General features: G+C 45.8%; 1 protein-coding gene and 1 long non-coding RNA gene across 9 annotated transcripts; one reads left to right on the forward strand and one right to left on the reverse strand.

The window, feature by feature from the left end:
* Positions 1–26,295: 26,295 nt before the first annotated feature.
* On the reverse strand, positions 26,296–52,358 carry LOC138292520 (uncharacterized). Its single transcript, XR_011202709.1, has 3 exons — positions 52,151–52,358; positions 51,995–52,020; positions 26,296–26,372 (listed from the first exon to the last, which is right to left on the reverse strand). It is a non-coding gene; the product is annotated as an uncharacterized lncRNA (long non-coding RNA).
* Positions 52,359–52,376: 18 nt separating this feature from the next.
* Positions 52,377–87,136, forward strand: SEPTIN3 (septin 3). 8 transcript variants are annotated; one of them, XM_069231157.1, is made up of 10 exons: positions 52,377–53,341; positions 56,738–56,932; positions 60,873–61,001; positions 61,665–61,746; positions 70,153–70,290; positions 72,325–72,442; positions 77,005–77,100; positions 80,579–80,675; positions 81,398–81,449; positions 86,277–87,136. In XM_069231157.1, the coding sequence occupies exons 1-10, from the start codon at positions 52,402–52,404 to the stop codon at positions 86,401–86,403; spliced, it is 1,974 nt and encodes a 657-aa protein (XP_069087258.1). In that variant the 5' UTR covers positions 52,377–52,401; the 3' UTR covers positions 86,404–87,136. The 8 variants fall into 8 exon arrangements, with proteins under 8 accessions (XP_069087258.1, XP_069087257.1, XP_069087262.1 ...); XM_069231156.1 differs by having other exon boundaries at positions 52,378–53,341; positions 80,576–80,675; XM_069231161.1 differs by lacking the exon at positions 52,377–53,341 and adding an exon at positions 53,649–53,863.
* The last annotated feature ends 57,043 nt before the right edge of the window (positions 87,137–144,179 follow it).

Raw genomic sequence — 144,179 nt, forward strand, 5'->3', positions numbered from 1 at the left:
CCGCCATAGACGACAATAGAGCGATACTAATGCTGAGGATACAGTAGTTGAAGATGCTCAAGGATGCTCCTGGTGTGTGCGGTTGACAGATGTGTATTTATGGTTATTCCTCAGTCCATGAGTCAGGTGGGGTGGCTTTGGCCGCAGAGGTTGGACTCTCTAAATACTCTTTAAACCAGTAGAAGGCCAGCTGTGCCTGGACTACCAGTCTCCAAACGTAGTGGTCCAGTGGTATCCTTTGGTGGAGGCTAGTGTCCCTCTTGGGTGACCAATCTGGACTCAGATGACACTCCTGGGTACGGCTGCCTTGGGTACAGCTCTTGGCCTATGAGGATCGGTCTCTTGGGGCACTCAGCGGCAGTCAGTGGGGAGTCTTCTGAAGTGGCCATTGACTTGCCGGTTTTGGGCTACCTCAGCTGTTTTGTCCCTGGAGCTGATTCCAGGGGGTCAGCCAACTGACCCTTCGAGTCACTTCTTTGGTCTGGGGCATTAATTTTTACGCAAGCCAGGAACCACAGCCACAGTCCTTTCTCTACTAGCCCAAGGAGCAGCAGGTGCAGTCCAGCAGACAATGCAGCCTATCTATACGCAGTCTAAGAGTCAGCAGGGCAGTCTTTCTGTGGGTCTCGTTCCAGTTCCAATATGCTTTGTGGTTCATGGTGCCATATTTATTCCCAGAACGTGTCCTGGGGGAATGATGCAGTCATTAGACAATGGGCTATCAGGAGGCTTCCTTCTTCGTGACGACTTTCCAGCAATGTGAGGCACCTGACAATCTCAGAGTGCATTATTTTGCCCACTCCCAAGATATCTGCACCCACCCTCAGCGGTTAGGTGCTTGGTAGCCCACCCTTGTGGTGTGACTAACTGTGGGCTACACGCCCACAGAAAAACTGGTTTGGACATTGGTCTCCCTTCTCTGTCCCTGTTGCAAGCCCATCTACCTGAACTAAGGGCTGCCCCTCAGGAGTGTGATCGTCATTTGCCCACCAAAGGGCTTTGCCTTTGAAGCTCGCCTTTTGGGCCTACACCTTAAGTGGCATCCTGTGGTAACATCTCGCCCTGCAGCAGGATGCAATTGTTCTGAAGCCTTGGAGTAATTCATACAACTCCCTCAGGTGGGCAGAATACTGTCTAGTGGCCAGGGATCATGTGAGGCCACTGGACAAACTGGGTCACAGAATGGCAACTTTCTAAAAGTTGCATTTCTTTAATAGTGACATTAAATTCGACTTGGGGGTCAAGTCAGGTTTTGTTCCAAAAATAATTTGATTCCTTACAGTACCCGGCTAGGTAGTCTCATTCACAAGTTAGCCAGGCTGAGGGGTCAGCCGATAACTCTATGCTAGTCAATGGGGCTACTAACCTTTCCACAGCAAACCGACAATTTGGAGGGGTTGCTGCTAAGACATATTTATACAAATACATGTCCTACTTAATAATATACAGCTCCCTGTCTTAGGGCTCCATAGGCCTTCCTAAGGGGAGACTTACACACATTGTTAAGGAAAGTGGTGGCTTTGCCAATAGTGTGAATGGCAAAGTCAAACTAGCAGTGTGACCACTGCTCTTCCAGTCTGAGGTGCTTGACTGAGAGCCATTTTATACTTTGTGACACACAGGGTGCCACAATCAGTGCTGCAGCCCTGGACAGACACTCTGCCATACATCCCCTGGGTGCCATATACTATGGACGTATAAGCCAGTCCTTGCCAATTTGACATACACTTTGTAAGGGATTAGAACACTGGCACTGAGGTCTGGTTAGCACTCTACAAGTCGAAAAAGCAACAGCTAGTAGTCCACATGGGGCAAAAGTGGTAGGAAATCTGAAAAAAGCCTGTTTTCTTACACAAAACCTCCCTGTAGGTGAACAGTCACGGGAGAAGAACATCCCATCTCCTCCTGAGTTTCCCAGGCAGCCCCAGGATCATGCCTTTCAAGGTCTTGTTAAATTGCTCAACTAGACCATGTCCCTGGGGATGGTAAGGGTGGTAAGCTTATAAGTCATACTACACTCATCCCAAATGACTTTCAGATAGGCAGCCATGAAATGTATGTCTCTATAAGAGATCACTGCATAAGGGAACACAACTCTTGTGAAGATTCCAAGGTGGGCTCTAGCCACTACATGGGCAGTGACCATCCTAAGGGGAATAGCTTCAGGTGGCATGGTATGCAACCACTAAGATAAATCTATTTCCTGAGGCTGTTGGTGGGTCGAGGGACCAACAATGTCAATTCCCACGCTCTCAAAGGATGACCCCACTAAAGGTAGTGGTATCAGGCGAGTCTTTGGTTTCCTCCCTGCCTCCATTGGCTGGCAGATGGGGCAGTAGTGACAAAACTTCTTGACCTTCTCAGACATCTGGGGCCAGTAAAAATTCATTGACCAGCCTCTCCCAGGTTTTGGTCTGCACCTTGTGGCAGCTAAAGGGACATCATGGGCCAAGTTAAGCAGGAACTCCTTGTACTGCTGAGGGACCACCAGTTTCTTCGATGACCCTGGTTTGGGGTCCTTTGGCTTGCAGTACAGGAGCCCCTCCATCCAGTATACCTTGCTCCTATCTGACAAGTTACTGTTGCAGGTCTTCTAGAGAAAGGCAGGTACTTTGTCCAATACTCTGGTCCTCCATGGAGGGAACCCCTGCTCCATTGCATTCTGTCAGCTCTGACATGTTTCTAGGAGCAGTGTCTTCTGCAGGCACCAGGCACTGAGGGTTGGGCTCCTTCAGGGCCCATGGACCATTGGAGGCTGGGTGGCCTTCCGGCCCCGCCCCTCTTCTTGGCTTTAGGGACCTGGTTTATAGTTTCAGGCTCCAGGATCCCCTGACATTACTTCAGGGACTTCTGTGCTCTTGTGGTAACACACACCCATTCAGGTGCACCCAGCATGGCAGCATGGGTCCTCTCTACTTCTGCCCAAGCAGAGGATTCCTAGTCATTCCCCAGTAAGCACTCAACAAGGATGTCTGGGAACAGTGCTACCTTCTTTGGGCCAGTACCTCCTTTCCACTCAAAATCAACCACAGCCATGTAATATTGTCAGTGGTGACAATCTTGTGCACCTTTTCTGGTAGGATATGTTCTGAGGAAACTGGTTTGGGCATAAACATGGACACACTGGCACACATATCCCTCAGAGCCTTCATTTCCACCCAACTGCTTTTTGACCACCTTTTTCATTTCTGAATATTTCGAGGCCAGTGAGCCAAAGGTTCAATGTTCTCCTCACCCACTAACACTAAGGTGGCCTGTGTGCACCATTTGGAATCTCTAGGGTCAATCTCCCACCCCATCCCAACTCTGGCCGAACCCCTGGCATGGTCACCAGTGGGTGCCTTTTTGGTGCATTCTGCATCACACCTCTTGTGTCTTGGCAAATTACAGTCAAGCACTCCCCAACCTTCAAGGGGCCAAACATCTTTCCTTGATACCCGCTCCCCTTTGAGTGGAATGTGACTTGGGGCTCACTGCCTTTGGCATCTTTTGGGGGCTCTTTGGAGCTGTCTTTCTTTTTATCCTTATTCACCTATCTCCCCTGAAGGGGGCCTGACCACCTTTCTTCTGGTCACCTCCCAAGGATTTTTGGGGGTCTTGGTATGAACCCATTCATCAGCTGTCTTACCCAGTTCTCTGGGGCTAGACAGCTTAGAGTCAATCAGATTCTGGAACAACTTTTCTGAGTGACAATTTGTCAGAATGTGCTTCAATCCAACCATCCAGTGCCTTAACTGAAGTGTCAACAAAGTCCACCCATATTTATGTTGCCTCCTTTTGTGTTGTGACTTTCTGTCTATATTCTTCAGGAGTGAAACCAAACAACTTGACAAGTGCTGCCTTCATGTGTGGGTTGGATTCATCCCTACATTCCTCATTCTAAAGTGTAAGCAGTCTGTCTCTACCAACTACTGGCACTAACTCCCAGAGTAGTATCCCCCAGTGTTGTGCACCCACCTTCCTCATCTTGGGAAAGCTCCCATATGAGGCCAGACACCTGTCTGTGTTATTTCCCTGGATATAACTAGGGACTATCCCCTTGGGTAGCCTTACATCAGGTGCATCCCTGATTTTTAAACTCTCTTTATTGAGGTTTTTATTACAACTTATCACGGTTATATTTTCACAAGCAGGATAACGGTTACAATCTGGTTTAATTTATCTTATTAAAAGTTCTGGTCCACATGGCAGTGCAGTGCAGGTAGCGGGTCTAGGTGATGTGACATTGTAGTGGACCCTTGCGGGGACCAGGCACATCCCTGTTAACCCCTCTAGTTACCATTTTGCTGCCACCATCTTACTTAGGGTCTAACCCCAGTCTGGCCCTCTATGTTCCAGGGCCAGTCTTCTTACAGCCAAGTCTACGGGTCTATTCTCTAGGTCCAGGGATGCCAGGTTCCCTTGCAGGGACCTCTGACTAGTGATGGAGCCTGCTCTAGAAGCCATCTTTGGTCTGATGTAGGTGGGCAGGCTCCCATCCCCTCCCCCAAGCATGCTGTTGGCATTATCCTCCTCCTTATCTTCTTCCCACTACCTAGGGGCAATGCCCTCTCTGGGTGTGGAGGTACTCTTTGGGCCTCTTCCCAAGCTCATTTTATCTGGCCTTGGCTACCATGGTGATCTTCCTTTCCCTACAGAAGGCTCTCAGCTCGTCCCTCTTGTATGAGGTCTATTTGGCCATACTGAACTCCATGTTTCCTTGATGGGAGAAGTGGCTTCTAAACTTTGCCAAAATCTTTTGAAAACGTTTTCCAGAACCTATGCAACAACTTCCCATACTTGTTATCACTCACTGGAAAAGTTTTTCTGTAATCTATTGGAACATTTCTTTTTTTAAGTTGACAAACACTCAAAACCATTTGGGAATCACAAGAACCTATCTTTGAGTGTCCTCTGAGGGCAAATTCAGTGTCTTAACTTCAACAACTGTATTGAACTTCTAAATATAAGTTCTGGATCACTTGTGCGATCTCACTGTGTAATACACTTACCAACCCCTTTAGGACCCTTAGGTTTTGGTTGTCAAACCTCCAACTCAACCCTGGGTAGCACTGAGCAGCAAGGCCTACACAAAGGAAAAAGTGTAAAGTTATTAAATAGCACCAAAGCAAATGAAGACAAAAGCGACATGACAGCAAGGAAATCTGACACCAATTTATAAAAATAGACTGAATATTTTTTTATTGTTAGACACCACAGTGAAAAAGATCCATTGAAGAGTTCCACAGATTCAGGGCCTGATTCACAAAGAGCCTCCACACTCAGGGCGGAGGTTCCGCAGTTGTGGCGAGATCTTCACCCTCGAGGTGGGCAGTCATTATCACGCCTCCTCAGGAGGGCAGAAAGCTGTCAGCAACAGGACCTAGTGTGTAACCAGTAGGGGCACAGGGGACTGCAGACAACAAAGTGGCAACGTTGCTAAGTAGCACACAAGTTGTTTGATAGCTTGGATGACCCACTTTGATTGCAGCGTTTCAGAAATAGCACAACTGAGGGGTCAGCATGTAATTCTGTGGTCGCCTATTGGGCTACCAAGCTTTTCCACTGTGTAAGGAAATTCCTCCTTGGCATGGTTACCCCCTGACTTTTTGGCTTTCCTGATGCCAAGTTATGATTTGAAAGTGTGCTAAGGCCTGCTAACCAGGCCCCAGCACCAGTGTTCTTTCTCTAACCTGTACCTTTGTTTCCACAATTGGCACACCCTGGCATCCAGGTAAGTCCCTTGTAACTAGTACCCCTGGTACCAAGGGCCCTGATGCCAGGGAAGGTCTCTAAGGGCTGCAGCATGTCTTATGCCACCCTGGAGACCCCTCACTCAGCACAGACACACTGCTTGCCAGCTTGTGTGTGCTGGTGGGGAGAAAATGACTAAGTCGACATGGCACTCCCCTTACAGCCCTAAGGCAGGGTGCACTATACCATAGGTGAGGGCATAAGTGCATGAGCACTATGCCCCTACAGTGTCTAAGCAAAACCTTAGACATTGTAAGTACAGGTTAGCCATAAGAGTATATGGTCTGGGAGTCTGTCAAACACGAACTCCACAGCACCATAATGGCTACACTGAAAACTGGGAAGTTTGGTATCAAACTTCTCAGCACAATAAATGCACACTGATGCCAGTGTACATTTTATTGCAAAATACACCCCAGAGGGCATCTTAGAGATGCCCCCTGAAACCATACCCGACTACCAGTGTGGGCTGACTAGTTTTAGCAGCCTGCCACACACCAGACATGTTGCTGGCCACATGGGGTGAGTGCCTTTGTCACTCTGTGGCTAGTAACAAAGCCTGTACTGGGTGGAGGTGCTTCTCACCTCCCCCTGCAGGAACTGTAACACCTGGCGGTGAGCCTCAAAGGCTCACCCCCTTTGTTACAGCACCCCAGGGCACTCCAGCTAGTGGAGTTGCCCGCCCCCTCCGGCCACGGCCCCACTTTTGGCGGCAAGGTCAGAGGAGATAATGAGAAAAACAAGGAGGAGTCACTGGCCAGTCAGGACAGCCCCTAAGGTGTCCTGAGCTGAGGTGACTCTGACTTTTAGAAATCCTCCATCTTGCAGATGGAGGATTCCCCCAATAGGAATAGGGATGTGCCCCCCTTCCCTCAGGGAGGAGGCACAAAGAGGGTGTAGCCACCCTCAGGGCTAGTAGCCATTGGCTACTAACCCCCCAGACCTAAACACACTCCTAAATTGAGTATTTAGGGGCTCCCAGAACCTAGCAAGATAGATTCCTGCAACCTAAGACGAAGAAGGACTGCTGACCTGAAGCCCTGCAGAGAAGACGGAGACACCAACTGCTTTGGCCCCAGCTCTACCGGCCTGTCTCCCACTTCAAGAAAAACTGCAACAGCGACGCGTTCCACAGGGTCCAGCGACCTCTGAAGCCTCAGAGGACTACCCTGCATCTAAAAGGACCAAGAACTCCCGAGGACAGCGGCTCTGCTCCAAAGAACAAACATCTTTGCAACAAAGAAGCAACTTTTAAAGAACACACGTTTCCCGCCGGAAGCGTGAGACTTTGCACTCTGCACCCGACGCCCCCGGCTCGACTTGTGGAGAAACAACGCTACAGGGAGGACTCCCCGGTGACTACGACCCTGTGAGTAGCCAGAGTTGACCCCCCTGAGCCCCCCCAGCGACGCCTGCAGAGGGAATCCAGAGGCTCCCCCTGACCGCGACTGCCTGCTTCAAAGAACTCGACGCCTGGTAAAGACACTGCACCCGCAGCCCCCAGGACCTGAAGGATCCGACCTCCAGTGCAGAAGCGACCCCCAGGTGGCCCTCTCCCTTCCCCAGGCGGTGGCTTCCCTGAGGAGCCCCCCTCTTGCCTGCCTGCTTCGCTGAAGAGACCCCTGGGTCTCCCATTGAATCCTATTACAAACCCGACACCTGTTTGCACTCTGCACCCGGCCGCCCCCGTGCCGCTGAGGGTGTACTTTTTGTGCTGACTTGTGTCCCCCCCGGTGCCCTACAAACCCCCCTGGTCTGCCCTTCGAAGACGCGGGTACTTACCTGCTGGCAGACTGGAACCGGGGCACCCCTATTTCCATTGAAGCCTATGTGTTTTGGGCACCACTTTGACCTCTGCACCTGACCGGCCCTGAACTGCTGGTGTGGTAACTTTGGGGTTGCCTTGAACCCCCAACGGTGGGCTACCTTGGACCCAACTTTGAACCCTGTAGGTGGTTTACTTACCTGCAAAACTAACAAACACTTACCTCCCCCAGGAACTGTTGAAAATTGCAGTGTCCAGATTTAAAATAGCTTATTGCCATTTGTGTGAAACCTGTATATGCTATTTTTCTAATTCAAAGTTCCTAAAGTTCCTAAGTGAAATACCTTTCATTTAAAGTATTGTTTGTAAATCTTGAACCCGTGGTTCTTAAAATAAACTAAGAAAATATATTTTTCTATATAAAAACCTATTGGCCTGGAATTGTCTTTGAGTGTGTGTTCCCCATGTATTGCCTGTGTGTGTACAACAAATGCTTAACACTACCCTCTGATAAGCCTACTGCTCGACCACACTACCACAAAATAGAGCATTAGAATTATCTATTTTTGCCACTATCTTACCTCTAAGGGGAACCTTTGGACTCAGTGCATGCTATTTCTTACTTTGAAATAGTTCATACAGAGCCAACTTCCTATATTGGTGGATCAGCGGTGAGGTACAAGACTTTGCATTTGCTGGACTACTCAGCCAATACCTGATCACCCAACTAAATTCCAAAAATTGTCATTAGAAACTGATTTTTGAAATTTGAGCTATTTTTCTAAAATTTTAAAAGTCCTGCTAGGGCCTTGTGTTAGTCCCTGTTAGCATTTCTTTTAGAGTTTAAAAGTTTTGTAAAAGTTTGAATTAAGTTCTAGAGATAGTTTTAGATTCTTAACTTAAAAAGTATTCCAACTTTTAGAAACATAGGCGGTCGCCCGCCATGCGGTCACCGCCATTTGGCCGCTCCGCGGTCAAAAGACCGCGGCGGCCATTCTGGCTTTCCCACTGGGCCGGCGGGCGCCCGCCAAAGGAGCGCCCGCCGGCCCAGCGGGAAAGGCCCTGCAACACAGAGGCCGGCTCCGAATGGAGCCGGCGGTGTTGCAGGGGTGCGACGGGTGCAGTTGCACCTGTCTCGATTTTCACTGTCTGCTAAGCAGACAGTGAAAATCATGCTGGGGCCCTGTTAGGGGGCCCCTGCACTGCCCATGCCAGTGGCATGGGCAGTGCAGGGCCCCCCAGGGGCCCCACGACACCCGTTCCCGCCATCCTGTTCCTGGCGGTAAAAACCACCAGAAACAGGGTGGCGGGAAGGGGGTCGGAATCTCCATGGCGGCGCTGCTTGCAGCGCCGCCATGGAGATTCAGCCCAGACAGGGTAAATCCGGCGGGAAACCGCCAGATCCCCTTTTCTGACCGCGGCTTTACCGCCGCGGTCCGAATGGGCAGGGAAGCACCGCCAGCCTGTTGGCGGTGCTTCCGTGGTCATCCACCCTGGCGGTCGATGACCGCCAGGGTTGGAATGACCCCCATAATGTCTGCTGCAGAAGAGATAGTAATGGAACTCAACCTCACCCCTTATCTGCATCTTAGGATGTCAGAGTTAAGGTATCTCTGCAAAATCAAAAAGATTAAAACTGGTTCAAACCCTACCAAAGTACAGCTCCAGGAGCTTCTGGCAGAGTTTGCCAAAAACAACCCCCCTGATGATACCTTCCCAGAGGGGGAAGCTAGTGATGTGGAGGAATTCCCTCCTCCAGTCCTAGTTAGGGAGAATAGGGTCCCTCAAACCCTGTCTCCACAAGTGATAGTCAGAGATGCTGCTTCTCTCACAGGAGAGTCCAGCAACTCTGAAAGCATTGAGGGCAGCCTCAATGAAGAGGACCTCCTGCTAGCCAGGATGGCAAAAAGATTGGCTTTGGAGAGACAGCTCCTAGCCATAGAAAGGGAAAGACAAGAGATGGGTTTTGGTCCCATCAATGTTGGCAGCAACCTAAATAGGGTCAGAGATTCTCCTGACATGTTGAAAATCCCGAAAGGGATTGTAACTAAATATGAAGATGGTGATGACATCACCAAATGGTTCACAGCTTTTGAGAGGGCTTGTGCAACCAGAAAAGTAAACAGATCTCATTGGGGTGCTCTCCTTTGGGAAATGTTCACTGGAAAGTGTAGGGATAGACTCCTCACACTCTCTGGAAAAGCTGCAGAATCCTATGACCTCATGAAGGCTACCCTGATTGAGGGCTTTGGATTCTCCACTGAGGAGTATAGAATTAGGTTCAGGGGGGCTCAAAAATCCTCGAGCGAGACCTGGTTTGATTTTGTAGACTACTCAGTGAAAACACTGGATGGTTGGATTCATGGCAGTGGTGTAAATGATTATGATGGGCTGTACAGTTTATTTGTGAAAGAACACCTGTTAAGTAATTGTTTCAATGATAAACTGCATCAGCATCTGGTAGACCTAGGACCAATTTCTCCCCAAGAATTGGGAAAGAAGGCGGACCATTGGGTCAAGACTAGGGTGACCAAGACTTCCACAGGGGGTGACCAAAAGAAAGCGGTCACAAAGACTCTCAAGGTGAAGAGTGTTGAGACATCCAAGGGAAAAAATAAAGAGTCTTCTATAGGGCCCCAAAAACCTGCTCAGGAGGGAGGGTCCAGAGCCTCTTCACAATCCAATTTTGGGTACAAGGGTAAAAACCTTGATCCCAAAAAGGCCTGGTGTCGTAGCTGTAATCAGCAAGGACACCAAACTGGAGACAAGGCCTGTCCCAAGAAAGGTTCCACTTCTAACTCTACTCCAGCTAACACTGGAATGGCCAGTCTCCAAGTGGGATCAACAGTGTGCCCAGAGCAAATCAGGGTTCACACTGAAGCTACATTAGTCTCTGAGGGTGGGGTGGATTTAGCCACACTGGCTGCCTGGCCCCCTAATATGCAAAAATACAGACAGCAACTCTTAATTAATGGGACAATTGTAGAAGGCCTGAGGGATACAGGTGCCAGTGTCACCATGGTGACAGAGAAACTGGTTTCCCCTGGTCAATACCTGGCTGGACAAACATATCCAGTCACCAGCGCTGACAATCATACTACAGTACATCCCATGGCTATGGTAACTTTAGAGTGGGGAGGGGTCAGTGGTCTGAAACAGGTGGTGGTCTCCTCAAATATCCCTGTAGACTGTTTGCTTGGAAATGACCTGGAGTCCTCAGCATGGGATGAGGTAGAACTCAAAACCCATGCAACCATGCTGGGTATCCCTGAACTGGTGTGTGTCAAGACAAGGGCACAGTGCAAAGCTCAGGGTGAAAAAGTGGTGTTGGAGCCTGGAAAAAGGGCCCAACCCTCCAAGAGAAAAGGAAAGAAGACTGGGGAACCAGCTTCAACACAACAAGAAAAAGAGAACCTCTCTTCCCAGGAAGAAGTTCTGCCCTCTGAGGGAACTGAGCCCATAGAGTTAGAATCTTATCAGGTTGAGCTCCTAGGCCCAGGGGGACCCTCAAGGTAACAGTTGTGTAAGGGGCAAGAAACATGTCCCTCTCTTGAAGGCCTTAGGCAGCAAGCTACTGAAGAGTCCAAAGGAAAAATAAGAGGAACACATACAGTCTATTGGGAAGATGGACTCCTTTACACTGAGGCAAGAGATCCAAAACCTGGTGCCACTAGGAGAGTGGTAGGGCCTCAAGAGTTTAGGGAGTTCATTCTGACCTTAGCTCATGATATTCCTCTTGCTGTGCATTTGGGACAGACCAAGACTTGGGAGAGATTAGTCAACCATTTGAATTTGGCCCAACATGTCCCAGAAGGTAAAGGAGTTTTGTGTCTCCTGTGCCACCTGTCAAGCCAGTGGTAAGACAGGTGGGCACCCAAAGGCCCCCCTCATTCCACTTCCAGTGGTGGGGGGCCCCTTTGAAAGAGTGGGTGTGGACATAGTGGGTCCACTTGAACCTCCCACAGCCTCAGGGAACCAATACATACTAGTAGTAGTGGATCATGCTACTAGATACCCTGAAGCAATTCCCCTTAGGTCGTACTCATTGGTATTTTTACCAGATTGGGATTTCCTAAGGAGGTGGTGTCTGACAGGGGCACCAACTTCATGTCAGCATACCTGAAACATATGTGGAATGAGTGTTGGGTGACTTTCAAATTCACCACACCATACCATCCACAAACCAATGGTCTTGTAGAAAGATTTAACAAGACATTGAAAGGCATGATCATGGGGCTCCCTGAAAAACTCAAAAGGAGATGGGATGTCCTCTTGCCATGTCTGCTTTTCGCCTACAGAGGTGCCTCAGAAGGGAGTAGGGTTTTCCCCCTTTGAACTTCTGTTTGGCCATCCTGTCAGGGGACCACTAGCTCTTGTAAAAGAAGGCTGGGAGAGACCTCTTCATGAGCCTAAACAAGATATAGTGGACTATGTACCAGGCCTACGTTCAAGGATGGCAGAGTACATGGAAAAGGCAAGTAAAAACCTTGAGGCCAGCCAACAGCTCCAGAAGATGTGGTATGACCAAAAGGCTGCTATGGTTGAATTTCAGCCAGGGCAGAAAGTCTGGGTTCTGGAGCCTGTGGCTCCCAGGGCACTTCAGGACAGATGGAGTGGCCCTTACCCAGTGCTAGAGAGGAAGAGTCAGGTCACCTACCTGGTAGACCTAGGCACTAGCAGGACCCCCAAGAGGGTGATCCATGTGAACCGCCTCAAACTCTTCCATGATAGGGCAGATGTGAATCTGTTGATGGTAACAGATGAGGACCAGGAAGCTGAGAGTGAACCTCTCCCTGATCTCCTCTCCACAGACCCTAAAGATGGCTCAGTAGATGGAGTGATCTATTCAGACACCCTCTCTGGCCAACAGCAATCTGACTGTAGGAAAGTCCTGCAACTGTTTGCTGAGCTCTTTTCCCTAACCCCTGGTCAGACAAACCTGTGTACCTATGATGTGGACACAGGAGACAGCATGCCTGTCAAAAACAAAATTTTCAGAGTCTGACCAAGTTAAGGAAAGCATCAAGGTGGAAGGCCACAAGATGCTGGAATTGGGAGTCATTGAGCACTCTGACAGCCCCTGGGCTAGCCCAGTGGTCTTAGTCCCCAAACCTCACACCAAAGATGGAAAGAGAGAGATGAGGTTCTGTGTGGACTACAGAGGACTTAATTCTGTCACCAAGACAGATGCCCATCCCATTCCAAGGGCAGATGAATTGATAGACAAACTAGGTGCTGCCAGATACTTAAGTACCTTTGACTTGACAGCAGGGTACTGTCAAATCAAAATGGCACCAGGAGCAAAAGAAAAGACAGCATTCTCCACACCTGATGGGCATTATCAGTTTACTGTTATGCCCTTTGGTTTAAAGAATGCCCCTGCCACCTTCCAAAGGTTGGTGAATCAAGTCCTTGCTGGCTTGGAGTCCTTTAGTGCAGCTTATCTTGACGATATTGCTGTCTTTAGCTCCAGCTGGCAGGATCCCCTGGTCCACCGGAAGAAGGTTTTGAAGGCCCTGCAAGCAGCAGGCCTCTCTATCAAGGCATCCAAATGCCAGATAGGGCAGGGAACTGTGGTTTTCTTGGGACACCTTGTAGGTGGAGGCCAAGTTCAGCCACTCCAGCCCAAGATCCAGACCATTCTGGACTGGGCAGCTCCAAAAACCCAGACTCAAGTCAGGGCATTCCTTGGCTTGACTGGGTACTAAAGGAGGTTTGTGAAGGGATATGGATCAATAGTGACACCCCTCACAGAACTTACCTCCAAGAAAATGCCCAAGAAGGTAAGCTGGACTGTAGAATGCCAACAGGCCTTTGACACCCTGAAACAAGCTATGTGCACAGCACCAGTTCTCAAAGCTCCAGATTACTCCAAGCAGTTCATTGTGCAGACTCATGCCTCTGAACATGGGATAGGGTCAGTTTTGTCCCAAACAAATGATGATGGCCTTGACCAGCCTGTTGCTTTCATTAGCAGGAGGTTACTCCCCAGGGAGCAGCGTTGGAGTGCCATTGAGAGGGAGGCCTTTACTGTGGTTTGGTCCCTGAAGAAGCTGAGACCATACCTCTTTGGTACTCATTTTGTAGTTCAAACTGACCACAGACCTGTCAGATGGCTAATGCAAATGAAAGGTGAAAATCCAAAACGGTTGAGGTGGTCCATCTCCCTACAGGGAATGGACTTTATAGTGGAACACAGACCTGGGACTGCCCATGCCAATGCAGATGGCCTTTCCGGGTTCTTCCACTTGGAAAATGAAGACTCTCTTGGGAAAGGTTAGTCTCATCCTCTTTCGTTTGGGGGGGGGGTTATTTAAGGAAATGCCTCCTTGGCATGGTTACCCCCTGACTTTTTGCCTTTGCTGATGCCAAGTTTTGATTTGAAAGTGTGCTAAGTTCTGCTAACCAGGCCCCAGCACCTGTGTTCTTTCCCTAACCTGTACCTTTGTTTCCACAATTGGCACACCCTGGCATCCAGGTAAGTCCCTTGTAACTGGTACCCCTGGTACCAAGGGCCCTGATGCCAGGGAAGGTCTCTAAGGGCTGCAGCATGTCTTATGCCACCCTGGAGACCCCTCACTCAACACAGACACACTGCTTGCCAGCTTGTGTGTGTTGGTGGGGAGAAAATGACTAAGTCGACATGGCACTCCCCTCAGGGTGCCATGCCAACCTCACACTGCCTATGGCATAGATAAGTCACCCCTCTAGCAGGCCTTACAGCCATAAGGCAGGGTGCAGTATACCATAGGTGAGGGCATAAGTGCATGAGCACTATGCCCCTACAGTGTCTAAGCAAAACCTTAGACATTGTAAGTGCAGGGTAGCCATAAGAGTATATGGTCTGGGAGTCTGTCAAACACGAACTCCACAGCACCATAATGGCTACACTGAAAACTGGGAAGTTTGGTATCAAACTTCTCAGCACAATAAATGCACACTGATGCCGGTGTACATTTTATTGTAAAATACACCCCAGAGGGCATCTTAGAGATGCCCCCTGAAACCATATCCGACTACCAGTGTGGGCTGACTAGTCTTAGCAGCCTGTCACACACCAGACATGTTGCTGGCCACATGGGAGAGTGCCTTTGTCACTCTGTGGCTAGTAACAAAGCCTGTACTGGGTGGAGGTGCTTCTCACCTCCCCCTGCAGGAACTGTAACACCTGGCGGTGAGACTCAAAGGCTCACCCCCTTTGTTACAGCAGCCCAGGGCACTCCAGCTAGTGGAGTGGCCCGCCCCCTCCGGCCACGGCCCCACTTTTGGCGGCAAGGCCGGAGGAGATAATGAGAAAAACAAGGAGGAGTCACTGGCCAGTCAGGACAGCCCCTAAGGTGTCCTGAGCTGAGGTGACTCTGACTTTTAGAAATCCTCCATCTTGCAGATGGAGGATTCCCCCAATAGGAATAGAGATGTACCCCCCTCCCCTCAGGGAGGAGGCACAAAGAGGGTGTAGCCACCCTCAGGGCTAGTAGCCATTGGCTACTAACTCCCCAGACCTAAACACGCCCCTAAATTGAGTATTTAGGGGCTCCCAGAACCTAGCAAGATAGATTCCTGCAACCTAAGACGAAGAAGGACTGCTGACCTGAAGCCCTGCAGAGAAGACGGAGACACCAACTGCTTTGGCCCCAGCTCTACCGGCCTGTCTCCCCACTTCAAGGAAAACTGCAATAGCGACGCGTTCCACAGGGTCCGGAGACCTCTGAAGCCTCAGAGGACTACCCTGCATCTAAAAGGACCAAGAACTCCCAAGGACAGTGGCTCTGCTCCAAAGAAGAAACATCTTTGCAACAAAGAAGCAACTTTTAAAGAACACACGTTTCCTGCCGGAAGCGTGAGACTTTGCACTCTGCACCCGACGACCCCGGCTCGACTTGTGGAGAAAAAACGCTACAGGGAGGACTCCCCGGCGACTACGATCCTGTGAGTAGCCAGAGTTGACCCCTCTGAGCCCCCCCAGCGACGCCTGCAGAGGGAATCCAGAGGCTCCCCCTGACCGCGACTGCCTGCTTCAAAGATCCCGACGCCTGGTAAAGACACTTCACCCGCAGCCCCCAGGACCTGAAGGATCCAACCTCCAGTGCAGAAGTGACCCCCAGGTGGCCCTCTCCCTTGCCCAGGTGGTGGCTTCCCCGAGAAGCCCCCCTCTTGCCTGCCTGCACCCGGCCGCCCCCGTGCCACTGAGGGTGTACTTTTTGTGCTGACTTGTCCCCCCCCCTGGTGCCCTAGAAAAGCCCCCTGGTTTGCCCTCCGAAGACGCGGGTACTTACCTGCTGGCAGACTGGAACCAGGGCACCCCTATTTCCATTGAAGCCTATGTGTTTTGGGCACCACTTTGACCTCTGCACCTGACCGGACCTGAGCTGCTGGTGTGGTAACTTTGGGGTTGCTCTGAACCCCCAACGGTGGGCTACCTTGGACCCAACTTTGAACCCTGTAGGTGGTTTACTTACCTGCAAAACTAACAAACACTTACCTCTCCCAGGAACTGTTGAAAATTGCACTGTGTCTAGTTTTAAAGTAGCTTATTGCCATTTTTGCCAAAACTGTACATGATATTGTGATGATTCAAAGTTCCCAAGATACCTGAGTGAAATACCTTTCATTTGAAGTATTGATTGTAAATCCTGAACCTGTGGTTCTTAAAATAAACAAAGAAAATATATTTTTCTATATAAAAACCTATTGGCCTGGAATTGTCTTTGAGTGTGTGTTCCCCATTTATTGCCTGTGTGTGTACAACAAATGCTTAACACTACCCTCTGATAAGCCTACTGCTCGACCACACTACCACAAAGTAGAGCATTATAATTATCTCTTTTTGCCACTATCTTACCTCTAAGGGGAACCCTTGGACTCTGTGCATGCTATTTCTTTCTTTGAAATAGTACATACAGAGCCAACTTCATACACACCGTAAACACAATAGTTCTGGTTTTTCACTGCAAAAACATGTAAAGTTACATGCTCTGCCACTGGAATTTATTGCACTCTGCCTTATTACTTGATAGGCTTGGCATGGGGTGACCTACACATATACCAGGGGGCAGCCTGGCTTTGCCATTGCTTTTAATGGCAACAACAGTCCAGCAGTTATACTGCTCTCCTAGTCATCAGATGGTGGGCTGGGAGTCTTGTTTTTCTCATATCCCACCCAGGGTGGCACAACCAGTGCTGCAATCACTGATGGGACCCTGTAACCTACATGCCCTGGGTACCCTGTGTTGCATGGCCCTCGTTAGCTCTCAATTTAAGATTCACATTTTCAGCTTGACATCTTTTTCTAATGGTGACTTGTCACATAGTTTCCTGCTAACATGAGAATGTGCTGCTCATGCATTTATTTCTGGTAGGCACTGTTGCCCTGTAGTCTGCACATTCAGTCTAGGGACACACAATCAGTCCGCAATGCCTTTGTTTTCCTTTTCTGTACTCGTTAGGAGACAACCCATTGTTACTAGACAAACCAAAGTGGCTGTTCCTCACCTCTGTCACAGTGCAATAGGGAGAGAGTTTTATTATATAAACTGCACCTGTGCTAAACTCGTTGGAGGAGAACTTCATGCCACATGCAGTGCTTTAAATGGGCCGGTACTGTCCGGTACTGAGTACCAGCACTTTTTTATTTTGAGAGGGAGAGTACCGGCACATCTCAAGAAAAACTTAATACTTTTAATTGGAGAGTACCGGCACTTCTCAGAAACAAGCAGGTACTCTGGTACAGAGTACCTGCACTTCTATTTTTCCATTTAAAGCACTGGCCACATGGTCATGGAACCACTGTGACTGAGCTGCAGCCCTGCTGATTCCAACCTCCATCCTTTTAAAGAAGATAATCTGTATACTTAAACTAGCTTCCTGACACCTAAAACCAAAGTTTGGGGGATTAGACTGTCCCAACTGATCTGGCAGAAGGGTACTCCTGCTATGGTCTCGTTAGTATAGTATTATATACAGAATGGAGTGAGCTAACATTAGTAACAGTTAACATGGTCGAATTGATTATATTGCTTACAATTTTAATAATGCTTATTACATTAACATGTCTCCTCTTTCTAATTATCACAGCTCATGCTTTCTATGCAAGAATATAATCATCCCAATAAATGTTTTGAAAATGCATTTTCATACCTTTCTTGTGTTTACCTTGGGCATGCAAGAGTGACCAAATGAAAGTGATGATCTGTTTCCACGGATTCATTGGGAATCAGAGTGTCATATTTGAGGTTGCCAACAAAATCTATTACCCTGGTCCATTCAGGGGGTTGGATGTGGTATTGTGAGCTGGCTGAAACAAACCCACTGTAACCGAGCGCCGGAACACCCGGCTACCATCAATGGCGGTTTACAGGCAGAAGTGTACCCCGGGGGCTCCGCCGGGGATGATCCGGAAGGAGAGGGCGGCGGGAATCTGGAAATCCGGGTTCCCTTAACAACAAAAGACGGAGTCCTGAGGCGGCTCGCGTCTCAGACGGAGAGGAACGCGGAAGGAGAAGAAATACAGCCGGACCCCTCATCCAGCGACCACGGAAGACCGGAAAGACTACAAAAAGAAGAAACCCCAGACGAAGGGCAAGGAGGCCCGGAGACGCGCAGATCCCGCCACGTCCCTGGAGGGATGTGGCTCCAGCAGGTACGGTCCTGCTTCCAGAACGGGTATAAAGCCCTGGTGGGGAGGGAGGAGGGAGCCAGAGGTTGGAGGAGAAAGAGGGAGGAAGGGGAAGTTAGCTAAATAAAGTATAGGGCAAGGAACAGAAGAAGCCCTATTGTGGTCGCCTATACAGGACTGCTAAAAGAATTCTCTGGTACTATTTATTTCTGTTTCGGTGAAGGGGTGAACCCCCATCCTTTAACTACATCCCCAAACACTAACACCAACACTTACCTTTCCTACACAGGATATTTCGAGTTTTAGGTATTTCCTGCGGGGTCTAACCCTACATAGAAGGCTTCACTAATTGGTGATTCACCATGTAGGTTACAATATAACCCCGATTTCCTCTCACCTCACCGCACCTCCTCAAAAAGACTCTCCCCCTTTACTAACACGACCCCTAAATCCTGAAGTAATGACTTACCTTGCCTTCTTTCTTTTCCCGGTTCCTCTGACGACGCAGCTCCACCACGAGACCTCCAACTGGATTGAATGGACCTAACAAGGAAGAAGAGAGAAAGAGTTATATTCACTGGGAGATAGAGACTTATTGACTGATAGAAAAGAAACCTGTAGTGCAAATAAATGTGAATCTTCAACTCACCATAAACCCGAGTTGTCCTATCTGTCTGTACCGCTACGCCCACTGCTACAGTGGTGTCAGAAGTGGGATAAGAAAGTAGCGCAGACTGAGAGAGAGAGAGATACTCAAACCCAGAGAACTATGGAGGTGAATCCAACCATCGAAGACATGATTCAGCAGTTGGCAGAGGGACAACGACACCTTCAAGTAGTTTGGGATGCACACCAAAGAGAGGCTAAAGCCGATAGAGAAGCACTTCAAAGTGCTCTGAAGAGCCAGGTGACTATTATCGCGAATAATTAACTTGTACATGAGACGGCCTTACAAACACTGACAGATACTATAGTGGCCAGCAAAGTTCACCCCAACGTCCCAAGTTCTGTCCTCCAAAAATATCAGGAAGGAGAAGATCCCAACGCGTTTTTCATAAATGTTGAGCGAGTGGCTTCCCCTGCCGCTTGGCCCGAAGAGCGATGGTGCTAATATGTGGCTCCATTATTAACTGGTAATCTCCAGGCCACCTACCAAGCTCTCAACCCAGATGGGAAGACTCCGTACAAAGAAATAAAGAAGCGCATACTAGAACGCGTGGGACATGATTCGGAACATTACAGGCTTCAATTTAGGAAGACGAAGTGGACACCTGCAAAGGATCCCAGAACATTATATTAAACAGTGAAAGATCTAGGACTCAAATGGTTAGGTCCGATTGGGACTGAGCGGGAGGATATCATAAATACCATTCTCCTAGAACAGTATTTAGAGGCCCTCCCTACCGTTACCCGCAATTGGATCCGACAACATCCCAATGTGGACACCAGCATGGTGCTTGACCTGGCTTGTGCATACTATCGATCAACCGAGTTTAAATCAGGTCCTTCTAAGTCGATGAGCTCCACTAATCGACCCTTAGGGGTACCCTACCGATCTGCTACCCGAAAGAGTACCGAAGAAGATCCCAGTCTTCGGACTACTGAAAATAACCCAATGCAACAACCCCAGTGCTATAGTTGCGGGGAGTGGGGCCATATCGCACGGCTATGCCCCCACAAAGAGGAAAGGGTTGAACCTATGGAGATTGGGATGACCCGAGGACGCGTCCTGTATACAGGGAAAGACAGCTCCAGGTATACTCTGGAGATAACGGTTAATGGCCAGAGAATCATGGTCTTAGTGGATTCTGGGTGTAGCCAATCTGTTATTAGGGCCGACCTGGTTCCCCCCAGCGTCCAAATACCCAAGAAACTAGTTTCCATCTGCTGCATCCATGGAGAACTGAAGGACTATCCCTTGGTTTCCGTTATCCTCGAGTGGGAAGGGAGACAGGATCTGCTGAACATGGGTATTATTGAACATCTGGTGGAGGAATGTATTGTGGGCACAGACTACATACATTTCACCGACCTGTTACAGAGCGTAGAGAGAAAGAGTCGTCTGGAGTCATGGTGGGGGGAGGCCCCCTTTTCTGAGACTCCGATAAAGACAGGAACCGTACGGTATAAACCTAGCAAGAGAGAGAAAAGAGAGAGTAAAAAACTGTGGCCCATATTTATACTTTTTTTGCGCCGCATTTGCGTCATTTTTAGCTGCAAAAGTGGCACAAACTCGCAAAATACAAATGCGGCGCTAAAAAAGTATAAATATGGGCCTGTATATCTTGAGGGAACAGAAGGAAGAACCAGGGAAGGTGCAGAATATAACAGTTCCCACCCTACCCCCATTCCTTAGTAGCCAACGAGAGGACCCCACCCTCCAGAATGTCTGGAAAGTGGCGAAATCAGAGATCACCGGCGAGGTGGGGCCTTATTTTATGATACAAAAGGGGCTCCTGTACAGAATCACTAATCATAACTACCACGAGAAAAGACAGCTAGTCGTACCTGAGCCGTACCGAGTCCAAGTACTTCATCTCGCCCACAGCCAAATGGGAGGGGGGCATTTCGGTAGAGACAAGACTGAAGAATATTTACTACGCCGGTTTTACTGGCCGGGAGTATATGGCCACATACTCCGTTTTTGTATGCAATGCCCTAAATGTCAGGTGATAGACCAGCGGCCCCAAAAGAAAGCACCGTTACAGCCGTTCCCTATTATTGATGTACCCTTTTCAAGGTGGGAATGGACTTGGTAGGTCCCCTCCTCCCATCAACAAAAGGGTATACTTATATACTAGTCCTGGTAGATTATGCAACAAGATATCCCGAAGCCATACCCCTCTGCAGCATGACAACTAAGAATGTGGCTCATGCTATGATTGGTTTCTTCTCAAGAGTGGGGTTCCCAAATGAAATCCTGACTGACCAAGGAACTCCATTTATGTCCAGCTTGATGGCACAGATCTGCCGAATCTTGGGAGTCAGACAACTAAAAACCTCTGTGTACCATCCACAAACAGATGGTCTTGTTGAGAGATAAAACTGTACCCTGAAGTCCCTGTTGAGAATAATAGTTTTGAGGTCTGGGCGAGATTGGTATAAGAAATTACCACTCGCCCTCTACGCTATAAGATCCCACATCCAAGCGTCCACAGGCCATAGTCCATTTGAATTGGTCTTAGGGTGTCAACCCAGGACCCTTCACGATATGGCTGCCGAACTATGGGAGGAGGGGGAAGGGGGCGAAAAACAAATATTAGAATTTACTCAACAACTCAAGGCCCAGTTACAAACGGTCTGGGAACACGTACGTTTGCATATGGAAAGGGCACAAGGAAAACAAAAACGGTATTATGATCAGGGTACAAAGTTGAGACAACTACAACCAGATGATAAAGTTCTTCTTTTATTCCCGAGCTCAGACAATAAATTGCTCGCTAAGTGGCAGGGTCCATATAGAATAGTGAAGGCAATAACCCCTGTTACTTACCTAGTCGAGTTATCACGGGAACCAAGGCAGATGCAGATCTACCATATTAACTTGTTAAAAAAATGGGAAGAGCCTGAGACCTCCCTTCCTCCGATATCCACGGGGTTCCTGGTGACCCCTAACAAGACTTTAGAAATAGAACTGTGTCCTACTGCTCAGAATTCGGAGCTGGACAAACATCAGGTCAGTTCCACGTTGCAACACGAAAAGCAACTACAACTCAACACTCTTCTCCAACAACATGCAAGGTTCTTTTCCTCAAGACCCGGAAGGACCTCGCTGACACAACACCATATTAGAACATCAGGTGGTCAGATCGTACGCCTCCGGCCGTACCGTATTCCAGAAGCCCAGAAACACCTAGTAAAGCAGGAAGTAGAGAAGATGCTACATATGGGGGTAATTGAACCCTCCGTCAGCCCATGTGTAGGAAAGTACCATCTTGCCTGGCATGTTACCCCCATTTTTCACTGTATATATGTTGTTTTAGTTGTATGTGTCACTGGGACCCTGGTAACCCAGGGCCCCAGTGCTCATAAGTGTGCCTGAATGTGTTACCTGTGTAGTGACTAACTGTCTCACTGAGGCTCTGCTAATCAGAACCTCAGTGGTTATGCTCTCACATTTCTTTCCAAATTGTCACTAACAGGCTAGTGACCATTTTTACCAATTTACATTGGCTTACTGGAACACCCTTATAATTCCCTAGTATATGGTACTGAGGTACCCAGGGTATTGGGGTTCCAGGAGATCCCTATGGGCTGCAGCATTTCTTTTGCCACCCATAGGGAGCTCTGACAATTCTTACACAGGCCTGCCACTGCAGCCTGAGTGAAATAACGTCCACGTTATTTCACAGCCATTTTACACCGCACTTAAGTAACTTATACGTCACCTATATGTCTAACCTTTACCTGGTAAAGGTTAGGTGCAAAGTTACTTAGTGTGAGGGCACCCTGGCACTAGCCAAGGTGCCCCCACATTGTTCAGAGCCAATTCCCTGAACTTTGTGAGTGCGGGGACACCATTACACACGTGCACTACATATAGGTCACTACCTATATGTAGCTTCACAATGGTAACTCCGAATATGGCCATGTAACATGTCTATGATCATGGAATTGCCCCCTCTATGCCATCCTGGCATTGTTGGTACAATTCCATGATCCCAGTGGTCTGTAGCACAGACCCTGGTACTGCCAAACTGCCCTTCCTGGGGTTTCACTGCAGCTGCTGCTGCTGCCAACCCCTCAGACAGGCATCTGCCCTCCTGGGGTCCAGCCAGGCCTGGCCCAGGATGGCAGAACAAAGAACTTCCTCTGAGAGAGGGTGTGACACACTCTCCCTTTGGAAAATGGTGTGAAGGCAGGGGAGGAGTAGCCTCCCCCAGCCTCTGGAAATGCTTTGTTGGGCACAGATGTGCCCAATTCTGCATAAGCCAGTCTACACCGGTTCAGGGACCCCTTAGCCCCTGCTCTGGCGCGAAACTGGACAAAGGAAAGGGGAGTGACCACTCCCCTGACCTGCACCTCCCCTGGGAGGTGTCCAGAGCTCCTCCAGTGTGCTCCAGACCTCTGCCATCTTGGAAACAGAGGTGCTGCTGGCACACTGGACTGCTCTGAGTGGCCAGTGCCACCAGGTGACGTCAGAGACTCCTTGTGATAGGCTCCTTCAGGTGTTGCTAGCCTATCCTCTCTCCTAAGTAGCCAAACCCTCTTTTCTGGCTATTTAGGGTCTCTGTCTCTGGGGAAACTTTAGATAACGAATGCATGAGCTCAGCCGAGTTCCTCTGCATCTCTCTCTTCACCTTCTGATAAGGAATCGACTGCTGACCGCGCTGGAAGCCTGCAAACCTGCAACATAGTAGCAAAGACGACTACTGCAACTCTGTAACGCTGATCCTGCCGCCTTCTCGACTGTTTTCCTGCTTGTGCATGCTGTGGGGGTAGTCTGCCTCCTCTCTGCACCAGAAGCTCCGAAGAAATCTCCCGTGGGTCGACGGAATCTTCCCCCTGCAACCGCAGGCACCAAAAAGCTGCATTACCGGTCCCTTGGGTCTCGTCTCAGCACGACGAGCGAGGTCCCTCGAATCCAGCGACTCTGTCCAAGTGACCCCCACAGTCCAGTGACTCTTCAGTCCAAGTTTGGTGGAGGTAAGTCCTTGCCTCACCTCGCTGGGCTGCATTGCTGGGAACCGCAACTTTGCAGCTACTCCGGCCCCTGTGCACTTCCGGCAGAAATCCTTTGTGCACAGCCAAGCCTGGGTCCACGGCACTCTAACCTGCATTGCACGACTTTCTAAGTTGGTCTCCGGCGACGTGGGACTCCTTTGTGCAACTTCGGCGAGCACCGTTTCACGCATCCTTGTAGTGCCTGTTTCTGGCACTTCTCCGGGTGCTACCTGCTTCAGAGAGGGCTCCTTGTCTTGCTCGACGTCCCCTCTCTCTGCTGGTCCAATTTGCGACCTCCTGGTCCCTCCTGGGCCTCAGCAGCGTCCAAAAACGCTAACCGCATGATTTGCAGCTAGCAAGGTTTGTTGGCATTCTTTCGGCGGGAAAACACTTCTGCACGACTCTCCATGGCGAGAGGGATCCGTCCACCAAAGGGGAAGTCTCTAGCCCTTTTCGTTCCTTCAGAAACCTCAGCTTCTTCTGTCCAGTAGAAGCTTCTTTGCACCCGCAGCTGGCATTTCCTGGGCATCTGCCCATCTCCGACTTGCTTGTGACTTTTGGACTTGGTCCCCTTGTTCCACAGGTACCCCAGATTGGAAATCCACAGTTGTTGCATTGCTGGGTTGTGTCTTTCCTGCATTATTCCTCTAACACGACTTCTTTGTCCTTAGGGGAACTTTAGTGCACTTTGCACTCACTTTTCAGGGTCTTGGGGAGGGTTATTTTTCTAACTCTCACTATTTTCCAATAGTCCCAGCGACCCTCTACAAGGTCACATAGGTTTGGGGTCCATTTGTGGTTCGCATTCCACTTTTGGAGTATATGGTTTGTGTTGCCCCTATCCCTATGTTTCCCCATTGCATCCTATTGTAACTATACATTGTTTGCACTGTTTTCTAAGACTATACTGCATATTTTTGCTATTGTGTATATATATCTTGTGTATATTTCCTATCCTCTCACTGAGGGTACACTCTAAGATACTTTGGCATATTGTCATAAAAATAAAGTACCTTTATTTTTAGTATAACTGTGTATTGTGTTTTCTTATGATATTGTGCATATGACACTAAGTGGTACTGTAGTAGCTTCACACGTCTCCTAGTTCAGCCTAAGCTGCTCTGCTAAGCTACCATTATCTATCAGCCTAAGCTGCTAGACACCCTATACACTAATAAGGGATAACTGGGCCTGGTGCAAGGTGCAAGTACCCCTTGGTACTCACTACAAGCCAGTCCAGCCTCCTACACCATGGTGTTCTCCAATTGTCCTAGTCCCAAAGCCAGATGGCTCTATTCGTTTCTGTATTGATTTTAGGCAGCTAAACGCAATATCTCAGTTCGATACCTACCCCATCCCCCGGGTTGACGAGTTGTTAGAAAGACTAGGTAAAGCCCATTACCTGTCAATCCTGGACCTGACCAAGGGCTTTTGGCAAATACCCTTGGCTCCAGCAGATCGAGAAAAGACAGCCTTTTCTATGCCTTCAGGGCTATACCATTTCACTGTGCTTCCCTTCGGGTTGCATGGTGCTCCTGCTACCTTCCAAAGACTGATGGATCAACTTTTGAGACCTCACTATGAATACGCTGGAGCATATTTAGACGACATAGTAGTTTACAGTGAATCCTGGGAAGACCATCTTAAACACCTAGACTGAATATTCCAGTTATTATACTCTGCTGGGCTCAAGGCCAACCCCGCCAAATGCCACCTTGCCTGTAAGGACATCGCGTATCTTGGTTATTTCATAGGAAAGGGACAAAACCGACCACAAAAGAGCAAGGTAGAGGCTATACTCCAAGTACCGGTCCCAGCCACCAAATGGTAACTTCGATCTTTCCTTGGTCTAGTAGGGTATTATAGGAGATTTATACCTAACTATTCCACTCTGGCGGCCCCCCTAACCGACCTATTAAGAAAGGGACAACCAGCAAAAATAACAGGTCTAACCCCAACTCAACTGTCTAGTTTTCAATCCTTAAGAAACAGTCTCACCACTGAACCCGTCTTACGTTGGACAGACTTTACAAAAGCAATCCATCTCCAGACTGATGCCTCCGATGTAGGGATAGGTGCCATACTTTTCCAAACAGATGAATCAGGCCACAGACACCCTATAGTGTTTATCAGCTGGAAACTTTTGCCCCGAGAACAACGATACCCGGTGATTGAGAGGGAATGCCTGACTATTAAATGGGCCGTTCAAAATTTACAATATTAGCTTTTGGGTCACCCTTTTTTATTATATACCGACCATGCTCCCCTCACCTGGTTGTCCAAACACAAAAACACTAATTCCCGCATTCTGCAGTGGTTCATGGAGCTGCAACCCTTTTCATTTCAGGTACATCACATCCCGGGTGGCCAACAATACACTGCAGATTACCTGTCCCACTAACCCATAAGCTCAGAACTCCAACAGTCCCTCTCTAGGGGAGGGATATGTAACCGGGCGCCGGAACACGCGGCTCTCCCCCTTTACTAACACGACCCCAAAATCCCTAAGTAAAGACTTACCTTGCCTTCTTTCTTTTCCCGGTTCCTCTGACGACGCAACTCCACCACGAGACCTCCAACTGGATTGAAGAGGACCTAAAAAGGAAGAAGAGAGAAAGAGTTATATTCACTGGGAGATAGAGACTTATTGACTGATAGAAAAGAAACCTGTAGTGCAAATAAACGTGAATCTTCAACTCACCATAAACCTGAGTTGTCTTATCTGTCTGTACCGCTACGCCCACCGCTACACCCACAATCACTGATTATATAGATAGACTAACGGCCTGATTACGACCTTGGCAGAGGGGATTACTCCATCACAAATGTGACAGATATCCCGTCCACTGTATTACATGTTCCATAGAATATATTGGAAATTGTAAATACGGTGGGCAGTAATCCTCTCCATCAAGGTTGTAAACAGGCTCCAAGTCTCTATATTCTGAAGTTCTTCTTGTTATATAAACAGTTCTACTAACCTCGTAGGAACCATATAACATGGCACCACCAATATTTTAGGTCAGGTACTTATTTAATGGGTCTCCTGAGTAGTTTTCTTGTGGGTTCCCAAGGTTCCGTTTTTTACCTCTACATGAAGACATCTGTGTTGAAAAGGATTTATCCTCCTTCTCAGCGTAATAGGAAGCATCTATTTATGTCTGTAGGTTGTTCAAGCTTGAACATTTTAAAAGGATTACTGACTATAGTTTAACCTTTCTTTGAATTCTATATCAGGTCCAGAGGCTCGGATTATGCATCATCTTTCTTCACTTTATTCAACAACAGCCTTATCAACAAACCACTGTTCCCAAGAAACATAGAGAAAAAAGAAAAAGCAAGACCATCAACTAATCAGTAAATAGTCCTTTTCATTCAGTCCATCTACACTATTTGCACCCTCTCTTTCTTCACTGCTCAGCAGCCAGAAGCCAGTTGAGTGCCTTTCTTTGCTTCTCCTTTATATTTGCTATCATTAGCCTTATTAAACCAGTGTGGAATTAACGTGACTACAGTACAGTGTTTTGTTTATATTGGTTTGCCTGTTATTGTGCTCGTGCTATGTTGTTTGTGTGATATTGCTTGCCTTTTACACAGGTTGCAGTGGGAGCATGTCTCAGAGCTCCTCACACGCATACATTACTTTGGGGCTGCATGGCAGCAGTTTTCTTCTGCTGACCAATCATTAATCTTTATTGTTTAGTTAATAAAAACCATAACAATCATCTCATAATACAACATATTTAAAGATAAAAATCTCTAAAATTCTATAAAATTCCGTAAATTCCTTGGCCATGAAACCATGCGAGGATCTAAAATCAGTTTCTCAACTCTAAGGTGCAAAAAGTGCGTGATTAAGCATGTATCCCAGATAGCAGGTTTACGTCTTTGGTGTGTGCAGTCAAGAATTTGATAAATTTGCATATTGATTGTGCATCATTAGGATCAAACATTGACATCACCGCTGACTGACAGGAACGAGTCCCATTTCTCCTAAAATGCGGTTTTAATAGTTGTCTGCGGGCTTCCTTTAAGGCTGGACAAATACAAATCAGGTGAACCATAGCTTCTTTCGGGCCTTTACATAGCCTGCAGGAAGTCTCTCCTCTATTCTTCCACAATGGTTGATCCGCTCTAGCAGGAGATGCTCCCAAACGCAGAGTCAAGAAGCGATGCTTGATGTGAAGTGCGAAGGTTGCAGCCAGGTATTGTGATGGGGCCATAGTAGTATAAGTATGCATTACCAGCCAGGCGCGTGAGCGTTGCGCAAGTTTAGCTTTATCATCTAGAAAAGATTGGACACTTATTTCTTTTTTATCGCTCGACACAAAAGGGAATACGACATGTTGGAATCCCATAGGTACTTTGTTTTCGTCTCTTGCAAGGAGTTGTTCAGGTACCTGTTGTATACTGAATCTGGATTGCCGTTTACTGAATTCCATAGTGCCACTACTATCGGGCTGACAGTGTTTTCACTTATTTTGTACCAGATCTTTATTGTGTGGGCCTTCCTGTCGAGCTGCTGTTGTGTTAGACCAAATTCCAGCCTTATTTGTGCAGGGGAAGCAGAGCGAGGAAGATTGAAGAATTGCTTATAGATTTTTATTTGTTGTCTTTCCAGAAGGCTAGCATCTTTCCCGTATTGGGCTGCGCTTCCGTATGTAATTGCTGGAAGGAATTTAGCCGACATAACCGACATTAGTGGTTTATATGATGGGCCCTTTAATCTTTTAGCAAGAGTGGAGAAAGCGAACGCCAAGGCTTTGCACTTCTGTAGAATATACTGGTTTTGCGGCACAAAATTTATCTTATTGTCTACAGTAAATCCAAGATATTTGTAGCTGCAGATCGTATCAAGAGTGATACCGTTCAATTTTATTTTATTTGCAGGATTCAAAGAGCAGCCTATTGACATTGTTTTTGTCTTTGAAGTGTTAACCTCTAGTTTGTTTGTCTTTGCAAATTCGCCCAAGGCACTAACCAGCCATTGCAACCCTATTTTTGTGTGGCTTAACAGAACAATGTCATCAGCATACAATAGATGTGTTTTAGCCAGACTTCCCATCCTTGGAGAATGCGAGTTGGTTGCGTCTCGTTTTGCCGAGAGATCTGCCATGAAGAGGTTAACGAGGTGCGGGGCTAACACGCAGCCTTGCTTTAATCCTATATTTGTTGGTACTCTCCTGGAAACTTTTGAGCCGTCTGCTACCTTGATTCGTACCCAAGTTTTATCATACAGCAATTCTATGCACCTCAAAATTCGTTCTTGCAAACCCCAACTCCGTAGTTTGTTCCAGAGAATTGCCCTGTCCACACAATCAAAAGCACTTTTGAAATCCACAAAACATATGTGTAAATTTTTCTTCAAGCACTTTGCTTGGTTGGCTATATCTCCTAGCGCAAGAATGTTAGTCACTGTGCCGTAGCCCTTCCGGAAACCATTTTGATTCATAGGGACCAGGTTATTTAGATTAGACCAGGTGAGCAGGTCTGCTAGGATTAAAGAGGCAAAGTATTTGGCCTCACTGTCAATTAGAGCTATCAGCATATAGCTAGCTGGGTTTGCCCTGCTGCCTCCTTTGTATATGGGATTAATGATGAATCTTTTCCAACTATCAGGAATGGTACTGTTACGTTCGACTTCAGCATATAATATTGACAGAGTGGCTGACCAATAATCAAAATCCGCTTTAAATATGGCTTGGGGGAGACCGTTAGGGCCGGGAGCCCCGTCCCTACGGCTCCTTCTGATCACCTGGGCTACTTTATTGGCACTGAATCTCATATCTCTCTGACGAACGTCTGTAGGTTTTAGTGAAGTCTTCATTTGCTGATTTTCTACAGGAGGGGTTGCTTGAAAAAGATGTCTAACAGGTAATCCACCCATTTATCTTCTGAAATTGAAGTACAGTTTATTACTCTTGCCTTTTGGTCTATTTCATTCACTGACATCCAGAATTATCTAGTATTAGCCTTTCTTAAGTTGAAAATTAATTTGATCCAGAAATCATCCTCCTTTTGGGTTCATATTTGCCATACCTGTTTCTTCTAATTTTTCCGAAGGGTTTTTATTTGGGCACATAAAGATTCTGTAGGAGGTCTATCTTTTGTGGATCTGAGTTTGTGTTTCAGATCCTTTTTTAATTCTAAGATATTTGGTGGCATAGTTAGTGGCCTCCGGTTATGATTTGGAGCTTGACGCCTGGGCAAGCCAAGTGATGGTACTAACTGTAGGAAGCTGGCCCACACCTCCCCAGCTGAGAGATCTTGGCGTGCTGTTGATTGAAGCAGGGTTTTTATATTTGTGCACAGCTGTGGTAGAGAGGACTCCGTCCAAAACAAGCAGTTTAGATTGACAGAGGTTACTGTTCCTAATTCATTTATGGCTGGAAGAAAACACGGAACGTTCCAAGCCAATTCTATATGCTGAAGCAAATGGTCATTGTGGAGAGTAGGTATGATTTTGAATTTTTATCATGTGCCAGCAGGGGAAGAGAGACGGCAGTATAGTCAATTGTAGTTGCAGATTTTGCACTATGATGAGTAAAGCTGGGCGGGACATCACCTTCCACCCTGGCGTTTAGCACCCTCATACTCAGATGTTCTAAGGCCTCTACCAATTGCTTGCCCCTTATATCCAGTTTCATCTGTATTGATGGTAACTGTGGTAGCACTGACCAAATTGCGTTTTCTGCTGCCAATTGCTCGTCCAGTTCTGGAGTATATATCAGGTTGCTGTTAAAGTCGCCTGTTACTAAAATGTCCCATGCTGGATTAGCGCACCGGATCTCTTCTACCTTTTGCAGTAACTTCTCGAAGAGAAGTACTTTACGATGTTTCCGCGGATGGGCGTAGACATTAAAGATAATTAGTGGAGCGTGACGATTGAAACTAAAATTGATTTTTATTGCCTGTAAGTCCGTCGATGAGAAGGCCAGCTGTTCTGTTGTGACCTGAAGTGCCGTAGAGATGAATGTGGCTAGACCACCGCTTGCCCTGCCTGATTTGTTTGATTTTTCAGCTCCAATGTGGTGTAGAGAATAGCCTCCTAGTTCTATCGGGTCTAACAGCCATGTTTCTTGCAGCACTATTATCGAGTAGTTGCAACTGGACATTACTGTAAATCCTTCTGTAATAATTGCTTTTGCTCCCGCGATGTTCCAGGACATAATAGTAACGGTCGGCCTTTGATCTGTATCAAGTGCATTGCGTATGGTGGGTCAATTACTTCTCCTTGAATTTAGGGTAGGTGCCATCCATCTCCATTCGTCTTGTACTCCATTCCCTACAATTAGGGGATCAATAGAGGTATTTGAATCTTTTTCCCCCATTTGGATTGACGCTGTTCCGCTTCCCCGACGTCCGGGCCCCATCCGCGCTTGTGGGCCTGTGACTCCGTTATTTGAATTGGTTCACTTTTCAGATTTAACAATAGGAGAAAAGGATAACGTGGGCTGGTTGGTTGTGATAGCCGTATACCCCAGTTTTCAAACTGTTGCTTAACTGCCATGATTAATGCAGCGATTTCGCTTGTTCTCCACATAGTCAGAGTTTGTTCCTGGTCATTCTGAGTGCTGTTGGAGAGGAATTTCAGTGATATTAAATCTGGGGACAAAATTTTCTTAGTTGAAGGAAGCTCCGCCAAAAGCTTCAGAATGTTGCCCCTGTTCAGGCTATCTTGTTGGCCGAGTGAGTCATAATTTGGGGTTAGAATGACCTGCCTTGATTCCCTATCATTTTCAATAACATGACTAGATTGTGATTGATGGGAATGCTCTATAATTCTGTGTGGCATAGGCCTGTTCCGTTGACCATCCTCCGACTTGTTTCTGTTTGGGGCCCTTTTGAGCGTGGATGATTGTTTGCTTAAAAGGGCTTTGTTTTCAAGGTCTGTTGCGGCTATTTGAGTATTTTGAATGATTACTTTTGTCTTTATTCGTCCATCATGATGAGTAGTTGAGACCTCCCTAGAAAGATATTTGAGATTTAGGGTCAGTGACAAGTGTGTTTCTCTGGTGAGAGGATTGATTCTGGACTGCGAGTCGTCTGCTAAAGGAGTGAATTTATTGTTCTTTGTGCCTGCGGGGATTACTATAACCTGCCCCGCATTGACCTGGGTGGACGATCTTCACCTGGAAGATGTTTTGAGACTCAGCAAGATGCTCTGGGTCTTGTCCGGAAGGGTTATTGTAGATAGTGAGGAAGTGGCTTGTGCGACAGCTGCATAGGAGGGTGGCACTGGTGGAATCTTCACTGGTAATTGGGCATCTAAATGGATCTCAGATTTTTCCTTGTTGATGCAATTTCCTGCCCTTAGATCTCCCTGACGAGGAGCCGCCAACCTCATGACCGATGCGTGCCCGTTCAATTGGTCTTGGGATGTTGGGTGTGGCATGTTATATTTGACCGACATTGGCGAGTCAGCAGGTAGATGTTCTCCAGTGAATTGTTGTTCTGGACTGGTGACTACCCCCTCCCTTATGGCTTTGGAGCTATTTGAGATTTGCATACTACTTGCGGTTCCTGAAACTCGATTTTGCGGTTGCCGAAGCGTTGAAAATATGGGATAAAGATTTTCATTAATAGCTTTGGCACGTGTTTGTTTCCTTGCCTTTCTTGCTCGCTTTTTTTGTCTCTTTGTTAGGGGTTTCAGTGCTGGAGCTTGCTGCTCAATTATACTCTCCAAATTGGTAGATGCTGTTTGTTCCGACTGTGAAGATCCATCTGATCCGTCTGTGACCATTGGGTTAATGCGCTGAATGTTTGCATCTTTTTTTGCTGGGCTGCTTACCCCAAAGGCTGGTGTCTTTTGAGATGTATCGTGGTTCCTCAGGATGGCCTCATTGGTTTTCCTTGTTTTAACTTCCTGCAGAATCTCTACTAAGACTTGTTGTAACGTACACAGTTTATCTATTATTGGGCCACAATTACAAAGAATTTGCTGGTGGTTGCAATTTTGTTCGATTGGACGGATGGCCAGCGAGTCCAATTTGTGATTGATGTCAGCTATGTATGTGGCCATTACCTTCATTAGATCCATTTGCAAGTCTAATTTATCTGACTGCATGTTAAGAATCGCCGTAGAGCATTCAGCAATGAGGTGTGGAGTCGCGTTAGATCTCCCATCTCACAAGTAAGGTGGCCTGCATGAGCGGGATTTTTGAATAGAATTTTTTTTTCCCTGTTAATGGACTCTGAGGGGGTATTATTGGAAGGTGAAGCAGTCGAGTTGCTTTTTACCATTAATTCCTCAAGTGATTGTATTTAGGACATCTCGCTAGAAATTTCAATAATCGAGTTAAAAGTTATTTCTTGTTGGTGCGTAGTAATGCTGTTTTTAATGCTTCCTACCACCAGAGGATAGCTCGACTGCTGATCCTTAGGATTCACTAGGTCAAAAGTTTTTAAGTCCAGTGCTTCTCCCAGGTCTTTGTTATTTGTTATAGAGAGCGACTGTAACCAGGAATCTTCCAACCCTGTAGTTACTTCGGAACCAATGTCCAGTCTCTCATTGTTACCCTGGGTGTTGAAATTTGACCACAGGATTGGGGTCGATTGTTGGTGGGTTTTCACATACCCAGTGTCATTATGTACCTCTGTCGCATTACCCGTAGAGATTGGAAGCTCGGAGTTACTTGGGTTGCCCGTTAAAACCTGTTGCTGAGCACCTGGAGAAGTTTCCCACTAATGAGCATGTACCTGAGCCATAGTCACGATTCTACCCGCTTGCAAATTTTTGTGCGCTATTGGCTACTTAAATAACTGAAGTTGATTTGTTGCCCTTGGACCAGGGGATCACTAAGCTCTTCAGGAGCTTGGTCCTTTGATGTTTCCTGACAGGGGAGGGCTACCCCTAATTGTTGTGTCGGGTTTGTTAACAGCCCGGGCCCCAGCTGCCCCGTGACCAGAGGTTGTGTAATCAGTGGGGTTGGAAGGCCCACGTCGATGTCGGGATTTGAGAAGAAAGCTGCAGCTGGGTCTTTCAAAAAGTCAGCCTTGTTAAGGAGTCCTGTTTGATTGAAGTAGAGCTGAAAAGCAGTGAGAGGCACTACCAGCTGATCCAGTCTGCTACTTTGCAGACTTTGCGCTGAGCGCTTCTCTGAACACTTTCCCTTCCCTTGCGTCCTCCTTTGGGATTTTAAAGGTTTGACTTTGACCTCTGCTAGAATCCTGAGTCGCCCCGATCTCATGGTGGCTATCTCTTAGCCCGGATTGGTGAAAGAGAAGCGCAATTTGCTTTTTCCTGATGTTTAGGACTGCAGGATTACAGTGGCTTACAGTGGCTGGTGAGCGGGGCACCCGGGGGATTCACAAGCTGCACCCAACCTAGCGGGCCGCCTCCGTGTAACCCCGGTGCACTCTCTCCGCAGCAGTTTACTAAAACTGCTGTGCTCACTGCGATCTGTGGAGAATGGTGGGCCCTGGTAGGCCCTAAGTACTACACCTTCTGCTGAGGTAATAGTAGGTAAAGTTGTACATGCGGCGACATACAGCAGTGGGCTGGGCGTCCGAGGGCTGAATGTTCGTAGGTTTCGTAAGTGAGGAGGTAGGTGAGGAGCGAGGTGTAGTTGTGAGGTGCGGTGGGTAAGCGGGGCACACAGGGCCCACAAGCTGCACCCAGACCTGGCTGGGCCGCTTCCGTGTGGCCCTGGTGCACTCACTCCGCTGCTGTGACTAACACAGCTGCGCTCACCCTGCCTGGGGGAACTCACAGGAGGGCTTGCTAGAATACATTCTAGATTTGGCGGGGCTTCAACAAAGGCAGACTAGCCTCCAATAACATTAGGCTCTTCGCGCACGTACTAGGAAAGAAGCTCCTCCTGGTTTAGGTGGGGGGTGCAGGTCGTGGTGGCTTCCTGCAATATCGTCACTGGTTCATCGCATCAGCACTGCAGTGTTTCCACCAGGGAGGTTAGTTTGGTTTGCGTTTGTGCCAGGGGGATACTTAAGGGTAGGGAAAGGGAGCAGGAGAGGGATGAAAGGAATAAAGAGTAGGAGAAGCTTTCAAGTACGCTCTGGTTTTCCCATCAGCAGTTTAGAAGTCTTCCCATCTGAATTTTAAATCCAGGCCGCTCTGTCCCAGCTGACAGCTGGGGTTATGGCTGCACCACCCTTCCTACCCCCCTCCTGCACCCAACAACAAAAAGAGGGGAGTGGGGGGCCTGCCTCCTGTCTCTGATAGGAGGGGACACGTTCATCTTAAGTGCTCAACCAGCCCCACCACCACACTTCCTCCAGCAGACGTCCTGATATCCTGGCGTCCTGTGTGGTCCGATGTTGAATCCCAGGGGGCCTTCAGACCGCCGTTAACCGATCCTCATCCGCCTGCCAGAGAGCTGTGGTAATGCGGCTGCGGGGGCGGAGCGTTTGTTCTCCGTTAGGCCTCTCCCTCGCGCTCGCTGCTCTCAGTAGCCTTCACAGCAACGGCAGCGGATGCCCTCATCCGCGTCTGCAGCGGCGCCCTCGTCAGTGCGTCAGCTCCGTCTCACTCAGCGCGTCTCGTCAGTGCGTCCTCAGCGTGTCTCCAAGGGATCCCTCAGCGCCGTCTTATAAGAGAGTCTTATTCCCATAGAAATGATGTTTAGGGCTGTGAAAAACGTTATCTTTCTTTGCAGCAAAAACGGGCGGATCCGGCTCCAACTCAATAAATCACCAACATACTTTCTCCGTAGAACCTAATCCAAACAGGGCAGCCTCGGAGCGGAGGGACGGAGCACCCTTGCAAAACATTCCATCAAACTTCTCTCCATAAAGAGATGCGCCGTACGCCTTTAGTCAATAGCATTGTGAGGCATTTTAATTTCACTTTTCAATCACTCAAACAAAAGTTCTTTCTTTTTCCTGACGCATTTCGGCTAGCAAAATCAGAAATCAGAAATACTCAAACAACCGGCTTCACAGAGATTTGTCTATGTTACGGTGATATGGATGAAAAAGAAAAGACACGCAATTGCTCATGGAGAGTAAGGAATCGCATGCCTGACCATTAGAGGGCGCTCGGGTCTTGCACTGCCTCAGCAGTCGTCGAGGAGTCTGCCAACACACCACAGGTTGTGCAGGTTGGTTCTGCTAGTGTTCTAGCAGTATCCTTGTGGACATCCTTAGGGCCATCAAAGGTTTTTTTGTCACATAAGGGTACCCCAGAACCCAGAAATAGAAGTCCCAAGCTATGTAAAAGTCCATCACATAAAATTCTGTGGACTGTGATTTCGAAAGAGTGTATTTATTCAGTCAAGAAAAACTCTGTAGACTCCAGTATATATTACGTCATACCAACAGCCCCAGATGACACTTTTCGTCACAATGTGTGACTTTTTCAAGGCTAATGAACCGTGTTGTGTAGGTAATTCAAAAAGTAAGTCCATAAAAATAATATAAGCAATGAGTCTAATTGAAGTCTTGAAGAGTCTACAAGGACTGCCACTTTTTACTCTTGTACCTTGTCAACTCATACACCTAACTAGGATTTTCATAAACTGATATTCTGGTATGTGAATACGCATAAGTCGGGCGACTTCTGGATAAAAAAACGCAATTGACTTCTTTATTTGAGTGCTGGGGTACCCTTATTTGAGTTTATGTATACAGCGAACTTTTTTGGCCTTCTGTCAACTTTTACCATTGGCAATAGGGCACTTGGTACCTCGTAAGCACCTTTTTTTTACTTTTGTTGCTTACTATACATACCCACAACTTTGCATTTTTTGATAGGAGGTGCTTTACCTATACCACTGCTACCAATTGTCTTTGTGAAGAATTTTTGTGTAGCCTGCACCAATCTTGGGGGCCTGTAGCCTTCTTGGCTACTTACATATGCAGATGCTACTTCATTAGGCTATTGGACGCATATTTCGATGCCGCAGGGACAGACCCAGGCTGTACCCTTAAGACTTTTTCTAGGGTGTTTGTCCCATTTACTTGAGTCACTGACTCCTCTTATAGCTAGGTTCCCTAGCACCACTACTTAGCCTATTATGCAGGCACCTGAATATGAGTACTTTGAGGAGTCAACCTCCTTTTTGTCTCTGGATGGAGAACATGTACGGTCGCTGGCACTCGTGCCCTTGGAGGAAAATAGTAATAGGCTGACCCAAGCTCGCCAGCAGGGCTCGACACAGTGTCTGGATGCCTGGCTCCCCAGCGCCAGAACAGCAAGCACCCTATTGATCAGGTGGTTGATAAGGATGCTTTTGAGCACCTAAAAAAAGCCTTCCTTCAGTCCCAGCTGCAGCAGTCTGAGCCTGACCCTTTTCAGTTGGCCCCATCTCCTCAGGATGAGTCAGATGATGATCCCAGTCCCTCAATGCCTTGGCGTCCTTCCTTTGATGAGTTTTCTCCCCCACCCACTCCCTTCTCGCATCTCAAGCAGATAGTTTAGTGGTGGACATATTGGACCTGGAGGATCTGGGACACCTCCAGTCTTCGATGTGGTCCTCGAGTGCTATGGTAGAACTTATGTGGCTGGGCGCCTTCAAAAGCCCCTAGAAAAGGAGGTTCTGGCCTGCCTCCAGACAAAGTGTCCTTGCCTGTCCCTGGAGGGCATGGTCACCCTTACACCAGAAATTGATGAAAGAATGGCCACTTTCCTGGTGAAATATATTTGAGACCCAAAGAAGGGCGTTGACCACTCTTGGTGGTCTTGCCAAGACTAATTTTGGGATGTGGTTGGGCCCCTTACCAAGAGACTCGACATGGTCAGGGGTCCTCATATCAATGGAGATGCTCTCAATCTGGGCCCAATATGCAGTTATCTTACTTGACCATGCTAATGGTGCTCTTTCAGCGTAGAGGAGGCGCTCCCTCCTCATTAAGGTTGACCCAAAACTGGGAGTTCTGGCAGCATCAGAGGCAGGTTCCTGCGTGCAAATGGGAGGGGATTGTTTGGTGACCTCTTTATTAAAGAAATTGGCAAGTTTGTTCAGACATTCAACTTGCTGGATATGGCACAAGCTTCCATTAATAATATTTTTTGTTCTAAGGTTTTCATGGGGGCCAGGCGTTTGGCTGCTTCACCACCATTGCCTCCCAGAAAGGGCAAGGCTTCTGTCAAGGCCAGTGAAGGAACCCTGCAAGATTTGTCAGTTTCTACCCCACCCATCATTTCCATCGCACCCATGGGGGCAGAGGAGAGGGTTGAGGCCACAATCAAGGATCTGCCCAAGGTAAGAACTCTCCTTTTTTCTCCCCAACTAAAAGAGGAAGGGTGTCTGGTATTGTTCAAGGACTCCTGACAGGCAGTGACTTCCGACGCCTGGGTTCTCCAGACTGTTCATGGTTTTCACTTGGAATTCAAGGACACCCCAGTGCAACAGTTCAGATCTCATCCTATGCTGTTTTCCCGAGGACAGTCATCCTTGATAGACCAGGAAGGAAATCTCAGGGTTGTTGAAGAAAGGGGCGATTGTTCCTTCCACTTTGCTCTCAAATGGGTTTGTGAGCATTATTTTTCTAGTGGAGAAAAGAGATGGGGTCAACGCCAAGTAATCAACCTCAAGGAATTCAACGAGTGGCTGGTATATCTCCACTTCAAGATGAAGTGAATCCACCTCCTCTGCGACCTTTTGAGGCCAGTAGACTGTTTGGTTCGGTTGGACCTCAAAGATGCTTATCTCATGATTCCGGTGTTTCCACTGCATCGCAGATTCCTGCAATTCTGTTGGGGTCCTCAGGTCTATGAATTCCAGAAACTACCATTTGATCTGTCGTCCCCCTCTGGTGTTTCACCAAGGTTCTCAGGCCAGTGGTAGAGTTCCTCAGCAACAGAGGCATCCGCTTAATTGTCTATCTCAACGATCTGTTGCTGATGGATCAGTGCCCTTGGGCTTGGTCAATCCACCTCCAAACAACAGTGGCTTTGTTTGTAAAGTTTGGGTTTGTCATTAACAATCAGAAGTCCCTGCTAGTCCCAGCAAAGAGAACGACTTTCCTGGGTTTTGTGATTGACTCAAAGGAGTTGGCCCTGAGCCTGCCCTCCAAGAAGATGACAAAAATCTGAAACAAATGGTGCAAGATAATGGCTTGTTCCTCTGACCTAACTCGTCAGTTTATCCCAAACTCAGCCATTGTACAAGCTTTTCGGCCATTGGCTCCTGTTGCTCTGCCAGTAGATTCCGCACTGCCACGGGAAACGGTCAAGGGTCCTAGTTATAGTCATCATCATGGAAATCACTCGACCTCTGCTCAAGCAAATTCTTCACTCTTTCCTCTTAATCCGGGCCATTCTGTGGCCCATTCTACTCATGTGCCCAACCGAAATTGCATCGACATGTGTAACGTCCCTCGACTTCCGTCACATACGAGGGAAGACACTTCCTCTCTTATTAACAAGGTGTCGTATTGGATTCGCCACACTAGGGGTTGTGGCTCTATCATTCACGCGGATATTGCCTTTGCTTCTCGTGTGCGAGGCCCTGGTGGGCGGGACACTATCAAACTTCATCTTGCCAGCCCCGCTTTAGTTAAAGGGATCTTGCAGATGGAAGCTCGTAATTTATCAAGATCTGACTCTGACACTTTTTTAGAGAAAGTTTGCCTGCTATGGGTCACAAGATCACGTCCTTGCGTCCACCCGGAGCCAACCCAATTCCTCAAAATGCCTCTGTTTCAACTGTCTCCCCTGGCTTGTTGCCTTTTCCAGGCGACAGGCTGCTTTGGTTTGCAACAATAAAGGTACCTTCATACAAGACCCCGTCACCTCAGGGGATACATATGATGTGGATTGACTATGTCATTCTAATTCTTGCAAACATAATGTTCCACATGTCTGGGCAACAACACTTACAAGATCTTCATTTGGTTTGGGTGACAATACTACAAGGGCCTTACCCTGCACCACTAATGGGACTTCCAATTCTGCTCCTGATGCCGACTCTTGTACGCCAGCTTGTAGCATCACAAAAAGGAAAATATTGTCTTGGAATGTGGCTGGCATCAAGAGCAAACTATCTGATCCGGACTGGGGGGCTTATGTTGAATCTTTTTCCATATGTATGTTTCAGGAAACTTGGGCTATGGATTGTGCGTATAGGCAAGGCTATTGTTGTTTCACTAAAAAGGCGACTCCGTCCACTAGGGGAAGGGCGATTGGGGGTCTATGCACTTGGGTCAAGCTGACTGAAGTGGGCAGGGTAAAGGAAATTACTGTTGACTCTTGCGATATCCTTGCAGTAGCAATATGGCCTATCACAGGCACTCCGGTGTTATGTATTAATATTTATAATAGGCCAGGTCCATCTAACCGCCAGTCTGGTACTATTCATCTGTTGCACAAATTTTTATCCAATCTTTATTCTAAATATTGTGTTATTATTGCAGGTGATCTCAATGCCCAAATTGAATTAGATTCAGCTTTTGTCGAGTCTATCCAGGCCGAAGATGAAGTATGGAATCTTCCCCCGCTTTCAATCCAACCAGTGCCATGTACTCCTCCCCTTAGGGTCATACAGATAATAGACCTTGTAGTAACTCATGGCCTGCATTTTGGAAATGGCCGTTTTTTTAAATGACAACTCTAGACCCACCTTCTACAGAGGCCACTATAGTAGCACTCTGGATTACGTTATTTTTGATCTGCGAGTCTGGCATTTTATAATCAATGTTGAGGTTGGTTCTCGGTACACTAGCGACCATGCCCCTTTACAAATTGAATATAATGCAACTCTTTTTTCAGGGCTCACTCCACCTTATGTTTTGGATGCTCCCAATGATTGGCTGGAATTATCCAGCAATAGGCGTGCGGTGAGATGGTCTTCGTTTTTGAAATCCAATCTGCTTAATGATAAGCTTCATGACCTAGTCTCTTGCCACCAGCTTTTTGATGACTCTGTTGTCTTATCTCCCTCAGAAGTTATGTCCACTCATGCGACTCTTTTTATGGATCTTAAGGAGCTCTTTACTAAAACCCCCTCAACCCAAAACAATTCCTCTATGCCCAATTGTAAGTGGTTTGATAAGGAGTGTCGGGAGGCTAAGAGCCTCTTGTCTAAAGCTCCAAAGCTAAAGAGCCGGGATGCTATCATTCATGCAAGAAGGAACTATGCTTCTACTTGTAAGTCATCTAAACTTAAATATGAAGAAAAATTGTGGGAGCGTCTGCTGGAGGCAGCTGGTGCCTGTGACCTTATACTTTTTTGGACCCTGGTCTCACGCAGAGACCCCGCCCTTTCATCTACTCCTGAATGTCACATTGATGCAGAATCCTGGCTCTCCCATTTTCGGGAACTTTCTGGGTCTTTCTCCAATCTGAACAATTCTCCTATTGATACTTCATTGTGCTTTTCCCCTGCGTCATCCTTTACCCTAATGGAAACTGAGCTGGCAATCTGCGCTCAAAGAACAGGGAAGGCTTCTGGCTTAGACAGTGTCCCATCGGACCTGTATAAATCAGATTTATCTGTTTGGACCCGGTACATTAATAGGCTATCGAATATTGTTCTGACAACCCGTTCCTACCCAGATACGTGGAAGGTGGCTATTATCGTCCCCATACATAAAAAAGGAGATAAGAGCTCCCATGGGAACTACAGACCGATTAGTCTATTAGATAACCTGCAAAAAATATTCTCTTTCCAGTTGTTATCCAGATTAAAACACTGGATAACAAAAAATCAGGTTTTAAGCCATCTCCAGGCTGGTTTCCGGGACAAGGTCAGTACCATCGATCAGGTCTTCCGATTTACTACCATCAAGTGGAAGACCGTAGACGCAGACAAAGGCCATTTATTTGTGGCCTTTGTCGATTTGAAATCTGCGTTTGACCTTGTCCCGCGTGCTAAGCTCTGGGAGGTCCTGAGCAATATTGGAGTTCCGGGTTCTTTGATTAATGTTATCCAAGATCTTTACTCTGATAATTACGCCAGAGTGTGCTGGGGTTCGGCTGGTGAACTGACCCCAGCTTTTTCTACAACGCGCGGTGTGAGGCAGGGGTGCGACCTTGCGCCCACCCTATTCCTATTGTTTATCAACGCTTGCATCCCATACCTCTTAGATTGTTATGGTGATGCCCCGAATTTGGGTGGCCAGAAGTTCCCCTGTCTACTGTTCGCAGACGACACCCAGTTACTCTCGCGAACTGCCATGGTCCTTTCCAGATTGCTATCACGATTTTTGGAGTTTTGCAAAGATCATGGGTTGGAAATCAACTCAGCAAAAACAAAGTATATGGTCTTTGGGGACAATAGGTGCAAAATGAAGAGACCAGTATACCTAGATGGCGCTCCCTTGGAAAGAGTGGGCACTTTTGACTACTAAGGTATCAAACTGGAAGACTCACACCTTTGGCATGCACACCGCCAGAAATCCTTACTGTGCCTGAAGCAAAGGGCGGGTGGCATTGTAAGATTTGCTTCTAGATCTCCCAAGTTTGCAATGTCTCCCGCCCTTGAAATATATAAATTCCAAGCCCGGGGGGGGGGCCTTATATGGTGCTGAACTTTGGGGCCATTGTAACCTGGTGGATTTGGAAAGGGCGGAAAATCAATTTTTGAAATCATTGTTAAAAGTTCCTTCTAGCACTCCATCTCTGCCCATCCGTATGGATTTAAATCTTTTTTCTATTTCGCAGATTGCTGCTTTAAGGCCCTTGCTATATTGGATCCGGCTCTGGATAACAGATGCCCTTTCTCCATTTCGTTGTGGGCTTCTCAAATTGGTGGGCAGCAACACTATTAGTAAAACGAAATGGTGTACCTATGTCAAAGAATCCTTATTCCATCTAGGTTTTGGGTCCTATTGGTTGGACCCTCCTTCCATTCCTAAAACTGCTGTGCAGCTACTGAAGGATGCTTTTTGGCACAACGTTCAGATTGTGCAATTTACTAAGATTGTTCCGCTGTCAATGTCTGATAATTATTTATTACTCAAATGCCACTATGAATTTGAGCCTTATATGGATATAGCATTATCTCCATTTGCGCGAGCTCTTTTTGTTAGATTCAGAATAGGGTCCCTCCCTCTGGGTTCTCTAACGTACAATTGGCATTGTTCCACTAATAGTTCCAAGCTCTGCCCGATGGGCTGCCAACGTGAAGAGTCTATCTCACATGTTCTCTTTTATTGTCATGCATGTCACAAACAAAGAGCTTGTTGGATTATCCCGCTCTGCAAATCTATAGGCGCCAGGTCTCATTTGTATGCTGAGAGAATTTTTAAATCTGATCCGTCTGCCGAGGTGGTTTTACCAGTGGCAAAATTCCTCCAATCAATCTGGCACCTCAGACTAGCAATTTTAAAGAATAAGACTGGGTAGCTAATTTTTAGATTTATGTATGCACTTTAATTGACTTTTTGATGTCTGATTTTAGTATTTAAGTTTTAATATTAAGACACCGTTTTATTGCATTATTGAACACCTACGGGCATAGGGAATAGGGTCCTTGTTGTGTGGTACACTCTAAATTTAGGAGACATATATTGTGATCATTTTGTTCGAATTTTAACTCTCTATTATCTCTTTTATATTTTTATTGTGTTCATACTTTTTAGTGTTCTACCAATTTCAAAAAATTAACAGTTTATGATAGTTGTATTGTACTTTTAGGGTATGTTTTTACTTACCGAAATAAAGTTAAATGGATGAATGGCTTGTTCAAACACGTCTCTCAAGCAGCTGGTCATGCTGGTGAGCCTCTTGGCATCATCCATACAAGTCATCTTCTTGGGATTTCTCCACTACAGGGCTTTGCAGCGGTTAAAAGCGCAGCACCAACACGAAGGATTGCCTTATTTGGCAGTGATCCCTCAAACGGACGAAGTCAAGGACGGGATAAGATGGTGCTTGACTCTTATGGAGGCCTGGAACGGGAGGGCTATCTTCGGCTCCAGTTTGAACATAGTTATTGAGTCAGAAGCCAGTCGATCAAGTTCAGGGGCCAGTTGTAGACGTGTATCCATAGGAGGAAAGTGGTCCTCAGAAGAGCAGTCTCTATACGTAAACTGCTTGATACTCCTGGCAGGCTCCTTTGCAGCCCAGTTCTGGACAAAGCACAAGGTCAGTTGCTTAGTCCTGTTGAAGATCGACAACATATTGGCAGCAAGGTAGATCAGTTGCCTGGAAGCCTTTTTGCAGTACTGCCTGGATTGGGACTTTCTGTGACGGCGTAGTATCTTCCAGGGAGATCGAACGAAATAGCCAATTGGCACTTTGGATATCTCCTGGAGTTCAGTGCGTGGCAACTTCATCTTGAAGTGTTTCAAGTGATCCAAACGCTCTGGGGGCTGTTCTCCATGGACATGTTTGCTTCTCGCCTAGACTCTCACCTCGCCCACTTCTTTAGTTAGAGGCTGGACCTGCAGGCGGCAGCGATGGGTGCATTCTTGCAGGATTAGAGCCTGGAGGAGGGATACTGGTCTCCCCCGTTTGCGATCCTGATGAAGCCAGCTACTCGAGTGCACAGGCAGAAGGTGAGTCTAGTTGTGATCATCCAGCTTTGGAGGTCTCAAGTATGGTTCCAGTGAAGATGGAACTTTCTTGTGATTCTTCAATCTGTCTACCCCAGAGGCAGGTTATGCTTCGGGATCCCTAAGGGAATCCCCACCGCACTGTACTGGATGGACAACTGTTCCTCATGGCCTGGAGGATTTCAGGGCTCAGTGGAAAGTCAGAGGACTTTCGGAGATGGCTCAAAGTCTCTGTTTCAAAGCTTGAACTGATAGGACAAATAAGAGGTACAAATCAGCCTGGGGATGATGGGTGAGTTGGTATTTGCAAAGGGGTGAGGATACCATGGAATCCAGAATCGTTCAGATCTTGAACTTCTTGTCTTCCTTGGTTGAAGAAGGGATGGCTTACAGGTTGGTAAATGCTTTTCATTCGGCCATTTCTGCAGGTCATCTCTCTGTTGAGGGGCTTCCTGTAGGGAAACATCCCACAGTTAGTAAGTTGATGAGAGGCATGAGGCGTTCTGTTTCTCCTGGACCCAAATATTCAGTTCTATGGGACGTTACCAAGGTTCTTAATCTTTTTCTTTTTTGGCTGAAAAATAAGTACCTCACTAGAAAACTGTTATCAAGTAAGCTGGCAATGTTGCAATGATTGGTTTCTTGCAAACATGTCTCTGCTGTAAGAGCCCTGAATATTAATGGTGGGGTTTTCATCCCGGAGGGTATAACTTCTCCTATTTCCAGATGGACAAAGTGCAATTCTAGGATAGTCTCCTGTACTGAGTTTGTGCAAGTTATGCATTGTTCAATGTCTCAAAACGTATGAGACTTTGACAGAGGATGTTCACCTGGCTAGGGAACATAAACTGAAGTTTGCCTTGTGTAATCCATTTAAAGTGGTCACTTCCACCACTATTGTGCAATGGGTGAGGGACATCCTGCAGAAGACAGGAGTTGACATTTAAATTTTTGAGCACATTTGGCTAGGGGTGACATGGCATTTAAAATGTTTTTGCCGGGAGCATGCCTAGAGGATATTTTGAGCGCAGCTGACTGGTCGTTGGATTCAACCTTTAAGACTTACTACTTTAAGCTAGTGAGTCATATGTCTATACTGGTAGTAGATAAGCTTTGAAGGTACATAATTCGAACCTCCGGTCCTGGCATAGAATGTAAATTTTCCTAGCTAAATTGAAGGAACATTTTACACTCTATTAAGGACACAGAGGTGAGGATTATTCCCACCTGCATCAAGATGTCTTGTATCCTCCCTGATGAGGTGTTAAGATTCAGTTGGAATTCTGGAACACTTCATAAGGAATACGTATATGAGGAATTAAGTTATGGTTACTGATTCTGGTGAATGTCTGCTATAATGTTCCATATTGTATGAGAATCCTATACAGTCAAACTTTATGGTCATTTGATTGCACTGAAATTTAAGTATGATATTGGACTTCATTAGCATTATTGTATATATCTTTAATTGGTGATATGTTCAACAGGTTTCTGGCAGAATGTTACAAGATTGTCTCTATTATTTCAGGGAAAGAGATCTCCAAGCAAGAATGAATCTGATAGGAATGCAACCCACTTGTTGAGAAACATCTGTCGCATGAAGAAAGAGGGGGCATAAATAGTGTAGATGGACTATAAAAGGAGGAGTATTTTCTGATTGGTTGATGGTTCTGTTTTTTTTCTTTTTTCCTTATGTTTCTTGGGAAAGGTAGTTTGTTGATAAGGCTGCTGTGGAATAAAGTGAAGAAAGATGATGCATAATCCTCACCTTCACGTCCTTAATAGAACTGAAACTTTCTTTCACGTTAGCTAGGAAAATTTACATTCCATTCATCAAAACATGGTCCAACCAATGAATATTCCTGTCAATGGTAGACAGGCAGTTACTGCACATTTGATTGATCTATAAATAGAAACTACAAGTTTGTATTGATTTGATCAAGTTACATCATGTGGCCAGTTTTTCTCAGGAGGGCACAAGGGTATCTGGGTAGTTCCTTATCTCCTCTCTCTACCCTGCAAGAGATCCATCTACATGCATTAAGCAATCCTAATCTTACTACCTCCAGTGGGGGACTTTTTATGCCAAATTTTCCTTGGTGCCTGTTACTAGTACCAATATAAGATTTGTTTCTAATGGGGGTCTTCAGTCTTTGATGGCTGCTCCTAAAAATGAAACCATGTGTTATCAACCACCTTTGAAGGAACAGACTGGCTCTCTGTTGCCTCATGAGGTACCTGTTTTTGCACAGAGTGCCTCTGGTTATTTTGCCGGCACTGATGATTTCCCTTCCAGTTCTTCACATACTTCCTTGCATGGTGCACGTGTGCTATGGTTTTGGTTGAAAAAGACTTATCTGATTCTTCCATGGTCCTACTTTTGGATTTTTCTTGCACTGTTTTTTCTCTTCATCCGGATTGGATGTGTTACAGTTTTCTTTCTGCTGTTCATTGGACATAATCTCCGAGACTGTTCTTCTCCAGACCTGGTAGGGGAAGTACTTAAGCCCCATTCGTCCTCAAATGAGGTCCAAAGAGATTTGTCCCCTGTGAACATTACTGCGTTTCCTGTCCATGATGGTACTGTTTTGGATAACGTTCCCTATGATGTTTTTGGTCCCACAGAGACTTTTCAAATTCCTTATGTTTTTAAGATTGCAATGGATGATTTTGTTACCCCCAGGTCCATCTCTGATAAATAGGATGTTACGACTGTTTCAAATATGCTATCTGAACTAGAATCCTGTACAATATTCAAAAATTTGAATTTGTACTTGAATTCTGCAACTTAGAGAGAAATGTTTAGCTATTACCATTATGCACACCATTACTTACACAGAGGTAGTACTTCATGTGCTGTTTTTAATTAGATACAGTGTAACACTGCCTAATCCCACCTGTAGGGAGTCCCCAACAATATTTGAAAACATTTCCTTATTTTTCAGGGCATGTACCCACAGATCCAGTTTTGTTTTATTATAGACTTACACCATCCCCAGCAAAGAAGAATAAGCTGGCACAATCAAAATTGATTTATTCTGATTCCTCTGTTTCCCAATTGACACTCAAAGGTTATGAATATTTGCAAGAGAATATTGATTTGAAATCAATTTGGGGTACACAACATTGCCTGCAGGTCCAGGGCATTGATGCTTTTTTTCAGGGCATATCTGATTCCTTGACAAATTATATTTTTGAACAAAACATTACAACAGCCTATGTTTCTTGGATTAGCTAATGTTAAAAATGTAAATACCCCTAGCATTCCCTCTGTTGCAACATTTGACAATTGGCAACAGAACATTAATCTCACAGAAGACTACTAAATGAAATGGAGCAAAATGGTACATACAACTCTTCACCTTCCGGTTCAGATGGATGGTTGGTGTGACCCATTGACACTAATGACTGCAATTCACATATTGTACACTTTTCCATAGGTTTTAAGGCTAGGAGGCCAGACCGCAGTTCTGTTCAGTCACAACACTCAGGTGTAGCAACTACCAACAGTGCAGTTAAGTTATGCCCTCAATGGCTAGACCATTCCACCTTGTCTGTTATTAAACAACATGTGTCACTTCTTTCAGACAACATGACTTTGCAAGATTTTTTATTAGGTCCCAGATCTCCCCATTCTAAATGTTTCCTAAATTATATTTATAATGAAATGTGGACAATTTCACAAGATGCTGCTGATCAGTTGTGTCAAATTGATAAGCAAAATGTAGAAAAAGCGTTGGCTGTTGTTGATAATGGCATGATCACATTGTCTAGTCCCATATATCCATTGAATATTATGGTGCCATCTGCATTTGATACCATACAAAATGACACGTCTGCACTTTTACATGGTCAAAGTCAATTAAGATTAATTTTGCAGTTGAGTTGGACATTGCAGGTTTTAAAATCAGAGTGCCATGGAAATATTTAAATACGATAGAATTGTTTTTGCCTTATACCCTCTCATGTATACAACAAGTGATGGCAAAGAAAGACACGACTTACACTATGCTTAATGGAGAGCATCTACCAAAACTGCCTTTCACAATAGCTGAAACCCCTTCAGATATATAGTTAAGCTATAGTTTCATTTATCTACCAATATATACATTTCATCTCACATCATGTCTGAAACATTTTTAAGTAGGCAGGTACAAACAAATGGCTGAATGTTTTTTGCATGAAACCTGGTTTCTTCCTCTAGATTACAAATGCGTGAGTGGAGACAGAGCAGTCTTTCTCAGTGTAAATGAATGTGGAATTTCCTTGGGCTATTCATTAATCTGTAAAGAGATAACACTGCATGGAGCGTGCAGTGCGTCCATGGGTAATTTAGTGTGTTATTTGAGAGGAGTTCCTCCATGCTTGGTTAAGCCAGTTTTTTTGTTACTTTCTAATGGAAGTTAATTGGTTCTAAATTACCAATGGAATGAAGCCAGGTGTCCCTTATATTGCAACTGTTTCCAAGGCTGTGGCTTGTTATATGAATGGCATATATTCTCCTACACACTTGGCTAGGGAAATAACCTTGTGGCCTACAGTCTCTGCTTCTAACATTAACATTGATATGTTAAGCTGACTGAAAGCCTTACTCTTTCAAAAAGACATGGCACTAACATCTGCCAGAGAAACTTTTGACCTCCAATCTTCCTCAGAAGTACAATCCCTCTTGCACACTAATTTGCTAATGCATTTCGGTGAAATTATGCCCCACATTTTCAATGCTTCTAATACCGCTGGAGAAGCACATTTTTTAAAAGTGGTTGGGTCTGGATTTCATTCTGCATTTCAGACTGTACTTCGAGTGATTCAGTCTTTTATACATTCCCTATTCTCAAATGTTTTTGGAGGCATTCCGCTTGTGGTATTCCTGGTAATCGCTATTTTGGTTCGATTTTTGTAGCTCCACAATGGATTTGTCACAACAAGGCCAAATGGTTATGGAACTGCCACACATCCTTCTGTGTTATGAACGCATGTTCCAGTACTTTGGAGTGTCAATATTACAGGAACTGAAATAACACTATTCTTTGTCTTTCTGGCCTGTGTGGTTTCAGGGTGTCCAGCCTGTGTTTCCCTGTCTGTGGTGCTCTTTCGAGTGTGCACTAGACTTATGTCTCGCTATACAATTGGCACTGACTACGGACATGAATACGCTAGTGTATCCCTAGACGTTGGCACATCCAGAGTTGTCCTGTGTTGCTACTGTTGCTGCAAGATGCTTTCTATGATTCACCTGTGCCACTTTGGATGGATTCTTCCACTCCATGTTTTACGGCATCTGGCTCCTCTTCTGAGGCTGCACTTCTGGTGTTGATGCCTTCTGATTGGGCTGGCACTGACCATGTTGGTTCCTTGAAACTTGCTCTTCAGGCCTCTGTGGATCTGTCGTCTGAGGATGCGAGTTCCTCCTTTGACCCCAATCATTGCATGGACATGGTACATGTTTCAGAGTTACTGTCCTGCACTTCTGGTGCCTCCTAGACTCTATGATTCGGCTCCTTGGGTTTTAGACTTTTTTAATTCATTTTTTAATAGCCTGTATGATTTTTAATAAGCAATTTTAAATGGCTTTCGGTATCTACTTGGATTATTAAAGTATCTTATGATATATTTTCGATTCTTTGTATTCTTTTGACTGCTATTATCTTTTTTTTGAGGTAGTCTCCTTTCTGACCAAGGGGAGGGTGTTGCATGGCCCGTGTTAAGTCTCCATTTTCGATTAACGTTTTTAGCTTGACAACTTTTATCTAATTGTGACTTTTCACATAGTTTCCTACTAACAAGAGAATGTGCTGTTCAAGCATTTATTCCTGGTAGGCATTGTCACCCTGTAGTCTGCACATTCAGTCCAGGGACACACAATCGGTATGCAGTGCCTTTGTTTTTCTTTTCTGTGCTTGTTAGAAGACCACCTATTTTTGCTAGTCAAACCAAAGTGGCTGTTCCTCACCTCTGCCACAGTGCGATAGGGAGACAGTTTTATTATATAAACAGCACCTGTGCTACACTCACTGGAGGAGCACTTCACCCCAGATTATCATGGAACCACTGTAACTGAGATGCAGCCATGCTGACTCCAACTGCCATCCTTTTAAAGAAGATAACCTGTACACTTAAACTAGCTTCCTGACACATAAAATCAAAGTATGGGGGTTAGATTATCCAACTGATCTGACAGAGGGGTATTCCTGCTATGCTCTGTTTAGTATATTATTATATACAGATTGGAATGAGCCAACATTATTAACAATTAACATGGTCAAATTGTTTATATTGTTTACAATTCTAATAATGCTGATTAGAGTAACGTCTCATCTTTCTAATATTTTCAGCTCATGCTTTGTATGAAATAATATGATCCTTTGAATGAAAATGCATTTTCATATCTTTCTTGTGTTTACCTTGGGCATGGAAGAGTGACCAAATGAAACAGTAGATCTGTTTCCACTGATTCCTTGGGAATCAGTGTGTCATATTTGAGGTTGCCAACAACATCTATTACCCTGGTCAATTTAGAGGTGTGTGTGTGTGTGTGTGGTACTGAGCTAGCCGAAACAAACCAACAATCACTGATTATATAGGTAGATTATGGCTCTAATTTCTGATGTTCTACTTGTTATATACACAGTCCTACTAACTTCATAGGAACTGTTTAACATCTGGGTACCATGTACTGGGGGGGTACAGGTAAGCTAGCCCAGCCAATTGGGTAAAAGGCAATTTGGCATACCAGTTTATGGATAAGGGCACAGGCACTGAGGCTGGTTAGTGGGCCTCGGTGCACTCTGAGAGTTGAAAAAACAGCAGCATCAGTCCAAAAACTTGGGGGTGACCGTACAAAACGAGGCATTTCCTTACATATATGCATTATTGTCCAATTTAGGATTTCTTCTTGTTTTGTCACAGGTTAATCCTTAGTAGAATGAAACAGTCCTAGTCTTAGAAACTTCAGTTAAATGTTGAAGAAAATAGTTCAAAGTTCACTTTCATCAGCAAAACAAATTAATTTCAGAATACTTCCCTGTATTCCAAACGTCCATCAGAATAATCCTTTACTAGCCAATAGGTCTTGTCTTGACAAAGAAAATCAGAGATCTAAGTGGTGGTGTTATGACTGCAGCAACATTGTACCACGGTTGCTAAGCACAGGATGCCATGAACAAAGATTGAAGGTATACCCCATATTATAGGGTGGATGCTGTCTCTCCAGAATGCATTACAGTTCTGGGCTTGCTGTAGATCATAGTTCATAATATGTATCTCCTAGCAGGGAGTAAGTAGAAACTATTCACTGGGACATCCTCCCAATCACTGTCATACCAAAAGAGGTCGAGCATACTGTTCACTTTGTCTAAGTATATAGCCCTATTTACTAGATTTAATTTAATGTATTAAAGAATCCCTTTCTTTTAGATAAAAATCCTCACCCACATTTCGTGGTATGATTCATCTTAGGGTCATTATCTCATCCTAGGGAATTTCTGCTAGGATGGGCTCGACAGCAGCTGGTGAGCTCTAAACAGAATATAGTGGGATTGGAATAAAGTAAAAGTATCCATATGATACAGTGTTTTTATGATGATACTTTTCGACAAGATTAAAAACAAAAGTGTAGATGTAGTAGGATCACAATTGTCCCTATATCTATTTCATCACCATGTCTCACCCACATATAAAAATGGCTCTTGGGGTCAGTGGCTTTCATGAGAACAACACAAGCTTTTCTCACCCAATCAAAACTTACTATACCTATTGTGGTTAAATAATAATTGAGAGTATAGGAAAATGAGAAACTAGGTATTGAAAAATATACTCACTTGTTTCTAGATATCATCATCTTTTCCTGTAGAGTGAAAAAAAGAAAAACGGGAAAATGTAAAATCAACTCACAAAAAGGCTCATTAGAGAATATGTATGCCCTTGTGCTCCCACAGAAAGTGCTCCAACTCAGTGTACATGTTGCAAAAACACACCTGAAGGCATTATTCCGTGAATCAGGACACACCAGAGAAGCCTAGCTTACTTTAGAGTATAGAGAAGAGAGGCTCATGGGATGGGGGGAGTATTTTCCCTGTAGTCAGACAAAGGGACAAATCATAGCAAATGTATTGGTATTATAACCCTGGTATTACCTATGTTACCAATCCCTAGAGACTAAGGGCCAGATTTAGAGTTTGTTAACAAAATGTGTTTCTTTGTTTGAGTGTTTTCACAGATCCTTGAAATGGAAGGAAATGAAATTCCAAGAGGAGTGAGGAAAGCAGCCACCCTTCCCAGGACATATTCCCAGCCCACTCGTTTGCCCGGGGCCTTGACCCTTTGGGGGCGCGGAGGGAGGTCCCTGCTGACCCCACTAGTTAAAAGTAAAATTCATGTGGATTCCTTCGTCCCGACCCAACTAGACACCAGCACCGGCATTCCCGTGGGCAGGATCCGAGGTTCAACTCGTGGGTCCGAAAGGCTGGAAGCCAACGGTGATGCTGCTGAGACCCGCTTACCAGAGGCATCATCTACAACTCCAAAGGTTATCAGACTGTCGAGGACTCTGCCAGCCGGTGAAGCCCCTGGCACACGAATGGGCACAGATGGGAGGAAGGTGAGCTCCATCAGCGTGAAGCTCAAGGTTAATTCCTGCCCCACCTGGTCACCTCTGAAGGAAAACCCGATTGTCTCCAGTGTGGAAAGCGAACAAGGGGGGCCAGGTATGGGGTGTGCTGTCCTACCCACAGAACGGAAGCAAGTGCCAAGATCTCCAGCATTGTCAAACAAAAAAGGCCAACGGGAAGTGGTGGAAACTGTGGTACCGACGCACCACCGACTCCCATACAGTGCCGGGCCTCGCCATCACTTCAAGGACGCCCTACAACGCCTTCCTCTGCCGACATGGTCTTCTACATTAAAGCACCACTCAGGACAATGTGGGGCCAGTGTGCAGCGTGGGGTAGAATGCCACCCCAGTATGGCCACAGCAGACTGGGCCAGTACCCAGCCACCACCAGACAGCGAGGCAAGCGCGTGCCTGGCTCTCGCCAGGATCCCCCCAGCAGCAGAAGAGACGCTGCCGAGGAAAGCTGGCCTAGGAGAGCTGTGGCGAAGAGCTGCTGCTGACCCTCGCCGCCGCCCACCGGATGTGGATCAAGACAGCAATGTGAAGACGTCCCTGGGTAAGAGGGAACGGAGTGTCGGACAGTGGGCTTGACTACGCAAAAACTCTCACATTACACAGCAGCACAAAGCATCAGTAAGCCCAGCCGCCCAGTGTAACCCCGCCTTCTGTCCCATTACACAGCAGGGCTCAGCATCCAAGACCCAATCTCTCCCTTTCCCCGCTCCCCTCCTCCCTTTGGGTCTGATGGATGACAGAAGCTGGGAGGGGGGAGTGGGCCTGGGTATCACTGGAATCACGTGACCCGCGGTCCTTACTGTCCCAGCATCTCCATCTTTGAGTCTCCTAGCAACCAAGGAGGAGGAGGGAGGGGAGAATGAGGAGGAAAGAGAGGAGGGAAAAGAGGAGGGAGGAGAGGAGAAAAGGGGGGACAACTGAGCCTGCACAATAAGCCAAGCACCTGCGAGGGACGTAGAACAAACGGATGAATAGATGGATGTATAGACATATAGTTCGATCGAAAGTCTAATCTATAGATCCATTAATCAGCAGACGGAGGGAGGAGGATACATGTACAAAGGTGAGGCTGCTGCTGGTGTGAGGGTCTGGTCAGTGCGGAGAGGATGCGATCACAGAAGGGCCCTTGGCCTTCACTGGAGGGGGCGCATTCGTTATGTATTTACATATATTCGGGGGAAGGGGGGGTTTGCAAAGGTTAGGAGTCTCTTTTTTCATGGATGCACCGCCCGGAGGTAGGAGAAAGAGTCGGGCACACCCATCGAGGCGTGGGCGGAGGCTCCCTCTTTGTTCAGCGGATGGTTTCGGGGCGCAGTGATGACTCTAGTGCACCTATGAAGGAGCGAGGGGAGGAATGTACCAGCCAGAAGGGAGAGGCTGCCCATCCGCCAGGCCATTATATTCAGATCCCCAGCAGGCGGTGGATGTAGAGACCGACTACGAGCCAGCCAAGATCCCCTGAGGTGAGAGTAGGAAAGAGACTGCCTGCTAGGGTGGCCCAGGTCACAGGCACCCACCTAGACTGGGAGCTGCAGAGGCTGTCTGCCAGCCTGCCTCAAATCACCCCGGAGCCGAGAGATGCTCTGCCTGCCAGCCAGACTCAGATCACAGGGTAAGAGAGACACGGAGGATCCATGTCAGACAGGCTTGGATCACAGGGTAAGAGAGACACAGAGGCTCCACGTCAGACAGGCTGATATCACCTGAGGTGAGATGTGCTAAGATGCAGCAGCAGAATCTGCCGCCCGTGAGGCGCCGACCGGGACCGGGTTCCTGGCGCCTGGAAGAGGCAGACAGCCTGTTAGTCAGGCGCAGGCGAGAGTGTAAGACTGGCACAGACAGCTGCTGCCTGCCAGCCAAGCTCACATGATATGTAGCCGGGTCCGTAGAGCTCATGTCAGCCTACCTCAGATCATAGTGCAAGACAGACACCGAGATGCAAACAAAGCTAAGAGGGGCGAGATACCAGCAGGAGCCTGCCTGTACCCGGCTCACAGCAGGACAAGATGTCCAGCGCTCGCTGGGTACAGGGACCGTCTGCGAGGCAGCCAAGATCTCCCGAGGTGAGGTAAAGACAGGCTGCCTGCTCGAGGCCCAGATCGCAGACATGCCTAGGATCCGGCAGAGACAGAGCTGCCTGTCGGGCTGGCTCGGATCAGAACGAGACACTGAAGTTGGCTGCCAGCCTCCGGCTCGAGGCACCCGCATGCAGCACGGCACAGAACGAGTTGGCCTGTCCCTCAGGCTCATGGCCCTGGGGTAAGACAGAGATCTTACTGGACAGGCGTAGAACAGATACGGAGGCTGTGAACGAGACACCTGGCACCGAGGCTTAGGGAGGCAGAGAGAGACGCTGCCAGCCCGCCAAACCTGGAAGCGCGCACCTGAGGCCTCCGGGCACGGATGCAGAAGCCTGTCACTCTACTTCGCAACACTCGGGGCTCAGGCGATGCAGACATCTGTCTGCCAGGATACGGCTGTCTCTCAGCGCGAGACATCCGCCTGCAGTGTAGCAGGGTAATGGACGGCCTGCCTGCTCCCGCTTGACACTCACACCCACGGCCCAGCAAGCACACGTGCACGGGCAGGGAGTGAGACAAAATGCAACCCGGGCCCTGACACCTGAAGCACCAATAAAGCCACCCTCAATGTCCCCAGATGCTGCATTCATAAAAAAATCCAAAATCAAACCTTGCCAAACGGGATTTCATAATTTCACATCCTTTTGATTCGGTCATGATTTTCGCTTCCTCAAAGGAATTGTTCAATGCTTCAGTCTCTAAAGACGGTTATGATTTCCCAATCTATAGAGGGCGTTTTAAACGTCTAGCTTTTTAATCTTATTTCGAGCCTCTAGGTGTGCTCTTTTTATGTATGCTTTCCGAGATGCCGTTTTCATTTGAGGTGTATAGATTTTTTTGTCTTAAATATCAACGTCAGTTGCCTCTTTTAGCACATTCATTTTCAACATGTCCTCCTTTAAGGGAAATTTCACGATGTCTGCTCCTTCACTGTGCTTCTAATTTCAATTTTTTCAAAATTATTTTTCGATATCTTCTCCTTAACAAAACTTATGAGTTTCTATATTTTAAAATCAATTTCGTACTTTTCACTCTTTTAAGGATTTCCCATTGTTCCATCTTCCAACTGGATTTCCAAACCGTGATTCCAATTGTCCAGATTTCTGCGGGTTTAAGTAACTAACGGAATACACTTGAAATGAACAAAATCTACCACAATTCGTTGTTCTTTAACGAGGCTTTAACGAGGCTCCACAATGTCAATGACCTCCACTGGAATCCCTCAATGTTTTCTCTATGAAGAGAGTTTGCAAGTTACGCTTCTCCCAGGGGCAGGCTAGTAATAGATAGTCCTCCTAAGGCTTTTTTTTCACAATCTCATTCGTAAATGGGATTTCCCAATGGACCCACTAGGTCTTTGTTGCGGGAGGCTCAGCAGCCATCTGTTGTAGAGACTACTTCTATTCGGTGCTGTGGAACTCTGAAAGGCATAATGTTATTAAAACTTTTACTTCGCAAAGAAGTGGGATTGGAGGATTGGCTTGTTGTCTCATGACTCAGTGGATAGATAAAATGTACCTACTAGGACTGGGTGAGTTCAGTATATTGGTTCGGGGACACAGAGAATGTTTGGTGATGGGCGTGCTTGGGGTTTCTTACTTGGATATATAGCCTGTTCGATTACATTGTCGTTTGAGTTGGATTGGTATAAGGTACAGAGTCTGCCATTCTATGGGTGACTGATTTTCTTGCACCAAATATCGGCTATTACTGGACTCAGACTGCTGTATGTGACATTCTAGTTGTTAAGACTAGGAGTAAGTACACACATATTTAGGGAATGCCTTGTGCACATATAGGCTCAGAGGACTGAAATGATAGAACAGTGGCAACAGTTACTCTCCTTCCCCTTGCAGGGTTCGCAGAGCCCAGGGAAGAGCCGGTCATGTCGGAGCAGGTGCCAGAGACCCGTCCGAAGCCGGCCGTTGCCATGAAGCCCACGGCAGGCCTCAACCCAAATCTCCTTGGCTACATTGGCATCGATACCATCATCGAACAGATGAGGAAGAAGACCATGAGGACTGGCTTCGACTTTAATATCATGGTCGTAGGTACGAATGAAGGCGTGGAGGGCAGGATGTAAAGGATGGGCTAAATGGAAGGACTGGGCCTGTAAGGGGATGACCGGACACAATGGCAGAAGGATGGGAAGAACTGAGTAGGCTGGGAGGGAAAGGCAGAACGGAGGATGGAGAAAGGTGGGAGGGGCGAAGAAAGGTGGATAGGGCCCAGTTGGTTGGAAAGATAGTGCAAGGGCCGGGACAGAGTGAGGCAAGATGAGATTGATGAAACAGGAGTATGCAACAGGATGGGAACAGCAGGGCAAGATGGAAAGTACAGATCAGGATAGGAGGGATACGGAAGGACTAATAGACAGGAAAGAGAGCACAGGATGAACAGAAATCGAGGTGTGTAGCCGGATGGGAAGAACAAGCATGGATGGTAACTATGGGATGGGATAAAAGGGACAGTGTAGGAAGGGGAGTAATAGGGTGGGAGGGCTTTGGCCAGATGGACAGGCCAGGTTAAGAGTAAAGGGCAGAAGTGTTTGGGCAGAAAGGCACATGTGGTGGGATGGGTAGCTGGGGGATGGGGGGATGACAAGAAGGGGAGGTAAAGGTAATGAGATACAGGAGGGGAGCAGACGGCAGAAGGTACAAGAGGGGACAGAGTGGAGGGGAGTACCGGGATGGAAGTGACAGGACAGGAGGGGGACAAGAAGGGATGGACTAGATTCACTGGGCCTCATGAGAGGAACTAGATGTAAGGAACATTGGAAGAAGAGCAGAATGGGAGAGAACGGATCCGGAAAGAAAGGGCATGAGGGGGATGGAACGAGAGGGAGGAAATTGGGTGATAGATGCACGCAGGATGCATCAAAGAGCAGGGCAATGGTACGAAAGACACTAGGTAAAAGATGGCTAGGCACTACACAGATACATCAGTGTTAACATCACAAAATGTGGTGCATTGCCTTGAGAACACGACACACCATTACTTACACGTACTCGTAATGATCACAAAATTAGAGAATCTCTGCTGTTAAAGGGTCCAAGAATGTCCCTTTTTTGTAAACTTTGATTTTATGCTCTAAGTGGGATAGGTATGCCCAGACGTGGGTCCCGTGCACACTGTGCCACCGAACCAAGCTTTACCAAGCCGATGAGCCCATAACTAGGGTAAAACCTGTCCTGGTTTGCTTGTGTTTCTGTTCAGGGAGGACCTGGCTTGACAGTTTGGGCTGGACTGCTCCGAATTGAGAGGAGTCAAGACTAATTTGCATATAGCTGGGTCCAAACTGAGGTAGCACGATGTGCAAAACAAAGATGGATTAGAATGCAGCCATGTAATTACTAATGGCTGAGATTAACACTTTTTTTGTATACTTTGAACAGGATATCAGGCAATCTCACCTCATGCTAATAATAATAACTGTGTGTGAGGATGCCAGGTGTACAAAACAATCCGAGACACCTGGAAAAACAACTTTAAGTAGGGCTGGATTGACAATTCTGTCATTCGGTTATTTCCTCAATAGGCTGCAGGCTCAATGTTGCTTTCAGAGAACAAGGTGCTGCCATGACACAATCATTCCCACTTGCTCCATTCTAATCTTGCCCTCCAGCAAGAGGTGGGGCGGTGTTTACACATTTGTGCCTGGGATGATTGTGGATTGACTGTAAGGGGGAAGAAAGTAGGTAGCTCACAATAGGTCCCTAAAACTTTGTGAAATACTACACCAAGGGGGTGAAGAGAGGATGAGAACTGCTGGTGCACTAGTGTTACATTCTGTTCACTTAGACAGCCACTGCCACACTTATGACCAGATTCATCAGTGTTTTGCATTAGCCGTGCTTCAGCACATGGTGAAGTAAGGGTAACACAACACTTAAGTCAAATATACCAAGAATAGCAAGGCCACCTTGCTTGTCTCTGTGTTGCATGGTAAATCTGGAGTAACGCAAGGCAGTGCAAGTCACTGCATTGAGTTAAGTTGCCCTGGGGAGACATTCAATGTGTGGAGAATGGGTGTTCTCATGCATCCACCCATGGAGTTTAACGCATTCACAGATTTACCAAGACTGGTAAACCTGGGAATGCGTCAAACTACTACGCCTTTCCGGGGAGGCGCAACAAAGAGAAATATCTTTATTTCTCGTTGTTGTTGCCTTTTTCTAAGTGCGCTGCATCCCCTAAGGTTTGTTTTTATGCAGGAAGGTGTCCCTTCCTGCACAAAAACGATCCTGCCTGCAGGCACCCTTTCTTCATGGGGCAGGGCTGCCTGCATTTGCGCAAGGCAGGAGATTGTTCACAAGAGCAGGCAGGAAGCAGGAACGCACCATATAATGATAAATATGCCCATTCCTGTCCTCTCCTTTTCAGCAGCACAGCAAGCTGTCTTGCAGTGGGTGACGTATTGATAAATCTGGCCCTTAGTCTGACTGGTCAGCAGTGACTTTGGGATGTGGGGCAAAGACACAGCATACAACTGTGTTGTAAAATAGCACATGTAAGACACCAACACACACAATACATAGGAGAACTCCAATCCAGTTACCCTATGGTAAATCCCTAATTAGAAAACACCTTTAAAGCTCTCAGCACAAGGCAAGTCCCAGTCTTCCACACCATGCATCCACTTCAGCAAGAGATAATAAAGTAGGCTACGCCTTGGAGAATAGGTGTCCCTAGATTTTGGTACTGTGCTCGCTTTATCATGGTACTTGAGTGTGGCTTACTGATGAGACCTATCATGGCTGGATCATGTGTTTGATTGCTAATAGTCCCATTCCGAGTGGATGTGGTTTAGCAGTATGGCTGGTCTTTTCCTTCTAGGGTGTTGCTTTGCAGATTTGCACACAATTGTCCATGTGTGGAGTGTCTATACAATGCTGAGATGCCCCCAGACTAATTACCAGCGGGCCGGATTGAGAGGAACACTTCCATTCATCTCTCTTGTGTTGTCTAAGTGAAGTACCCTAAATAGTGCAGTCATACCTAGATGTGGGTTTCACGCACGATATGTCGTAGGACCTCAAGCTACACCTTTTTCCCTGGTCAGCAGGGGGTTGCCTAATAATTTGGACCATTCGTTCTGGGGCACTGACAAGACAAATTTGGTAATTGTATATCGTTGGTCCCTATGTATATTAGCACAGATAAGCTAAACAAAGATGGACTGGAATGTACCTAGAGCACTTACCAGTGGTTCATACTTATTTAAGTGTTTTCATGCAAAACATTTTGTTGACTACTTATTTTATTGTCTAGGAAGCACAAGGTAGGATCATTGTTGGTCCATAGTTACCATCCCGACTCTGTTCACTAACATTACATTGCTTGTATGCGTTGATTCTCTGTGTTCTGTTTATATGGTCATCACAGCTTCCTCTTTCAGCACAAATACTGTGGCCAGCTGCCCCCATAGCATCACCCAGCTTTTTGAACTACATGAGTCACATCAGAACATCTCTATATATGTTTGCTACCAAAAACACAAGCACAAAGCCTAATCTTACAAACTCAGGGCCTGATTTAGAGTTTGGAAGATGGGTTACTCCATCACAAACGTGATGGATATCCTGTCAGCCATATTATGATCTCCATAGGCTATTATGCGATTATAATATGGCGGACAAGATATCCGTCACATTTCGGATGGAATAACCCCTTCTGCCAAACTCTAAATCAGGCCATCAGTTACCACAAAGAAGTATTTTTTTCAGCATCTATTAATTTTGGTTAGTCACAGGTGTCCATTCACACAGAGTTTTTCTTAGCTACAACTTTTAGAGCTGTCTAATAACGTGTCTCATTTCTAGTCCTGAGACAGCAACTGAGGAAGTGACAAACACAGCAGTAGCGGGAGTGATAAGGTGGAGCAGATATTTTGGGCAGTGTACAAGAGAAATTAATTATGTTCATTTTCCTCATTAATAGTATTTAACTGACTCTTTTACCATCTCTTTTGCCCAACTCCCCACCCTTCAGGTCAAAGTGGACTAGGTAAGTCGACCCTAGTGAACACCCTCTTCAAGTCACAGGTGAGCCGCAAGTCATCTGGCTGGAGCCGAGAGGAGAAGATCCCCAAGACAGTAGAAATCAAAGCCATTAGCCATGGTAAGTGAGAGAAGGGCCACACTAGTCCTTCACCTACTCAAGTAGGGATACATGGGGTCAAGGCGCACGCTGAAGTTCAAATAAGACTTAAGCAGGGTCCTCCCATAGGCCAATAAGAGAATGAAAGTACTGGGCAGCCACACAGTCTTCTAGAAATATTGAAGATAAGGGGATATCTTTGTTTATTTGGAGGGGGGATTACCAAAACATTTGATATTCTTCTGACACCCATACATTCCAAGGAGTGTAAATATGGCAAATTACTTAGAGAACATCCACTAATTATTTATATATGGGCTCACATTTGCTCCTGTCCCTGCTATATCTTACACTGTAAGCAATTCATACCTCTGGCTCCATTATATGTCTCACAGAAATGTCTACCCATCCCATTTCTGCCGCCATTCTGCATCTCTTTAATGGAGCACAGCTCTTATACTAACAAAACCCTTAATATGCATCTCACAATCCAGAAAAAGTTGTTTCTAGGAATGGATTTAAAATATAGAAGAGATCTGTTACCCCATACACTAATCCCATGCTGCGATCAGATCACAACAAATTTTCTGTTACGACGAGTGATTGCTACTATTCAGAAGCTACTGGGGCACTAAAGCGATTAAATTTAGCACTCTGTATCTGTCTCCTGATTCTGTCTCACAGTTATCGAGGAAGGTGGTGTGAAGATGAAACTTACTGTCATCGACACTCCTGGCTTCGGGGATCAGATCAACAATGAAAACTGGTGTGTTGACTTTGAATTGCCTTCCTTTTTCTCATCTACTTTATGAATTAAACTGGGTGCATTATCTTGCATTCTTGGACCATTCTTGGAAATTAATCTGTCTTCATGAGTGTTTTTTTTATTTCAAAACATTTTAAAAGATAATACGGAATACAGAGCAAAAAAGGATGTAATAAAAATATTACAAATCTGAGAAGTACAATGCAAGTTTGTATATAGTTCAAGGAGAGCATACATATATGTAACAAGTAGGTTACCATAATGTTGTGAGGGGTGGAGGACAACATTAAATAATTATGTCACTCTGTGGGGGATTGCATGACATAGTTGTGTTTTTCAACATCTGGCATGCATCACTGAGATATAAGATTAGTCAATACAGGATGTAGCATAGTTGGAGATTGAATTAGTATCTTGTTGATGTAGTCCAGCTGAGGGCAGTAGAGGCTTCAGCACTGTAAACTGAGAACCTATAGAGTATAGAGAGAGAAGAAAGAGAATAACAGACAGAAAAGACCCAGAGGTTTGAGTGAGGACCATGAAAGGTTGCTATTTGGATACACTTTGTTGTTGATTTTAGGAAATGGAGTTCCTCTTCAAAAGGGTTGTGTAGGATGTAACCATGAAGATTTATGGGGGATTGAGTTTTTGTAGGAATTTGCCTGTGGTATTCCATATATGAAAAGAGCCATAAAATACCTTAGGGGATGGGGGGGTTGAAATGATTTGAATGCTCCTCGAATATAGAAGACCCATGCCCACCAGGTATATATTGAGATACGGTAGTAGGATTTCTACTTTGACAGTATAAGGTTCAAAGCAATGGCTCTTAGAGACCAATGATTCTTACGTTTCTGTTTCGGACATTTGGTGAGGGTTGGGGCATCTAGAATCTCTAGTAGTCACTGTCACAAAGTCAAGAGGGATGCTGGTTCTGAAGACGTCCATGAGATAGGTGGTATAAAGCATCCTACTTTGCTGCATTTGCATTTCTCAGTAGCAGTGGACAGAGCAAAACGTATGGCTTAAGATCAGACCCATAAAACCTGAGTTCTACTTCTTACCATCATAAAGGCAGTGCATGGCATCTGCCTCTTCTGCAATGTGTGATGTGAGGGCCACTTAACTGTAGTCTGACCTTTCACAACCAAGGCAAAATGCTTCAAGACCTATAAAGCTGCAAGGCCAAATCTTACCACCAGAAGGCAGAGTTTAATATCTTTCACATGGTACAGTGGTTGTAATAGCTGCCGTTCAACATCTAACCCCAAAAGAGGATGAAATAGCCTTGTTCTCATGGCTGTGGAAACCTCACCATAAGAGAGCGATGTGACCTCTCTTTTACTGAAGGAACTGTGAGATCCTCCGTAGACACAGTTTAATTTCTCACTATAAGCTGGCACAGAGCCAGAACCTTCTACAGCACCCAACTCACCCCTAGAGGTAGAACATTCTATCTTTCCCACTGCAGAAGATGCAGAACTATTTTGCAGTTCCACAGCACACACCCAGAGGACACAGGATGCCATCTCTCCCACTGCATGAGATGCCACATTATCCTATGTCGATATAGTTTCACTTTTCACCAACAGAGGACAGAACACAGCATCCTATGTACTACTTTATTTCTTATATCTTCCTCCAGATTCCTCACCTTATGAATACGTCTTCTAGGCTTCAGACCGTTCTAGATACCTTTTCCACAGTAATGGTTCTCCAGCACAAGAAGTGTCATAGGAAGGAGAAATTATTTTCTTCATCGTGGAAATGGTCCTGTAGTCTGGACTCTCTAGAGTCTCAATGTCGTTCCCCAACTCCAGACTCTAGCTTGATGTTGGGTGAATCTCCGGGTCCAAAGAAGTCGAGAGCAGACTTCCCGGTCCTTCAGCTGACCCTTCGTATATTGAGGCCTTCCATCTAGCGATGGTGTATCTTTTTAGGATGGGTATACAACTCTCTAGCTACCTCCCAAGGGTGCGCAGTCCCTGGAGGCATGGCCATTTTGGCAGTTCGGACCCTGATGGCTGTCGATGCCCTGTCTCTATGGGTTCCAGTTGCAGCACCTAAAGTGAAGTCGAAACAGTGAGGGTGCTGTCCCCCATTTTTATTTGGGCCCTTGTTTGGCCCTGACCTTAAATTATGTAACAACGCTACCTACTGAACTGACTATGGTGCTGGCCAAAGAATCCATAGGGGAAAAACATCAGCGAGGCGGTCAGTGGGAATTTTAATTAAGAACCATTATGTGAGCCTCTCCCCAGTGCCCAAAAGTTTGCATATTTAGAGATTTTTGGGTTAGGTTTAGATACCTTAAGTACAAAGGTTAGAGGCTATGGCTGGACAGAGGTTCATGATTTAAAAGATGATAATCTCGTACCACCTTACAACACTGGTGCCAGCATTTACTTAAACTTGCAAAATGCTAGTGTCTTAGATTCTTCATTAGAAAGGGACATTTCTCTCCCCTCTGATCTGGTTTTGGAGATCTTCTCTTTCACAACAAATGTCCAAAAGACATTGGAGGCCTTGGAACTGACTTTACTTTCTATGGAAGAGAAGTCAAACATTTGGATAGAAATCTCTCAGTTATTCTCAGGTTCTATTGTGCCCTTGCTTCCGTTCAATGAGGCTGAAATATACACTATATTATTGTGTGGGAGAAATACGTTTTCATCCAGCAGTTTGCAAGAAGATCTTCATTCTGTAGGCCTGCTCTGGGTGATATACACATTTTGGCTTTCCTCCTGTCGCTGGAGAGTCTGGAGACCTCATCTACTGAGCAGAGCCCAACACCTTCTCCACAGTGCCCCTAGATAGGGAATCCAAGAAGTTGAATGCCTTGGACTGCAAGGTTTTCCTTTGGTTGTTTGGCTCTCTGCATGGCTAATGCTACTTGCCTCTTAGGGTGATATGTCCTTGCATTATGGGAATGGGTAAAACTTGTGTTCATCAGCCTGCAAGAACACATGAAGGAGCCATCTTACCTGGTGAGTGATGGCATAATTGCATCACAATAGATACTGAAGATTGGCTTTGACTCCACGGGGACTGCTGCTCGACCTATGGGTATAGCTGGGAAGCTGCATCAACATGCTTGGATGCATTCCACTGGATTTCTGGGAGATGTTCAGGCATACTCATGGACATGCATGTTGATGGTGAGCAGTTTTTTGTGGAGGACGCTGACTCTTTGGAATGTTTTAAGAATAGTAGACCTACTGCTCACACCCTATGCCTGGTCTCCTCTATGTGGTAATTCCACCAACAGTACTGGCAGCCCTGACAATCGAGCCATCTCAGGCCATTCAGATGCCAGAGCAAATGTACATTCGCTTTCAAGGAAAGAGTGAACCTAGGATGCTTCCTTATCATTAGCAGATCCAATCCCCATTGTTCTCTGCAGTCTTTGCCACCTTCAAAGCCCTCAGACTCTTCCCTCATGTTATCCCCTTTCTAGGCGAGGAAGGTTTCCCTCTTTATCACCCAGTGGAAGGTGATCATAATGGGCTGCAGGGTGCTCAAGCAGATTTACTAGGACTACACCATTCCCTTCCTAGTTTCTCCATTAAGCCACTCACCTGCTAAAGAGCGTTTATCAGCTCACATCTCGATCTTGGAGGCAGAAGTCATCACCTTGCTGGAAAAAAGTGGGCTTATAGGAGGAGCCTCTGGAAGAGTGGGGCATAGGAATCTAGTCCCTTTACTTCTTAGTCCTCAGGAAAGTCTAAGGCCTATCCTGGATCTCTACTCTCTGTAGCTAGTCATTCAGCAGAACAAGTTCAAAATGCTGTTGCTGGATCATGTCCATCTGGCCTTGAACTCTGGACTTTCAGGATACCTAATTTAATCTTCCAATTCTCCTCACCCACAGGCTGTACTTGTGGTTCATGGTGGGGTCCCAGCACTCAGCGGGCGGTCCTCCGATTCCAACTGATGACAGCCGCTTGCGTTTTCACAAAGCTGCTGGTGGTCGTGACTGCTTCACTGCAAAAGTCTGGAGTCCATGTATTTCCATATTTGGGTGACTGGCTGGTGGAGGTGGATCCTCTGACACTGGTCCAGGAACATCTTCAGAGGACAAAGACTCTCCTTGATTATCTGGAATTTAACATCAACATTCAGAAATCTCACCTCAATTTCACACAAAGATTACCTCGCCATAGATGGTGGATGAAATGCTTGCAGTGGTTTCAGAGGAGGCAGTGGGTGCAACATCAAGTGTAGATTTTGCATTTGCTGTATCAGGATCTGCACTGGTAGATGGATGCTCCAGCCTTCCAAGGAACTACCCGCTCACTCCTCAACAGTCTCCAGTGGTAATGGAAACCTTCTCGCTGGGCTGGGCTGCTTAGCTGGGCAATATGATGGAGTCAGGCAGTTGGTCCATGTTAGTGCAGCGGATGCATTTAAATATGCTTGAGCAGAGGCTGGCCCACCTTGCTTGTCTTCCTTCCATTTCAGGGAGCAACAATCAGATTTTGTTGTACTCAGCAGCTTTCATTATATCTACAGGATGGGGAGTCTGGGGTTGTGGACGTTGTGTTGGTAAGCAATTCACCTAAGGAAATGGGTGCAGTGACAAGGAATCTTCCTTTAAGCAGCACCCTTAGCAAGCTCCCTCAGTGTCAGAATAGATGCTCTCAGTCACCTTTTACTACAGGACTAAGAGTGGGAGCTACACACTGAAGTGATGAAATGATCTTCTGCAGCCTGGGATTTCCATCCTTGGATCTGTTTGCGGTGGGCAAGAAAAGGAAAATAGGCCTTAGTTATGTGCCATTCACTTACCTCTGAATTGTTTCCTCTGGGATACCTTTGGGTTTAACTTGTTTCAGGGCCTGCAATATGCATTTTCGCTGATCTACTTCTGTCAAATGCCTTGCAGAAAGTGTTGGAAGATCAAGCAAACCTGATTCTAATATATCCCCAGACTAGGCAAGGAGGATCTGATATGCAGATCTGTTGGTACTCACATTTTTGTATCCCTTTGTCTCTGTGCAGAGCAGAACTGTTTTACAGCATGATGGTCAGGTCCTCTACTCCAACTCCCAGACACTGTGGCTACCTGTGTGCAGATTGGGCTGTGTCAGTTAGAGTCTTTTTGATTTCCTGATGAGGCTGCAGATGTCATCTTGGTGGCCATGAATCCTACTACTAAATCCATCTATAGAGGCTACTGGAATACGTTGGTTTAATTGGGTGTGTTGGAAGGCATCTAAACTTTAAGTCCCACCTTTCTGATGTCTTAGGATATGCATTCCTCATTGAGTACAACATGACAGTAGCAACAGTTAAAGGTTATCTGGTGACCCTGTCTGCTTTCACGTGTCTGCTGGATCAAGCTTTCCTGTTTAGATCATCACTACTGTTTTTTGAAAGGCTTGTTTTATTGTTCCCTCTCACTCCATTTATTGTTCCTCAGTGGGATTTGATCTATGCCTTGATTTTTTTTATGGCATCTCTGTTTGAGCCCATGCACAGGGCCTGGTTCGTCTGCTTACACTGAAAACAGTTTTGTTGGTGGTGATTACCTCTTCTTGTGGGCTCACAGAACTTCAAGCCCGATCAGTTCATCCATCCTTCATAGATTTCTTTCCAGATAAGTTGGTTCTTCGCGCCTGCCCATCTTTTATATCTGAAATGGTTTTCGTGTTGCATATGGCACAGATTATTATTCTTTCTCCTTTATTCTCTCCTCCTCATCCAACCAAAGAGGAGGAACATCTGCAGAGGATGGATCCCAGACATGCAGTGTTGCATTACATTAACTGCACATGACAGGCCAGATTTAATGACCAGCTTTTTGAGTGCACTGGACCTAAAAATGGCAAAGTGGTGACTAATAGCACTATTTTGCATTGGGTTACCCTATATATGCTCTGCCGTGGCCAAAAAGATCCTCTGGAGGCCATTTGTGCACATTTCACCAGGGCCATGTCTGGTTCCATGGTCCTCTCTAGAGGCCTCCCACTTTCCGCCATCTGCCTCATGTTTACACATGCAGTGATAGGTACTTTGCCTTACCTGTGTTGCACGATTTACTAGGTTACCAGACACTACTCAATCCTACCCACTAGGAATTACTGCATTTTTTACTCATAAAGTTGCTAATCTGTGGGAAGATGTAACATTCAGACCAAAAAATTACCTATTTTAGGGCACAATATTATTAGTGGATACATAATCTTACTGAAGATTCCTCACTACCGTCACTCCTCATCAACGACTTTGTTGCATGATTGATACAATCCAAAGGTATGTAGACCTATGGTGGATTTGTTACTGTCATGTCTCTCAGTTCCTCTCCGCATGCCTTAATGGGGTGTACAATGAATGTTAGAAACCGATGCTAGCAGATTAATTAGTGCCTAATACACTCTGGTGATATAGGCCCTCATTATGAGGCTGGCAGTCATCAGGCCGCCATCCTTGCTGTTGCGGTCTTACCGACGCAGACCCAGCGGTAAAGGCCGCCACATCACAAATTATGGGGTTTGGCAGACGCCAAACCTCCACAACGCCACCTGGCCCACCGGTGCTCTCGCACTGCCGTGGCCGGCAGTGAGCACCCCCAAGCCGGTGGCAGGCCTCAGCCTACTGGCTGGATTACAAGGTTGCAGGTCGCCAGGCTTTCCGTGGCGGTCACCCTGACACAAAAAGCCTGGCAGAAACACACCAGCGACAGGAATCCCTATTCCTGTATCCGGCACATGTCCCCCACAAGTCCACACACATGCAGACACCCCCCACCCGTCCACACACAAACACTCCCCCACCCCTTCACGCACGCATGCATTCACATACACACCCTTCGGCATACATTCACACAGACACTTCCATTCACTCACAAACATGTAGACATAAACCCCCATTCACTCGCATACATGCAGACACACAGCCCCATCAGGTGCACATACATACACACAAACATTCACATCCAATCACATACAAGCATGCATTCACCTCCCTCCTCCCTCCTGCACCGTAAACTTGTACCCACAAACACTCCCCCAACCACACACATCCATTTACACACCCACACTCAAACATCCGCACCCCCCTCATCCACACACTTGCACACGGAACCACCACTTACTCGCTCACAAACACGCACCCATACACCCGCATTCACACATACACACACTCTTACACCTCCATTCGCACACATACATGCATACACCACACACATGCACCCAACACTTCCCCCACGTCTCCTTTCAGACAATCACTTACCTTCTCCGTCGAGGAGGTCGTCCTGGAGGGGATGGGTCCTGGCAGTCTTTGATTGCCAGTATCGCCACGGCAGCAAGACTCCACCAAGCTCATAATACAGCGGGTAGAGAATTGCTGGAGTGGCGGTGCTGGCGATGCAACCACCTCTTCGGAGTCGGACTTCCGTCCATAAATGGGCGGAAGCCCTCCAATGACTTCTAATATAGCGGTCAGCTGACTGCTAGCACTGGCGGTCTGTTGGCTGAAGCAGCTTTGGCGGTCTTACAAAAAGACCGGCAAAGTCAAAATGAGGGCAATAGTGTCCAAAGATGGAGCCATGACTGGACCCATGTGGGGCAACCTCGCGACGCTGGAGGGACATTGTTCAGGGATCATTTTCCAGACCAGTATGAAGCGTGGAAGCAGTATTCATGAGGTGAGGGGTCAGGACGTAGACTATAGGCCTCAATATGAGTCCGCCAGACCCATGGTGGCGGTCGGACCACTGCAGTCATGGCAGTCCGACTGGCACGTTATGACCATGGCGGAGCCGCGCCGCTCTGACTGCCAACACTGCCAGGCTGCCACCAGCCTGGCGTTCCCCGTGGTTGTAGTCCACCAGGGCAGTGCTGCAAGCAGCACTACCCTGGGGATTATAAGTCCCCATTCCGCCAGCCGCCATGGAAAGGCTGGCGGGATGGGGGTGTCGGAGGGCCCCTGTGGGCCCCTGCACTGCCCATGCACTTGGCATGGGCAGTGCAGGGACCCCCATGCACAGCCCGTTGCACATTCCACTGCCCGAATTACGGGCAGTGGAATGCGCGGCGGGTGCTGCTGCATCCTTCTCACCGCCACATTGGTGCTGGCTCTATTAGGAGCCGGCTTCAATGTTAAGGCCCTGTGGTGCCGGCGGGTGGAAACCCTGTTTCCTGTGGTGAACTCTTAATAGGGCCGGTGGTGTTCAGGCCGCACAGGCGGCCTGATGGAGGAACGAGTTTGGACGGCGGCCCCCGCCGCCCGCCAAACTCGTAATGATGCCTTATGTGTCCATTGGAAATATTGTTACCAAAGGTAAGCCATTTTTTTCTTTTCTCTTACTCATTTGCCCCGACCAGGTAGCAATGTTACCTCTTTTAATCTGTCAATTTAGCCTTCGAGCTCACTCACTAATCAGATAGTCTTCCCCCCCCTCAGCTGGGAACCCATCGAAAAATTCATCAATGAGCAATATGAAAAATTTCTGAAAGAAGAGGTGAACATTGCGCGGAAGAAGCGAATTCCAGACACCCGAGTACACTGCTGTCTCTACTTCATATCTCCCACTGGACATTCGTAAGTATCGTGCTCTCATGTAGAGCACTATAAACCCACTCCACAGCTGCTGCTTCTACAGAACAATCCCTAACACTCCTCAATAACCACAACATCTCCCTTGCAGGACAATGTATTTGCAGGCATTGCACCACTATCAGGATTCTGTATCAAGCATCTTACCCTATACACCAAACACACGGCTGCCCCCACTGTATATGGCTCACTGATATACACTCAACCCAAGCCTGTCCCTAATCTGGGTCACTCTAAGGACACTATTCACCATTGTTTATGACTACACATCTGTATATACATATGTCATATTCTGTTGTAGCCTCAACTATTTACCATTTACAAGGCACCATACACACTCTACTACTATCCACCTCTATGTATCACTTACGGAACAATATGAAACATAGATCACTTCAAAACGCCTCTAAATTTCATTTAAACAACAGTATGCAATCAATCAATCAGAGCATTTGTAAAGTGCACTACTCACCCATGAGGATCTCAAGGTGCTGAGGTGGGGGGGATGCTGCTACTGCTCAAACCACCAAGTCTTGAGGTGTCTCTTGAAGATTAGCAGGTCCTGTGTCTGTCGCAGGTGGATAGGAAGAGTGTTCCATGACTTGGCAGCGAGGTGGAAGAACGATCTGCCACCGGCGGTCGTTCTGTGGATGCGTGGGACAGTGGCGAGGGCAAGGTCAGCGGAGCAAAGCTGTCATCGGGGTGTAGAAGGAGAGCCGTCTGTTGAGGTATTCTGGTCCGGTGTTGTGCAGTGCCTTGTGAGCGTGGGTGAGGAGTTTGAACGTGATTCTCCTGTTGACGGGGAGTCAGTGCAGGTCTCTCAGATGGGCTGTGATGTGGCTGGGGCAGGGTTGGTCAGGATGAGGCGTTGCATATACAAAATACACTTCTACCATCATTACAAAGGATACCATAAAGATTTATTATATATAATCACTAATATAAAATACATTATATAAGTACACACACACACACCCCACTCTACCCCCATTATATATCACTTTTAGGGCAATATAAGTACATCACACTTCTACTGTTCTAAGATACCCTTTTTGGAGACTGCACACATACTACCAATCTGCCACCATTATATGTCACTTTCAGGGCTCAATACACTCCTCCCACTTCTACCACCACTAAATATATAATTCTGAACAATGGATCCCACTGCTGCCACTATTAGATATCACTTACAAAAACACAGAGTGCTACCATTGTATATCACTCACTAAAATACATCCCACACATGACACCATTGTATAATAATTATATACACACAGGTACCAGTATACATCATTTACACAACACCATACACACAAAGTGCTAAGACACAATTGTGTAGTTGCATATTCTACTAAGTTACCATTCTTAAACATTCCACTGCTGATACTACTGGATTTTATTTACAGGACTATGCACAGACATTCCATTGTTCCCACCATTATCTATCACTTAAAGGCCATTACACAAACAAATATATATGCTACTTCTGATATCACTCTTGTTCTATTACAGGACACTATACATACATTCCACCACTGCCATGATTATGCATACCTATAAAGGAATTCTTAATCCAGTTACTGCCGACCACCACTATTAACATAAGGCTTGGCATAGTATACCCCATGACTCAAATATTGCATCCACTTCATTGCCCTAATCAAGACACCTCAAAGAAAATCTAGGCAAGTAGTTGTAGAGTTAAGAATAATAATTAGACTTGTATTTGTGTGATGTAGTGATAGGTGATGTGGCTGATGCAATATTAATATAGGTTGATTTCATCAACTTCTATAGAGTGTTATAAGTTCCTGAGCACAATATGTCTGTAACCCCTTCCTCTGGTATTTCTCAACCATTGGCTGCACCCTTTCAGTTTAAGAATGCTGCTAGAAAGAGTTAGTGGGAGATGATCGTTAGACAAGAGAGAATGAAGAGGTGAGGAGCTGCCATACTGAGGATGTGATGATAAAAAGTTGAGGGTCCACGCTAACCTTCTCCTTTCTCCATGTGCAGCTTGCGACCCCTCGACTTGGAGTTCATGAAACACCTGAGCAAAGTAGTGAACATCATCCCGGTTATTGCCAAGGCTGACACAATGACCCTGGAGGAGAAAACGGAATTCAAACAGAGGGTGAGGAACATGCAGCTGCTGGGATGGGTTGAGAATTGATGATGGCCCCATGTCACTCATTCATTGACTCTGTAGCGATGCCTCCTCTGACTTAGAGGGATGCTCAGTCACATTGCCTTTTCATCATGGTACCTCTACTTTTAGGTAATACTGAGTGGAAAGAGAGGAGTGCTTAAGGAAGGTCTGATATCTGACTATCTGAAATCAAGGAAGGCAAAACCACTCCTGTTGCTCCAGCTTTGGTCTGAAGCGCATAGGTTATAAGACACCCATACTGATGTCCTTCCACTGACCTCTGTCCAAACAATGGGTTCCATTTAGGGAACAATGCTTCATTTATAAAGCCCTCCACAGTTGAGCACAATCCCATGTCTCCATCCATGTGAAGCCAAACCGCCAGACTAGATACCTAAATTCACCTCCAAAAATCAGCACCCCATTATCCCAGAGAGATACAAACAACTTGGAGTTTTAACCTCAGGCTTAGAAAGTTCTTCCTTCTGGAGCACCCTGTGCCAATTTGCCTTGAAGCAGACATTCTAAGATTGAAGAAATGTTTGAAAACACATTTGTACCAATAGCTCTTGGACTACAGTTAAGCTGACTGTCCCCTGAAGCTGCAAGCTTTCAACGGAACACGCAGCCCTGGGTATGCAATGAGCCTACCCATAAATTGATTGTAAACCTATGTTTTAACATGTGATAAAGAACTTCAAAGAAGTCTACGGACAGGATCAATGCTAAATAAAACAGTAAATTAACAAAGATACCCAGCTCTCAAACAGAAGCATCCTTCTTTACTTGAAACTCCCATCTATTCATATTTTCACAGTTATAGAAATCCTTTAGGTGGCTGCAGTTGTATTTTCATTAGTATAAGACATTTAATGATAAATGAATGTACGTACGTAAATAATAATTGATCTTATAAAAACATTCCGACATACATACTTTGTGCATGATTAGCATAACTAAATATCAATTTATTCCAAAATGACATTAAATCTAAGGGGATGTAGAAAAACACTCTTTGGAATGAAGTATTCATGTTCAAGTTTGCTTGGGCTATGAAGCATTTACATGTTTTACCAGCAAATGTCCTGAAAATGACCTTGGAATAATCCCAGCAGGTGGTGAAATATGTTGATATGGTAGTTGTTGATGCAGAGCAGATTCAAGGGAATAAATTACAAAATTCATTGTCTGCCTTTGTTGCTGCAGTCCGCAGTATAGGGCACAGACGTATTATATCTGAGCTGTGTGGAGAACAAATTGGATGGTCTAGCATGAAATAGATTAAGACAGAAGAAAATGTTTTAACATTTCCAGAGATTATAAAAATCCTTTAACGCCTATTACTTTAGTGCAGTGTAATTAATGTATTCCAGTAGCTTTCTCTGGGCCTGGAAATTGTTCTAACATGTCAAGAATACATAGTTATCCAGTGTTCTCGCTTTAGCTAACATAATGCTTATTCTTGAGTCACTTTTGAGGATAGGCTTGATTGTTTCATACAGATGAGTTACAGAGGATAACCCGAGGTTACACAACGTAGTGGGTTTACCTACAACCAGCCCAAGAAGGAGCCCATGGATTCAGTGCAGTCACAAGCACGGCTCCATCGAGAGATCTCAGTAGTGTCTCGCTCCGAGCGAGAACATTGTGATGGGTTATCCCCTTATGATAATGGTACTACATTCAATTGAAATTTTGCTTACAAGGTCCAAGACACAGTATCTGACCAACTCTAGGTTGACCAGATGTGAATCTGTAATCCTGGGATAGCTGAATGTGACTATTAAGAGACGTGCAGTGCTAAATCCAGCAACTTTACTTCCGATTGAAAACATAGACATTGACAACTTGGATGACATTGAACATGACTGTCTGGAAATTACAGAATTGTGCACAAAACCCAGAGCCGATTTTATTACTTGTCTGGAAGAAAATGACCAAATTATTTTTGTTGATGGTTCCTGCCTGAGAGATAATGTAGGAACATTGAGAGCAGGATATGCAGTATGTACTATTGCGGGCATACTGGAAGCTTCATGGCTTCAAGGAGTGTCTTCAGCACAAGTGGCAGAACTGGTGGCTCTTACTAGAGCATGCCACATTTCAACACAACTGAAAGTCACTATTTACACAGACAGCCAATATAGATTCGGCGTTGTGCACAATTTCAGTCAATTGTGGTCACAGGGAGGTTTCTTAACTTCTTCTGGTTCACCAATAAGAAATGGCGAGAGAATTCATGAGTTATTAAAAGCGATTCAAATGCCTGCAAAGGATTGCTGTGGTGAAATGCAGTGCACATCAGAGATCATAGGTTTATGTGTATAATACATATGCAGATCAAGTCGCAACGTTTTGTGCCTTGAATGGCATATCCTACAGAGGAGAATGGGAACTGTTTCCTGAAAATAATTAAATTTATGCAAATTAAGTGATGCATATTATTGACAATTTAGAAGAATTCAAAGCTCTTCAATATAATGTCCCAAAAGAAGAGCGCAGGGAATGGGTCAAATTAAAACACGCCCAAAGGGATGATGATGTTTGGTTCACAGGATAAGGGGAAGCAGTGTTGCCTAGCAGTCTATTGACTCAGATGGCCAGATACTATTGTGGTCAGGCCCATGTAGGAAGAGATGCAATGGTCAGGTTATTGAAGCAGAGTTGGTTCAATTAAAAATTTAGACAAGTTGCCGAACAGTTTGTCACAGATGCATCATCTGCCAGCAGATGAACGTGGGCAAAGGAACAGTTGTCAATATGAGACATATTGGCATGGCTGGAGGACCATTCAGCGGAATGCAAATGGATTTCATTGAGATGCCCGTGTTTGCGGGTTTGAAATATGTGTTGGTGATTGTATGCATTTTCAGTCATTGGATTGAGGCTTACCCTACAATGAGAAATGACAGTCCCACAGTAGCAAAGTTACTGCTTAGGGAGTTAATTCTACATGCTGTATTTCAGTATTTCTATACTGCTTACTGCCCCTATTTGGGACATTGAAGCACTGCCTACATGGGCAGCAAGCTATGCCATCTACGGTGTGTGCCTGAAAGGCTGTTGTCTTTATTTTGTGATCCCATGTGGAAAGTGTCTCCGTGTCATGGCTGATGATCACTGAGGAGTGGCTATCATAGTCTTGGTTACAGCGCTTAGAAGTGTGCTATTAGGTGTGAGAGACATATGGACAGTTTATAGTTTTCAGTATGCCGGTAGCTTTGAACAGCTCTGCAGGTCCCTTTATTGTATTTCATATGATCATAGTCAACGTAGCTGGTTACTGTAATTGGTTGTCCATCCTGAAGTTGTGTGTATAATTTTGGACCTGGGCTGGCTTTAGCTGCTGGGATGGGGTTTGTTACTATCAGCCATCATCTGAGTTTCATTGTGAGATGTAAAGACGTAGTCATAGTGCTTGACATTGCAGCGGTGGACTAGATGAACATTCTCCAACAGACCAGCAGGATGTGACAGATCTCTTCCGTTATTCCATTCCTGTCATTTGCAGATGGTTGGTTTACTGTCTAGTAGAGTACTGGTAATGGACAAGCCCCGCAGCAGGTATGTCTTATGTGAGTGTAAGAGAGGTAAGTTACAGTGGCTGCCAACAGCTGAGAATTATGGTATTACTATTAATGTGGGCCAGAAATGTTATATGTGAACTGATGTAACTATAACCAGGGGAATCATAGGTCAGCTCTTTTTGCTTACCATCATATAGACACAGTTTGCTAGCTGGGTTGTTCTCTATCTGTAGTTTGTAAGCTGAAAATTGAACTTGAAGGGGCAATTGTTTTTTCCGGTTCTACCTCAGAGATGCGGGATGGTGGAATATCTTGGAAATGACCATGTTTTCAACTGTCTGGTGAAGCCTACATGCTTCATTGTCCTTCATTTGTAAAAAAGCTGGGGTTGTCGAATTACAAGGCTGTCTCGTTTTCCAACTCCTGCTTACTTTTTTCACCATACTACACTTCTAGTCTCTTTATCTCACTCTCACGGGTTGTTTTTCACCCCTACTTTGTCCCTTTGACACATTTTTCTTATGATTCATTGTCTCTTTCCTTCTCCCTTTCCTGCCTTTCTAAATTGCTCTGGGTCAAAGTCTATTGATAAATAATATTCCTGGTCCCCCAAGCTAGTGCCAGTGCCCACCACCTGCTACCACCAGCACAAATTAAGCACTAGGAGGATGGTTTGCAGGATTCTCCCTCTTAACCCTGTCTAGGGATTTCACTAATAGGCTCTCACCTCTTTGACTTATTTCCCACTTTGGCATTATATGATCTGCCTCTCACCCCTGTATCTTGGTCCCTGACCCTTGTGGTTTGGCTTCTCAGAATTTCGACGTTGAGTTGGCATTTTACTGTTTTATCTCTCACTCCTGCAGTTTGGCCTCTAACTCATACTGCAACCCTTTGCACCCTTGTGGCTCCCTCTCTAACCCCATCACCCTCTAGATGGATCTCTTACTAGCAGTTTATCCTCTAACCTCTGCCCTCTGTCACTTGTATCCTTACCCGTGTCCTTTTTTACACTCACAGGTGCGGAAGGAGCTGGAAATGAATGGGATCGAGTTCTACCCCCAAAAAGAGTTTGATGAGGACCAGGAGGACAAGTCGGAGAATGACAAGATCAGAGTGGGTCAAGAAGCGATTATTAAAGTACTGTAAACAATAAATGCCCCAAAATGTGGGCATGAAGAGTGTCTGACGGGGCTGGGCTGATAGGGAGGAGAAAAGGTAGTGAATAAGGGAACTAGAGACCTATCCTTAGACATTAGGCTAAGGTGTGGCAGGGCCAGACATCTGATCTGTTATACAGCATCTCAAACAGGGGACACAGTGCATAATTTGTGCTTGTTGTTTCCAGTGCTGAGCACCGGCACTTATTTTTGCGGGCTGGGGCTTATTCTTCTGCCTCACGCATTCGCTGCGAGCTCTTGTAGCAAAAGACACATATCGGAAAGACGGAGGAAGAGCAAAGTGAAAAAACGTCACAAAGTTAGAAAGCAGAAAGCTGCAAGAGTGAGCTGGAGGGGCAGGGTGTGTCTGTAAATAGATGAAAGAGGGCCGAGATGTCTTCAGGGTTACTCTGCCTCGGTATCCTGAGTTCACACATTTAATTGCAGCAGCTGCGTGTTTCAGAGGAGAGCTTTGAGCACCGGCACCTTTTTATGTACAAATTAAGCACTGAGGGGACAGCTACTACAGCTCTCAGGATATCACCACATATTTGAGCAATTATCACTCCAGCATATAGGGGTACGGTGGAGACAGCCATGCCAGACCTCCTACTTGCTTGGAAACAATTGTGTTAACTTCATGATCACTCTGTTACTCTTAGGTCAGTGCTTCCCAAACTTTTTAAAACTACGACCCACTATTTAGAAAGTCAAAGTTCATGACCCACATAGCTTTAATGAACATGAGGGCGGTGACTTTTTTAATTGAACTAGAGTATCGTGTGGTAGTGCACTGTCATTTACAGAAAGCACATTTTCCATTGTAATGGCCACTACATTTGGACAGATATACAGTTTTACTGATAGGACTACATTGCACACAAATGAATATGTGTGAAAATGGGATTTCAGGGAATATTTATCACTTGTGCATCAGAAAGTAAAGTGTCTTCATTTGTTTTGATCCTATTAAAATCTTTGACTTCAACATACTTCAGAATTACAAAAAGATGTGATTTGTTGTTGTTTTCCTAACTGCTGAATATGCACAGTTCATTTACAGGTATTGATAATTTGTTGTGTGTTTCAAAAAATTATATCCTACAGACTTTTCTCTCACATTCTCTGCACCCGAGCAAGTTTGTGACATAGTTCATTTTTCTCTCCGTGACTGCAAAGTGAAAGGAGTTTGTAAACACCAGTCAACATGTTAAAAAAATAAACTGCATCTTGTCAAAAGACAGAGGCCTGACATTTGAAGCACAGCAAATGTGACAAGATAAATACAGGTATCCCTATTTATTTCTCAGACTTTAAGGACCCACCAAAAATGTGCTGAGGTCCCACCCATGGGTAGCGACCCACAGTTTGGGAAACACTGTCCTAGACTGTAAATTCTGTATTCCCCCAAACTATGTATGCCATTCCATCTAGTATCAGGACTGGAAACTACATTTCAAAGTCGGTCATTTAAGGCCCTTGTTCAATTTCTGGGTACAAGAAGCACAGCCAACCATTTCTCATCTCACTCAAGATCATTTATTCAGCATGAGGGGATTAAATGGGACAAAGATGCATAATGTTTGACGACGTAATTGCCTGTTGATGATTCCAGCTTTCCTATTTCCGAAGGCCCCTACAGTCACCAAGGACTAGGTCTTGCACGTTCTACTTGTACAATTGATTCTACTTGGTCAGGCACTTGGTAAAGGATGTAATTTACGTGATCACTTACACCTGTGGGTGATCCACTGGCCTGCCCTTGTGGCAGAAGCTTTCACCGTTGCCCCTTGCCTAGTAGAAGGCCCCCTCATAATTAAAAATCCCTGCAATGTTACCAAGGATTAGTTTGGTGAAGTGCTCCTAATCCCTGTAGTGGAAGTACTGTCATCAAAACTGGAATGCCTGGCAGGCCACAGTGTCATGGCAATCTGCCTAGGATAATTGTTGCAGAAAAAAGCACAGATGTTATTGGGGGTTTATTTTTTACGTACTTATTGCCCGTTATGCCAACTGGGATGTAGGGCAACAACAAAGGACCTCCAGTTCTGTCTGTCCTGGGCACATGGTCCCCCATCTGTGGACCAGGTTCTTAATATCTGTTTCCATAGGTATTCTTTGGCCTGCCTCTCTTTTGTTTGCCTTCTGCAGTCCAGTGTAGAGCTGTTCTTGTGAGTTTTGTTCTCTTTTGATGCTGTGTCCCATCCATCACCATCTTTTTCTCATAATGACAGTGTCAATGCTCTCTTGCTTGCAGTTGGCAGGTTTATTTTTGCAAGAGAAATAAGCAATGGTCCCGATCCGCATAGATATTCCTCCATGCATGCAGGTGCGATTGCTCATTTTTCATGTCTGTGTGTGCATTGGTTCACATCGCGGTCTGGTCAGAAAAAATATGTGGCAGAAAACCAGCCCTAAATGGGCCCTGTGGAGGATGGACCAAGCGATTCCTTGTAGGCTTGGTGGAGTGGGAACCAAGCAAATTTAAAGCTGCTGCGTATTTTTCTGACCACTTTTTCTGCTGACAGGGCGTATAACTATAATTTCAAAAAGGTAAATTTGCCCTGAGAAGATAACTATTAAGTGCACACCTTGGTATCGGTACCTAGGCACGCATTTGATAGTTGTTATGTTTAGCAAGATCCAATGATTGCTCTACTCAATGGAAATTGGTTTTATTAGTGCATTGTAGGACATTCGTTTTGCATTTGCACTTCAATTTTTTACATAGTAACTAGACTAGATTAAATTAAATCAAATGGATGATGCACAGAGAGTAACATTTTATGAACGGTGTCCAGGTTGTTTTAAGTTGATATGAATTGCGATTATTTTTACATTATGTGTTGTAAACATCAATGTTTTAATTGTAATGGCTTAAATTGCTGAACAGTATACTTATTTTTGATTTAAGGCTGGAATTCCACTGTGCCAAATCTTAAATGACTCCCTTAGTCCACAGAGAAGGTAAGACTTTATGGCCCATGGGCAGGATCCATCAGCGAGTACAGTTCCTGCACCACAGCCTGGGGCTGTGATTTCTGGCGCCCACTAAAACTTCCACAATGTCTTCGATGAAAGAAGGCCATCTACTCAGGGATCAACACCTCGAGCAGAGTGACTGTGGGGAGGGACTGAAACCCGTCCCCAGCCTAGGGTCAGCTAGTGTTGCCTCAGTGGTTGGCTTTCTTATGAGGGAGATACAGGCTGTCAAAGAAAAATACAAATGGAGCGCAGACTGGGGTCAACACAATGACGGCGCACCAAGAATGTATGAATGAAAGTTTGTTAGAATTGATAAGTGTACATCGTAAGAATTAAGACTATACTGTGTAGTTGGTATAAATGATTCTATCTGCTGGGGTATATCTTAGGGTGGGCTGCAAGGGGCACACACCTGTTACTGATGTGGATCCTTCTTCTGTCTCCAGCAGGACAGCATGCCCTTCGCTGTGGTAGGGAGTGACAAGGAGTTCCAAGTTAATGGAAAGAGGGTCTTAGGCCGAAGGACCCCCTGGGGAATTATAGAAGGTAAGAGGCTAGTACCACCCGTTTTCTATTTTAGAATTGGGTCCAACACACATTCCTGCCAGTGTGCCTCAAGCTTGACCTGAAGTACCCCTGCCTTTACACCACTGGGGCCCACACACTTCTCTGCCAGCGTGCCTCAAGTCTGACCTGAAGTACCCCTGCTGTTACACCACTGGAGCCCACACACATTCCTGCCAATGCACCTCAAGCCTGATCTGAAATAACCCTGCTATTACACCAGTGGGGCCCACATACACTCCTGCCAGGGCACCTCAAGCCTCAGCTGGAGTACACCTGGTATTACACCACTGGGGCCCACACACTTCCCTGCCAGCGTACCTCAAGTCTGCGCTGGTTTACCCCTGCTGTTACACAACTGGGGCCCACACACATTCTGGACAGCGAGCCTCAGGTCTGACCAGAAGTACCCCTGCTGTTACACCACTGGGGCCCACACACATAACTTCCATTGCACCATAAGCCTGTCCTGAATAACCCCTGTTGTTACACCACTGGGACCGACACACACACACACAGCTCTGCCAGTGCATCTCAGTTCTACCCTGTAGCACCACTGCAGTTACAACACTGGGAACTTAACACAGCCGTGCTAATGCACTTCAGCCCTGTCCCCGCTGTCCTCCTTTGATCACTTGCATGCTTATGAGGTCACAAGTACCTATATCGTTCAATCTCATTTGTACTCTAATTTCCAATTTCAGTGGAAAACTTGGCACACTGCGAGTTTGCACTGCTGCGGGACTTTGTCATCAGGTGAGTGCAAACGACGTGATTGAGACACAAGTGTGCATCAGTTAAAGCAACAATATAGCTAGGTCTACATATTTGTATTTGTACTCTTTATTTGCTATTAGCTTGCTGCTTTATAGTTCTGTTTGACTATTTTTAAAAAGTAAACAAGCAAATTTTGTAAAACAAAAACCTAGGCTTTAATAGGGTGCAGTAATTTTCTGCATTTGAAAATGCATTTATTCTTTATATTTTATTTAATCATATATATATATATATATATATATATATATATATATATACACACACACACACACACACACACACACACACACACATATATATATAAAATAAAGGTGCTCCGGGATCCTCGTATATGGACGGGGCTATTCTAATGTTTAAGACTGCTTCAAAGATTACTCTGGTGCAGAATTCACATGCTCTGATGGCAGGACAATTAGGCACGGAATTACAGACATTCTCTGATGCGCCCTAAAAATGCACCAGGTCAAGCACGGAATCCAACACATGCCATGATGCCAGTCAAAAAGACGGCACCATGTCAGGCACAAACTAAGAGACATGCTCTGATGCCTGCTCATAAAACAGCAGAGAGAGCAGGTAGAGAACAGCAAACATGCTTAGCTATCCGTGTCCCCCAACCAGAACATTGCAGTCAGGCATTCAAAACAGTGAACTCAGGGCCAGGGGTGATGCTTGGTCAGTATGATTGGGTGGTGGAAGCTTTAGGGGCCAGATGTACGTAGCTATTTTCATGTCGCAAATGTGAGATTCACAGAATCGGGCAATTTGTGACATTAAAATAGCACTTTGGCATGAGCCTTTGCTATTTTGGATTAGGTCATCTATTTACGGAATCGCAAAATAGGTTTGCGAGTCGCTATTTGGAAGGGGCGTGCTGAGGGCACCCTCATCCAAATAGCGAGTCCCAGTGGTATGTAAGTTTGTTTAGCGACCATGAACGTGGTCACCAAACAATTTGGTGGTAATCCATTCACAAATGGGAAGGGGTCCCCACAAGAGCCTTTCCCCTATGTGAATGGTAGTGAAAATATTTTTTCAGAGCAGACACTGCTCCCACGGACCACTGCCTACTCTGAAAAAATTAAAAGAAATGTTTTCTTTTTTTGTTTGAAATGCATCTCGTTTTCCTTTAGGGAAAACGGGCTGTATTTAAAAAAAAATGCTTTATTTAAAAAGCAGTCACAGATATGGGGATGTGCGATCTCCAACAGGCCACCACTCCTGAGAGTGCGGCCATTCCCAGTGGGTCACAAATTGCGACCTACGTCATGAACATTGATGAGATAGGTCATTTGCGATCCCATTGGGAATAGCTAAATGTGTCTGAAACACATTAGTGCATTAAATTTTGCGAGTCTCTAATTGCAAGATGAAAAAATCCGAATTAGAGACTCGCAAAATGAAATGGTCGTACATGTGGCCCTAGAATTCCCAAAAATCACTCTGCAGCATCTTGTTAAAGCACAGTATATGAGAAGCAGGCCATGAGGGGGACATAAAGGGCAGTGGAAAGTGCAAATTGTTAGGGGTACTTAAAACGTAATATTTTTCAAATTATCAACATTTTTAAGACCTTCAAACCATAGACGAGAAAGTGTGTGTGTGTGTTTTTGTCAGTGTGGGCATGTGAAAATCCTAGGTCAAATCTGACAGCAACTCCACCGGACTGAAAGCACTTGTACCCAACAATTTATTATATACCACATTTTTAGGTGGTGTAGCACTCCAAATACCCCCCTGGAGCTACACCACTACTCTGGGAAAGGATAGGAGCTGCAGCCCATTTTGAAAAGTGGAACAAACACATTGATTGATTTAAAAACCTCTACTGTGATCTCTGGATTTTTTGTAAGTCTCTTAGAAACACTAAGGGGCAGATTTAAGAAAAGTGGTGCTGCACCCAGTGCAGGGCCACTTTTCTTGCGCCCCTTAGTGTCCTCCTACCACCATCATGTGTGTGTCACATTTAAAATAGGGTGCACCATGGTGCACAAGAGGGGCAATAGCGTCAACATTTTTGACACTATTGATGTACTGTTCAGGGTTAGCGCCAAAATCAGTACATAGAGGCCCATTGTAACCAATGTTGTGCCCCCTTTTAACGCCTGCTATACACAGGCGTTAAAAGTAGCCATAAAAAATGATGCTGCACCATTTTTGCGGTCCCCCTAAAGGGGGAATGCCCCCTTTGCATACATATATGCATGGCGCATGCATAATGTGGGGCAAAGGGTTACAAAGTGGCGCTATGCATGCATTGCGGCTCTTGTAAATATAGTGTGGCGATTTTTTAAGCTTAATGCCACAGCATAAAAAAAACTGATGCTGATGTAGCACTAGTGCTTCTTAAATCTGTGCCTAAAGGTTGTTTGCTTGAATCAATTTAATCAAAATCTTTGGACATTATAGGAATAATTCCTAATTGCAGTGGTATAACGATACTGGAGGAGGCCCCCCTGCAAAGACCATGGAGCCCCTCCACCCCCGGATGTCATTTAGGGGTCGCCAGGGGTCGCAGCTGCGACCCCTGGCTTTCCCTCTGCGACTCCTGGCACTGCCATAGCAACCGCTGCACTCAGAGGTGGCACATTCAGTGCAGCTGGTCCTTATGAATGTCAGTTGAGGCTCCACTTTCTTTGTTTTCTGTCAATTGTTTATGGCACTAATAATGAATAAAAGCATATTATTCACTATCAGTGTAATAAAAATGTCGTACAGTTAGGTGGGATATGCCCTTCCATGGCTCTTGAGGTAAGTAAAAAAATGCTTTTAAATGGATGTTGTGTGTGTGCTTGCGGGTGAGAGTGTGTTTATGTGAGAGACAGTGTGTCTTAGTGTGCATTTGTGTGGATGTGTAAGTATGTTAGGGTGACCAGATGTCCCGGATTTCCCCAGACAGTCCCAGTTTTTAGAGGACTGTCCCGGTGTCCTGACACTGCTCTTAATTTTAAACAAATGTCCTGGTTTTTGGGACAAAGGTCAGATCATTAAATAAATGCCCCGGTTTTTGGAACAAAGGTCAGATCATGTAGGGAAGCATAAGTAAAGTATGAAATAATGAAATTAATTTATCTATTACTGTCAGACAACACAGTCCCCTGTCTGCTCCCAGCAGAGAGATGGAGTGGGGAGCAGAGAGAGGTGGGTGGGGGCGGGTTGGGGGTGCAGGGTGGGCGGTGAAGCCATAGCTAATTTTATATATGGAGCCTTGTAAATGTGTGTGTGTGTTGGGTGTCTGTGTCTATACACACACACACACCCACACACCCACATATGTATAGCACACATTCACTAAGCTACGCAAAAAAAACGGGACAGGCCAGATATAAAAGTGAGAGTAAAGTCTTTAGTCCTGCTTTTATGTCTGACCTGTCCCGGTTTTTGCTCCAAAAAATCTGGTCACCCTAAAGCATGGGTACTCGCAAACATTTTCCCAGGGGCCAAAATGTTTGGTCTGTGACGTACCTGGGGGCTGCACTGATGCCAGGGCGGTGGCGGTCGGGTGGGGTGACTAGGGGGATTGGTGGCAAGGTAGGTGTAGGGGAAACAAAGGATATACATCTAGTGGCTGAAATAAACAATGGGAAACCAGAAAACCTGGAATTAATCCCAGCTTACCGACTTTTCCAAAGTGTGTGATCCTAGGCAATTGTTTAGTCTCACTTCACTCCTTTTTCTGCATTATCACATTTAAGATGACCTTGAAATACAAGATTCATGGTGTGCGCTGCACATAACCTGCTTCTATGTTTGATTTAATAAACTATAATGTTGTTTATGTATGATAGGAACCCAGGCCACCCATAAAGTGCACATACCAAGTGACTTGCCTCTTTAATTTACTATTGGTGGTGTTCTCAGGGTAAGGGAAATAATTAATGTTTCCAAATTTATGTTTGAAAACTATCACTTTAAAATAAATACATCTTAATGCACTGATAAAATAAATTGTACTAAGGCAAAAAGGTTCTGCATGTTAACTAAATACACTTAATTCTTTTTGAAGAGACTGTCTTAGTTTTACACTTATGCTGCAAGATGTCTTTAAAAATGAAGGCGTTTCCAAAGTTAAGTGCAGGAGTCCCTTCCTTTCTTTAACACCAATTAAGTTTGAAATAAAAGATTGTGTGTGTATTTAATATTTTTGTCAGTGGAGTGGAGCAAACAGCTGCCCAGTGCTCCTGTTGCCCCAGCGGCCGCATGTAAAGGTCAGAGGGGCCGCATGAGGTCCGCGGGCCATACTTTGAGTATCCCTGCCCTAAAGTATGTGTGTGTGAGTGAAAGTGGAGGTCAAAGGGCAGGTGATGTTTCTTCTGCAACCCCTGGCATTTCGGTGAATTGACGTCCCCCCCCCCCCCCCCCCCCTCTCACTCAGACCAAGTGCTGTGCTAAGGGGCCCCTGGAGTTTAGCCCCTCCCCCCCGCCCTTTTCCCGCACCGCGGGGCCTTTGGAACGCCCCTGCCTAATCATATCAGTAAGTGGGGGGAAATATGGAAATAGAAGATGGATTCAATTACTTAGTCTTGGAAGTCACACAAAGGTCTGGCTCTATTTACAAAATAATGTTCTATTCTTGGTTGCGCAACCCAGACCCAGAGATCTGTACGGAATAACGGAGGGTAGTAGCCAACAGGGAAGAAGCTGTCAACCAGTGGCAGGCTAGCACTGCTTGATCACAGATTGACACGGTGTCATTTGCTTTATATAACGTTAGTACGCAGGAAATTTCAGACTGTATAACAGCGAGAGCTCAACTGAATATCGCTTCTAATTACACCCTTTCTTTCACGATGCCTATTTTCCCAGGACGCACCTGCAGGACCTGAAGGAAGTGACGCACAACATTCACTATGAGACCTACAGAGCCAAGCGTCTGAACGACAACGGGGGACTCCCACCTGTCAGTGAGGACTCGCACGAAAGCAACATCTGAAGCCCCCCGCCCAGAGACAGTCCTATCCTCAACTCTCCCGGCCCCTTGTCCCAGACCCCGATGGCATTGGTCAATCACCGGCTGTCTCACTAGTGACTCGCACACCTGGACTACTTGCACAGATTTTTGCACGGATTCCATATCATTCGTGTCTTTGTGTTGGGGTGGTTAAGGGGCGGGGGAACCGAAGGGGAGCTAATGACGAGGGCCCCTACCTCTGTGTAAGCGACGAAATCCAAACCCAGCAGTATGTACAGCAATCCGAAGGGTGGTCTCATGCATTAGACATGCAGGACGGGCTAGTCTGCTGCTCGAGGCCTGCAATATCCTGCGACCTGGGCCTGTGGACACTTTGTGATCAAATAGACAGGTCTGCAGCTTGAAGCCTCGGTTTATAAATTCTCTGTAACAGTGGGGTTACTCCACTGCCTGAGGCTGTAAAATGTAATTTGGGGACTAGCCTCGTTGTCGCGGGTCTCTGATGGTCCCATTTTATCATTCCTGCCTTTCTCTGTTGTATCACTGTTGTACTGTTCTCACTTCCGGTGGTTCTGGCCCCATCAGCAGCATCTCTTGTTAACAGTTTCTGGATCTTTTTTTACCTAGTTTTTGTGATGTTTCCGAATGTGCCAAACAGTCCCTCACACAGCCCAGGGGACAGAAAGACTGACCACTCCTTTGTGCAACATAACTCGAAACACAAGTGAACGTGGAATAAAGGTTCTCATTTCCACCTGTGGCTTCGGTGGGATCTGTGCTGTGAGGTGCGGCTTGTAAGAAACAGGACTTGATGCATAGTAAGGTGATTTCCACCCCAAGGGAACTAGTGTAAGATAATCACACCCCAGCATGTAAGTACGAGAATACATTTACTACTAGTTGGCATGACCTCGGACTATGTGCATGCCCCCCTACCTTAGGTCCCTGTCTGGAGTTTTTAAGAAGGCATTTTAAATATCAGTGGTTCCCAACCAGTGGTCCGGGGACCCACGGGGGTCCGCGAAGCCTCCTCAGGGAGTCCGCGGCTGTTTAGAAAATGTAATAATATTAACAGATTAGGTCCCCAGCTTTCAGTAATGACCCACTGGGGTGGTCCTCAGATTCCAATAATGATTCACTGGGGGTCCCTGCGTTTCAGTACTGCCAGTTGTATTGCTGGGCAGTATGGGATTCCAATCCTTGTTCTCCTTCTGGCCAAAGTGTTTGGAATGTCTTCATATTCAGGTGTATCCTGTCTCTGGCACGTACATTTATAGAAAAACTAAATAATTGGAACTCAGCATTCTGAGAACCCAATTCATAATAAAAGACATTTAGTGGGAAAACAAAAGAATACAGGTTGGTTGAAAGTAATAGTATATCCATACCTCAGAGCAGATAAAATAATATCACTTTTTTAAGAAACAAACCTGTTTTTAAAAAGAGAACCACGCGGGCACCACAGCAAACCCCAGTTATAGAACACAGGCTCTAATTTAGAGGTGGTGCACCACAACTCCAATGAGAAATGAGGGGACGGGAGGGTGTGGTGCAGCTTCAGCTGTCTCTGCCAGCGCAAAACCTGAGCTCCACCTGCCACATGCTACTTGTTCACAGTCACCAATTCAAAGGGATTTATTTATTTCAGATTTTTATAGCCAATGGTCACCCAAGGTATAGATGTGATTTACAATTAAACATTCATTCGACACAGGGTCTTACCTAGAATTGAGGCCCATATTTATACTTTTTGACGCAAAACTGCGCTAACGCAGTTTTGCGCCAAAAAAATTAGCGCCGGCTAACGCCATTCTGAAGCACCATGCGGGCGCCGTATTTATTGAATGGCGTTAGCCGGCGTTAGCCGATCGGCGCTGCCTGGTGTGCGTGAAAAAAAACCACATACACCAGGCAGCGCCGGCGTAGGGAAAAATGGCGTTTGGGCGTCCAAACATGGGGCAAGTCAGGCTGAGGCAAAAAAATCGTCTTAACCCGATTTGCGCCATTTTTTTGGGGCGCCCAGACGCCATTAACATGACTCCTGTCTTAGCAAAGACAGGAGTCATGCCCCCTTGCCCAATGGCCATGCCCAGGGGACTTCTGTCCCCTGGGCATGGTCATTGGGCATAGTGGCATGTAGGGGGGCACAAATCAGGCCCCCCTATGCCAAAAAAAAAATAAAAAAAAATACTTACCTGGACTTACCTTAATGTCCCTGGGGTGGGTCCCTCCATCCTTGGGTGTCCTCCTGGGGTGGGCAAGGGTGGCAGGGGGTGTCCCTGGGGACTTGGGAGGGCACCTCTGGGCTCATTCTGAGCCCACAGGTCCCTTAACGCCTGCCCTGACCCAGGCGCTAAAATCCGGCGCAAATGCAGGTTTTTTAGTCCCGCCCACTCCCGGGCGTCATTTTTGCCCGGGAGTATAAATACGACGCATATGCATCGCAGTCATTTTTTAAAACGGGAACGCCTACCTTGCATATCATTAACGCAAGGAAGGTGTTCACGGAAAAAAATGACGCTAACTCCATGAACTTTGGCGCTAGACGCGTCTAACGCCAAAGTATAAATATGGAGTTAGTTTTGCGTCGAATTTGCGTCGAAAAAAACGACGCAAATTCGGCGCAAACGGAGTATAAATATGCCCCCGAATGTGCATAGAATACACAAAGATACAAGACAAGGTTTTACATAGGTTCTGGCGGTGGGGAGGAAGAAGAGTGGTGGAGAGAAGGAGAGAAGAAGGCTCACAGAGGGAGTAGCAGACGGCAGAAGGGAGGAAGCAGAAATCTGGAATGGGTAAGAGAAAAGGGAAGAGGAAGTGACTACAAGTGTGAGAGTGGAGTACTGTGATGTAAGTGATGGTCACCTTGCCCTGTTTAGAGTGAGGAGACTGTCTTGGGTTTCCCCTGCCTGGGATCGCCATGTAAACCTTGGCAGTCCCAGCCTGGTATGATAAGCAATGGCTTTGATGCACAAGGAGAAACATTCCCTGCACGCCCAAGCCAATGAAGACTCAGAGCTGGCTTTAGGGCGGTGCGACCAATGCGGCCGCACTGAGCGCTGACCTGGAGGCGGGGCACTAACGTCAGGGAGGGGCGCTGTGTTTAGCTGTAAAGTACAATTTAAAAGCACCTGCTGCAGACTTCTTTGTGCTTCTGGCTCTCACCAGCAATAAAAATGTCATGATAATTCTTGTGATACATGTGGTTGCCAGAGAGAGAGATGGCCTTTTGTCTAGTGGCAGTTTTGAATCACCATAAAGTAGTGCAGAGGGTTAATATGCTTGCTGAAATAATAGATCTGTATTTATGTGGATAGCTGTGTGGATTAGTAAAGCCAGCCTTTACCAGTGCTTTAAAACAAATGAAATGCATTTGAGGGAGGGTCTGTAGAGAGATGAGGGGCACTATAGAGGGGTAGTATTGAGGGAATACGAGGAGGAATTGATATGGGGTGTGTGACAAAAAAAATTGTTGCACCTGGCACCACTAGCGCTAAAACCTGCCCTGTGATGACTTATTGTACTGAAACAAAATCCAGTTTCGGGAGTTTGCTTCAGTAAAACAAATAAGAATCCCAAGAAGAGCCAAAAAAATGGTTCCCTTACTAAATTGTCCTCTCACTTCACTGCATCTAACCACACCTGCAGATTTTTCTGGAGAGAGGAGCTGGAGAAGCAGGTTAGAGTCCCTTCATCGGCTCAACATCCTGTGATTCTGTGCAAATCATGTACTCTCCCTGCTCCTAAAAATGAATTTGGCATTGTGTAATATAACTGGTGCTCATGTAACGTGCTCCATTGCCCTTGGGCCCAACTCGTGCTATATAAAACTGCAAAAATAAATAAATAAAAATGCACTGAAGGCACAGAGAATACTCTCACCTAGGCCACAAAATCTCATTACTGTGGATGGTCCACTGCTAGGGAAGCAGAGGCCAGAGCCTCTACTTATCTGGCGGGCCACCTTCCAAAGACTAAATGAACCTCATAGTTTTAATATTGAATTGGGAAAAACAGTTAAGGAAATAAATGTAAAAGGGGGCATAGTGGGGTAAGAGTGAGATTATAGCTAGAGCCTTCACAGAAAAAGTACAAATAAGGAAGATCATGGGGGAGAGGATAATTTTATAAAAGGGTTAAAAATTCAAGAGAGAAACTATGAAAGAGGAAGGCGGAAGGAAGATCGTGGAGGGGAAAACAGTGGGAGAGGAAATGGGGGCACAAAAAGTAACGACTTCCTACACCCCAGAAGAGCAATTTTTTTTAAAAAAAAGGCACAATGACAAGCCATGGGAAGGTGGCGAAGTTACAAATGATCCCTGTAAACCTTGAGGAGAAAGAAAACAGAGAGAACCCATTGTAAAGAATAGAGGCATTTACTCAAGAACTTCCTGGTAGATGGTAGAATTCAGAGACTAATGCTTACAAAGACATGCTTAGTTGTCCAGTTAGCTGCCACACAGGTCTCTGCACTGAACACAGGCCTTAGGAATGCCATTGATCCTACATGAGCTCTGGTAGATTCGGCATGAAGTCTCAGAGAAGGATAAAACCCTGTGTGTTACAGGCTCTGGAGATTAAAAAAATACTTACATACATTTGTAGTTATCCTCAAGGGGGAATATTAATTGAACTCATAAACAGAATAGTCCCACCAGACACAGGATCGCAAAGCACATATTGTAACATGATTCAAAACAAACACTTTCCCGTCATTAAAAAATAAATAAATAAATAAACAATGTTGTCAGCCTATCACTGGTTATAATGGCCATTTACTTTTATGTTACAAAAACAAATTTAAATTGACAGTGTTGCTAGGCTTAAAATGGGACATGTTTTCCAAACATTATTAAAGGTAAAATGAAAGGAAAGAAGACAAAGGCTCCAGCACTCATTAAATGGAAACTGACATTACTCCTTTAAGACAACATAGATTCCTTCTCCCATCATGCATTGTCAGATACCTCTGTTCATTTTTTACAGTTTTATGACAATGAAATATTTTTCTTGTTCTTTCCACCGGTGAGGAGCGCAGGTTGCTTATGACTTTTATGAATATTCACCTGAAGGTGAATTAAGATTATACATAAGCAATTTGGCCTTCTCCTTGAGGGAACCCTTCATTGACATTCAAAAGCTTTCAGTAGAGCAGCAAGCTAATTTCTTAAAAGAACTACGCAAAGAACAGTTAGAACCATGCTCACTTGGAGGCAAAACACACTCCAGGTTCACATGGAGGCAAAACATATTTGAGTGCTTGCCTGAAGATAGTACTGCCCAGGGGCGGCTCCTCCGCAGTGGTGGAGGGGTGTCAACCCCCTGGATGAGCCAGCAGATGAAAAATAAAACAATAGCTTACTATCGTTTAATTTTTCATCATCTTTCACCTGCTGGTTCTGCCAGCAACGTCTACAAGGAGGGATGGGCTGGGCCCTGGGAAGTGGGAGGGGGGAGGAGGAGAGAGTGCACTAAGTGCGCATGTATGTTTGGCCGGCTGTCTGAGGCCAGCCAACCACACATGCGCACTTGTGTTTCTCCAACTCGGCTGTATACACAGCTGGGCTGGAGAAACAGCACAGACCTCAGGCTTGTGTCTGAGCGACAGTCCGAGCCTCTCAGACCAATCCTTACACTGCTGTCATGCTGTGTTTAGCATGAAAGCAGCGCCAGGATTGCTGGGGAGCCTTTGCTGGTGTCCCAGTGAATGCTGGGACACCAGACGAAGAGGAGTGATGAGCGAGGCAGCATGATGCAGCAGGAGGCTGCGATGAACCGGTAAGTCGTTTTTTTTTTTTTTTTTTCCTGTTTCCCCCATCCCCGTCGTCGCCCGGCCCCCTCTTGAAATATGTGGCTGCTGCAACTGGTACTACCTAGTAAAAGTGCCAACAGACCTCTAGGGGGCTGTTTTGTAGATTCCTGCAATAGAAACATATCTTAAGAGCTCAGTACTTAGTGCTTGCCCGTTGGACACCCAGCGTGTTTGCTAGAGAGGATGGGTTCTGAAAAACATTAGTAAAGGAATGGAGTGGAAGTCTGAAACTACCTTGGAAAGGAAGCATGGTTGAATTATCATGACCTTAGTACTCTTATAGAACACTATAAGAGATTGATTTTTCTAGCTCTATGGACTGAAATGATAGCCATTTGGGGCCAGTAGTGGTAAAGGAGCTTTACCAATTGGTTTCAAGAGAGGCTCATAAGCCTTGAGAGAACTATGTCCAACTCCAACACTTTAACATTCTGTAAATTATGCTATACGTGGCTTAATTGAAGAAAACTGCATCCGTGATCTGGTCAAACAGAGGACATAAAAAAGTAATTATTGTTTTTTCAGACCAAGCACTCTTCATAGGAATTTGTTGGTAAATTGCCACTTAAAACCGAAGATAATGGAGAATTAAGTGTAACTGCTGGGGCTGGGTGGCAGTGAAGGCCCTGCAGGGAGTTGCCTTCCAGTTGGTCCAAGTGATGCCCTGCCCTGAGACAACTGGGCGCTCCCACTGGCACCGCTGCTGAGGTTTCAATGGAAATGGTGCTGGGCCTTCCAACTAGGGAACCAGTGGCTCATACTGTTACCATCTGCACTGGTCTAGGTGCCCCAGGCTTCTTCCACCTGAGGGGTGGACCTTAAAACTGCTGCCGTAGCTAGGTGCTTGCCCCCTGTAAGGTGAGTTAGCAGCCCAATGTCTGTTCTACCACTGAGGCACACAGCTTCATGGTCTGGTGCCTTGTGGGGGTGAGTGGACTGGCCCAAACCTGGAGACTCACAGACAGACTGTTTACCTTGCTGATACCTGTGAGTAAGGCAAGCAGGCTGAGATCATCCCCCAATTGTGTTTGTTTAATAGAGGCCCCATACTCTATGGGTGAGCTACACAGTGCTGGCTCGTTTCCTTCTTTTTTCTGTGAAGAGACGTGCAGTCTGCTTTTCGGCTTACCATGAGGAAAGATAAAGGAGCCAGCACTCACGCCCAGGCTAAGAGGGTTAGATATATGATACCGACCTCCCTGGGTCCGGAGCTCCAACTGAAAGATGGCAACTGCACCAGCCACCTCCAGCTGGAGACTTAGGAACCATACTGCAGGCCTACAATCCTCATGTGAAGTGGTCGAGGCTAAGATAGAGGAAGTGCAGATCGACATCTTGCGTATCTGCCAAGACTTCCTTAATGTGGTCAATAGAGTGTCAGAGGTGGAAGTATGGGTCTCCACCCTGGAAGATGTGATGACTGCTCCTAAACGAACAGTTTCTAAAATTCTCTTCACCACACTGCCCTTAAAAACCATGCAGAAGATGTAGAAAAGAGGTTGAGAAGGATCAACCTGCTCCTCATCGGGTTTCCCGAGAATGCTGAGTGATCTCACCTGGAGGGTTCCTGGAGGACTTGCTGGAATCCTTGGTGCCCAAGGGACAGTTGTCCCCAGGATTTACAACTGAAAGAGTGCATGGCTTGCTGGTTCAGCGGTCCGCTTCAGGAGCCCCTCCCCGCCCTTTGATAGCATGTGTTTTAAACCACAGAAATAGAGATATGATTCTGCGAGCAGCATGCCAAGCTGGTGCCCTGGCTTTTGAATCTGCCTGCATCATGATCTAGCTGTGGTGAAGGTCTTTTGAGGAAGTCAAACAGAAAATTTGGGCACTAAGGGCCTCATCTAGATCTTGGCAGAGAAAATACTCTGTCACAAACGGGACGGACGTCCTCTCCATATTATTCCGATCTCCATAGGATGTCATGGGATCTTAATAAGGTGGACAGGAAATCTCTCACATTTGTGATGGAGTATTCCCCACCACCAAGACCTAAATCAGGCCCATAATGTGCAGTACATGCTAGGAATTTCTGCCAGACTCAAGGTGACCTACAACTTGGAAACACATTTCTTTGAGTATCCCGAAGTAGCCTGGGATTGGGCAAACGCGGTGTTAAACCTCGACCACCAGTTACCAGCAAAGGGCCTTCCACCAAATCGGAGTTCCACTCCATAGCACCAGGTCATGACAAAGGACTTGGAAGGACAGTCAGCATACCTGAGTTCATCTCCTTCCTCAGCTCCAGATGAGACTGACCCAGCTGCAATAACCAACCCCCTAGAATGCAAGAGGTGGGCGATCTGGGCTTCAGCCAGCAACAAACAACTGCCTCTCTGTACATGCCCCCGCCTTGAAGTCTCGACATGGAATGTAGGCTATGCCTGTGCTATGTGGTGGAGTTGTGTTAGCCCGGGTCATTTCAATGCTGACTACATGAGTACCCGTGCTGTGACTTTGCATGTTTAGTTTTGATGATTTGTGTTTTTTGGGGTTGAAGGGGGACTGATGCTTCACTTAGGGAAGTGTGTAGTGGGGGGAATTGGGAGGTGAGTTGTTTGATTTGGTTGTATTTTTAGTTATTTTCCTTTCATCCATCTTTCACTACCATGCACAGTGGTGTACTTTCACGTCCTCCCGGCTTTTGAATGTTGCACTCATTTCCGTACCAGGCCCTCCTTCGGTGTTCCAACCTTGAATTACCACTTGCAGCAGATCCGCAGCTCGCCCACCAACACCCCTGTTGCATTTTAAGATTTTGTTGTGGAACGTCAATGGCCTTTTAGACCGCATCAAGCAGTCTGCTGTCCTGTGCCATGCTAAACGATTCATACCTGTGGTATTGGTGCTGCAAGAGAATTACCTGCAGGGCACACACTGCGCTTTTTTGAAACATTATCGGTATGACGTGTTTACCATCGCTGCCATTTGTGATGACCTCCATTGTTGGGGATGCACAAGGTTGCTTTGTCAGCAGAGAAGTCCTCCTGGAGGGCCAACCCTACAACTTCCTGACCGCATATATGCAATCCAAGTCCCCCTCCCCGGCACTGATGGCACTAAAGAATGTGGTTCTTGCTTTTTCACCTGGAATTAAGATAATTGTCGGAGACTTCAATGTGTCCCCCAACCCTGAGCTTGATTCCTCGGGATGTTCCACGGTGGGCCAACTGTGCCAGCCAAATAGAAGTGGAGTCTGGACTTGGATGGAATCCTTGGGGCTGTGCAACACTTGGAGAACCTGGCACCGGAGAAACCGGTAATATACCCACACCTCTTATGGGACTCACCCCTGTATAGATTTTCTCTTACTCCCTGCTACTGATCTCCTCTAGATGGCAGGAGTCACAATCCCCCAGAGTATTTCAAACCACTCATCCATCTTGGGCCACTGTGGGCCACTTTGGGGTTGCAGATATAACCCAGCACCCCTTTTGGCATCTTAATGCCTGGTACCATGTCGACCCTACTTATGTCAAGCATCTAGCTAATGAAATTCATGCTTACTTTGATCTTAACAGCGGAACGGTCTTCTCCCCTGGGACCTTATGGGTGGAGGGGAGGCCACTCTTAGGGGGGTGGCACAGACATATCTAAGAAGGCGGGAGCGAACCAAGCTCAGCCAGATAACATTACTGGAATGCCAGATTCTAGATCTTGAAAAGCAAATTGCGAAGGCCAACAGAGACCCTCCAGAGACTACTTCAAGTCTCCATGGCCTCCCTGAAACAGATCCCGCTTGAAGAGGCCAGGCAGTCTTGGTTGGCCTCTCTACACCACGTTTATGAATGGGGAAACAAAAGTGGGAAGCACCTGTATTTGCTTGCCACTAGGGATATGACCTCTAGTATTGTCCCTGAGATAGTGGAACTATTTGGGACTCAAGGACTAACGGTCATGGGTTTTTCTGTGGCCTTCGCAGACTACTACTGCGTTGTCTATGTCTGTCAGCCCTGGCCTTTTGAGGAGAGGTTCCACCCCATTCTTAATGACACCCCCCTGCCATGGCTGCCACTGGGTCCCTGCTCTGAACTGGACAAGCCTCTGGCACTCGAGGAAATCAATGGTGCGATTGCTGAGATGAAGACAAGGAAAACGCCGAGGCCCGACGCTTTCCCTTTGTAGTATTACCAGAAGTTTCATGACCTGCTTGGCCCTCACCTTCTGGACATATACACCGAGACATTGGGCAATTCCCCACCGAGCTTGATTCTGCTACACTTGTCGTCCTCCCTAAAGCAGGACAGACACTCACCAGGTGCTCCTCTTATCACCCGATCTCCTTGATCAATGCACAGATCAAGATGTTTGCTGTAGTATGGGCCCACAGCCTCCAGCAGGCACTCCCTGGCCTTGTCCACCTGGACCAGTGTGGCTTCATACTCACTAGGAGCACTAGGCATTGTATACACTGCATACAGGCAGCCCTGGCATACGCCTCGGTTTTTACGGGATCCCTGTGCCCTCCTATTGAAAGATTTTGAAAAGGCCTTTGATTCGGTTGACTGGTCTTGTTTATTTGTGGTCATGGAGTGCATGGTGTTCGGCCCAGATTTAAGGCATATGTGCAACTATTATTTAACACCCCCCTCTTCCTGGGTGAAGGTGAATAGGGTGATGTAGGATATGTTTCCCCTCCACAGGGGCACCAGGCAGAGTTCCCCTTGTCCTTGCTCATTTTTGCTCTCGCCATCGAGCCACTGGCAAGGCTGTCCCAATGTGATGCACTGGTCCACGGCTGGCAGAAGAGAGGGGGAACGGAAGACAGCATTACCTTATCTGCTGATGTGATTGTACTCTTTCTGTCCAACCCATACTTCTATGGTACTCTCGCAATGGATATACTTGCTCTGCATGGCGCTGCCTGTTGTCTCCGTGTGAATTGGTGCAAATCTCTCCCTTTCTTGGTTAAGGTAGATGATAGCATAGTGGCCTGGCACCAGACATCCCAATTCAGTGCCTTAGCTTACAGTACCTGGATGTACATGCTTCCAGTCATCGGGAGCCGGCCAGGACCCTCAAACTCACCCCGCTGATCAACAAGATGAAACAGGAATTTTGGAAGTGAGAACAGCTCCTGCTTATAGATTAACTGGGAAAAGTAGTCCTCGTCATGATGATTATACTGCCTAAATTCTTCTGTACCATTCAGCACTTCCTATTCGCCTTCCCCAATAATTGGTGTCATAAACTCAATACCCTTATCAGACCTTCCTTTTGGCTGATCGTCCACCTTGAACAGCGTTTTACAAATGTCAGCGGTCCGTGTATTAAGAGGGGCTAGGGACAGCAGACGTCAGGCTTTATCACTGGGCAAGCCGTTTAATAGTGATCAATGAATGTTTGTCTGTGGGAATGGGATGACCCTGCCTACCACCTGGAACTCCCTCGCCTAGAGCTGGGTACTGTTTTGGGGCTGGTCTATGGTGGCAGGGCCCTGACAACTGTGGTGATTCAGACTTGGCGCTCGGCCCTCTACTTCACCAAATGGGATAGGAGACTTACGCAACTGACCCCAGTGTGAGTAGGTAGACTGCTACATCACACAGCCTACCTTGGAGATTTTAGGCACTGGGACAGAATAGGAATATCCATGTTTGGGGATGTGTGGCACGGGGATCATCTACACTCTTTGCAGGGCCTACAGTGCCAATTTCCATTATCCTGTACACAATTCCATAAATTTCTGCAACTTCGCCACGCCCAATCAAATCACATATGAGCCACAATTAAACTACTGGAGTAAAGTCCCTCAAGGCTAAACTGCTGACCGGTCCACTTGGCGGGGAGTCCTCCATGTATCGCACACTGAAGGATAATGCCCCAGAGTCCCTGGTATCTCTCCAGCAGAGTTGGTGGGGGTGATTAGGCCCACTAGAGAATGAGGACTGGTGAGATGCTCGAATGGCCCCCACGAGTTAGCCATTTCATCCAAGCTGAGACTGATTCAGCTATTCTACCTTCATGCTGCGTACCTTAAAACCAGGTGTTTGTGGAGGGCTGGGAGGCTTTTCCACCTGACCTGCTGTCGATGATCCTAAATGGATACAAACTTTTTCCACATGGCATGGGCCTGCCCATGAATAGTGGGCGTCTGGCAGGATGTTTAGAAGACATTGTCTTGAGTTCTGGATAAGCCAGTAGTGCTTATCCCGAAAGTGGGCCTTCTTGGGATTATGTAAGGTATTGTCGGGTCTTGCTATAATTAGACACTGGTGGGGGTGACCACCTTGGTGGCCAAACACAACATTGCCCATAAATGAAGTCATTCCGGCCTCCCGTCCTAGTGGAGTGCAAAGGGGGTTAGACTAGTGTACTAAGATGGAACAACCAACATATCAGCCCGTGGGGTGCCCACAGAAGCATGCCAAGATCTGGAGCCAGTGGTGGCCATATTATGATGTGCGGAATGTGGGGTAATGGGCTATGGAACCGGGGATTACAAAGGAAATGTGTACTCGTTACTGGCATGTTGCACTTACGTCAGACTGTAATATTTGTTTGTTGCCAAGAAAACAATAACAATTGGGTTATCGAATAAATGGAAAAATCTACTCACAGAAGATGCCATGTAGTACCTCATTGTTTAGGACTCACTTGTAGTTTTTCTGAAACATTCTGCTGAGTAAGTCTGCTTCAATATTGTCTATATCTGGATAATGAACAGAAATCATTTGTAGATTTCTGACTGCGACTTTCAACTCACTTGTTCATTAAGGGATAAGGGGCCAGATGTAGCAAAGCGTTTGCGACTTGCAAACGGCGAAAAACGCCGTTTGCAAGTCGCAAAAGCCTCACCGGAATGCAGAAATGCATTTTGCGAGTCGGATCCGACTCGCAAAATGCATTTCTGACTCGCTAATAGGAAGGGGTGTTCCCTTCCTATTAGCCACTCGCAATGCTATGTATATTCATTTGCGACCGCGATTGCGGTCGCAAATGAAGGCGCAGTTACCATCCACTTGAAGTGGATGGTAACCCAGGCGCAAACGGGAAGGGGTCCCCATGGGACCCCTTCCCCTTTGTGTCTGGCACAAAAACTAATTTTTCAGAGCAGGCAGTGGTCCAATGGACCACTACCTGCCCTGAAAAATACCGAAACAAAAGGTTTCGGTTTTATTTTCAAAGTGCAGCTCGTTTTCCTTTAAGGAAAACGGGTTGCACTTTGAAAAAAAATAAACTGCTTTATTTAAAAGCAGTCACGGACATGGTGGTCTGCTGTTCACAGCAGGCCACCATCCCCGTGAGTGCCCTGACTCTCTATGGGGTCGCAAATTGCGACCCACCTCATTAATATTAATGAGGTGGGTCTTTGCGACCCCATAGCGAGTTGCAGACGGTGTCTGAGACACCGTTCTGCATAGCAAATTGCGAGTTGCAATTTGCGAGTCGGAAGGACTCGCAAATTGCAACTCACAATTTGCCACCTACCTACATCTGGCCCAAGATTCTGAATTTCATGCTGTATGTCAGAAAATTGTAACCAGAAATATTGTTTTACATAAATATTGTGTCCTGAATATTGTTTACAATAATATAAGTAATAATAATAATAACAAGCATCATAATAATCATAATTATAATAATAATATATTAGATCATAATATAATAATAATATAATAATATTGTTTTATTGATTGTTTATTAATATAATGATAATATCATAATGATAAACAATAAATAAAATATTGTTTAAAATATTATTCCTGCACAAAAACAATCTTTAATGGTGTTTTGCTCCTTCTGTGTGTGCTGCAAAATGCAGCACACATAGAAAGAGCAAAAAACGAGGAGAAATAAAAGTATTTCTCCTCGTTGTGCCATTCTAACGCCACCCCATGAGAGGCGTTAGGTTTTGGCGCTGCCTCAGATTTACGTTTCCTTGTCAATCTGGGGCAGTGTCAAAAAGCAATGGGTGTTTCGTGGGCATGCCCACACCAACACCCATTGCACGCCCCTTTGCGCAGAAAACTGCATCTTGGTGGCCCATATTTACAAGGCTGCGTTAAGCCATGAAAAGTGGCTTAACGCTGCCTTGTAAATATGGAGCCGGGCACAGCACCACCGGAGCGTCGCAAACAGTGAGATGATTTGATTGATATGAAACTCTGAACCTCCTTAGGTAAGAAAGATGAACGGTCCTACATACAATCCTATCCACATTGGAAATTGTGTAAGATTCCTGAGCTGATGAACAAGTTACTTACCTCTGGTAACAACTTACTTAGTAGAGTTCCTTTCTAGCTGCAGATGCCTTACCTTAGAATATTCTGCATGGGGTCAAAATTTGAAGCACTCCTCTTGCACGCCGGTAGGTGGCATCATTCCAATGTAGGTACCACCCCAGTGCGCAGACCTCAGTTCATGACAAATTATTTGCAACAGAAGCATAGAGGCAAACTGAGGTGGAATTACAAGTGTGCCATGGTGAAGTCCTGTAGGATTTAAGTGGCATGAGAAATACAGTTCACAGAATGGGGAGGGTGGGGTGGTTGTGAAGGAATCTGTGGCTAGATAGAGTCTCTACCAGTAAGGCTTTACCAAAGGTAAGTAAGAAGTTCATCTGATAGCGACTAGCAACAGAATCCTTTCCTTAGAATAGATAGCAAAGCAAACTCTCCCCAGATGTGGGTCTGCGGACTGTTACACTAAAAAACCCTGGAGGACTGACTGGGCAAAATGGCCATCTTGCCGAACCTGACTGTCTAAGCAGTAGTGTTTTGGCAAACATGTGCAGCTATGCCTACATAGTTGCCTGACAGATGTCCAGAACTGGGACTCCTTGAGCTAGCGCACTGGGTAAAGCTTTAGCTCTAGTGGAATGAGCTCTCAGGGAGTTTCTTGGCTAATGTGTAGCAGATTTTTATACAGAGGATAATCCATCTGGAGCTGATTCTCTTGTGGACTGCCTTTCCTTTCTTTGCATCTGTAAATCCAACAAAGAGCTGATAGTTCACCCAAAAGTATTTTGTTCAGCTGATGTAGAATGCAATGCTCTTTTTGGATCCAGACATTGGAATATCTCCTCTTCCTTAGTAGGATGAGGTAGGGCGAAGGAAGTAGCCAATGTAATGTTCCGCCCAACATGAAAAGGTGTGACCACCTTTGGCAAGAAAGAGGCATGGGTCCTATGGACCATCTTATCCAGAAAAAATGTGTACGGGGAGTGGAGGGTGAACAGAAAGTGTGTGTAATTCGCTAACCCTCCTGGCAGATGTTATAACCTCGAGGAAGACTGTTTTGATGGGAAACAGTCTCACAGGGAAGCTGTGATAGGGCTCAAAAGGAGAACACAATAGGTAGGAAAGAACTAAATTCAGGTCCCATTTGGGTATGGTGAAAGGTGTAGGGGGAAACATGCTGTAAACCTTTCAGGAAATGAGTCACGGCAGGTGACTTGAACAGGAAGGGTTGATCTGGCAACCGCAGGAAGGCTGAAATGGCGAAAAGGTACCCTTTAACAGTGCTGAAAGCAAGGCTTTGGTGGACAAGGGATAAGGCAAACAAAAGGACTTCAGACTGAGGGGCTCATTATGAACACGGCGGGATTCCCCGCCGTGTTCATGCCTCTTTGAGACCCCTGCTGGCTGTATAATCAACATTCCACTGGGCAGGCGGGCCGAAACAGTGTTTCCACGAGCCGGCCCAGCGGAATGCTGGGCCAGGACATTGCCGACCGCTCCACATGGAGCCGTTGTCAATGCCGAAGTGCGGCAGGTGCAGCAACACCCGTCGCGCAAATCACTGCCCGTAAATCAGGCAGTGACCTGCGCGATGGGGCTGTGCACTGGGGCCCCGGAGCACCCCTTCTACCAGCCTTTTCCTGGCAGGTGAAACCGCCAGAGATTGGCTGACGGAACACGGGTTCTTTATCCGGAGGGCAGCACTGCCCTGTCGGATGAAGAATTCCGCCATCGTCAGGCTGCCTGTCTGCGATATCCTGGCGGTGGTGGAGGGTCACCTGTGGCAGTCCTCCCTGTGTCCATCATGTGGCGGTCTCGCCCGCTATGCCCGTGGCAGTAATTTCCACGGCCGCCAGCATGTCGGTCTCGACCTCCGGGTTCAAAATGAGTCCCTAAGTGTGTAGACAGTCACAGACTTGGCATCACACTAAGCCACAAATTTGTCCCATTGGCAGGTGTAAATAATTTTCATAGAGGGTCGCCTGGCTGCCAGGATGATATCATACATTTTCAAAGGAAAATCAAATATCCTCAAGTTTTGCTACTCAGTTTCCATGCATGTAGATGGAGAGTGTGCAGGTTAGGGCGCAGGGCTTTGCCCTGTTGCTGTGACAGGAGATCCTCCTGTCGGAGGACACCAGACTCTCATTGCCCAGTCTGGAGCCATTAAGATGACTTGGGGAATGTCATTCCTGATCTTCTTGAGAACTCTGGACAGGAGTGGCATTGACTGAATGGCATTAAGGAGTCCTGAGCTCCACTCAAGGTAAAATGTGTCTCTGAGCATAGCTGCCTTGGAAACTCTAGTGCACAGAAGTGCTGACATTGCACATTCTTGGCAGTAGCAAATAGATCTAAGGTTCTTGCGAGCCTCTGAAGAGACATTGCACTACCTCTGGATGAAGATACCATTCATGATCCTAAAGGCATCGACAATTCATCAGCTGAGTTTTTCTGCTCTGGCATTCAGACAGTCCACCAGATGTTAAACCAACAGGAAAATGCCCTGACATTCCAGCCATGTCCAGAAACAGGGCCTCTTCACACAAGGGCCACAACCCTACCACGCTCTGCTTGTTGCAATACCACATGGTAGTGGTATTCTCCGTGAACACCTTCAATTGATGGAAGAAAGAAAGGCTTTCAGTGCCAGGAAATTCACTTTTAGTTCTGAGAGGTTGATTTGGAGCTGAGATTCCAATGGAGATCAGAGTCCTCGGATCTCCACCTATCCCAGATGGCCATACCAACCCAGAAGTTATGCAGCTGTCACTACTGTGAACTCTGAATAGGGAGGGGTCTACCATTGACCCAAGAATGGGCTGTCAGATCTTTTGCAGTTCCCTCCGATATCTGGACCAGGTTGGGGAGATTTCCCTGATGCAGTGCCCACTGGAACTTCAGACTCCACTGCAGAGCCCACACATGCCAATGGGCATGTACTAACAGCAGGAAAGCAGGAAGCCAGGGGACCAAGCAGCAGAGCCAGTCCCACCGAAATACAGGATAGAGACTGAAACATCAGAATCATTGCCTCAACATCCTGTACTAGTTCTTCATGAGGATAACCCAGAAACTGCACTTTATCCAGAAAAGCTCCTTTGACAGAGGGCGTCTGAGAAGGAGTCAGGTGTAACTTTGGCATGATGCTAGTGAACCCCAACAAATGCAGGAGGTTTGCAATAGTCTGGAAGAGGGAGACAACTGCCTTGGACGATCCTGTCTTCAACCACCAGTCGTTGTGGAAGGGAAAGACTGGAACCCCTGACCTCCGCAGATGTGCTGCAACCACTGCCATCACCCTGGTGAACCTGAGGGGAGCTGGTAAGACCAAAGGAAAGCACAGAGAAGTGATATTGCTCTTGGCCCACCATGAACCACAGGCAATAACTGTGGGAAGGCAGGATGGGGATATGAAAGTAAGCATCTTGCAAGTCCAGCACTACCATGCAGGGTTAAGGATAGACAGTACCTGAGCCAAAGCGAGCATCTTGACATTTTCTTTTTTCAGGAAGTAGTTGAGAGGTCGTTGGTTCAGTATAGGACAGGGGCCTCAATTTTTTTCAGCACCAGAAAGTAGCAGGAATAGCAACCATAACCTACTTCTGTTGCTGGCACGCTCTCATTAGCTCCTTTGGCTAGAAACAACAGTACTCCCTATTGCAAGAGTGTAAGGTGGTCCTCTATCAGCTGATCGGCGGACGGTGGCAAAGATGAGGGAGTCTGTTGTAAATGTAGGGCTTAGTCCTGCTGGACAATCTGAAGCACCCATTTGTCTGAAGCAATCTCTTGCCATTGGGACACGTGGTTTCAAATTCTGCCACCAACTGGGTGCCCATTATAGTATAAGGGGAAGCGTGTGAGTGGGGGAATGGGTTGACCTCTTGTTCTGATTTCCATGAGGCTTGTGGAGCAGCATCCATGGCCACAGTGGCTAGGGGAAAAACGGCAAGGCCCCTACTGTAGCCATGAAATGGGAGGAAGGCAGAATGTGGCTGTCATGGGGCCACGGTGAGCCCAATGTCTTAGCAGTGGCCTTACTGTCTTTAAGGCACTCAAGAGCTGAATCCAACTTGTCGCCAAAATGTGAGTCCTATCAAAGGGCATGTCCAAAAAACATGCCTAAACATCCCCAAAAAGCCAGTTGTCCTCAACTAGGCATGACATTGGATCACCTCTGTGGAAGCAATGGGTCTATCTAGTGATTCAGTTGGATCCAATTTGCATTTGATTGTGAACTTTGCCACATCTTTTCCATCAGCAATAGCTTGTGATACTATGGCTCAGGCCTCCTTCAAGACCATAGGTAGCACTTGCACAACCGTATCCCACAAAGTATGGGAATAATAAGCATGCGGCATTCAGGGACCACAGTGCAGGCTGGTCGTCCTTCCAATGTTATCCAAAGAAGGAAGGAAAGCCAAAAGAGAGTAAATTGGTTTGCCCTGAGTTCCAGCAAACTGATGTGATATAATGAGTTCTTCTTTGACCATGTTTTTGGACGTCCATATCTCCAATATACCAGGTAGTAATGGACTAGAAAATGGTGAGTGGCCCAGTTAGGCAAATGGAACTCAAAGGTGTTGAAGCAGGCAACATGTGAGGGCACACTGTTACACATGGGAGCATACAGGAGGACGAGGAAACCAACTATCCCCAGGCCTGGGACACTATTCAATCGCTTTTTCATGGAAAAGGACAGATGATGACCCACCAAATAACTAATTGGAGGAAGGTCTGTGGTCTGAGCAGAGATTAACATGTAGTGCTGACCAAGTATGGTTAAGAAGGTAAGAGGTAACATATCGATATCAGACAACTGCAACAAGCCTAGAATGCACACCAGCAGTGACCTGAATACTGTTGGGCACATTTAATAAGATAATGGGGGAGCATGAAAATGCAGGGTTTTAAAGTTAGTTTTTATGGTTTTCTGTTACCGAAGAATTGCTCCGAACGTAGGGGCATATTGAAGAGCCCCTAGCACCATTCCAATGCCACATTAACGTCATTTGTTTGATGCTAATGTGGCATTAGAAGGGCCAAAACGCTGCACCCTATTTACAAAGTAGCGCAATGCATGCATTTTGCCACTTTGCAACCCTTTGCGATAGATTATGTCTGTGCCGGGCATAAGGTATTCAAAGGGGGCGTTCCTCCGCTTGGGGGGGCGAAAAAAACTGGGGCAAGGAAATCTAAGAGATTTCCTTGTGCCACTTTTTTGGCACTTTTGACGCCTGCTCAGAGCAGGCATTAAAAGGAGGCTTCAATTGGTTACAATGGGCCTCTGGGTGCTTTGAAGGATTAGCGTCAGATTTTTTACACTAATCCTGCTAAGTGCTGGACTAGCGTCAACATTTCTGATGCTAGTCCCCTAACTACCGCCATGGTGAGCTGCATTTTAAATAGGGCACACACGTGGTGGAGTTTGAGTGGCACTAAGGGGCGCAAGAGAAGTGGCGCTGCACTGTGTGCAGCGCCATTTGTCTTAAATATGCCCCTAAGTGCCTGATTTAAATCTTGGTGGTGTTACTGCCAAGTTACGGTGGACCCAAAAAGGCAGTCAAGTCGATGGTATTCCACTCACCCTATTTAGATGTCACAGCTCCGCAAACCGAGGACTGGCAATGGATTGCTGACAGAGGCGGCGGCGGGACCTAATGGACATCGTACAATGGCAATAGAGGTAAGCGACACACACAGACACTGTACTTTTCCCATATGTGACCCCCCGCACTACACACTACATACACACCATCATCCATTACAATACCAACATAACACAACCTGTACATTTTATTGTATTGTATTGTAATTGTATTTATATAGCGCTTACTACCCCTGACGAGGCGTCAAAGCACTTTTCGATGAGTAGCACGCTACTCTGGAACCCAACAAGAATTAGTGATGGATTAGTATCGTTAAATAATGAGTACAGTTTTAGTATTATTATGAGTTAATTTGAGCCGCGGATATGAGAGTTTGTTAGTGAGATTGACTGGAGTAATGGAGGGGTGGAGGAGGAAAGAAATCCAGACATGTTAATTGGGAGTATATCCTTCATTTACTCAACCCAAAGGCTTGGGATGAGTAAAGGGGGGTGGAGGGGGAAGAGTATGTGTAAGGGTTAGGGAGAGCATAGTAGCAGGGTGAGATAAATGCAGGAGAATTTAGTAGGGTTGTGTGGGAGGTCACAGTAGTAGAGTGAGGTTTGGTGAGTTAGATGTGGAAGCGGAGGGAAGAGCTTAAGCAGAGATATTTAGGAGATGAAAGTGGTTGAAGGGATTTGGGATGAGTCAGAGTGAGAATGGAGGATAGTTTGATAGAGACATGACATAAGAGTGATGAGTAGATAAGTGTGATAAGATGAGAGCAGGAATTCATAGATATCTAGTATATAACAACCCACCCAGGAGCCATGCAATGATCCACGAACATGCCAAGCACAGAAACAACATATACACATACATACATATATATATATATATATATATATATATATATATATATATATATACACACACACACACACATACACATGAATACACACACATATGCACATACAATACATAATTAGAACCATGGGTAAAAAATACTTAGTCAAACAGGTTTAAAGAGTGTGTGTGTATTTTATTGTTATGACATAGTAGCAATACATATTTTCTAAAGAAACTATAAATAAATAGAAATATACATATAATCTGAAAAAATATTTATCAACATAGGCATTTGCAGTTCATAGTTGTTTGAATAAGGTGGTTATGAAGGAAAGAGCCAACTCTTGAGTAGTTTTCTGAAGACAATAAAGTTATCTGTGGCTCTTATAGTTGGGGGTAATGAATTCCATAGTTTGGCTGCTTGGACGGAGAAGGATGTACCACCTATAGTCTTTTTCTTGTATGGTGGTGTTCTAAGGTGGGGTGCCAATCTTGAGCGGAGGGTTCTTTGTTGGATGTATTTGGTAATTTTCTTTCTGATAAAAAGCGGTCCTGTTCCATGTATAGCTTTGTAGGTGATACAAAGCAGCTTGAAAGTGCATCTTCTGGCAACGGGTAACCAGTGTAGTGCTCTCAAGGCAGGGGAGATGTGGGCTTGTGGCTTTATATGTAATAGTAGCCTGGCTGCAGAATTCTTGATACGTTGTAGTTTTTTCATAACAGATAGAGATGATCCATTGTAGAGGCTATTGGCATAATCCAGTTTGGATAGTAAAAGCGAGATAGTAGCTTGCACCTTGTGTGGAAATCTGAGGTGGGGGAAGATGCGTCGTAAAATCTTTAAGGTGATGAAGCTTGTGCGTGCTAATTTGTCTACTTGGGCATTCATAGTTAACTTGGAATCCATGGTGATTCCTAGGTTTTTAACTTCCTTGGATAATTGAGGAGGTGGTCCGAGATCGTCAGGCCGGATGCACAGAGGGTCATAATGTTTCCAGTCACCACATATGAGTATTTCTGTTTTGGAGGTATTTAGTTTGAGATGGCTCCAGGTCATCCACTGATCAACGGCTCTGAGGCAACTGAAGATTTGTGAGTTTTCAATGTTTTTGGGGCATTCTAATTTAAGTAGTATTTGTGTGTCATCTGCATAGTTGTAGCATGTGAGATGGAAATCATTGATCAGTTCTGGTAAAGATATCATGTAGATGTTGAAAAGCAAAGGTGAGATGATTGACCCTTGGGACCCCTGCTTTTGTGAGGTAGGGTTCGGACGAGAAGGGGGGCGAGTGGATGATATTCGATCTTTTTTGAAGATAGGAAGTAATCCAGTCGAGAGCAATCCCTTGTATGCCGGCTTTGTGGAGTCTTTGAGTTAGGGTGTCATGGTCAACCGTATCAAAGGCAGCTGAGAGGTCCAAGAGAAGTAGTGCAGCAACTCCATTTCGGTCGACTGTGTTTTTAAGATCGTCCCAGATTGCCATGAGTGCCGATTCACTGCTTCTTCCTGGGCGGAATCCACTTTGGAAGTCTGAAAGTATAGAATTGTCTTCAATGAATTTTGACATCTGGGCGAATGCTGCTCTTTCTATCAATTTGCCCAGGAAAGGTCCATTTGTGATTGGTCTGTAGTTGTTGGGGTCTTGTGGGTCTAGGTTTGTTTTCTTTAATAAAGGTCATATGTATGCCTTTTTCAGGTCTGCAGGAAAAGTCCCTGAAGTTAAAGAGTTGTTGATGATTCTTCTTGCAGGTGTGGCAGCAGAAGTAGATAGAAGGATGTTCTTGAAGATCTGTGGTGGGCAAGGGTCAGAAGGGCAACCAGAAGGTATGCTTGCTTTGACCAAATCCATAAATTCATCCTGGGATATTTGTTTGAAGGACTGTAGAGGTTGGGATGGTTTATTCTTAAAGGGTATTTTAGGAAAAGGGTTGGTGCCGATGGTTTTCTTCTGTTTTAAATAGGAGTCCAATGTGTCTGCCTTGGTTGTGTAGTGAGTTGCCAATTTGTTTGCAAAATCTTGAGTAGTGGGATGACTTCCTTCCATGCATGTAGGTTTTCGAAATTAATTGAGAATTTTATAAAATTCCTTGGTTGTAGATTGAGCATTTTGAATTCTGTCTGAGTAGTATCTTTTTTTAGCTTTTTTGATTGATGATTTGTATATCCTGTTAAGTTTGTGTAGCTGCAGTTTGTCTTGACCGTTGTTTGTTTTGAGCCAGGTCCGCTGCAACTTTCTGGTTTGTTGCTTTATCTTTTTAAGTTCTGTGTTTCTCCAAGGTGTTGGTTTTCTTTTGTTGTGTTTAGTTTTTCTGAGTGGTATTAGGACATCAAAAGCTTCCTGTAGCCACTCATAAAGTTTTGGTACAGAATTAATTGTATCTAGATCTGTGTTTGCTGTTAGTTGTGTTTCTAAGTGATCCAAATTGAGTTTGCTCCATGGTCGATAGGTGTATGTATGTAAGTAGTTGTGGGGTGTGTTGATTTGTGGAGTTGTATGTCGGAAAGTTATCATATGGTGGTCTGACCAGGTGATTGGCGTGATGCTATGAATAGTAACTAGTTCAGGCTTAGCAAAAATGACATCTAGGATGTGACCAGCGATGTGTGTGGGATTGTGTACAATCTGATGTAGGTTCAATGGGAGTAGGCCAGTGGTGATAGCTTTTGGATGAGGCATATTGGGTTTGTCAAACCAAATGTTTAGATCCCCAAGAATGCATATATTGGAGTATAGTGTAATAAGGTTTGAGACTGTGTCTAGAAAAGCATCTGGGAAAGTGGAGTTGTTAGGTGGAGGTCTGTAAAGGAGGAGAAAGTTACAGGAGGAAGTTGGAGTAGGGTGGCATCTGGTAAGGAGGGCTTCACAACCTTGTATGGAGATGTTGTCTGTTTTACTGAGGTTCATTGCCTGTTTGAATATAATAGCTAGTCCACCTCCTCTCTTGCCTATACGGTTTTGCGTGATGGTTTGATAGCCCGGAGGAACGGCTTCGGGCAACACTGGTGCCATGTCATCTCCCAACCAGAATTCAGTAATGAATAGTAAGTCAGGTTGTGTGTCTGTGAGCAGGTCGTAGATGTGGTGCTTGTTTTTTGAGAGTGATCGAGCATTTATGAGCTGGCAGTTTAGAAAAGGTGTGTTAGTGGTAGTGTTGTTTTGTTTAGTAGAAGGGTAAGTAGTGTAATGTGAGCTTGAAGCAGGAGTGTTGCTAGTTGAGATAACTGTTTGAGGCTCACAATAGTCTTGCTTTTCTACATAGCGTTCCTCTTCCAGCAGGTTAAGGAGGCATTTTGTTGGGTCTGTGTGTGTGGGTGGTGGACTTGGTGGCTGAGAGAGCCATGAGGAGTGTAGTGTTTTTTGTAGGGTAGTTTTATTATGTAACAGACAAGGGGATGCGAGGTTGCTATGAGTGGCATGTTTTTTATTTTGTTTGTGTTTGTTTAGTGTGGATGGAGTATGGGTTAGGGGTGGTGGAGGAGCATGTGGTTCATGATGTAAGGCTCTAAATTGTGCAATGGAGGAGAGGCGAGTGAATGAAAGTTGCTGGGTTCGGGTGCTTGTGGTAGGTGTTTGTGAATAGTGAGAAAGTAGAGGTGGAGATAGGATGGAATTTGTATTCTTTGTGTAGTCCTGAGGGTGGGAGTGGGTATGACGATAGGTGTAATGTAAGTTTGTGTTGCTTTGATGTGCTGATGTTTGTGGTTGGTATTGTTTTTGTGGAATAGTGAGAGGGGATATTGGTGTAGTTGTTTTTGGTGAGGGATTTGTATGTGAGTTAGTGCTGGTGAGTGGAATTTGAGTGTTAGATGGGGTGTTGATGTGTTTTGGAGATGAATGTATGAGGTGTGTGTGAGAAAGTAGCCTCTTTCTAGCCTTGTTACCCCCACTTTTGGCCTGTTTGTGAGTGTATGTCAGGGTGTTTTCACTGTCTCACTGGGATCCTGCTAGCCAGGGCCCAGTGCTCATAGTGAAAACCCTAGGTTTTCAGTATGTTTGTTATGTGTCACTGGGACCCTGCTAGTCAGGACCCCAGTGCTCATAAGTTTGTGGCCTATATGTATGTGTTCCCTGTGTGGTGCCTAACTGTCTCACTGAGGCTCTGCTAACCAGAACCTCAGTGGTTATGCTCTCTCATTTCTTTCAAATTGTCACTAACAGGCTAGTGACCAATTTTACCAATTTACATTGGCTTACTGGAACACCCTTATAATTCCCTAGTATATGGTACTGAGGTACCCAGGGTATTGGGGTTCCAGGAGATCCCTATGGGCTGCAGCATTTCTTTTGCCACCCATAGGGAGCTCTGACAATTCTTACACAGGCCTGCCACTGCAGCCTAAGTGAAATAACGTCCACGTTATTTCACAGCCATTTTACACTGCACTTAAGTAACTTATAAGTCACCTATATGTCTAACCTTTACCTGGTAAAGGTTAGGTGCAAAGTTACTTAGTGTGTGGGCACCCTGGCACTAGCCAAGGTGCCCCCACATTGTTCAGGGCCAATTCCCCGGACTTTGTGAGTGCGGGGACACCATTACACGCGTGCACTACATATAGGTCACTACCTATATGTAGCTTCACAATGGTAACTCCGAATATGGCCATGTAATATGTCTATGATCATGGAATTGCCCCCTCTATGCCATCCTGGCATAGTTGGCACAATCCCATGATCCCAGTGGTCTGTAGCACAGACCATGGTACTGCCAAACTGCCTTTCCCGGGGTTTCACTGCAGCTGCTGCTGCTGCCAACCCCTCAGACAGGCATCTGCCCTCCTGGGGTCCAGCCAGGCCTGGCCCAGGATGGCAGAACAAAGGACTTCCTCTGAGAGAGGGTGTTACACCCTCTCCCTTTGGAAAATGGTGTGAAGGCAGGGGAGGAGTAGCCTCCCCCAGCCTCTGGAAATGCTTTCATGGGCACATTTGGTGCCCATTTCTGCATAAGTCAGTCTACACCGGTTCAGGGACCCCTTAGCCCTGCTCTGGCGCGAAACTGGACAAAGGAAAGGGGAGTGACCACTCCCCTGACCTGTACCTCCCCTGGGAGGTGCCCAGAGCTCCTCCAGTGTGCTCCAGACCTCTGCCATCTTGGAAACAGAGGTGCTGCTGGCACACTGGACTGCTCTGAGTGGCCAGTGCCACCAGGTGACGTCAGAGACTCCTTGTGATAGGCTCCTTCAGGTGTTGCTAGCCTATCCTCTCTCCTAGGTAGCCAAACCCTCTTTTCTGGCTATTTAGGGTCTCTGTCTCTTGGGATTCCTTAGATAACGAATGCAAGAGCTCATCCGAGTTCCTCTGCATCTCTCTCTTCACCTTCTGCCAAGGAATCGACTGCTGACCGTGCTGGAAGCCTGCAAAACTGCAACATAGTAGCTAAGACGACTACTGCAACTCTGTAACGCTGATCCTGCCGCCTTCTCGACTATTTTCCTGGTGGTGCATGCTGTGGGGGTAGTCTGCCTCCTCTCTGCACTAGAAGCTCTGAAGAAATCTCCCGTGGGTCGACGGAATCTTCCCCCTGCAACCGCAGGCACCAAAAAGCTGCATTACCGGTCCCTTGGGTCTCCTCTCAGCACGACGAGCGAGGTCCCTCGAATCCAGCAATTCTGTCCAAGTGACTCCCACAGTCCAGTGACTCTTCAGTCCAAGTTTGGTGGAGGTAAGTCCTTGCCTCACCTCGCTAGACTGCATTGCTGGGAACCACGACTTTTGCAGCTACTCCGGCCTCCGTGCACTTCCGGCGGAAATCCTTTGTGCACAGTCCAGCCTGGGTCCACGGCACTCTAACCTGCATTGCACGACCTCCTAAGTTGTTCTCCGGCGACGTGGGACTTCTTTGTGCGACTTCGGGTGAGCACCGTTTCACGCATCCTCGTAGTGCCTGTTTCTGGCACTTCTCCGGGTGCTACCTGCTGCTGAGAGGGCTCTTTGTCTTGCTCGACGTCCCCTCTCTCTCCTGACGCAATTTACGACATCCTGGTCCTTCCTGGGCTACAGCAGCATCCAAAAACGCTTACCGCACGATTTGCAGCTAGCAAGGCTTGTTGGCGGTCTTTTGGAGGGAAAACACTTCTGCACAACTCTCCACGGCGAGAGGGATCCGTCCACCAAAGGGGAAGTCTCTAGCCCTTTTCGTTCCTGCAGAAACCTCAGCTTCTTCTGTCCAGTAGAAGCTTCTTTGCACCCACAGATGGCATTTCCTGGGCATATGCCCATCTCCGACTTGCTTGTGACTTTTGGACTTGGTCCCCTTGTTCCACAGGTACCCTAGATTGGAAATCCATCGTTGTTGCATTGTTGGTTTGTGTCTTTCCTGCATTATTCCTCTATCACGACTTCTTTGTCCTTAGGGGAACTTTGGTGCACTTTGCACTCACTTTTCAGGGTCTTGAGGAGGGTTATTTTTCTAACTCTCACTATTTTCTGATAGTCCCAGCAACCCTCTACAAGGTCACATAGGTTTGGGGTCCATTTGTGGTTCGCATTCCACTTTTGGAGTATATGGTTTGTGTTGCCCCTATCCCTATGTGTCCCCATTGCATCCTATTGTAACTATACATTGTTTGCACTGTTTTCTAAGACTATACTGCATATTTTTGGTATTGTGTATATATATCTTGTGTATATTTCCTATCCTCTCACTGAGGGTACACTCTAAGATACTTTGGCATATTGTCATAAAAATAAAGTACCTTTATTTTTAGTATAACTGTGTATTGTGTTTTCTTATGATATTGTGCATATGACACTAAGTGGTACTGTAGTAGCTTCACCCGTCTCCTAGTTCAGCCTAAGCTGCTCTGCTAAGCTACCATTATCTATCAGCCTAAGCTGCTAGACACCCTATACACTAATAAGGGATAACTGGGCCTGGTGCAAGGTGCAAGTACCCCTAGGTACTCACTACAAGCCAGTCCAGCCTCCTACAGTGTGTAAGAGGTGATGGGTGTGTGTGAACGGAGTTAGTATTAGTTGCGATGCCCGGAAGAGGTAATATGTGTGGTTGAGTGAAATGTGGGGATTGTATGGTTGTGTGTAATTGGTTAAGAGAGGGGAAGAGTGTTTGTAGATGATGTGTTTAAAGGCAGGGTTTGGGCATTGTTATGACGACAGGTGGTCTGTGTGGAGGGAACAGCGGATAGTGTTGTTGGTTAGTATGAGCAGAGAGTGTGTATCTGGGAGACTGAAACTGAGAGAAATGTATGTTCTAGTTTTGTATTGTGTGGGTGATGGCAGGTTGTGTTAGTGGGAGTGGACAGAGTAGTGTTTGCTGTGAGAATGAAGGTGTTTGACTGTAGTAGTTGTGAGAGGTATGTGTATATTTGTTGTATGTAGGGTATTGTGTTGGGTGATGGGGCAATGCAATCTGTCTGTGGTCAGTTTGTAATGCATGTGTTGGATGTCTTTGTAGTATATGTGTTTGCATGTTGAGGGTTGTGTATGGGATGAAACCATTCATGGTCATATGTGAATTGGGCAGCATTTCTGGTCCTAGCCTTTTATAGCCCTACTAGCCAATAAGAAGCTGGTCCTAACCCTAGCCAATCCAATTTCAATCCCTGATTCAACCAACTAATGGGAGACCCAGCCCTAATCACCAATCATAGCCCTATTCCTGACCACCAATCACAGCCCCAGCACTAAAACCAGCAACCAATCAGAATCCCAGCCCTATCCACCAATCACAGCCCTAGAACCAACAGCCAAACAGAATCTTAGCCCTATCCACCAATCACAGCCCCAGAACCAACAGCCAATCAGAATCTCAGATCTATCCACCAATCACAGCCCTAGAACCAACAGCCAATCAGAATCTTAGCCCTATCCACCAATCACAGCCCGAGAACCAACAGCCACTCAGAATCTCAGATCTCTCCACCAATCACAGCCCTAGAACCAACAGCCAATCAGAATCTTAGCCCTATCCACCAATCACAGCCCTAGAACCAACAGCCAATCAGAATCTCAGATCTATCCACCAATCACAGCCCTAGAACCAACAGCCAATCAGAATCTCAGACCTAGAGCCAACAGCCAATCAGAATCCCAGCCCTGTCCACCAATCATAACTGCAGCCCTGGAGCCAGCAACCAATGAAAGACCGTCTCCCAACAACCTATCACAACAGCATATGCAACAACCAATAGGAACTTATATAAGGAGCAAGTTAACTGAACTCCAGTCCCTGTGGTCAGGGGGAAAGGCAACTGATGCTCTATTCAGAATCTCCTTGGATACAGACAGGCTGAATCCACACTTCCAAGCTAGCAGAGTCTACTTTCCAGGTAAGGGCACCCATGGCACAACACACACACCATTGACACTGCACTCACACATGACACAACCACAACAACCAACACAACTACGCACTCAGCCACACAAACACACAAGCATAACTACGCACATCACAACAGTATCAACCGCACAACAGCACTCACCTGAATGTGTCACACAGCAACACAACATACACAATAACATTGTTCTCACAAGCATGTGACACACATACTGACACAAGCACACCACCCACTACAGCTCCCTCCACTCCACACACACATGCACATACGCGTACTGACTCATATACACAACAGTTAGCACAAACCTACCAGTACAGGTCCCCCTGAAATGCTCACACATGTACTGTTATTGTGGTGCCAGCATTCATTTGGCAATAAATGATGACACCACAACGACAGTTGTGCATGTGTGCGAAATACATGTTATGCAAGTGTGTCCCCAGCCATGTGTGACCCACTTGTGTACCCTACATATGCATGTCACAGTGATTTAAAAAAAATGCTGACATGTATATACCTGCAGTGGTTCCAACCTCCCGTACAGTGCTCTGCCAAAGTACCCTGGCAATGCGGCGTCCCCACCTCAGAGTACGGCGACTGGGGAGTCTTGTTTTCTCCATGGGGTAGTGAAAGCTGTGATGGCAGGTTCTGTCCAGTCATGTCCAGTCGTAGATGACGGTGGAATGGGGACAAAAGGGTAGTTTTCACCACCTTTCCCTCCCAATCCGCCAACTCAAAAGTGGAGGTCAGACTGCTGTGTTTTGCTTGCCGGCAAGGCACATCCAAATCTTCATGGGAGGAAGGGTGGCTGGGGTCCCGCCAGCAGCCACTTTTCCCTATCCCGCCATCGATGTGGGCGGTGTTTCTTGATGGAGGCAGGAGTTTTTTTTTCTATGGGACCACCACCATCTAAACACGGCGGGCGGACCATTGCAGCAGTCTTCAGTAAAAAAGTTGACGGTGAGACCGTTACCGCCAACATCTAAATCAGGCCCTAAGTCTTATCGGGTTGTGTTCTAGGAAAAGAATTTGAAATAGAAGACAGATAAGGAAAAGTATAGAATTATGATTACTGTAAAAGGGTCAGAGTGGGTGCGCCGGTTAGGAGTAAATTATTTTTCCTCTTCACAATGAAGGAGGAGGTTCTAGGGCTCTTTTGTAAACAATAGTTTGAGTTATTTTTTAAGGTCGAAGTAATTGAAATGTTGGTGCCTTGTTCAGTGGCAAAGAATGGGAAGCCTTGAAGTGCGAAGCATAAATATCTTTTACAATAAAGGATGTCCATCTGCCTCTGCAAATCCTTCGACCTTCTTTGTGATGATCTGTAATACTTCCCCCGATTGGGATAAAGGAAGTAGAGGAGTCACTGGGTGTTATGGGGCTTTCCAGAGGCTCAGTGCCACAGCCTCTTGAAAACTTCCTCTGGTGGGATTGTTGATTTTGCTGAGGCTGCTGCAGCAATGATTGTCAAAGGAGGATTTGAACCTTCTGAGGATAATAAGGGTGATCATGCCTCCTTCTCTACCTGTACTGAGATTTTAAAAAATGCTTTTGCTCTTAAAGGCTGACAATCTTTTCGAGTTTTCGCTTCAGCTTTCCTATGTTGCATTTCTTTGTTTGTGTGTGAACAGAAGAGAGCTGAACCAAAGAAAGGGAGGTTCAAGTTTTTTTGGGATGCATCATTTTTTAGGTCGAGTCTAGGCAGCGCGAAGTCTCTCAGCATGTGTAATCTGCTTCTGGTGGCTTTCACCACACCCATCTCACGCCCATTACTTTCAATTGTTCCTTTGCCTGCCTTTCAAAATCCCATTGATTTCATAGGTAAATGCTTTATTTTTGTCCCGCTGAGAGGCTGCCTTGTTACCGCCTTGAAGACTGACCCTTTTACATAGATTATTGCACAATCGGCCATATGCCTTAGTGTAGCACTCTACTTTTTTCTTTTGCCTCACCTTTTCACGCTGCGTGGTCGTATGTTGTTTCTTTTTCTTCTTTGTTTTTGGGCATGCTACTGTTTTTGTGTGGTGTCTGCGCCCAAAGGCTGCAAGGGGATTTTTCTTTCATTTTTTCATTTTTTTAATTTCATATAGCTCAAAGTCAATCGGAGGAGCGATTTACATGAGAACCACTTAACGTACATGAAGTCTCATTTAGCGTAAACTCGATCTGGTAGCGCTTTACATGAGTATCACTTAAGTACAAGTTCACTAGTTGAAAAATATACAAACTGGCGCATTTAAAACAAAAGAAAACACAGATGACCTAGACAGAAAGAGTATATCGTGCAGGGAGAGTCGAGTTGAGGATTTCTGTTAGTCCCCACACTAGTTTAGGGGGACCTCAAATTAGTAACCTCTCCCACCATTCAGTGCCTTTTTAAGCTCTCATGACTGGAACTTTTGTTTTACAGCTGGGAGTAGTTTGTGTATTAAGAGCCTTGTTTGTAATATTATTTTAGTAGGCCTGCTAGGCCTGAAAACGTGTAATGCACTATGAGGGTCATTCTGACCCTGGCGGTCATGGACTGCCAGGGCCAACGACCGCGGGAGCACCGCCAACAGGCTGGCGGTGCTCCCATGGGCATTCTTACCGCGGCGGTACAGCCGCGGTCTGAAACGGGAAACCGGCGGTGCCCCGCCGGTTTCCCGCTGCCCTGGGGAATCCTCCATGGCGGCGCTGCAGGCAGCGCCGCCATGGGGATTCCGACCCCCTTACCGCCGGCCAGGTTCTGGCGGTTTTGACCGCCAGAACCTGGCTGGCGGTTACGGGTGTTGTGGGGCCCCTGGGGGCCCCTGCAGTGCCCATGCCAATGGCATGGGCACTGCAGGGGCCCCCTAACAGGGCCCCACCAAGATTTTCAGTGTCTGCCAAGCAGACACTGAAAATCGCAACGGGTGCAACTGCACCCGTCGCACCCCTTCCACTCCGCCGGCTCCATTCGGAGCCGGCATCCTCATGGAAGGGGGTTTCCCGCTGGGCTGGCGGGCGGCCTTCTGGCGGTCGCCCGCCAGCCCAGCGGGAAACTCAGAATAACCGCGGCGGTCTTTTGACTGCGCAGCGGTATTCTGACGGTTCCCGCTTGGCGGGCGGCTCAAGCCGCCCGCCAAGCTCAGAATGACCCCCTATGTCCTGTAGGGGCAAAATATATAGTTACACTGCATTATGTTCTGCCATCGTGTTTTCATGTGGTTACGCTCTCTAGGGGCTGACTATAAGGTTACATGACCATGTTTCTTACAAATGCTATTTTTTATTGTAGTGCACTCTAGGGGCTGTTCTGAGCATTACAGCCAACACACTACAATATTCGCTGCACTCCGGAATGCACCTTATAATGCTTTGCAGGGCATTCCTTTTACGATAAATTTTAGCCCGTAACTCACCGTGTGGTGGTCCTAGGGCAGTGAGATCACAATTAAAACATTCAGCACGACACGCTCCTTCTGTCTAGGTTATCTTGGGTCCCCACACTAGGTTGAGTGGGGGGCAAAATAAAAACATAAAGAATATAATAAATAATGGCAGCATTTTCATTTTTTGCTGCAGATAGAGGAAAAAGGTAAATGGAAGTGCTTTAGTTATATGCAGGGCTACTGGAATTATGTGGCAGAGTGGACCAAATTATGTGCCGGGTTGAATAATACATTTGGCAAGAAAGGTTCAGTTATGCATTTACAACGCCAATAGCTTTAACTCAAGCAAATGCGAGACCTATTGCATTGCAAGTGCTTGTTAAAAGATGAGAAACTCAAGCAGATACTCTGTGAAGGGCAACACCGTGCCAGTACACAAATACTGCAATGTCTGATTAATCCTACCTGGTTGACACCATGAGACATTTAATAAAGATGTTCATGAAGTCTGTTTCTTATACTTTGGCAAGTCCTCTGTAAACATCTTCGGTGACTTCCATAACGCCATACGGTAAAGTCCTAGAAAGGCTGTGCACTCGCCACTTTCGGAGCCCCATCTGCGCATCTATACATCTTCCTGTCCAAAGCAGAATGCCTGCCTTCTCATCGTCTTGTTAGGTGACAAATGTAGCTCCATGGTCCAAAAATGAAGACTTGCTGGAATGTGGGCAGTTAGGCAGAATGACAGCCAATACTTCGGACAGAAGGTCAATCGCCTTACACAGAGGTGTAGAATGTGGTGATTTGGTACTTTACTCTGACTTCAGACTCAGACGTCAGATCCTCCCTTTGAGGCAGCCAAAGTAGAGAGTATATGGGCAAGTCAAGAGTTCAGAGTATCACATGCTCCAGGCCTAGTCCAGGGCAATCAGAATGAGTTGCACTCTGTCCCACTTTTCATTTTCCCGCACTCGAGAGTTAAGAGGCAGAGGTAGAAAAGTATACAGGAGTCCGAAGTCCCACTGAAGGTGTATTGCTCTCCATTACCACTGTGATCTCAGAAGGGGATAAGTAGAATGGTGTGCTACAAATCAGATTGGGATCTGTCATCCACGACTGAAGGTCATAAGCTGCGTTGTCAGGGATAGTATCTGGTCCAAGATGCTTCCCAGTGTAGGGCTAGTGTAGGTGCAGGTTCTATTGGAAGGCTCTGGATGCCTTTGAGCGTGAGGTATCAGAAGGATGCAAGATGCTAACAGGTTCCAAATTCTCAGAACCATCTCAGCTGGAATGGCAGCTCTCGCCCAAAACATTTGTTTCACAGTCTGAAAGTCCCTCACGCTAGAGATGGAAAAGCCTTCAATGCAACCATGTCCAGGATGTCCCTGAAAAAGGGCAACCTTTCTGAAGGTTGAAGATGAGAGCAGGACTTGTTGACAGAAAACTCCTTGATGAACAACAGCAACATAGTTTTCTGTAGGTAGTCCAAGACTAGCTGAGGCAAGCCTACCTTCACTAGCTAGCAAGGGTGTAGCTTTCAAGGGTGCAGTAGGTGCAGAAGCACTGGGGCCCAGGAGTCTTAGGGGCCCAATGCACCAAATGATGGCTGTATTTAATTGGCCAGCCAGTGGAGAGGTGTCAGAACCTGTACCTGATAGTTTCCCAGTCTTTATGAGAGTAAATTGAAGCCTAAACCCAATGCCCCTCATAGACCCCTCTCAACCTCAATGAAACTTAGATAAAGTTTAAGAGAGCTCCACGGGTAAAAAGTGATGGGGAGATCCAAGAATAGACTGCCTCGTCAATTTTCTAGAGTATAGCTACTACCACTGCATCTGGTCTTTTCCTTGTGTTAGGTGTTGTGTTAGCTGTAGGAAATTAAAACTATTAATAACATCTTATACTATTTCTTTTTGTATTTAACATTAACAATATATGCTAGCAATTTCTATTCACCAATACTACACACCCCAATTGACTGAGACCTTAGCTTCTCTTCATATTTGTATTGTAGATAATGTTCAAGAAGTACTTTTGTAGTTTGTTGCTTAATGCTCAAAACGATAAGCAGCACTTTTTCCACTACTCTTTTGGAATTTATTATTTCTGTAAACCGCTAGATTTATAGTTGTCAAAATACGTCTGTTTACATTTCTTTTGTGTCTCAAATTATTGTTTGTGTCTTCTAAATAAAAGCAAGTCAACAGTAGTCTTTAAGTATGTATCTTCCCTAATCAGGATAACTTGTATGACTGAAAACAAAGATTTTCACCAGGCGTCAAAACTGAATTTCTTCACTTCAGGTAAGTATTTATTTTCATAGTCTTTGCTGTCGTAAATGATCTCTTTTACGCTTCTTAAAAATTGGCAGTGTCTCTGAGGCAACAGTAATTGAGAATACAACATTTTCTAGCTTTCAAAGAAGAATTTTAGATTCTATTAAGGACACAGAGGTGAGGATCATGCTTCTCGATCTTTACTACTCATTAACAGCAGCCACTAAGAAAACAGTAAAAACAGTAAACACACTATAAACCATGAGGCTTTGAACCTCAACTCCATATTAACCCACCAATGGTAGTAAAGTATAGCATACAAAATAGAGAGGCACCATCTTGACCTCCTCTTTCTTTGCAAAGACAGTCCATCACACAAGTCCTCAAAAAGAAGAAGGAATATCCAACAGGAACTCCCAGAATTACTTCAAGTCCAACCAAACCAGAACCGAGAATGAACACCGGATTTCCAACTCAGTCCTGAGAAGACCCAGGAGACTTCACGTCTGTTTAGAAAGTTTAGAGTCCATTTTCTAAAAGAAAGAAATAATTAATTCTATCTCAGCCCTTACAGAAGTATCAAAGGGGGCAATAAACAATGTAACAATCAGTACAATAGCAGCATCAAATATTCCAACAGTTCACCTGTTCCAATGGGGGGGGGGGATAATCCTCACCTCCATGTCCTTAACATTATCTAAAATTCTTGTTGCAAAGCTAGAACATTTTGTATTCTGTGTCAAGACCAGAGGCTCTGATTATGCTAGTTCAAAGCTGATCAACAACCAAAGAAGAAACATGCACATTAGTTTATAATAAAACATTTTGAACATAGAATCATTCGACCAATTGGCCACACAAAGGATACCCTCCAACCTAGAACCCAAAGTAAAAGCTTTGAAAGCCATGGCTCGCCTAGTGGAATGTGCCCCATAAACAGATACATCAATGCCCGCGTCAATATAACCCAACTGACCCAACATGTCAAGGTCACTGCTGAAACAGGGAAAAAGGTTTCTGATTTGCAAGAAGGATAGGCCCTAAGGGATTGTTCTAATTCCAGTGGTACGCTCCTCATATACCTTTAAACACTTCATAACATACAGTTTATCATTGTGTGGAAAGAAGGGATAATCAACAAAAGTAGACATGCTGTTGTCCTTTTGGAAATGATAAAAGAAACACCCGTAGGTGAACACAACCTACCTGCAAGATCCAATTCTCTCACATCAGATGCTCTACAACATGATATTAAGCACAGTAACATGGTCAGTTTCGCTGACAGTTGTTTTAAGGATAAGAAATAATTGTCAGGCCAGGCATGCAAGAAAGATAACACCATATTCACGTCCCACCATCAGTAGTAACACGGTTTGTTCGGATTGGCCACACTAATACCTTTTAATAACTTACACACCAACGGGTGAGCGCCAACAGGCTTATCATCTATCCACTCATGTCCAGCTGAAATAGCTGACCTGAAATTGTTTACCGACCTGTAACACAATCCAGATTCGGCGCACTCTGACAGAAAATTCAAAACATCCTTGAGCTCGGATCCCATGGGATTGATCTCCCCTCGAAGGCACCAACCCACCCATTTCCTCCATGCCAAAGAGTATCGTTTTTGGGGGTGATGGAGCCCAAGCTTGGTGTATAAATGCGGCAGTTGATGATGAAATGCCTTCCATTTGGCCGTGTCTCCCTATAGTTTCCACGCCATAAGGGTCAATTGTCCCTGCAATAGCAGGGGGTGAGGGGAACCCGCTGGGTCCAGGTGGAGAGCAGGAGGAGGTGCAGAAAGACTGGAAGAAGAATGGGAAGAGCAATGGATTACTCCAGAAGGGAAGAAAACCATGGTTGACTCTTCCACACAGCAGTAATCAGAACCAATGATGAAGATAGACGCCTACTCTGTGCCGCCAAACTCGGTATCATGGCGAAGGGAGGAAAAGCATCGTTTGTCTGATCCGACCAATCCTGAAGAAAAGCATCCATTGCCAGAGCCATCAGGTCCGGTCTCCAACTATTAAATCTTGGAAGTTGGTAATTGAGCCGAGATGCAAAAAGATCCAGGTGACAAGGGCCTAGAAAAGATATGATCTCTGGAAGACAGATGGGTTAAGCTTCCAATAACTGGTATTTATCAGGAACCTAGAGTTCCAGTCTGCCACCAGATTGTCCTTCCCCAGAAAGAATTCCGCCACCACCATGATCTTCTGCAAGAGGCAAATGTGCCAGAACTCTCTGGCAGTGTTCTCAAACAGGCGTGACTTGGTCCCTCCCTGACTTGGTTGATGTAACGAACGGCGGGCACATTGTCCATCTTCAGCAGAGTGCAACAGTTGCTCTTGATGGGAGAGAGAGACTTGATGGCAAAGGAGCCTGCCAACAGTTTCAGACAATTTATGTGGAGACGTAACTCTTCGGATGACCACCGACCTCCTGTTCAGAACTCGCCACACGTTGTCCCCAGCCCCAACAGCTGGCATCGAATTCTATTACCACTTTCGGAGTGGCTCGGAAGATGGCCCTGCCATTCCAGGTTTCCATGTGCAGGAGCCACCAGTGAAATTCTTCCTGGGCTACGGCTGATAAGGGAATCAGGTGATCGTAAGAGAGGCCCAGTTGCAAATAGTGAATCTTCATTTCTGTAGTGTAATGGTCCTAGAAATGCAGCTTGATTCAAGGAAGCAGGTAACCTCACAGTTCGGGCCAGAGATCTCAAAGAAACCGTCTGTTTCGACAATGTTGTCTTCAACTCTCACTTGATCGACTTCATTTTCTGTGATGGCGGCTGAGCTGAGCTTTGATGGAGCCACCTGAAACCCAAAGAATTCCAGTTGCTGGGAAGGGATCATGGAGGATTCCTCGAGATTGATCACAAATCCCAGTTCTTGCAAAAGAGAAACTGTCCAAGACAGATGGGATAGAAGTAGATGTTGGTCATGTGACAATAGGATTATATCATCTAAGAATATGATCATGCACACTCCCCTCCCACAAAGGTTTTAGAAGTTTAGTGAACACTCAAGGAGCTGGTGATAGGCCAAACTGGAGTGTCAGGTATTCGTACCAATTGTCCCTTCAACTGAATTGCAGATATATCCTGTGAGAGAGGGAAATGGCACCAACAGATAGGCATCCTTGAGATCGACTCATACCATCCAGTCTCTCTCTTGCAGGAGGTTTCTCAGAAGATGGATACCTTCCATCTTGAAGAGTCGGTATACCACAAAAGGATTGAACTTCCTGAGGTTGAGGACCAACTGTTGAACACCCTCTTTCTTCTGGACCAGAAATACATTGCTGCAAAAGCCTTGTGGATGTTGGGAAGCGAGGGCAATAGCCCATGTTTCTAATAGCCCTTGAATCAACCAATCGATAAAAGACACGTCTAGTTGAGAAAAATAGATGGGATTTAGAAGACTTGACTGATAGGGTGTAGTTATTAACTCAGTGAACATTTTGCCCCAATTGTGAACAAAATGTTGTACCCTTTCCCCTAACAGAAGAGAAGGAACAGAAATGTTTATCACCTGCGGGGTGTTGTCAATGTCCCTATTACATCTGTTGAAGCCTCTGTAGCTGCATCCACGTGCACCTTTTCCTCTGGTGAGGTAGAAGCCCACCTGTCCTGGATCTTGGGAGAATCCCTTGCACCTTGGTTAGGAGCCCCTAGGAGAACCTTGTTGGTAACCACTGCAGGTCGACCGTCCTCGAAAACGACTGGCCCTTCCAAAAAGGGAATTGAACATTCTTTTCAGAGATGATTGGGACTTATCCAAGGAAGTGAAGGTGCTACGAATTTTGCAATGTCTTACATTAAGCAGCCTCCAAACAATTGCTCTTCGGCAAGGGGTCCCGCCTCAGCTGAGGCTAGATCCACTAGTTGAGGGTCTATTCTTAACTAAATAGATTTTCCGCATTCGGAAGCTAGAGCACAGTTTGCATTGCCAAAGAAACAGATGGCTTGTTGGGTCCATCCACTAGGACTTCCGGGTAAATAGGAGCCTTTGTTTCTTTGGCGTGAAGGGCCAATTCCAAAATTGCTGCTGAAGGACCGAAACACATCAAGGAATTTTTATTTTGGCACAGCCGGTGGGCTCTGTCTATACCTTTCTTTGGATCCTTGTTATAATATTTCAAGAATGTCGACATGGTTGCATCAGTTTCGGGTGTGAAAGCCGTCTTATGAGGTAGATCCGGCCGAGGGCACTCAGATTTTAATATGGATCTTACTTCTTTCTCAAACCTCTTCCTAATATGCGATTGCATATACTCTGCGACCACCGGGCGGGTGACCAGTCAGAGTACCTTGAGTGGATGATCTCTGAGGGTTCAAAGGTAAAGGGGGAAGGGATGTATGGAGAAAGTGAACGTTTGTGCTTCTTTGAATGCTCTCGGGCTTTACGAGATTCATGTGATGAAGAGGAGGAGTCGGAATCAGACCCCCGAAGTCGGGGAAGTGGTAGGGGGGATCGACAGCTTAGGGACAGCAGCCGCTGCATAAGTAGGTAGGTGCGCTTAGGACATTGTGGCCATGGTGCTGGAATGGGGCCAGGTGTGTTCAGTAGAGGGGATAGAGGGAGTGAGAGAAAGGTCTCCTGAGGGAGGAGGGGGATCTAAAGGCCGGGACAGCTCTTTCAGACGTTTGGTTAAAGGTTGCAGAGCAGAGGAGAGAGCCTTGTCCACAGATTTCTGAACATAGGAGTCAATTACTTGTTCCATGCAAGGTTCATAGTAGTAGTCATCATCTTCATAGGGGCCATAGATCTCTAGGTCCTGCTCGTAATTATACATGCTCAGTGGTAATACACCACAGTCCTTATGTCCCCAGAGGAAAGCAAGGGTCTCCTCGATATAAAATTAGTGAAAGGGGATGCCAAGGTTAAAATCCAGGGGCTAAGAGTAATGATTGCAACCCTAGCCTTCCATAGGCCTAGGGAGTTGGTGGGAGTCAAAGCTGGTAACAGGCAAAAAACTGAGAAAGTTCCAAAAACTATTGTCAGCTGACAAAAATTCACAATATGACCCTCAGAGAATGAAATAAAGAATGTTCACTGCAGCTAAATATAAATGCCTGAATATTCTTTGTTTTTGCAGCCTGGGGAGAGGCGTCTCCAGCGTGTTACTCAGAGGTCAGCCGAGAACAAGAGAGTGTCTCACCTGGCCCTCCCAGAAACCAGCACGTGCAGCCCAATTGGACTATGCTGCGCGGCCTCGCTCTCAGGTCGGGTTGGTCTTAATGAGGCTGCACAGCGTGCGCTGAGAAATGGAGCAGAGGAAGGGGCAAGGCTGGGAACAAGGAAAGAGAGGAGCTGAACCGTGGCGGGGTGAACAGTACTGCTTTACCAGGATTAAGGTATTGTGAATAATTGGTATCTATAAAACCTGACAGACAATGAGAATAATACACATACAGAATAATACACATAAATGCAATAAGAAGAGAAAGTAGGTGCAACATGCACCTAATAAGGAAGCAAAAAAAAACGTAGACTGAAATGGTCGTATTGTACGAGTTCAGAGCGCTGCGTTGACCCGTGGATTAAACAGTAGTATCAAGCATAAATCCACAGTAAATTTACCATATATCAAGAGAGGCACTTATCTTGACTGCGGAGCAGAAAAGAAAGAGGAGGTCAAGATGGTGCCTCTTTATTTTGTAGCTATACTGGACTACCATTGGTGGGTTAATATGGAGGCGTGGTTCAAAGCCTCATGGTTTATAGTGTGTTCACTGTTTTTACTGTTTTCTTATTCGCTGCTGTTAAGGAGTAGTGAAGATTGAGAAGCATAATCGGAGCCTCCGTTTCTGACATAAAATTCTAAGAGTAGAAGGACTATTCAACGTTCCTCTTCAAATGCCTTTTGCATGGTAACATTTTACAAACCTGAAGCAAGAGAGCCAACGCCAAAGTGAAACGCTACTTTCTACTGTTGAAATACTTGCGCAACAAACACTTTCCCTAAACTCTAACTAACTCCACGCACATTTCCAGAAAAGGCACTACTCTCTCAGAATTACTTCAGTGAAGTGCGCTGCTAAAACGCCGCATGCGCACTTCACACTAGTGGAAACTAATCTTGTCAGAATTGCGGGAACTAAGCTGAACAACTAGAGCAAAGCTCTAAGTCATCTGCGACCACCATTTTTAGAACTCATGCTCACCATAGGGATTTCCAGGTCAGTGCTTCATCACATTTAACAAGGGAAATATCTGTCTTTCATCACATTTAACTAGGGAAATATCTGTATTGCTTAAGACTCCCACTACATGGGGAGTACTTTATCTGCGGATCCTGACAAGGGGCGCCCATTTACTTTCTTGCACCAGGGCCCATGGCACCATTGCTACGTAACTTCTAGCCAATCATAAAGAGTAGGAATACATGTATCCCTGACCTGCTACGATGAGTGACGACCACCAACATGATCTTTGTAAAGACCAGAGAGACCAATTAGGGCAGAAAAGCAGGATGTGAACTGTAAGTGGTTGGATGTTATCACAAAGGGGAGATAGTTCTTGTGGACTAGTACATGAAAAAATGTGCCCTCCACGTCCAGGTGCACTATTGAATTCTCCTTCACCAAGGCCAGCAGAACATGAGCAAACTCCATAATCTTGAACCCTACCTTCATGAAGAGCAAATTCAGACCTCCGAGTCTAAAATCAGTTTCAAGTCCACGTCCTTCTTGGGAACCCGGAAGCAACACAACTAACAGCTTATACCCTTGCTCCAGATACAAGCTCGATAGCCCCTTTGGCGAGCAACACCCACATTTCCATAGAAGGGATATTAGCATGTCTGACGTCTGGGTGAAAACCAAGGGCAATGTAAAAAGGGGTGTCCAGAAATGAAAGGGTACTGCCTGGTTGGACAGTTTGGAAGACCTATAGGTCTGAAGTGATCAAGAGCCAGTGGCATTGATACAAGCCCCCAGATGCCCATTCAAGGGGAAACTAAAGGGGCTGGGAAGTATTGAGGGAGCAGGAGGGGGTTGGTGTTGCTGCTGTCCTCAACAATTGGCAGTCTCTGCTTGAGGTGGCATAAAAAAGTATTTGTAAGTTGCTGGATGGGCTGTAATGGCTATTGGTGGCAGAGAGTGAGGCCCCTAGGGTAATCCCATAATGAACTGTACTGCTTGTGGAATTTACAGGGTGAGCAGACCAATCACAGGGTATAAGACATAGCTTTCTTCTTTTTAAAGTGCTACCAAGCTGCACTAGACTTTTCTCCTAGAGGTCTGGCCTAATCACAAGGCATATCCATCAATAATGCCTGAACGTCTTCTGAATATCCAGTGGAACGCATCCAGGTATATTGAATGATAACAAAATTGGCTCCTATTGCAGAAGTAACCGAGTCTATGGTGTCTAGGCCAGAACGTAAAATTTGTTTAGCAACATCTTGTCCATGTTGAACTATTAGCACAAAGGCATTATGTAAGTCCTCAGTCAGTGCAGGAATAATCTTATGTCCCAGAGTCTGTGACCGTAGCAACACAACAGACCAATGGCACTGAAACAACACAGTACCTCGTTGACCAGCATAAAAACTTTCCTATTCATAGTGCAAATTTTCTTGGATTCTCGATCCATAGGAGCCATAGGGGAGGACTTAGGATATGCCTTGCAAGTGGAGTTATGTACCATGTGGCTCTCCATTAGAGGATGATGTGTCAACAACTTAGGGTCACCTTTAGGTGGACTATCTCACCTAGCAATGGGGCGAGTAGCCACTGGTGCAGAAATTGGTTTTGATCAAGCGGATATAAAGAGGTCCACCAGAGCCTCTTTAAGTGGCAAAAGATGTTCTGATGTGGAAAGGTCCAGTTTGAAAAATGTTATTAAGAAGATTTGCCTTAGTCTTCTCAGTGAGAAGGGGCAGATGCCCCAAAGGCAAATGAGTGACAGAACACTATGATTTTAAAAGGGTGGACGAACTTGTGTTGGAAGAGGGTCAGAATCAAAAATAACATCCGGACACCTGGAGTATTGCTGCTGGGGTAGAGGAAATCACATATGAGATTGTATGGAATCACACTGTCAAACCCTAACTAAAGAAGGTTCCGAGTCTTGGACTGGAGCTGAAACTGGTTTCCCAACTGGCCTCACTGGACCGGTAGGTGGCACCAATAGTTCAACTGATGCAAAGCCCACCATTGGAAATGGAGTGGACTGACTTCACCCAGGGTCAGTAAGCGCTGGGAAAGGCCCACCGGTGGGAATTTTTTGTTAGTCAAAACTATTTCTGCCATGCGCCATAAAAGAAGCATACGAATAAAAACATTATAAATGCTGTCAATGTGACTGTGTGCTGTATACAAAAGCAATGAAATTAGCCTTCAAACGACAAAAAAATACATTAAAATGTGTTAAAAACAGTCAGTAAAACATTATCCATCATCATGTTAATACAAGAGGAAATGTTTTAAGTTATAGGGAAAAGAATGATTTTCAAAGGCCAAATGATAAAACCATTATCTTGAGTACAAAGTGACAATGCTCTCAGCAGGCTAGAACATTAGAGGTAAAGGTTAATTGGTGTGTCAGCCCGGCCACCATTCCTAAGTGTGCGGTACTCTTAATGGCCTTGCTAGCCGTTTGGCCTTTCAAGTAACCAGTAATAAAAAAAAATTCCTTCTCAATCACCACGTAGCAAGTATCTAGAGACTGCAAATACAATATGCTTGGTGGTGTCTGATTGTAATATTCTGCAGGCCTCCATGTGCTGTGTGGTTTTGAGGTTCCTGCAAATTGGGATTTCCATTTGGCCTTACATACTCCGGACAAAAAAAGAGGGCATGAGTCACTGTTTCTTGACCGTGGCCACAGGATGGGCAAGTCACCTCAGTCAGTCTATCTGAACTCTCCCATGCCTATGCATTTAATCATATTGGTACTGACCCTTGCCCAAACTGAACATACAGTTTCCTAGTCAGATTTGGTTCAACTTCATCTAAGAACTGATCAGTTTTGTAAAAGTCCTTTATCCTTAAAAAGGAGTCAGTCAGTGAACCATGGGCCAGACTTTACATAAGCATACCATATTTAAGGTTCCTGAAAAACCTCTTGAGTTACGATTTGCTGATTAGTAGCCCAACAAGTAGATTCTTTACAAAGAAATAGCCCCAGCTGCACAGGGACCTGCCACCTCTTCGCCTGTCGTCTCCGTCTCAACCGCCCCCGAATCTTCCCCTACATTCATTACACAACATTCACTCTCAACATTCTCCCGTTCATCGGCTCGCACTAATCACGTGCGAGCCTAATACATATAACAAAGATCACATCTACAATACAACACATATTCCCCTTTACACTTGTTTATTTTTTTTTTTTTATTTTAATTTTTTTTTTTACATTTAACAATGTAATAATAAAAGTACTACTACATGCCTAAAGCTATAAGAGACTTAAAACATACAAGGAAAATTCTAACATTTTCTAATTTTCTAATTCTAACATTGTATAGAATTTTCCTTCTTAATAAATTTTATACAAATGTCATAACTATTGCTAATAATAATATAACCGGTAATATTGGATCAAATACCCTTACTGAGACTCAGTTACATACATAGTCGTCAAGCTTTTCTGGTCTTGTGATCCTCCTACCACACCTGCTAAACTTATTCTTCACACCGGTCGTGTCGCCATTCCATACGTTGTCTCCCTCATCCCTCTTCTCTGTTCTGTGCTCCTCTTGTGTAGGAATCACGCCGCTTCTACCCGCCTGTGCAGCCTGTGCAACATTGCCACGTTGTATCGGAACACCAAACACACCTTGCAAACACCTGTTATTCCTAGTATCATCATACATTAGCCAGTCAGTTCCAACCAAACCTCTCCTTTCATTGCCTTTGTATGGAGAGACCTTTAAGGGAGGATAGAATTTTCCCTTTTCATACTTTTTGAAGCCTGGAACCTTCAGCCTAACCAAATCACCCACCTGTATTCTTACATCTTTGCATTTATGTTTTGCATCATAGTATTCCTTTGAACGAATTTGTGCTTTTTCAATATTTTTCCTAACACTTCCGCTAGTCCAATTGCTTTTCCTATAATCGATCATCAAACCTACATTGTCCTTCCTCAATGGAACCCTTCCTCTCATTTTCTCAAAGGGGCTGCGACCAGTGGAACCACATGGTGTAGTCCTGTACGACCAAACGACCAAACTTCCTTTTCCTAATCCTATTTTGCACACTCAGCCAATTGTATACTATTCTTCAATACTCTGTTGAAACGTTCCACAGCGCAATTACCAGCTGGATGATAGTTGGAAGTAGTGATGTGTCTAATACCACACCTCATTAAGAAAGCCTAGAATTTGTCAGACGTGAATTGCGCCGCATTATCCGTGATAATGGTTTTGGGAAGGCCCTCTCTCCAAAAAAAAGTATCCAAAAATTCCACAATAGACCAGGAATCCGCCTTGGTCACAATTCCAATTTCTGGCTATTTAGAGAAATGATCAAACAGCACCACAATATATCTGCATTCACCATCCACCTGTATCGGTCCAGTAATATCCAGGTCAATCTTCTCCCAAGGCATGTCTGGATACCCAACCGGAACTAGCGGTGGTTTAAATGTGGATAACGTTTTTTCTGACTCATTGCATAGAACACATTCTCTTACCGTCCTCTCCACAGCTAAATCAATACCTGGCCACCAATACAATTGTTTAACCTTACTTTTCGTTTTAGATATACCCAAATGACCACATGGCATAAATTAAAAAAGTGCTTCTGGAGGAATGACCCTTCCGTTACGCATTAATCTGTTGTGTTCAACAGACAACTCTTCCTTGACTTCCCAAAACCCCTTTACAGATTCTTCAAGATTTTTTTTATGGGGCCACCCCTCACTTAACAAGATTTGAACTTTATTTAACGTCAGTATTGGCTAAAGGCATTCTACTGAAGAAATCAACAATCTTATTCTTGATCCCCGGTACGTAACGTACTTCATACTTGTAGTCCAAAAGTCTTATGGACAACCGGGCAATACGTGGCGAGGCTTTGAATAAGCCTTTTGTCATTAACACTTTGGTAAGCAGTTTGTGGTCACTTCGTAAGATGACATTCATACCCCACACAAATGATCTGAAATGTTCCAAACCCCACACGCATGCAAGGGCCTCCCTTTCAATAACAGAATATTTTGCTTCAGTATTGGTTATAGAACGAGAAGCAAATGCAATCACACATTCCTTATTATTAGTATCCACTTGCGTAAGAACAGCTCCCAAACCTTTATTGCTGGCATCTGTTGTAACTATACTTTGTAGATTAGGGTCAAAACCTTGTAAGGCAAGCGCTTGAGTAATGTCACTTTTAATCAATTCAAACGCTGTTTCACACTCTTCACACCACTTAAATATACATTTCCCTTTCAGCAATTGCCTAATGGGGAATGTTTTATGGGAAAAATTGTGTACAAACTTTGCATAGTACTTCGCTAGGCCCAAAAAAGCTCTAACTTCGTCTTTATTAGTAGGTGCAGGTGAATTCCTAATGGCTTCTACTAGACTAGCTTTTGGTTCTATAACCTTGCCGCTAATTTCATGTCCTAAATAAGTGACACTTTTTCTAGCTATTTTACACTTACTATATTCGTCCGTAAGCCCATTATCTCCTAGCACTTGAAGAACATTCTTGACCTTAGTGTCGTGGTCATCTTTTGAATCACCCATAATTAAAATATCGTCTTGGAAAAACAATACGTCCCGCATTTTACTAAAAGGTTTATACATAAGCCTTTAGAACATAGCAGCTGCAGAAGCTAACCCAAATGGAACTTTGACAAATTGATAACACCCAAACGGCGTAATAAACGCGGTTAGTCTACTGCTGTCAGGATGCAATGGAACTTGGTGATATGCAGAAGTAAGGTCTATCGTGGTGAACCATTCCTTACCTTTGGTTAGCGCTACGACCACATTGATCTTGGGCAATGGAAATTGGTCCACCAAAATCTTCTTATTGAGGTCCCTCAGGCCCACACATAACCTCAATTTGCCATTCGAATGTCTAGCTACCACTAGTGGAGAAATCCAATCGGATGACTCAACCTGTTCAATTATACCTGTCTGTAGTAACTTATTCAACTCACCAGAAACTTCATTTCTGATACTAAGAGGAATATTCCTCGCCTTATGAATGACAGGTACAGCATCATCCTTAAGTATTATTCTATTTTTTTATTTTTTTAGCTTGCCAACAGTTCCTGAAAATACTAGGGGATACAGGTCCTTTATAGTTGCATCACACACCTCACCCTCCTGAATCACTGATACCGGTTCTGCACCGTTTGGATCTAAAATCATTCCCAGCGCTCCCGGGTCCCACCAACCTAATACTGAGGGCCCAGACTTAGATACAAACATCTTACATTCTGCTTTACGATCTTTGAATGCAAATAACAATTTCTTGTAGCCGAGCAACTGGATTGATTCTCCCGTAAAACTTTTTGGTGAGATATCCGGTGTATCCAAAACCCCACCTACAGTGTGTTTTAATTTTTTTAACCAAACTTGTTCATTCACAATTGTATAAGGTGACCCAGAGTCAGCAGTAATCGTGATGGTAACACCCCCAATAGATATGTCACACTTTGGTTTTTTCCGTTGGCACTCCGACATTACAGTTCCAGAATTTCTTACATTAAGCACCCACATATTCTTGTCGTCACTATCCGAGGAGGAAGCTGATTCAGTAGCATCCTCTAACAATTTTATCGCTGCTCCTTTATTTCTCCTGCAAACCTTAATAAAATGGCCAACAATACCGCAACCAGAACGTTTCTGATTACGTGCTGGACAACTTCTGTCATTCGCGTAGTGACCAAGTAATCCACATCTGAAACATGTAACATCTGCCTTTGTGATGTCCATTTTAGACTTCTTCTTATTTTTACAGGAGTTAGCCTTCCTCGAGAATCCATCAGATCCAGTCGAACATTTTTTTGTTTCAATGACTCTGTTCACTATTATAAGACTGTGCTTTTAAATCATCTTCTTTGTGAGTTCCCTGTAGCCCGGCTTTTGAGCACCTCCCTGTCAGTTCTGCTTTTTTGACTACTTCTATTACTTCTTATAAAGGCGATTCCCCTTTCCATAAGCAATCCTGTATGTTCTGGTTGGCTGCATGCATCACTATCTGGTCTCTAATGAGTTTGTCATGTAAGGTGCCAAATCTACACGTTAAAGCCAATTTATTTAAGGCTGACACGTATTCTTCAATGGTTTCCTCTTTTCCCTGCTTCCTATGAAAAAAATTGTAGCAATCAATCCCTACGCAAACCGTGAGAGAATAGTATCTATCCAAATCCTCTAATGCATGAATAAAGACATCTCCTTGCTCTCTGTGTTTCTTTTCAATCCTATTGTAAGTTTTAAGACCGTGCGTCCCTAAACAATGCAGTAAAATCTTCTTCTTCTTTTCCCCTGAAAAATCATTTTCTTCATCACATACGGAGGTGTAATTAATAAAATATTCTTGCCATTCTTGCCATTTAATAGAGACATCGCTACTTCCAGGAATAAAAAGTTGCAGAGGTGGTAGGTTCAAATTGCTAGAGGCCATTGATATGTGTGAAGAAAAAAAATGCAAATTCTTATCAACCGTCAATGTCTGTAAACCTTCAATGTCTTTAAACTTTGAATTACGTGTGATTTCCCTTGCAAAAGTATTATTACTTTCTTAATTCAGGAAAAAAAAACATTATGGGCGACTTCCGAAGTTAACTGGAAGTTAGCGGTCTAGTTGTTAAAATCCTGTAAGGTTTTACAGGCCAGCGCGCAGTGGTAGGCCTGGAAGTTGCCAGGAGACAAATACGTGTCACAGACGTTCGCGCACAAGTAGCACGGGCAGTGCGCAGTGGTGGGCCTGAGCATTGCTAGGAGACAAATACGCGTCACAGTCATACGAGTGCACGTAGCACGGGCTGTGAGGCGCGTGTTTACAGCTTCCACTTCTGCACTAAACTTTTAAAATACGCTACTCACACTTATAAACGGTTGCGAATCTATGCGTGGAGATCGCCGAAAGTCAACTTAAAACCGCAACACTGACCGCAACATTGGACGCAGACGGGGCTAACAACTCGTAGCCAATTTTGTTGAGAAGGTTTCCAGCCGCAGTTAAGAATGAGTCCAGGAATCACGGTAGGATGAACTTCTTTATTCTTTCAGGATCGCAATTTTCAAACAAGTAGATTCTTTACAAAGAAACAGCCCTGGCTGCACACGGACCTGCCACCTCTTCTCCTGTCGTCTCTGTCTCAACCGCCCCTGAATCTTCCCCTACATTCATTCCACAGCATTCACTCTCATCATTCTCCCGTTCACCGGCTCGCGCTAATCATGCACGAGCCTAATACATATAACAAAGATTGCATCTACAATACAACGCATATTTAAGGTTCCTGAAAAACCTCTTGAGTTCTGATTTGCTGGTTAGTAGCCCAGTTCCCCCAGGATCTTCCCAAAGTTTAACTAATCCCATGCTGCACATTGTGTCTCTAACATATTTAGGGAAGGCTGTCATCCACTGGAGGACTGAGGAGCATATTTATACTCTGTTTGCACCGAATTAGTGTCATTTTTTTTTAACTCTAATTCAGTGCAAAACTAACTCCATATTTATACTTTGGTGCTAGACCCCTCTAGCACCAAATTTATGGAGTTAAAGTCATTTTTTGAAAGTGGAGATCTACTTTGCCTTAATGAGATGCAAGGTAGGCGTTCCCATGCAAAAAATGACTCTATGGCCTTAACGCCATATTTAGGGGCATATTTATACTGTGCGGCATATTTATACTCTGTTTGCACCGAATTAGTGTCATTTTTTTTACTCTAATTCGGTGCAAAACTAACTCCATATTTATACTTTGGTGCTAGACCCATCTAGCACCAAGGCCCTGATTTAAACTTTTTTTGCACCGCATTAAGGTCATTTTATGACACAAAAGTGGCGCAAACTTACAAAATATTGGCCCTTATTTATACTTTTTGCTGCAAAACTGCACTAACTCAGTTTTGCACCAAAAAGTTTAGCACCGGCTTGCTCTATTTCTGTGCACCAGCCGGGCACCATATTTATGGAATGGTGCAAGCCGGTGCAAAGGGTAGGCTAGAGTTTAAAAAAATGACTTTAGTCGGGTGGGGCTGGCAGTATGGAAGAAGAGGGTTTAGCACCACAAAATGGCTTTAGGCAGGTTAGAGTAAAAAAAATGACTCTAACCAGATTAGCGTCATTTTATGGTGCTAAACCTACCATGCCACATGACTCCTGCCTTAGAAAAGGCAGGAGTCATGCCCACCACCCCAATGGCCAGCACAGAGTACAGGGTTCCCCTGGGCATGGCCATTGCACCCGGTGCCATGTATGGGGGCCCATTTCAGGGCCCCATATGGCACTTTCAAAAATAAAATGCACTTACCTGTACTTACCTGGGATGGGGTCCCCCATCCTCGCAGTCCCTCTAGTGTGGGTGGGGGTGCCCCTAGGGCCTAGGGAGGGCACCTCTGGGTTTATTCCACCTGCCCTGACCCAGGTCTTAAAAAATGGGGCAAAGCAAGCTTTGCCCCATTTTTCGACCCCTCCTCCCTCCCTTGCACCATTTTTACATGGGAGTATAAATATGGTGTTAAGGCCATAGAGTCATTTTTTTGCACGGGAACGCCTACCTTGCATCTCATTAAGGCAAGGTAGGTTTCCACTTCCAAAAAATGACTTTAACTCCATAAATTTGGTGCTAGACGGGTCTAGCACCAAAGTATAAATATGGAGTTAGTTTTGCACTGAATTAGAGTTAAAAAAAAAATGACGCTAATTCAGTGCAAAGAGAGTATAAATATGCCCCTTAGCGTCAAAAAATGATGTTAATCTGGTCAGAATCATTTATTTTGACTCAAAACTGCCTAACGTCATTTTTCTTTAAGCTAGCCTACCCTTTGCACCGGCTTGCACCATTTCATAAATATGGTGCCCAGCTGGTGCTAAACAATGGTGCAAGCCGGTGCAAAACTTTTTGGGGCAAAACTGCCTTAGTGCAGTTTTGCACCAAAAAGTATAAATAAGGCCCTGAGTATCTCTTTCAGACCTCAACTATATTGGAGCAATTGAGGAGCAGCCCAGAGTTTTTTCCAGTACATTAGTGATTGTAATCCAATTCGTTCTGAGATTGGCCAGAGCCCCTGATCTAGCCTTAATGGGACCAAGGGAGAACTAACCCGAAGGCGCAGCAAGTACCTATTCTCAACTAATTCTAGGGGTTTCATGGCCTTGTGGCCCCAGAGCTAATCACCATAGAGAGCCACGCCCAGCGCTTGGTGAGTATAAATCTGCAGCACCGGCAAGACTGGTTTAAAGAAGGAGCCCCGGTAGACCTTCAGCAACCCACCGTCATGGTGCCCCAAATTAAGTCTTCATTTCGAAATATGAGGCGCTCAGTCTAAGTGCGCATTAAGGGTGATGCCTAGATAGTCAAACAAATGTACCTGCTCTAGTGGGGACCCATTCAGAGCGGGTTTGGCATGTGTTGTATGACATGGGTTAAGGAACATATACATCATTTGCTTAACATTTATTTCCAACCCTCTCTGCAAAGAGAAACTACTGAATTCATCCAGAATGTTCTAAATGCCCATGGGCTATTTAGAAAGGAGCAGTGTGTCTTCCGTGAACATTAATGCCGGAACCCTCATGTTGGCTAATCTAGGAGCATCATTATCACAGGTGTTCAGGCGGGCAACCAGATCCTTAACAAACAAGTAAAAAGTGTTGGAGCAAGAACACAGCTCGGCCTAATGCCCTATTAACGGCAAAGGGCTCTGTCATTTCTCCTAGCTTACCACAGCGGACCTAGGCGAAGTTCTGTTCATGCATCCTTTCAATGATTTAGCATAAATATTTTGGGACAGCCATCTAAGCCATAACACATTTCTAGGAACCAAATCAGATTCAGAGCTTAAATCTAGAAATACCATATAAAGTCTGCCTCTTTCAAGAACAATGGATTTCCAATATTAGCTGATGCCTAAACACTTGGGGGGTGATTACGACCCTGGCGGCCGGCGGTAAGGTGGCGGTAACACCGCCAACAGGCTGGCGGTGTTCCGCCAGCAATTATGACCGTGGCGCAATTGCCACGGCCATACCGCCGGCCCCTCCAATATACCGCCAGGATTCCGCCTGGCGGGCATAATCCCCGACCGCCACCGCCATTGAAAGGCTGGCGGTAAGGGGACTTGGGGTGCCCCTGGGGGCCCCTGCACTGCCTATGCACTTGGCATGGGCAGTGCAGGGGCCCCTAGGCATAGCCCCGTCGCGCATTTCACTGGCCGAATTTCGGGCAGTGAAATGTGCGACGGGTACTACTGCACCCGCTGCACATCAGCATTGCCGCCGGCTCTATTACGAGCCGGCAGCAATGTTGATGTGACATTTCTGCTGGGCCAGCGGACGGTAACACTGTTACCGTCCGCTGGCCCATCGGAAATGTCATAATAGGGAGCCAGGGATACCGCCGGCAATGGCGGTATTCTGTCTCCCGCGGCCTCAGCGGTCTTTTTGCAACACCGCCGAGGTCGTAATGACCCCCTTGGTCTATTGTTGATGCACGGTTGCGGAATCCTGTTTGCAAGGGGCTTAAAATATTATTAGCCTCTAACCATTCTTGTAGTCTTGATAAGAAGATGCTACTGAAAACTTTCTGCATGGTGTCGATGAGGCTAATGGGCCTGTAATATGTTGGCACCAAAGGAAACCCCTTTTTTGTTTATAGAAACTATTTCTGCCCCTGCCCAGGATTGGGGGATTGGTAACCCACTCATGATGGCTTTAAAGGCTACTGTGAGGTAGGGACCCCAAACATCATTCTCTGCTAGAAACAGGTTGCCTGGGATTTTGTCTGAGCCAGGGCCTTTGTGCGGAACAGTCTTCCTAATGACCAGGCCCACTTCCCTGCATGTAATAATCGGGTACTCGTTAGTAGTAGGGGGGACTCCCAAACTAACAGTTGGGGCCTCCTTGAAGGGACTAGAGGTGTGCTGTCTCCTGGAATTGAATAGTACACATTTGTAAAGTGTGCAATCCAGTCATCAGCAGCAGCTATGTTACTTTCGATGGTAATGATTCCCTCAGTATTCCCAGTGGCTACAATATTCCAAAATATGGCTTGATCTTTATTCTTAGAGGCCATTAGGAGTGCCTCCCATTTCCCTTGTGCACATTCCCTCCTGGCATTATTAACAGCCCTTTTTTAGGCTGCTGTCATGGCTTGAATTGCACATTTTTCCTGAGAATTAATTGTAATGATCAGGGCACGTTTGTCCAACCTGTAATTGCTTTGAACCACAAGGGAGGGTTTCTCCTCACTCCCACGTGCTTAGCTTCCGCCTAAAAGTATTTTTTTAGATCTTGGAAAAAAAGATTGTGCACTTCCTCAATCCTTGCTATGGAAGTTTTTTCGCCCAAGATTGAATCTAAGTTACATATGTCTTCAAGACTCTTTATCATTAGCTTATAAATAGACTTTACAGAGTCCTGTGGACGCGCCACTATGTGCCAGTTTATCCTGTGCATGTTTGTTGCTAGTGGATGTCTACCATCAAAGGGTTGTGATTGCTTAGCTGCGGGCCTAGTGAGGGGGAGGTCCAAGTCTAGAGTGAGAGCATGATGGTCGCTGTCGTGTCTTGTGGTGAATGTCATGTTTGTGACAAATGGCCATAATCTGACATAGACCAGTATATAGGCTATCAAGCTGGTACTTGGCTATCTGTTAAAGGTATGCCTCCCTTCCCTATATGAGTGGGTTCTCCCACTGCAGCACGCACATTCTGGTTCAAAGTCACGGCATTAGGTTGGAGAGCCAGTGGTGACCTCTTTATGGGATATATTGCTTGTTTTGGGATGGACCAGACTCTGTCCTCCTTGATCATGAACTCACTGCTGGAGATGTCTAGGGGCTCAAACTGGCAATTAAAATAACCACCAACTATTTTTAGAAGTCCTACCAAGATGCCTGCCACATGGGATGAAAGCTGGTCAACAGTTGGAGATTCCTGTCTATTGCTCATGCATTTAGAATGGATATTATAGATACAGGTTGTTTGGCCTGACAAGAATGAGAGAGTGACATACAAAATATCACCTGGTATTGCCTCAACCTTTTCAACTTTGCAACCCAGATGGATTCCCAACCCATGTCAGCAAACCCCCAGAGGGTCTACCCCTGACCCTGGCTACAGCTTCTATGCTATAAGTGGCAAAGCCACCTCGCTGTACTTTTGGGATTAGCCTGGTTTCTTGGAAGAGACAGACATCAAACTGGTCGATAAAAAGACTCAAGCCCGTGCTATATAATTTTGTGCCTATACCCGCAACATTCCATGACAAGACCCTTAAGGTAAACCTGGGATCTACATCTTCTGGTGGCTTTGTAGGACCTGCTCGATCAACCATTTCCTTACGGTCAGCAATTGCAGGTACCGGAGAGGGAGCCCTGATACTATGTTCTCCAGTTCTACATGATAAACTGAATTTATCTTGTTCCATGTTGGCCAGAGAGAGTGTAGGTCCTTCCTTAATGACCACGCCGCTCTCCTCAGGACCTAGTTCAGTGCCTGTAATGACATGGTGGGGAATGGATGGACAATTGGGCAGGGGGTCAACTGGGGGGCCAGCAGAGGGGCTACCCAGAGGTGCTGAAAGGCGTCCTTGTTGACTAGTCAGTCAACTTGGTCGAGAACATCAAACCGACTGAATACTGGGACACTATATGGCCCAAAAGACCAGTCTGAGCCATTGGGGGGTTGCACTTGGGCGTGTGTGTTGTTGGGGCAGGAAAGGGGTATGGTTAACCTGGCATATGTGAGCTGACAGCTTGTAAAAATGTCCCAAATGAAGTAAACCAATGTTAGTATGGCCCACTTGTGTGTGTACAGTTTCTGAACCAAGGAAGGGTCTTTGAAGTTAATAATGATACACCCGCCTGGGCGGTCTTTCAAACCCTTCCCGATCCCCCACACCTTAGGAGCAAAAAGTATGTTATGAGCCAGTGAGACAGGGAACTTCTTATTCTTCACAAGCATTTCAGACACTTATTAACCATATTGTTGTGTGTTTCTTTCTGTCCTTCACCCAGACACGAGACTCCTGTCAGAATTACCACATAAGGGCAAGACGAAGAGGATAAGTTGATAAAATGAAGGTTTCTACACTGTTGCGGTGGTTCAGTAGCCCCATTACACCCAAGGGTGGTCCCCCGTTTGCAACATTGAATTGGTCATTGTCCCCTTTCTCTGTTATCCCCTGTTATCATTGTGTTTGTATTGCTGTTTGTTAATGGAGCAATGGCAGTTGCAAACCCGTTAGTACTGCTTGTCTTCACAAGCCCTGGTTGTGCAGTTAGGGGGGTTGATGCAGAGTCTCCTCTGTTGGTGGGCTGGTGGGGTAGTGGCAGGGCTTGGGTAACGTCTTTTAGTGCTTGCTCAATTTGTAATAAACATGCCAAAAGAGGAGGAAGCTTCATTCTTAAAATCCCTGTAACTCTACCAGCTAATTCTTCCACCAAATAATACACCCAACTTGGCTTTGTACTACAACCTGCTCTATATGGCGCAGGGGAGGTTAGCAGGCGCACAGGAGGGGAATGGGAAGTCATCATAGGTGCTGTTCTTTGGCTGGTGATTCTGAGCAAACTTCCCCCATTTTTTTGCAGCTTGCTGGTGCTCAATCAATCAGGCATTTGTATAGCACAGCTTATCACCCATGGGGTCTCAAGACCCTGTTGCGCTGTTCACTCCAAGAGCCAGGTCTTGAGGTCCTTCCTGAACTGCTTCAGCAAGGTGGCCTGTCTGAGGTTGAGTGGTCCCCATGCGGGGTCTTGGGGAGTATTATCTATTGCAAATTATCAGACAATTGATTAAGGGCCTCATTCAGCACACTGGGCTTGACCTTGGGAACACTCCTGGTTGGGACAACCCTACATGGACCGTAGCTACAACCCCAGTTGCCCTCTGTGGCACCAGATCTATTGAAGTTGTTTTGGGGGGAAGGGTTGCATCCGGGACCCCAACCTACGTATCCTTGCTTTTGCCCATAAGGTCCTTGCTGGAGGGGCCCCTCAAGTGTGAGCAGACTGGTTATGTTCCCCCTGCGGTGCACTCCTCCTCGCGGCTCCCCCAGCACAGCTCAGCGAGAGATTGGCCTCTTAACGCCAGATAGCTACAGAATAGTTTTGCTGGTGCCTGCTAAGGTAGAGGTGTGGGCAGGAGTAAAGTCAAAAGTCAAAACCAATGACAGCGACATACTTTTGGCATTGTAACAATGCAACAGCTGCAAGACAGCAACAGTTGGCCACTTACTTCCTGCCCTGGTCTTGACGGTGCCTCCACCCACACCAAAGATTAGGAGAATGGCAGACTAAGACTGAGGCTATAGGGCTGTAGAAGCTGTAAGGAGGTATCTAGCTCTGGTGCCACAATACAGATTCCTGCACGTGATGAATCCTGTTAGCTCACTTGCCTCACTTAATTTCTTGGCTCAGACTAGTCTGAGCCTAGTGAGGTAAGAGCCCGAACTGTCTACAAATCGACATTTGACAAATCCAATTTGTCTATCCAAAAGTATTTCGGCTGTCACAGCAGCGCAGAGGGCGTAGAGGGCATAGCGGGTACACAAAGTACAAAGCACAGTTGCACAGGGCCACTCCAACACACCAAGACACACCATGCTCGAAACTACGTCTGTAGCCCTGCCTCCTCCCCTGCCATACACCCGTGCCTGCCCACCTCCACAAGCAGGCCGGGCACAGTGGCGTTGGGCAGAGGCAAAAGCAGCAGCGGTGATGGTGTCAGCGTCAAGAGCATGAAAGCATCAGCTGGCCCCAACGGAAGCAATGTACCCTCAGGGAGATCTTCAAGAAACTATCCTGACTGGATCCAGTTTGCAACTTGCAACGAAATCAGGGTAGGTCGATAAAACAATGAGGAGTACTGAGGTGAAGCGAAGCGGGATGGAGCAGCCCTTCCGCGGGCTGGAGAACTGTTCGAACGCCAAACAGACCTTCAAGCATCAGTCCGGCGGCAACCCATCATCAGCGATATTCCCTCCGTCTCTCTCCTGGCATGTGGTCCCAGCATGTAGGTGGGCTCAAGCACTGCGATTTTGCTTAAGCCCCCATTAGGTCCTAAGGTCGGAATAATTTTGAATATCTGCAGCGTGGCCTCTTTGAAGGCTGAAGAGTTGACAATGGTCTCAAAATCTCAGGTGCATCAGCTCCAAGTTCGGAATTGGGTCAGAAGAGGAAGGCAATGCCAACATTGTATTTGTGTACCATCGACTCTGAGATTTCTCCTGAGATCAGGAACCTCTGGAGCCTCCATTACTTTCCCTTTCCTTCTGAGTTGACTTGCCCTTTGAATTTGGCTCATACGAAACTGCTGAGGGCAATCTGGGCTATGTCTGACTTGACAAAGAACAGGATCAATTTAGCTGTTTGTGTTTGGTGACATAATTTGCCTCCTCACTTTTGCGATACATAGATAGCACTTAGGCACCATAACCAGACATGGAGATCTGTAACTGACACCTGCTTCCAGCACACACAACACAGTTTGAAGCCTGTCATCTTCAGGGATGACATCCCTGCACACAGAAAACAAATTACTAAGGGCCTGATTTAGATCTTGGTGGTGTTACCGCCAAGCCCCTTCAGGGGCTGGCCCTAGAAGACCATAAAGTCAACGGTGGTCCACCCGCTGTATTTAGATGTAACAGTCCTGCAGGCAGAGTACTTGCAGTGGTTCGCTGATGGCAGAACTCAGTGGACTTCATACAATGGCAGAGGCTATGGAAGGGAGATGAGTGACACACACACTCTGTCTCTTAGATATAGATGCACCCCTGCACTACGCAACACAACAAATACGCACAATTACCTTTTGCCAGTCCTCCACACCACAACCCATACATGCCGAAAGTACACATTGACACACATCCATGACACAACATAAACACACCATTTACACTGCACCCACACACCACACAACCACAATAAACAACACAACTACACACTCAGCTACACAAATTGCATTGCATACACACATACATGTAGTGACTCACACACAAAACTCACAGAACAACATGACATGTACAGGTCCCCTGGTAATGTGCACACATAGGCCTAGTTGACAAGTGTGAATGTACCGTCATTGTGGTGCCAGCATTAATTTGGTAATGAATACTAGTACCATAATGACAGTGGTGTATGTGTGTGATATGTGTTGTGTAACTGTGTGCCACACTTGTGCCGGACCCACTTGTGTCCCTGAAGTATGCATGTGATAGTGATAAAAAAAATTACTGTGACATGTTTATGTCTCCAGTGGTCCCCACCTCCTACATAGTGCC

Source organism: Pleurodeles waltl, chromosome 4_2 (genome assembly GCF_031143425.1).
Source record: "Pleurodeles waltl isolate 20211129_DDA chromosome 4_2, aPleWal1.hap1.20221129, whole genome shotgun sequence".
Lineage (NCBI taxonomy): Eukaryota > Metazoa > Chordata > Amphibia > Caudata > Salamandridae > Pleurodeles > Pleurodeles waltl.

What these genes read in the sequence shown, in the direction of transcription:
- SEPTIN3 (XM_069231156.1), top strand. Translation starts at nt 52,402, where the DNA reads ATGGAAGGAAATGAAATTCCAAGAGGAGTGAGGAAAGCAGCCACCCTT. An exon ending in CAGATCAACAATGAAAACTG is followed by an intron (nt 61,747 to 70,152) that starts GTGTGTTGACTT and finishes CCCCCCCCTCAG; the next exon opens with CTGGGAACCCATCGAAAAAT. An exon ending in CCCCTGGGGAATTATAGAAG is followed by an intron (nt 80,676 to 81,397) that starts GTAAGAGGCTAG and finishes TTCCAATTTCAG; the next exon opens with TGGAAAACTTGGCACACTGC.